Consider the following 144,179-nt stretch of genomic DNA (forward strand, 5'->3'; position numbering starts at 1 on the left):
TTCTTTTATTTAAACAGGTAGAGAAATTCCTGTATTTTTTTCCTTATTGTTACTGATGAATAAATTCACATGTTTTGTATGTGTTTGGAAATGTACACCCCTGTATGTCCTTTTACCAGTAACCAGCAGCATCAGTGAGATCAATAGGATCTGTTCTACTCTAAAAGAATAAATTGTTATCTTTTTTATGATTATAGAAAAAAAATTATATAATTTATATACAATGATATTACATCAGGTATAATAACATTTAGAATCAGATTACAGAATGGTTGCTGCACCTTGTTAGACAATAGCAAGAGATATTGCACATCCCAAAGATTAATAGTCATTAGGACTATGGCTGTGAATCACACTTATGTGGCACAGGAACAATGCACTGCTTTATGGTACTAGGCAGAGGAATCAGCTCCAATCTCACTCTACAGATAGAGTGTAAGGAAAATATAAAGGGAAAATACAATGTGTCACAGAGAAGAAAAGAAACATGAGAGAAAAGACAGAGAAAGAGACAGATAAAGGGAAACAGGAGGCTAGAGACAGTCAGACAGAGACAAAGAGAGGAGAGAAAAAGAGACAGAGGGAAGAGGGAGAGAAAAAGAGAGGGGAGAGAGGAAGGAGAAACAGAGAGAGGAGAGAAAAAGAGAGACAGAGGGAAGAGGGAGAGAAAACGAGAGAGAGGGGGGAGAAACAGAGAGAGGAGACAAAAAGAGAGACAGAGGGAAGAGGGAGAGAAAAAGAGAGAGAGGGGGGAGAAACAGAGAGAGGAGACAAAAAGAGAATAGAGACAGAGAGAGACAGGTAAAAGAAAACAGGAGACCAGAGACAGTCAGAGAGAAACAATGAGAGGAGAGAAAAAGAGACACAGAGAGGAGGGAGAGACAGAGAGGGGAGAGAAAATGAGAGAGAGAAATGAGAGACAGAGAGAAACAGGTAAAAAAAAAATAGGAGACCAGAGACAGACAGAAGAGAAAGAGAAAAGGGTGAGACAGAGAGAGGAGATGAGAAAAAAAGGAGAGAGAAAAGAGACAGAGAAAAGAGAGAATGGAGGGAGAAATAGAGCAGATAGGAGGGAGAGACAGAGAAAGAGAGGAGAGAGATGAGAGAGAGAAGAGAAAGGATGGAGAGAAAAAGAGACAGAGAGGAGAGAGAGACAGAGAGAGAGAGGAGAGACAGAGAGTAATAGAGAGGAGGGAGAGACACAGAGAGAGTAATAGAGAGGAGGGAGAGACAGAGAGAGGCCAGTAGGGAGAGACAGGGGAAGAGGAGGGAGAGACAGAGGAGGGCGAGAGAGGTGAAAAAAAGAGATGGAAGAGAGACGAGAGAAAGAAAGAGGAGAGAGAGAAAAGAGGGAGAAAAAAAAGAGAGAGTAGAGGAGAAGAGGAAAGAGAGATCAAGAAAAAAAAAAACAAAACTAGAGAGCAAAAGGGGAGAGAACAGAAGAAAGAAAGAGGGAAGAAACCAAAAACAAGAGAAAGAAGAGACAGAAAATACATACATTAACTAAATAATATAATGAGTGCCATGAGTATACTATGCGCAGCTTCCTCCCTCCGCACACAGCACAGTGTCTGTATATGAACTGGAGATATAACTACATTGCAGTTGCTCACGTTCTCGCTTTGAATACTCTTGACTCTCTTGAGCCGCCGTACTCAGTCTCGGGTTGTCTTGGTAACGCGTCGCTCTTCTCTCCTTTTTGCTGAATAACATTAGCACCTGCTGAGTGACCGGCACCCGACACTGCGGACTGTACGGGGCCGCCGGAATGACGTCGAACCGCGGCCGCTGCACCGGGTGCATCACTGACATGTGAGTACCATAGATGTGATTGTGATCATTGCCACAGGTGCCGGGATGTCACAGGTCCTGGTCTGCTCCTTCCCTGTGTGTGCGTGCGCAGTGGCTGTGTGTGTGCAGTGTGTGTGTGCAGTTTCTGTGTGTGCGCAGTGCTTGTGTGTGTGCAGTGTCTGTGTGTGTGCAGTGTCTGTGTGTGTGCAGTGTCTGTGTGTGTGCAGTGTCTGTGTGTGTGCAGTGTCTGTGTGTGTGCAGTGTCTGTGTGTGTGCAGTGTCTGTGTGTGTGCAGTGTCTGTGTGTGTGCAGTGTCTGTGTGTGTGCGGTGTCTGTGTGTGCGCGGTGCCTGTGTGTTCGCGGTGTCTGTGTGTGCGCGATGTCTGTGTGTGTGTGCGGTGTCTGTGTGTGTGCGGTGTCTGTGTGTGCGCGGTGTCTGTGTGTGCGCGGTGCCTGTGTGTGCGCGGTGCCTGTGTGTTCGCGGTGTCTGTGTGTTCGCGGTGTCTGTGTGTGCGCGATGTCTGTGTGTGTGTGCGGTGTCTGTGTGTGCGCGGTGTCTGTGTGTGCGCGGTGTCTGTGTGTGCGCGGTGCCTGTGTGTGCGCGGTGCCTGTGTGTGCGCGGTGCCTGTGTGTGCTCGGTGTCTGTGTGTGCTCGGTGCCTGTGTGTGCGCGGTGTCTGTGTGTGCTCGGTGCCTGTGTGTGCGCGGTGTCTGTGTGTGCGCTTTGTCTGTGTGTGTGCGGTGTCTGTCTGTGTGCTCACCAGAGGAGTGCTGTGTTACAGTGTGATTACAATTATACTGTTGTTGTTGTTGTTGTTGTTGTTGTTGTTGTTGTTGTTGTTGTTATTATTATTATATTTATGTATTTTATTACTATATTTTGCCATTATTATTTGTATTATTATTAGCTCTGGATTTCTTGGTAATATATATATTTATATTTTTACTGTAACTACATAAAAAAAATCATCAATCTTGCAAATTTGCAAACTGTCCACGAGACCCAATATTAGCCTCCTATTTCCTGTTCTTTTCCGTAGCCACATGGGTATTGACATCTGCACTATACAGACTCTTAACCCTTTGATTTTTATAGAAGCATTTTCCGCACAAGTATTTCATGGCTGTGCTGATAATGATACTGCTGAAAAGTCATCTGAACAGGACGGAAAGTACAAGTACAAGTCTATCTTTAGTGGCCAGTTTGAAAATTACAATATTTCAATTTATTTTTTAATATAGAAATGGAAAATGTAACAAAAAAAATCTAAATGTAACAAAAAACAAACATTTTTAAATGTTTTTTTTTCTTCCAGATTCATTAAACCCCTCTCCCTGTCTACAGTTTAATAAAGAAAATTAACTGTCCCTTACTCACCCTCCCCTGGGTCAACGCTGAAACTGCTGACACGGGAGAGGGATTTTCCTAAATTGGAAAACCCTTCAACGTAAATACCTGATTGAAACAGTAGATCATATTCTGATGTCACACTCCCTTGAAGGACTTGGGGTAGTTTAAAACAACCCACTGAACCAGCAAATTAAAGGCGTATTCTAGCCTTAAGCCTTTACAGTGGCTTGCAAAAGTATACACCCCCTTGGCTTTTTACCTATTTTGTTACATTACAACCTGTATTTAAATATTTTTGGAATCTGAAATCTCCAAGCAAGTCAGGGACAAAGTTGTTGAGAAGCACAAGTCAGCGTTGGGTTAAAAAAAATATCAAAATCTCTGATGATCCCACCGGAGCACCATCAAATCCATTATCATCAAATGGAAAGAACATGGTGCCACAACAAACCTGCCAAGAGAGGGCCGCCCACCAAAACTCTCAGCCCGGGCAAGGACGGCATCAGTCAGAGAGGCAGCACAGAGACCAAAAGTGACGCTGAAGGAGCTGCAGAGTTTCCAAGCAGAGACTGGAGTTTCTGTCCATACGACCACAATAAGCCGTACACTCCATAGAGGAGGCCTTTATGGAAGAGTGGCAGAAAAAAGCCTTTACTTACACACAAAAATTGGAAGGGCTGGTTTTGAGTTAGCCAAAAGACATGTGGAGACTCCCCAAATGTATGGAGGAAGGTGCTGTGGTCAGATGAGACCAAAATGTAACTTTTTGGCCACCAAGGTAAACGCTATGTCTGGCGCCAAACCAACACAGCTCATCACCCCAAGAACACCATCCCCACAGTGAAACATAGTGGTGGCAGCATCATGCTGTGGGGATGGTTTTTGGAAGCGGGAACAGGGATAATGGTCCAAGTCGAGGGAAAAATGGATGGTGTGAAATACAGGGATATTCTTGAGCAAAACCTGTTTCAGTCTGTCAGTGATTTGAGGCTGGAACGGAGGTTCACCTTCCAACAAGACAATGACCCAAAGCAAACTGCTAAAGCAACACTCGAGTGGTTTAAGGGGAAACATGTAAATGTTTTGGAGTGGCCTAGCCAAAGCCCAGACCTTAATCCAATTAAGAATCTGTGGTCAGACTTGAAGATTGCTGTTCACTAGAGGAAACCATCTAACTGGAAGGAGCTGGAGCAGTTTTGCCTTGAAGAATGGGCAAAAATCCCAGTGCCAAGATGTGGAAAGCTCATAGAGACTTATCCAAAGAGACTTGCAGCTGTAATTGCCGCAAGAGGAGGCTCTACAAAGTACTGACTTTAGGGGGGGGAATAGTTATGCACACTGAAGTTTTCAGTTATTTTGTCCTATTTGTTGTTTACTTCAGAAAAAAAAAGAAAACCAAACACAGTTGTAGGCATGTTCTTTACATGAACTGATGTAAACCCTCAAAAAAACAGTGAAGTTCCTGGTTGTGAGGTAGCAAAACACAAAAAATGCCAAGGTGAGGGGTGGGTGGGTGAATACTTTCGCAAGCCTCTGTATCATCTATCCATTGGATAGGGGATAAAAGCTAGATTGATAGTGATGAAACTGATGGGAGACTTTGTTTGTTCCCCCACCCACAAGATTGACCCCTGTGCACAGCACTCACCATCAGAGCCATAGACTGGGACTGGAATTGCAGGGAACGTGCTTAACCAGCATTAACGGGGAACAAAGGAGGAGAGGTTATTTTATTGTCTACATGTTTTCAGGTTCATTTTGGAGTCTAAGAGGTAACGTGTCTCCTTGTGGAGAGTGACATGTCAGAGTGAGGAGACTTATAGGCCATGCATGCTCCTCTGGGAAATTAAATATGCAAATTGCCTCTTCAGAGAGGAAGCGAACTTGAACTCTAGCGCCGCCTATTGGAAGCAGCAGTCCTAAAAGTCAATATTGACTCTTTAATGAGTTTTGTCACATGACTTAGGATAAAAGTCAAACCAAAATCTCAATTTGCAGACACAGTGTTTCGGGGTGATTGCCGCTCATCAGTGCAAAGTATGAGATCTGATTTGGCTAGGTGAGAGGCTCTGGACTGCGGTCTAACGGGTAACGTTTTGCCTTGTGAAAAATGACATATCAAGTCTGGCATGTCAGAGTGAGGAGACTTATAAGCCATGCATGCTCCCCTGGGAAATTAAACAGAGACAAGAGGACTAAAACTCTTGCGCCACCTATTGGAAGCAGCGATCCTAAAAGTGTTCAAGTCCTCTTCCTCTCTGAAGAGACAATTTGCATATTCAGGATTGTTTTAGAACGTCTCATTTAATTCTTTAGACCATGAATCTTTTCTACAGCTGCAAAATAACCTTCTATCTGAGGTTTGTACAGCTTTATTCGTGACTCTACGCCTGCTCTTTTCTCATGTTGGGCTGTAATGTGCATGTTATTGGTATTGAGAGTATTTGTCACATGATCATGTCGTATAATTCTGTATTTCCAGACATTGCTAGCCAACGGACTCACTATAAACTTAGCTGACAACATGAATTCCTCCACATTACAACGTCCCAGAACCTCCCACGATCAAGTCAATGGGAAAGATTCCTCTGCAAACCAAAAGCGTGAAACTTTAGACCTAAGTAAGAAAAATCTTCAGTGTCTTAGTGAAGATCTTTACAGAGATAGCCCCGGTATTAAGGTACGTTCATGTGGTTCTAGATGACATTTTAGTCTTTTCTGTGCAGAGGGTCATCACCAAGAGTTTCTCTTGCTGTGGATGACTCGGCTCCACCACGAGGAGCCCTATAAGGCTACGCGGGTTTTTCTTTTCAGGCAGATTCCACCCTGAATCCGCATGAAAAAGTGCCGCAAAGGCGACTCATAAACTGAACATAATGCACAGCAATGTAATAACGACATTACTGTGTACACGTTCCAACTTATGTCACTTCTTTTAACCATGTCAGGGTTCGGACATTTGAAGCGGTTAAAAGAAGTGACATGCCAGCAACGGAGCTACCGCAAGAATGATGGCAAAGCCACCGGTGACGCCACTTCAGGGAAGCAAGCGCCGCCGCTGGGAAAACATGGCTGCTGCCTAAGGCCTCTTACTCACGCCCGTGTTGCATGTATGTGTTCTTTCCATTTTTTTTCACAGATACAAAACATACCCATTATATTCTATGGTACTAGTCACTTGTCAGTGTTTTTTCGTGGACTTAATGTACGTGCAAAACCCACAGAGACATTTCTGTATTTTTCCGGCATCACAGATGAAAAGGGCCAATACAAGTCTAAGGGTTGATGATACACATGTACAGCACGTGGATGGCATGCTTGTGCTGCCCGGGTTTAACATTGCAAGGTATAGGAGGAGCTTTGTAATTTATTTCTTTATCCATCTGTGAAAAATACTGAGGACTGCAGAGATGGTAAAAATGGGCACACGGATGACACACTGATGGTAAAAACGGACACACGGATGACACACTGATGGTAAAAACGGACACACGGATGACACTGATGGTAAAAACGAACACACGGATGACACACTGATGGTAAAAACGGACACACGGATGACACACTGATGGTAAAAACGGACACACGGATGACAATGATGGTAAAAACGGACACACGGATGACACACTGATGGTAAAAACGGACACACGGATGACACACTGATGGTAAAAACGGACACACGGATGACACTGATGGTAAAAACGGACACACGGATGACACTGATGGTAAAAACGGACACACGGATGACACTGATGGTAAAAACGGACACACGGATGACACACTGATGGTAAAAACACACACACGGATGACACACTGATGGTAAAAACACACACACGGATGACACACTGATGGTAAAAACACACACACGGATGACACACTGATGGTAAAAACGGACACACGGATGACACTGATTGTAAAAACACACACACGGATGACACACTGATGGTAAAAACACACACACGGATGACACACTGATGGTAAAAACGAACACACGGATGACACACTGATGGTAAAAACGGACACACGGATGACACACTGATGGTAAAAACGAACACACGGATGACACTGATGGTAAAAACAAAGACACTGATGACACACTGACGGTAAAAACACACACACGGATGACACACTGATGGTAAAAACGGGCACACGGATGACACTGATTGTAAAAACTGACACAAGGATGACACACTGATGGTAAAAACTCACACACGGATGACACACTGATGGTAAAAACTAACACACGGATGACACACTGATGGTAAAAACTAACACACGGATGACACACTGATGGTAAAAATAAAGACACTGATGACACACTGACGGTAAAAACACACACATGGATGACACACTGACGGTAAAAACACACACACGGATGACACACTGATGGTAAAAACGAACACGCGAATGACACACTGATGGTAAAAACAAAGACACTGATGACACACTGACGGTAAAAACACACACACGGATGACACACTGATGGTAAAAATGGGCACACGGATGACACTGATTGTAAAAACTGACACAAGGATGACACACTGATGGTAAAAACGGACACACGGATGACACACTGATGGTAAAAACGGACACACGGATGACACACTGATGGTAAAAACTCACACACGGATGACACACTGATGGTAAAAACGAACACACGGATGACACACTGATGGTAAAAACAAAGACACTGATGACACACTGATGGTAAAAACGGACACACGGATGACACACTGATGGTAAAAACTCACACACGGATGACACACTGATGGTAAAAACGAACACGCGGATGACACACTGATGGTAAAAACACACACACGGATGACACACTGATGGTAAAAACGAACACGCGGATGACACACTGATGGTAAAAACACACACACGGATGACACACTGATGGTAAAAACGGACACATGGATGACACACTGATGGTAAAAACAAAGACACTGATGACACACTGACGGTAAAAACACACACACGGATGACACACTGATGGTAAAAACGAACACGCGGATGACACACTAATGGTAAAAACGGACACGGATGACACACTGATGGTAAAAACACACACGGATGACACACTGACGGTAAAAACAAAGACAGGGATGAAACACTGATGGTAAAAACGGACACTGATGGCAAAAATGGACACACAGATCACACACTGATGGTAAAAACGGACATACGGATCACACACTGATGGGAAACACTGACACCATTTTTCACGTGCATGTTTAAATACGGCCATGTGAATGAGGCCTGAGATAGTGTCTGCTTGCTAAGGATTCTGTTGAGATTTAAGTGCACATTTTAGTAACATAGTAACATAGTTTGTAAAGCCGAATAAAGACTTGCGTCCATCAAGTTCGACCTGTTAGTTCTGTAATTGCTAAAGTTGATCCAGAGGAGGGCAAAAACCCCAAATGATTTGGCCAATCTTCACCTGAGGAAAAATTCCCTCCCGACTCTGAAACCAGCAGTCAGAATAAATCCCTGTATCAACCTACTATTTTATTTTATTTTTAAGTATACGCTGAAATCTGCCTGGTATCTAGAAATGCATCCAGTCCCTGCTTGAACTGGTGTAGTGAATCCGACATTACCGTCTCCTCACTCAGTGAATTCCATATTCTCACTGCTCTTACAGTAAAGAACCCCTTCCTATGCTGGTGCTGAAACCTTTTCTCTTCCAGTCTTAGTGAGTGCCCTCTTGTTACCGTAATATCCCTCCTTTTGAACAAATCCCGGGCAAGATCTCTATACTGTCCCCTAACATATTTGTACACATTTATTATGTCCCCCCTCAACCTTCTCTTTTCCAGGCTGAATAGTCCTAGTTTTGCCAACCTCTCTGGGTATTGCAGTCCCTCCATTCCCTTTATTAATTTTGTTGCCCTCCTTTGTACCTTTTCAAGCTCGTTTATATCCTTTCTATATATTGGGGCCCATAACTGAGCACAGTATTCCAAGTGTGGTCTGACCAGTGCTTTGTACAGTGGAAGAACAATGTTCTCATCCTTTGCAGCTATACCTCTTCTGATACATCCCATTACCCTGTTTGCCCTTACAGCAGCGGCCTGACTTTGGGCACTCCAATTTAGTTTGCTATCAATCAAGATGCCCAAGTCCTTCTCCATCTCTGAATTCCCCAATGATTTCCCATTCAGTGAGTACTGGTGACTTCCATTTTTCCTTCCCATATGTATGACCTTACATTTCTCCTCATTAAACCTCATTTGCCATTTAATGCTCCACCTACCCAGCTTATCCAAATCCCTCTGTAGGTCTGCACTGTCCTCTTTTGTATTAATTGTTTTACATAACTTTGTGTCATCTGCAAATATTGATATTTTACTATTTATCCCGTTGACTATGTCGTTAATAAAGATATTAAATAACATTGGGCCTAGTACAGACCCCTGTGGTACCCCACTAGTGACGCTTACCCATTCTGAGTATATTCCATTTATAACCACCCTCTGCCTTCTATCCTTTAGCCAGTTATCTACCCACTTGCAGACATTTTCCCCCAGCCCCATCATTCTCATTTTGTATACCAACCTATTATGTGGCACGCTATCAAACGCTTTTGAGAAGTTGAGATACACGACATCCACTGGTTCCCCCTGATCTACTCGAGAGCTAACCTCCTCGTAGAAGTCAATCAGGTTTGTTTGGCAGGAGCGATTCCTCATGAATCCATGTTGGTTCGGGATTAAAGGATTATTAGGATCAAGATGCTCCGTAATTGCCTCTTTAATGAAGCTTTCAAAAATTTTGCCCACAACGGACGTCAGACTCACCGGCTGATAGTTTCCGGTGTCACTTTTCGCTCCCTTTTTGAATATTGGCACTACATTCGCCTGTCGCCAATCAAGTGGCACAGACCCAGTCTCAACAGAGTCCTTAAATATAAGATATAACGGTCTGTCTATCACATTACTTAGTGCCCTTAGTACCCGTGGGTGTATGCCATCAGGTCCTGGTGATTTGTTTATTTTAATGTTACTGAGGCGTTTCTGTACCCCAGCTTGGGTTAGATTAGTCATACTTAGAGGAGGATTAAGCTTGTCACTTCTCATTTCTCCTGTTAGTTCGATTTCCTTTGTGAAAGTTGTCGAAAAAAAATAATTTAATAGATTAGCTTTATCCTCATCTTTCTCTATGATTTTGCCTTCATCACTTTTTATCGGTCCAATATTATCCGATTTAATCCTTTTACTATTTATATACGTAAAGAACAGTTTGGGATTTGATCTACTTTCCCTAGCAATACGTCTCTCTGTTTCCTCCTTCGCTATTTTTATTTGTTTTTTACAGGTTCTCGTTTTTTCCTTGTAACACATTAGTGCCTCCTTACTGTTTTCCTGTTTTAATCTCTTGAATGCCTCTTTTTTGCTGTTTAACGCCCCTTTTACATTCTTGTTCAACCATATTGGTTTCCTCTTATTTCGGGCCCTTTTATTCCCATATGGTATATATCTCTCGCACTGAGTATTCAGAATTCTTTTGAAGGTTTCCCATTTACTATTCGTATTCCTTTGATTAAGAACTTTGTCCCAGTCAATAAGTTGAAGGTTTTCTTTCAGCTGATCAAACTTCGCCCTCCTAAAGTTTAATGTTTTTGTTGTTCCCTTATTGATAACCCTACTGAAGGGCATTTTGAAGTCGATAATATTATGGTCGCTATTACCTAGGTGCCCCCCTATCTGTACCTCAGTTATTCTATCAGGCCTATTAGTCAATATTAAGTCCAACACGGCCTTCCCTCTCGTTGGTTCCTGCACTAGTTGGGAGAGATAATTATCCTTAATATTTGTCAAGAACCTTTTTCCTTTCTGAGATCTACAGGTTTCTGTTTCCCAGTCAATATCCGGGTAGTTGAAATCCCCCATTACAATCACTTCATTATGTTTTGCTACTTTGTCTATTTGTCCTAATAGCAGATTCTCATTCTCCTCTGTTATATTGGGTGGCTTAGTTCCCTCTATCTCTACTCACATGGACTCGACCCCCTCTTCTCCCTCTCCTATATCTTCCCTTAGTCTGGGTTTTAGACATGACTTTACATATAAGCAGACTCCTCCGCCTTTCCCCTGTTTCCGGTCCCTTCTAAATAAACTATAATCTAATAAATTTACCGCCCAGTCGTAGCTATCGTCTAGCCAAGTCTCTGTTATACCTACGATGTCATACCTCTCCTCCGATATAAGCGCCTGCAGCTCATCCGCCTTATTGGTCAGGCTTCTTGCGTTGGTCAGCATGCAAGATAAAACTTTGGGGTTATTTAGCATCCTATTCTTCTCTAACGATCTAACTGTACTATCCCCACCCCCTCTCCACCCTCATTATATTCACTTCTCCCCTTCCCCCTTGCTTGCCTCACATCCCACCTATTTCCTTGGTCCCCCCCCCCCATCTCTAGTTTAAAAACTCCTCCAACCTATTAGCCATCTTCTTCCCCAGCACCGCTGCACCCTCCCCATTGAGGTGCAGCCCGTCCCTACGGTAGAGCCTGTAGCCGACCGCGAAGTCGGCCCAGTTCTCCATGAACCCAAACCCTTCTGCCTTGCACCAACTCTTTAGCCACTTATTCACCTCCCTAACTTCCCGTTGGCGCTCCTGTGTGGCTCGCGGGATTGGTAGTATTTCTGAGAAAACTACCTTGGAGGTCCTTGCCCTAAGCTTCCTACCTAGGTCCCTGAAATCATTTTTAAGGACCCTCCATCTACCACTCACTTTGTCATTGGTGCCGATGTGGACCATGACCGCTGGGTCTTCGCCAGCCCCACCCAGTAACCTGTGAACCCGATCCGCGATGTGCCGGACTCGAGCGCCAGGGAGGCAGCACACCGTTCGGCGATCCCGGTCTTTGTGACAGATTGCCCTGTCTGTCCCCCTAATAATAGAGTCACCCACTACCAGAACCTGTCTTGCCTGCCCTACACTTCCCCCCTCCCCCTCATTACTGGAGCATACACTCCCCCGGCGGTCAGAGGATCTGTCGTGCTCCAATAATGCCGGTTCTGAACCAGCCTTCCTATACTTCTTCCCTCTATCCCTCCTAACTGTTATCCAGCTCCCTGCCTGTTCAGCCTGCACTTCCCCTCTATGCTCCACCCCCAGTATTGACCCATTGAGTGTCTGCTCGGTGAGCAGCAAACTCCGTTCCATGTTGTCGATGCTCCTCAGTACCGCTATCTGAGCACTTAGATCCAGAATTTGGGCTTCCAAGTGCACGATATGCTCACATCTCTCGCAGCAGTATGGATCCTCGAGCGGTTGCTCACGGAATGCATACATTGCGCAAGATGTACACTGCACGGCTCCGGCCAAAATGGACGTCATTCTAAATATGGGGATACAGTCAGTATATATATACAAGTACAAAACACAATTATTTATATATAGGTGTATGGACGGGGATCAATTAGGGATGTGCAAGTGTATCAATTAGATATCGGCGGGGGATCAGTAAAGTATGGACGGGGGATCAATTAAGTATCAAGTATGGACGGGGGAATCAGATAAGTAGGTCAGGTGGATTAATTAAGTAAAAAGTAAAGTAAAGAAAGATGAAATACAGTCAGCAATTCAGTCCTAAGTCCTCCCTTCCAAACTCCCTGAATCCAAAGTCACTGAAAAACAAGTCACACACTTACTTTCGTTCGCACTTACGCTCCAGACACACGCAGCTCGTTCACACTCGCAAACTAAGAGATTTAAAGAGTTTTTTTTTTTTTTTTTTTCCTTTTCCAGCAATGTACCCTTCACCTCAATGCACTTCCCATTCCCTAAATCCTGACAGAATCCGCTAACATTGCAGTAGTGATACATATGAATGGGGTATTTTATGCCTCATCCACATGGGAAAATATCCCTATAGAAAACAATGAATGTGCTGTGGATCTTGAAATCCACACCAACCTGAACATATTCCTGTGGGTCCTATGAATCACACTGGGACTAATCCATGGCTTATCTGCTGGCTGAAGTGCAAATAAAATCCAAGTCTTAAATGGATATTCCCAGAGTTAAAAGTTATCTCCTATCCTGAGGATGATAAGGAATAATTTACTGATTGCTGGGGGTCCGACCTCTTGGACCGCCACCGATCCCAAAAATAGGGCTCTGGATCCAGAGAATCAGACTCTACAGCGCTACCTATTATATAGAGCAATGTGTACATGCTCGACCTCCGCTCCATTCATTGTCTGCTGAAAATAGCTGCTGCCTCCCGCAGTCCTAAAGACAATGAATGAAGTGGAAGTAAAGCATGCTCCGATCCATTTAAGAGGCAGCTTTGTACAATTCGGTTTTCAGGATCCAGATCCTTGTTCTCAGGATTGTTTGGGTTCCCAGCGGTTGGACCTCCAGCGATCAGTAATTTATTGTACTTATTTTTGATTCTGGAAATACCCTGAGGCCAAGGTCAGACGACTATATAAATCGGAAACGAGATCAAAACGCAGTGCACGGACTGGCCGGCGGCTCTCCCGACCTGAGCGTGACAGCTGCATAGAAATACATGAAGCTGTCCCTCTTGGGTCAGGAGAGCTGCCAGCCAGTCCGTGCACTGTGTTCCGATCTCTGTTTATCCGGTCGTTTGTCCTCTCCCTAAAACTCACAATTTTCTTGTCTCACTATCATGAGCTGCCAACAAGAAAAAAAAGATTGTTTTCCAATTTTAACAGCTAAAAGTTCTGATTTACTGTGTGCATCAGCCCAATGTTGCGCAAAACTCCATAGAATAACATTAGCGAGGTGTTTGAGACAGTTCCTGCATGGAAATACGTTTGCCGAAATCTTATTTTGCTGCTGAATATTCTTCATAGAGTTTGGCTGGTGTGTGAGTTTATTCTGCACTTTCTGTAGATGGAGTAAATATTGACTATCAACGACCAGAAGGGAACAATAGTGCGCTTAGTAAATAGTGCGCTTAGTAAATAGTGCGCTTAGTAAATAGTGCGCTTAGTAAAGTCCCAGCCACCTGGTCCTCACACCATTATTCGCTCCCGTCTGTACCGGTTCCTCTAGTTACCGTCCAGAGCAATGCTTTGCAAATCTTTCCCGTGAAAGTATCAAATACTCCTGACACAAGAACCTTGTTGTCTTGAGGCTTATTCTGCTTTAATAGGCTCGGTAATGAAGTAGCCGGGGCAGAAAACCCTCTGGTACTGAAATGGTTAATGAGGGTCTGTTTCAGCAAATACATCCAGTGTATAATAGAATATTCTTGTATTATAAAAAGTTATAGAATTTTCCGATATACTTTCAATATCAGCTTCTCTCACTCGCTAAGCACGGCATGACTAGGATGTACCATCACTTTTTGATCGCTATGATTTCTGGGACTTTTCCTGATGGTATGGCGGATCCAGTGCTGGTGTAGGGATGCTCTTTGTAAGTTTTTCCTTAGCAGTGGAGACCCAACAACTTGACTGTGCAGAGAAACGCATCTGCCGCATTCACTACACCAACACTTCATCCTCATCTTTTTCCTCAAAAATTTTTTTTGTGTATCCCAAAAGTTGGACCACCACTGATGATGGTCTGACTATCAAACACCACATCTGTATATGTTTAGAATTTTGTAGTGATTAGTATTTTCCTTTTCCTATTTTTTTTTATTTTAACATGTATGAACATTGGAGTTGACCTTCGAATTCACCAGTTTAGTTCAATTTTTCTCCAAAATTTGATCAATTCTCCATGAATCACAGGTACAGTAAAACCTCCCAATTGCCCTGAAAACACGTGTGTAACACCCTGAGGTCTCCCAGGACTGCATCAAACACTTTTCAAGCTCTTTAACTCAAACACTGCCACAGTAATGTCCATGTGACTTCCACATACAGTGTTGGCACCCTTAAAATTGTTCTAGAAAATAAAGTATTTCTCCTAGAAAATTCTTGCAATTACACATGTTTTGTTATACACGTTTATTTCCTATTATGTGTATTGGAACAACACAAAAAAAAACAGAGGAAAAAAAAGAGAAATTGGAAATAATTTCACACAAACCCATCCCTATCTTTATTGCTTTGCTGCAAGCTTTAACTATACAGATTCACTACAGAATGGCTGCTGCCTTCCCTGTCTCAGCTTTTATACAGGCTATAATAGTCGCCCCTTCTTGACTATGCTACACCATGTGATGTGATAATTGCAAGGCATGAGGTCATGTGTGCCTAGCTCTTGCAATCATCTGCTTTGTGTAATACGGTGGTGGGCTTTATTTACTTTATTTTTTTGGGGGGTGATTCATGCAAATCACAAATTGTTCAAATTTTGCCAGATCCGGTGAATTTCCTAAAATTCAGCACAAATTTGTTTAACACTGAGACGATTCGCTCATCTCTAATAAACATGTATTTTATTTTCAGAGCTTGCATCTGGAGGGAAATGCCCTGTGCTCGCTCCCTGACGATCTCTTCTTCAATCTGCCGCACCTCGTTTGGTTAGACCTCCGAAATAATGAGATCACAAGTTTGCCACGTACGATAGGAAGACACAGGTACATTTTATATTTAGGACATTTTTAGGGTATGTTCACATGTGGCGTTTTTACTGCCTTTGTTACGCAGCGTATTCGGTGCGTAGAATACATAGCGTTTTACAGTACCGGCATAATTAATGAGATTTCTGAAACCTAACACACACGCTGTACTTTTTTATTTTTCACGTGGATTTTTTAGCTGATGATACATGGCAATTCTTTCATATGAATGGTAAAAACACTGTTAAAACACTACTCTCATTTTTGATGCATTAAGAAAAAAAAAAAAACGCTGCAAAAATGCAATGTGTGAACATGACCTTATTATTACATTAGTCAGTGTTACAGTTTGAGATACAAGTAGACAAAGAGTTTATCTTGTTGAGACTTTAATTTTAGGCATTTCTGATCACAGATGTGTAATGTATACCCTAACAGGCAGAAAAAAGAGTGCCCTGGCCTGATTGGCGGCTTCCTGTGTACACTGTACATTGTCAGTGGTGGAGGTTACACAGATTAGCTGGACTGGCCTGTATGTGAGACCTAGTCCAGCAGTGATAATGTCCTGCTGATAAAATACTGATTGTATTTAAACTACAGCACACAGCCTAATAAGTGACACATCTTTGGAATCAGGCTCTTGAGGCCTATATTATGCTGCCCTCAGATTAAACAGCGAAAACCTCCTGACAGTTTTTCTTTTAAATGGCTTTTTAATTGTAATCTGAATACGAATGAGTTGGGCGGCTGCAGCACAAAATGTAAAGGTACGTCGACTGTGAATATTACACAGTACATTGCAAAATAAAGAGTGAAATCCGCATTTAAAATTGGCAATCAGTGGATGTCAAATCTGCCAATCCAGACATAAAACCTGCTGGGTATCTGACACATGTGCGTGCACCCTATCAAGGACACAATGATAATAGTCAGTGTACAATGGTCTATAGTATATAGGTGTATCTCTCAAGAATGAATGGCTGGAATATGGGAATGTTTTAAAAGCGTAAAACTTCTGTTGCATTATTTAACTCTTCCTGATGCATAATTTAGCTGAAGATAATTATCCACACTCCGTTCTCCACATAGACACCTGGCGCTTAATCCACATCTTGCAGTAAACGCTTCCACTGTCACGTAAAGGACGAGAAAGTCAGTGTGGAGGCCCTATATTACATGACTGCCATAGATCTGTTCACACTTCTACCCAGGAATAAAGGAGCAGCTCGGTGGCTCAGTGGTTAGCACTTTTGCCTTGCAGCATTGTGGCCTGGGGTTAATATCCAGCCAAAGGCAACATCTGCATGGAGTTTGTATTTTCTCCCTGTGTTTGCGTGGATTTTCTCATACACTCCAAAAACATACACTAATGCATAAAGTGGCTTCAGTGGCTAAGCGTAGGTTGCCAGTACCCGGGGGCCGGGGCAAGACAAGTATTTATACTCCCTAACCCTTGGACCATTACCACTCCCTTCCACCAGTCCAGTTATGAACTCCTTATCCCCCAAGCACATGACACTGATGTAATTACTGTTTGTCCTTTAACTTTCTAGCTTATTCTACTTTTTGTTGAAATCTGAAAAGTAACATTTTAAAAATAAAGTTGTAGATTGTAATATTGTTTCTTTTTATTACACTTCTGTGTTTTTTTATACAAAAATGTTATTGTCTTATCCCTAACCCTAGCTCTAATCATAGTCCTAGCCTTAACCCTAGCTCTAATCATAGTCCTAGCCTTAACCCTAGCTCTAATCATAGTCCTAGCCGTAACCCTAGCTCTAATCATAGTCCTAGCCTTAACCCTAATTCTAATCATAGTTCTAGCCTTAACCCTAGCTCTAATCATAGTCTTAACCCTAGCTCTAATCATAGTCCTAGCCTTAACCCTAGCTCTAATCATAATCCTAGCCGTAACCCTAGCTCTAATCATAGTCCTAGCCTTAACCCTAATTCTAATCATAGTTCTAGCCTTAACCCTAGCTCTAATCATAGTCTTAACCCTAGCTCTAATCATAGTCCTAGCCTTAACCCTAGCTCTAATCATAATCCTAGCCGTAACCCTAGCTCTAATCATAGACCTAGCCTTAACCCTAATTCTAATCATAGTTCTTGCCTTAACCCTAGCTCTAATCATAGTCTTAACCCTAGCTCTAATCATAGTCCTAGCCTTAACCCTAGCTCTAATCATAGTCCTAGCCTTAACCCTAGCTCTAATCATAGTCCTAGCCTTAACCCTAGCTCTAATCATAGTCCTAGCCTTAACGCTAATTCTAATCATATTCCTAGCCTTAATCCTAATTCCAATCATAGTCCTAGCCTTAACCCTAGCTCTAACCATAGTCCTAGCCTTAACGCTAATTCTAACCATATTCTTAGCCTTAACCCTAATTCTAATCATATTCCTAGCCTTAACCCTAATTCTAATCATAGTCCTAGCCTTAACCCTAATTCTAATCATAGTCCTAGCCTTAACCCTAGCTCTAATCATAGTCCTAGCCTTAACCCTAGCTCTAATCATAGTCCTAGCCTTAAACCTAGCTCTCATCATAGTCCTAGCCTTAACCCTAGTTCTAATTCTAATCTTAACCAGTCCTATTTCTAACCAAGAGCCCTAGCCCTAACCTTAGGGTTAGGAAAAGTATGTAATAAAAACTTATTTTTTTATTTTTTTTTACAAGAGACACTTTTTTAATATTTGGGACAGCTCCCTCAGTAGATCTCTGTCTCTCCTCTCCCAAACTATAAGTGTGAGACGGGGAGCTATGGGAGAGTACAGTGCAGCCTTTGCCATTTTAGTCACTGCTTATGCAAAGCGCAACAGTCGAGATAAGATTGACATTGGCTGCTGCGCTCTGCATAGATGATACTGAAAAGTAACATTTTAAAAATAAAGTTGTAGATTGTAATATTGTTTCTTTTTATTACACTTCTGTGTTTTTTTATACAAAAATGTTATTGTCTTATCCCTAACCCTAGCTGTAATCATAGTCCTAGCCTTAACCCTAGCTGTAATCATAGTCCTAGCCGTAACCCTAGCTCTAATCATAGTCCTAGCCTTAACCCTAATTCTAATCATAGTTCTAGCCTTAACCCTAGCTCTAATCATAGTCTTAACCCTAGCTCTAATCATAGTCCTAGCCTTAACCCTAGCTCTAATCATAATCCTAGCCGTAACCCTAGCTCTAATCATAGTCCTAGCCTTAACCCTAATTCTAATCATAGTTCTAGCCTTAACCCTAGCTCTAATCATAGTCTTAACCCTAGCTCTAATCATAGTCCTAGCCTTAACCCTAGCTCTAATCATAATCCTAGCCGTAACCCTAGCTCTAATCATAGACCTAGCCTTAACCCTAATTCTAATCATAGTTCTTGCCTTAACCCTAGCTCTAATCATAGTCTTAACCCTAGCTCTAATCATAGTCCTAGCCTTAACCCTAGCTCTAATCATAGTCCTAGCCTTAACCCTAGCTCTAATCATAGTCCTAGCCTTAACCCTAGCTCTAATCATAGTCCTAGCCTTAACCCTAGCTCTAATCATAGTCCTAGCCTTAACCCTAGCTCTAATCATAGTCCTAGCCTTAACCCTAGCTCTAATCATAGTCCTAGCCTTAACCCTAGCTCTAATCATAGTCCTAGCATTAACCCTAGCTCTAATCATAGTCCTAGCCTTAACGCTAATTCTAATCATATTCCTAGCCTTAACGCTAATTCTAATCATATTCCTAGCCTTAACCCTAATTCCAATCATAGTCCTAGCCTTAACCCTAGCTCTAACCATAGTCCTAGCCTTAACGCTAATTCTAATCATATTCCTAGCCTTAACCCTAATTCTAATCATAGTCCTAGCCTTAACCCTAATTCTAATCATAATCCTAGCCTTAACCCTAATTCTAATCATAGTCCTAGCCTTAACCCTAGCTCTAATCATAGTCCTAGCCTTAACCCTAGCTCTAATCATATTCCTAGCCTTAACCCTAATTCTAATCATATTCCTAGCCTTAACCCTAATTCTAATCATAGTCCTAGCCTTAACCCTAATTCTAATCATATTCCTAGCCTTAACGCTAATTCTAATCATATTCCTAGCCTTAACCCTAATTCTAATCATATTCCTAGCCTTAACCCTAATTCTAATCATAGTCCTAGCCTTAACCCTAATTCTAATCATAGTCCTAGCCTTAACCCTAGCTCTAATCATAGTCCTAGCCTTAACCCTAGCTCTAATCATAGTCCTAGCCTTAAACCTAGCTCTCATCATAGTCCTAGCCTTAACCCTAGCTCTAATTCTAATCTTAACCAGTCCTATTTCTAACCAAGAGCCCTAGCCCTAACCTTAGGGTTAGGAAAAGTATGTAATAAAAACTTATTTTTTTATTTTTTTTTACAAGAGACACTTTTTTAATATTTGGGACAGCTCCCTCAGTAGATCTCTGTCTCTCCTCTCCCAAACTATAAGTGTGAGACGGGGAGCTATGGGAGAGTACAGTGCAGCCTTTGCCATTTTAGTCACTGCTTATGCAAAGCGCAATAGTCGAGATAAGATTGACATTGGCTGCTGCGCTCTGCATAGATGATACAGCTCACATTGTTCTGAGAACTTTGTCATCAGGATTGCTGCCTATGCAGAGCACTGCAACGGATGACAGACACATCTTGATTGCTGCACTCTGCATAGAAAACTGAGGCCAACCAAGATGTCAAAGCAGCCCACTCCACTAAATCACTGCACCCACGAAGCAGCAGTTGTGGGAGAAGGGATGGAGTTTTGCGCCCCAGTAAACTTTTTGCTCCTATCTCCCTGCTCCCATGTTACGCCACTTACATTGTTATACTTTTCCCACAGGCACCTACAATATCTTCTCCTGGAAGGAAATCCAATCAGAGCGCTTCCTATAGAACTTGGTAAGTGAAGTATTCTGTGGATTATATACAGTACCGTATATTCCGGCGTATAAGACGACCTGGTGTATAAGACGACCCCCCTACTTTCCTGTTAAAATATAGAGTTTAGGATATATTCACCGTATAAGACTACCCCTTTTCCAACGCATACCAAACACCGGTAAAAATTAAAAAAAAACAGATTTGAATTTAACATGGTCCTTTTTTAATTTAAATTCTTATGACATGCAGGTATATAGCAGGAAAACTGTCACTCATAAACATATTAAAATAGGGGGGACCCCACGTCATTTTTTGGGGGGGTCCCCCATTCTAATAGCTAGTAAAGGCTATGTATTCAGCTGGGGGCTGATATTAGTAGCCTGGGAAGCTCCGTGGGTATTACCCCCTTCCCAGACTTCAAACATCTGCCCCAGCCGTCTGCTTAACCTCCGCTAGAGACTATAATGATGGTGGATCCCACGCCAATTTTCTTTTTAAAAAATCCTTTATTTTAACACTAAATGACAATTGAGGGGTTAATAAAGATGCAGTCCCTAAATTATTATTAATTTTGTAATTAATTTTTCCCAAAAATGTTGACGTGGGGCTTCGCCATATTTTTGTGTCCAGCCAGGTACAGCAGGCAGGAACGGGCTGCCCCCAACCACCAGCTGCCTATTTGTACCTGGCCGGACACAACAATATAGGGAAGCCCTTTTTTTTTTAATTATTTCATGAAATAATTAAAAAAAAAAAGACGTGGGGCTTCGCCCTATTTTTGTGTCCAGCCAGGTACAACTAGGCAGCTGGGGGCTGGAATCTGCAGCGCAGGGAGACCCAAGCTTTCTGGACCCCCCCCGCTGCAAATTGCAGTCCGCAGCCACCCCGGAAAATGGCGCGTTCATAGAAGCGCCATCTTCTGGCGCTGTACCCAACTCATCCAGGGCCCTGGTGCGGTGGCTCACTGGGTAATAAAGGGGTTAGGGCCAGCTTGGTATTATCAGCTGGCCCTAAGCCCGAAATTCATGGGGTCACGCCAATATTAGACATGACCGCCATGAATTTCTAGTAAAGTAATTAAAAAAAACACAAACACCCAGAATAAAGTCCTTTAATTGAAATAAAGACACAATTCTTTAATGTTCTAAATTAAACCATACTTACCATCACGCCCATTCCAGCTGAAGCCAACGATCTCCTGCAATAAAAGTAAAATAATAAAGCAACCTCATCCTTACCTTTCCATGGTTCCCACGATGGCTCCAGCTCTGCTACATCGAGATGACAGGCTGGACCGCAGCAGAACGCTGCCGTTCAGCTTGCCATGCGGCAGACACTGAGAAGCGCAGGCATGCTTGTGCTCCTCAGTGTCTGACTGTGATGGCATCCAGATGAGCCGAGATCATGTCCAATGAACTCGGCTCACCTCATGCACGTCACTGACAGCGTGGGAAAATTCTCCTGCTCCCCGCATGCGCAGTAGAAGTTTCCCACGCTGTCAGTGACGGACGTCCAGGAGGTGAGCTGAGTTCATTGTCGGCTCATCTGGATGCCGTCACAGCCAGACACTGCAGAGCGCAAGCATGCCTGCGCTTCTCAGTGTCTGCGGGATGACAGGCTGGATGGCAGCGTTCTGCTGCGGTCCAGCCTGTCATGTGAATGTAGCAGAGCTGGACCGGTCCTGGGAACCATGGAGAGGTAAGGATGAGGTTGCTTTATTATTTTACTTTTATTGCAGGAGATCGTTGGCTTCAGCTGGAATGGGCGTGATGGTAAGTATGGTTTAATTTAGAACAATAAAGAATTGTGTGTTTATTTCAATTAAAGGACTTTATTCTGGGTGTTTGTGTTTTTTTTAACTTTGACTATGGGGTTAGTAATGGGGGTGTCTTATAGACGCCTCTCCATTACTAACCTGGGCTTGATGTCAGCTGGCATTATAAGCTGACATCAACCCCAGCCCTATTACCCCCTGCCACCGCACCAGGGCAGCGTGGAAGAGCGAGGCTAAGTGCCAGAATTGGCGCATCCTATGGATGCGCCATTTCTGGGGCGGCTGACGGCTGGTGTTTCTAGCCTGGGAGGGGGCCAATATTCATGGCTCCCTTCCTGGGCTATTAATATCAGCCCCCAGCTGTCTGCCTAGCCTTTGCTAGCTATTAAATTAGGGGGGACCCCACGTCATTTTTTTTGGGGGGTCCCCCATTTTAATAGCTAGTAAAGGCTAAGTATTCAGCTGGGGGCTGATATTAGTAGCCTGGGAAGCTCCGTGGGTATTACCCCCTTCCCAGGCTTCAAACATCTGCCCCAGCTGTCTGCTTAACCTCCGCTAGAGACTAAAATTAAGGGGAACCCCACGCCAATTTTTTTTTAAATAAATCCGTTATTTTAACACTAGATGACAAGTACAGTAACCAGCACTGTCACTGTACTTCTTATATATGTGACTGACATGTTTCTATCTATCTAATCTATGTGTGATGCTCTATTCTTTCTATTCTAAATTGTCGGGTGCCGGCTTATGCCGCTGCTGAATTGCCGGCTTTTCATATATTGTCACAGAAGCGATGCGAACTTCCCTGCTCCGGACACAGCGCAGCGCTTCTGTGACAAGTGAAAGCTGTCGGCACAGAAGCCCTGCGCTGTGTCCGGAGCTGGGAATACGCAGCGATGTGTCAGTTTCAGCACAGAAGCGCTGACTGTCTGGACCTACCGCCGCCGTATTTTAACTCCCTCCACCTTATATTAACTCCGACATGGCAGGGATACGGCCACGGCAGCTTATTAACACCCCCAGAGTATCCCCGCATGTCAATTTCTGAAAGTTCAAAAGCATTACCGGCGTATAAGACGACCCCAGACTAGACAGAAGATTTTTCAGTCTTCAAAAGTCGTCTTATACGCCGGAATATACGGTATATACAGTAATATTCACACCCCTTCTTTAGTATTGATATTTTATTTTTTTAATCTTTTATGTGCGACAATGAAGTTTATTTATATATTTTTCTCGATTGTGTCTTTTTTTAGTGTATCGGTCTTTTTATACTTTGTACATAGGACGCTTGTACCACCTGCTTTTTCAGCTTGGGGTTAATAATACATAGGATTAATGAAATTAAATAGTAAAACATTTTTACAATATTATTATATTTTGTATACATTTGGTATATGACCTATTTTTATTTATGAGGTTAATTCATCAGGATTTGCGGTAATCACCGTCGCCGGATGTTTTGCCTGCCGTACACCCTTCATCAGGTATTATTGATTTTAACGCTGATTTGATTGCAGTAAAATAATGATTTAATCGCTGAGTTTCTGATTAATAATTTGCATATTTTAGCACCGGATAGACTAACGACTAAAATGGGTAGAAAAAAAATAAAGCAGAATTTTGTCATCAGCGTCATTGCACTAACTGGAGAAGTATTAACCCCATAATGCACATCGTTATGGGGGTCACTCAGGGAGAATGGTTGAAGGCGCATGCACTTTGCATATAACATTTACTCATGTCACATATACATATATAAAGTAGTACATTTTCACTCTTATGTAATTACGTAATAGTTATTTTAAGGTTCTATATTCATAGGATGAGCTTATGATATTGTCCCTGGTGTCCAGTGGGAGAGAAGGCTAATTTATATTTATTATTATTATATATTTCCTGGTGCCAACTAGGTTGGAGAGTAGGTGGTTACAGTGGATAAAATTAGGTTATATGCCGCAGTGTTCAGTTTTGATAAGACTAAGTTATATTCCCTGGTGTCTAGTGAAGATCAGGATAGGTTTCATTCTCTGGTGTCAGTGAGGATACAAATACATTAAGGGAAAGGCTTGACAATAGTCTTGTGTCCACTGAAGATGAGGATAGGCTTATGTTTGGTGGGGATATGGATAGGTTATAGTCCCTGGCATTCAGTGGGGATAAGGATAGGTTATATTCCCTGCTATTCAGTGGGGATAATGATAGGTTATATATTTCCTGGTATTCAGTGGAAATAAGGATAAGTTATATATTCCCTAGTATTCAGTGGATATAAGGATAGGTTATATATTCCCTGGTATTCAGTGGGGATATGGATAGGTTATAGTCCCTGGCATTCAGTGGGGATAAGGATAGGTTATATATTACCTGGTATTCAGTGGGGATAAGGATAGGTTATATATTTCCTGGTATTCAGTGGATATAAGGATAGGTTATATATTCCCTGGTATTCAGTGGGGATAAGGATAGGTTATATATTATCTGGTATTCAGTGGGGATAAGGATAGGTTATATATTCCCTGGTATTCAGTGGGGATAAGGATAGGTTATATATTTCCTGGTATTCAGTGGGGATAAGGATAGGTTATATATTATCTGGTATTCAGTGGGGATAAGGATAGGTTATATATTCCCTGCTATTCAGTGGGGATAAGGATAGGTTATATATTCCCTGGTATTCAGTGGGGATAAGGATAGGTTATATTCCCTGGCATTCAGTGGATATAAGGATAGGTTATATATTCCCTGCTATTCAGTGGGGATAAGGATAGGTTATATATTCCCTGGCATTCAGTGGGGATAAGGATAGGTTATATATTATCTGGTATTCAGTGGGGATAAGGATAGGTTATATAGTATCTGGTATTCAGTGGGGATAAGGATAGGTTATATATTCCCTGGTATTCAGTGGGGATAAGGATAGGTTATATATTCCCTGGTATTCAGTGGGGATATGGATAGGTTATATATTCCCTGGCATTCAGTGGGGATAAGGATAGGTTATATATTCCCTGGCATTCACTGGGGATAAGGATAGGTTATATTCCCTGGTATTCAGTGGGGATAAGGATAGGTTATATATTATCTGGTATTCAGTGGGGATAAGGATAGGTTATATATTATCTGGTATTCAGTGGGGATAAGGATAGGTTATATATTATCTGGTATTCAGTGGGGATAAGGATAGGTTATATATTCCCTGCTATTCAGTGGGGATAAGGATAGGTTATATATTATCTGGTATTCAGTGGGGATAAGGATAGGTTATATTCCCTGGTATTCAGTGGGGATAAGGATAGGTTATATATTACCTGGTATTCAGTGGGGATAAGGATAGGTTATATATTCCCTGGTATTCAGTGGGGATATGGATAGGTTATATATTCCCTGGCATTCAGTGGGGATAAGGATAGGTTATATATTATCTGGTATTCAGTGGGGATAAGGATAGGTTATATATTATCTGGTATTCAGTGGGGATAAGGATAGGTTATATTCCCTGGTATTCAGTGGGGATAAGGATAGGTTATATATTCCCTGGTATTCAGTGGGGATAAGGATAGGTTATATATTATCTGGTATTCAGTGGGGATAAGGATGTAAGATTATTATCTTCCCTCTGTATACTGTGGGTATATATCCTGAGATGGAGCATATTATATTCCCTGGTGTCCAGCGGGGATAAGGATGTAAGATTATTATCTTCCCTCTGTGTACTGTGGGTATATATCCTGGGATGGAGCATGATCACTATTTCCAAGGCACAAGTCATAGGTGTCAGTAATGTTTTCGGACCCCTTTAAAACGTTGTGCGTACGAATGTCTCCGCCGCCTTTTTAGTACATTTCCCTTCAAATACAAAACAAAGATTTACCATTCTGGTTTATAAAACTGATTATGCACATTGTGCTTCTTGTACTGTACACGGTGAAATGAGCCCCCGATATCCCGTACTGTACGTCGGCTGATGGGGGGCTGCAGCTTTGTTGTGTAGGTTGTAAATGAACCCCAGCGTTTTGATTTAATCCCGCTAAGTACTTTAAACCTCCATAAAACCATTAATAGATCTGTTCCAGTTCCATCTGCTGAGCCGCCACTCTGATGGGCTTTGGTTTCCCCGTTTCTTCTCTACGTCGTAACAGTTATGATTAATTGCAGCCATTTTCTGTGCTGCTGAGCATGAATGTTTGCTAATGCATTCTGGCAATTGTATTTCACCGCGCAAAACTTTTCTTATATAGACAGTCACCCAAATGTATTTCATACTGTGACAATGTAATATTGTGTTTCTTTCATTGGTGCATTATGAAAACCTGCAAAGATTTATGGTTTTCAGCGCCTTCATGGTGGAATTAGCAGGTTAGATTGGGAACGGATAGGAGGTTAGTAATAATAGGATTAAAGTGGTTTTCATTACTTGATCAGCTTCAGATGGGTGGGGATCTGACACCCTGGAATCCCACCAATCCGCTGTTTGCAGCACCACATGTACACAGTGTAGGGTGGAGGAACACCACAGCGCCATACACTGTGTAATAGCAATTCTTAGGTATTGCAGCTTGACTTCTATTGAAGTGAATGGAAGCTTAGTTGCAGTACCCAAGAACGGCCACTACACAGTGTATGGCGCTGTGACGTTTCAGCTTTGTACACTGTACATTCGACCGCTGATCGTTGAGTGATCCAGATCGGATCTCCACTGATCTAATACCAATGATCTATCCTTGGGTATTTCAACAATATCTTATTCATGGAAAACCCTTTTAATTGCGCACTTTTGTCATTGTTGCATTTTATATTATTATTTTTAGAATAGAGTAAGGAAAGATGTCACTTTGTGGCAATAACTCTAATGTGATTTTTGAGAATTTTTTTTGTTTTGTGACACATTATACTTTATATTAATGGTACATTTAGGTCGATATGTTTTGCGTTTTATTAATAAAAAATGTCATAAAAAATAAATATTCAAAAAATTAGCAATTTTCAAACTTTAAATGATTATCCCTTTAATCCAGATAGTCACTACATATAAAAGTTAATAAATAACATTTCCCTCGTGTCTGCTTTATAATCAGCACAGTGTGTAAAATGTTCTTTTATTTTGTTAAAATGTGGGAAAGTTTAAAAATGTAGCAGCAATTTTATTAGGAAATTTACAAAAGTTATTTTTTTAGGGACCTATTCAGTTTTGAAGTGATTTTGGGGCGTCCTATAGTTTGGAAACTCCCCAAAAGTGATACCATTTTAAAAAACAGCGCCCCTCAATATATCCAAAACTGATATAAGGTAGTTTATTAACCCTTCTGGTGCTTTTTAGGAATTAATGCAAAGTGGTATGTCAGAAATTAAACATTTTGTTTTTACCTTCTAAATGTTGGTAACTTCTGAACAGGTCACTATAGCCAGCAGACTCTAAGGCGACTACTTGGCTGCTAATTGCCATGGCAAACATCAGGACCACACATTCATGATCTCAGGGGGCCGATAGGGTTAAAGAGGAAGCCCCTAAGACACCAAAAAAGCATAAAAAGTGTGTTTAAAGGGAATCTGTCAACAAGTTTTTGCTATTTAATCTGAGAGTAGCATAATATAGGGCGAGAGAGCCTGATTCCAATGATGTCTCACTTACTAGGCTGTGTGCTGTAGCTTCAATACAATCAGTGATTTATCAGCAGGAGATTATCAATAGAGGACTATGTCTCACATGCAGGGCAGTCAGGCAAATTGGTGTAACCCCGCCCCCACCACTGATTGGCAGCTTGCTGACAGTGTACAGAGGAAGCAGCCAATCAGGGGTGTGGGCGGGGTTATACACAGCTCAGCATTCTGACCACTGCTACATCTACAGCAGATAAATCAGGGATTCTATCAAAACTGCACCAAGCAGCCCAGTAAGGGACACATTGCTGGACTAAGGTAATCTTGCGCTATATTATGCTGCTCTTATATTACATAGCAAAAACCTGCTGACAGATTCCCTATAAAATGGCTGATAGAAGAGCTGAAAGAGTGCACTGGACACATAGTTTTCCAGTCTGGTGTATCGATGAGAAGAGCGCTCCCCCTGCCTCCATGCGCCTCTCTTGATGGTGAATAACAGGCTGCTGTATATATTCTGATGGTCCATGGGAGATGGGGGACAGAAATTCTCATTAATATACTCGACTAGTGAATCTGCGGAACTATTTAAGTGCTCCTGGTAGCCACATGGCACAATTTGCCACAATTTTTGTGTGCCATTTTGGCTACTGGGTACCCGTCCCTGTATAGCTTTGTTGCCCCTAAATACAACATCGTACTAAGCCAACAGATCTGCAGTTATGTACACGGCTAAGGCTCTTTTCACATTAGTTAGTTTCCACGTTCATGATTTCCAGGACGGAGCCGTGAAGTGCAATGGGGCAAACGGTGTCCAAAGTCTGCAGCTTTGGACTCTGCTTGACCGTCTTTCCGGCGGCGTCCTTTTTTTCCATGCCGGACACAGTAGTGTAGTTTATTATCCTGCTGTGTCCAGCTAAAATGTAGGACACATTTAAGTACAAAAATATGACTTGGACCTAGTTAAATAGACCACTAGAGGTCCTAAAAGTGACTGGTACTGATCATTGCCCCCCGCGTGACTGTAGACATAACTTATCAGTAGATCCTGTTGTTCTTAGTTCTAGATACTTAACATGATGAGCGGAGGAATATGGCCACCACTTGTATGATATTTCCGTCTTTGATACTCTTTTATGGAGCTGGTTCCCAGAGGTGGACTCCTTATTCAGGATCCTCATCTTTAGGACACAGTATATTGCAGTTATAAAGAGCATTTCTCCCACCGGTCCTGTCCTTCATCACACAGGCAACAGACATGTGAATAGACACTTGTACAAGCCATATTTCACATATCATGGCACTCCAGGGAAATTGAAGACTTGTACTTTCAGATTCTGCTATTTTAATCCAGATTAATGCCACATTCATACACCACATGGTCCAAATACAGTGTGGTGCACTGACCGGCCACGAGTCTCCTGTCCTGATCTTTACAGCCTGATTTAAGCCTATGAGGCTCATGATTTTAGGTCAGGAGATCTACGGCCGGGTCCGGTAATCACAGATGGTGGCACATGGCTGTGTGAATGCAGCCTAAGTTACATATTTGCTTTTGTTTTTTTTGCAGGTAACTTGTCTACACTAAAAGCCTTAAATCTTAGGCACTGTCCTCTCGAGATTCCACCAGAAGATATTGTTCACAAAGGACTTGCATCCATATTATCTTTTCTACGTAACTTTAAGAAGGAAGCTCATGAATCTGGTGTATCAGGTAAGATGAGATTTCAGTTACTGAGCTTTATATACTTTACTTATACACCTACAAAACAGATGATCTACACAGTAGAAACTTTCATCTCTATGTTCCCTTTGCCTCTATAGTTTTCTGTTCTTCAAACTTGACTCAATTGATGCTTCCACTATATGATAATGTCAGTTGTATATACAGGAAAAATTCCTTTAGTTTATATTCACACCTGTCAGTTTTGGTGATGATTGGGTCAGATTTTTTGTAAATATGGCAGGAAAATATAGCACTTTAGAATATATCTTTGGGGTCCATGTGCATGACAGATCCACATATACCAACATTGTACTGCAGTATATGACGGAGGGGCATGCTGAATTCTGGTGCCTCCTAGAGATTAGTGAATAAATCCATAAGTCCTTGTTCCTGTAGCCAGGTCAGTATTTTTTATCTACTGAAGGGCTACCTGGTGGCATACGCAGCTCCTCTATTGATTAGCCGATCTGGAGCGCCGTTCTGTGTGCCTCACATCGCAAAGATGACTTCACCCCAGGTAGGCTCATTAAAGAAGGCGCCATAGATGCCGGCAGGTAGGAGGCGGTTCATAGAGCTCCCGACTAGTGGTCGTGGAGTACTGACCTGGCTGCTGGACCAGGGTCCTGCACATCGATTCTCTCATCTGTTATGCCTCCATATCACACAGTATTCTCTCTTAGAAGCAAAACATTTTTCTATCTCAAGGATTGATGCAACAACCATTGCTGCATGTTCCTGGGCTGTACAGCAGAAGTTGGTAAATGGCGCTCCCTTCTCTTACATCACTTCCTGCTCTGCAGTGATTGGCTGAAGCTGCACCTCACAGACTTCCTGCTCTGCCGTGATTGGCTGAAGCTGCACCTCACAGACTTCCTGCTCTGCAGTGATTGGCTGAAACTGCACCACACAGACTTCCTGCTTCTGCCTGCCCTATCATGCAGATGTAAAATGCTGCGAAATATGTTGGCACTTAAAATTATCATTATTAGTAATAATAATAATATTTCTATTGAACCTACACATTGCATAGCACTTTCCAATTCAAAAGGAACTTCTATAAAACAGATCGGACATTACAGAGTAACAGATAACTCAACAGTTAAAGGTGTTTTGCACTGCTAGGACAGCCCCTTCTCAATCTGAATGTTTGCCCCTGTTAAAATAAAAAACACCCATACTCGCCTCCCGTGTCGGCACTTGTTCTCCCGGGGTTCACGTGAGGTTGTTATGTCATGTGAGCCCTGCGCCCAGTCAGCGCTGGTGTCAATTGCCCCACATTCGGATGTATAGGTACTCTAGAGGAAGTCAGGGCTGCTGCTGGCTGCTCAAAAATCAGCGAGGACACCGTGTCCCTCACCACTCCAACACCACTCCTGTTGAGCAATTTATGTATACCCAACTATTTTATAATTTCTTTTTATCCTGTTAAGTGAAATAACTAATTTTAAGGCTATGTTCACACACATTGTGTTTAGCTGCATACAGTGGGTATGGAAAGTATTCAGAAATGCCACCCCATACCATTACTGACCCACTGCCAAACCGGTCATGCTGAAGGATGTTCCAGGCAGTAGATCGCTGTCCACGGCGTCTCCAGACTCTGTCACGTCTGTCACATGTGCTCAGTGTGAACCTGCTTTCATCTGTGAAGAGCACAGGGCGCCAGTGTTGACTTAGGGAATCCTGGTGTTCTGTGGCAAATGCCAAGCGTCCTGCACGGTGTTGGGCTGTTTCTAACCGTGTGTGCAGACACATGCACATTTATGGCCTGCTGGAGGTCATTTTGCAGGGCTCTGGCAGTGCTCCTCCTGTTCCTCCACCTGTCTTCTGGTAGCGCCTCCAGCCTCTGGACACTACGCTGACAGACCCAGCAAACCTTCTTGCCACAGCTCGCTCTCGAATTGATGTGCCATCCTGGATGAACTGAATTACCTGAGCAACTTCTGTGGGTTGTAGAGTTCGTCTCATGTTACCACGAGTGTGAAAGCACAACCAACATTCAAAAGTGACCAAAACATCAGCCAGAAAGCATTGGTACTGAGATGTGGTCTGTGGTCCCCACCTGCAGAACCACTCCTTCATTGAGGGTGTCTTGATAATTGCCAATAATTTCCATCTATTGTCTATTCCATTTGCACAACAGCATGTGAAATTGATTGTCAATCAGTGTTGCTTCTAAGTGGACAGTTTGATTTCACAGAAGTTTGATTTACTTGGAGTTATATTCTGTTGTTTAAGTGTTCCCTATATTTTTTTCTCATTAAAGTACATTCTGCACTCCATCTTGACTGAAAAAAAACAGAAATGTAAAAATTTGTGCAAATTTATTAAAAAAGAAAAACTGAAATATTCCATGGTCATAAGTATTCCGACCCTTTGCTCAGACACTCATATTTAAGTCACATGCTGTCCATTTCCTTGTGATCCTCCTTGAGATAGTTCAACTCCTTAATTGGAGTCCAGCTGTGTTTAATTAAACTGATATGACTTGATTTGGAAAGGCACACACCTGTGTATATAAGACCTCACAGCTCGCTGTGCATGTCAGACCAAATGAGAATCATGAGCTCAAAGGAACTGCCCAAGGAGCTCAGAGACAGAATTGTGGCAAGGCACAGATCTGGCCAAGGTTACAAAAGAATTTCTGCATTACTCAAGGTTCCTAAGAGCACAGTGGCCTCCATAATCCTTAAATGGAAGAAGTTTGGGACCACCAGAAGTCTTCCTAGCCAAACTGAGCAATCGTGGGAGAAGAGCCTTGGTGAGAGAGGTAAAGAAGAACCCCAAGATCATTATGGCTGAGCTCCAGAGATGCAGTAGGGAGATGGGAGAAAGTTCCACAAAGTCAACTATCACTGCATCCCTCCACCAGTCGGGCCTTTATGGCAGAGTGGCTTGACGGAAGCCTCTCCTCAGTGCAAGACATATGAAAGCCCGCATAGAGTTTGCTCAAAAACACATGAAGGACTCCCAGACTATGAGAAATAAGATTCTCTGGTCTGATAAGACGAAGATAGAACTTTTTGGTGATAATTCTAAGTGGTATGTGTGGAGAAAACCAGGCACTGCTCATTACCTGCCCAATACAATCCCAACAGTGAAACATGGTGGTGGCAGCATCATACTATGGGTTTCTTTTCAGCTGCAGGGACAGGACGACTGGTTGCAATTGAAGGAAACATGAATGTGGCCAAGTACAGAGATATCCTAGATGAAAACCTCTTCCAGAGTGCTTTGGACCTCAGACTTGGCTGAAGGTTCACCTTCCAACAAGACAATGACCCTAAGCACACAGCTAAAATAACAAAGGAGTGGTTTCAGAACAACTCTGTGACCATTCTTGACTGGCCCAGCCAGAGCCTTGACCTAAACCCAATTGAGCATCTCTGGAGAGATCTGAAAATGACTGTCCACCAACGTTCACCATCCAACCTGACGGAACTGGAGAGGATCTGCAAGGAAGAATGGCAGAGGATCCCCAAATCCAGGTGTGAAAAACTTGTTGCATCATTCCCAAGAAGACTCATGGCTGTACTAGCTCAAAAGGGGGCTTCTACTCAATACTGAGCAAAGGGTCTGAATACTTTTGACCATGTGATATTTCAGTTTTTCTTTTTTATTAATTTGCAAAAATTTCTACATTTCTGTTTTTTTCAGCCAAGATGGGGTGCAGAGTGGACTTTAATGAGAAAAAAATGAACTTTTTAGAATTTACCAAATGGCTACAATGAAACAGAGTGAAAAATTTAAAGGGGTCTGATTAGTGTTGAGCGAGTATGTTCTGTCCGAGTATGCTCGGGCCGAGCTCCGAGTATTTACAGCTGCTCGGTGATAAGGTTAAATGCTCCCGTGTGCATCATTTGCAACTATTTGACAGCTTTATTACATGTGAGGAATGTCTATTTCTTACACATTCCTCACATGTAATAAAGCTGTCAAACAGTTGCAAATCATGCACACGGGAGCGATTCAACCATATCACCGAGCCGCTGTAAATACTCGGAGCTCGGCCCGAGCATACTCGGACAGAACATACTCGCTCAACACTAGGTCTGAATACTTTCCGCACCCACTGTATTTTGCAGCAGATTTTTATGCAAATTTTCAGCTGCATCTAGCAGTACCAGCAAAGTCTATGAGAAACCAGAATTCTCTGTTCACACATGTTGCTTTTTGTTTGCTGCGTTATTTTCTGCCTTGCTTGCGTATTTGGAAAATAGAGCATGTCGCTTCTTTCAGCGTTTCTGCAGCAGAAAACACACCTGCATTTTTGCTGCGTTTTTTCACCCATAGGAAGTAATAGGTGGTCAAAAATACACAGCAAATACACAGTAAAAAACGCAACAAATACACAGCAAATACGTGCGTTTTTTACGCAGTTTTCCTGCCAGAGAAAAGTTAGGAGCAGATTTTCAGCAGAAAAAAACACAACGTGTGTGAACATAGCCTAAATGTTTAGAAATATATTACCTAGCACCACGTTTCCCCAACTCCAGTCCTCACAGCCCTCAACAGATCATGTTTTCAGGATTTCTTAGTATTGTAGGTTCTGATGTCTTGATGATAATTCCACCACTTGTGCAATAGGAAATCCTGAAAACGTGACCTGTTTGGGGCCGTGAGGACTGAAGTTTTGGAAACACTGATCTACCATGATAAGATCTTGGTATTGGTTTCGGTTTTGGAAATCTAGTGACAGGTTTCCTTTAATTTTGATAAGTACCTAATTGTGATTACCCCCCTTTTACACAATGTGTAGCCCCCTTCTACCTACCTCTCATCCAGATGCTTTTTTCTCCCCTAATCAAAGTTAAAAGAATCACGCTGCCATGATGATCAGTCAGAGGGCTTATGAGCGCTATACCCAATCATTGAAAATCAACCTTCATTTTAATTGTTTATTATTTTTTCTTAAATCAATAGTACTTGTGAAAATAAGAAACTTTGTAATATATCTTATCAGAGAAATCTTCTTCTATAACACAGCATTACTGCACTGTGTGCAGCCACACAGGGGCCCAAGAGTTAGGCTACGTTCACACTAGGCGTATTTTCAGCTTTTTTTTCTACAAATTTTCAGCTGCGTTTTACAGTACCAGCAAAGTCTATGAGATTTCAGAAATCTCACGCACACACATTGGTTTTTGTGTCATCAGTATTTTGTGCTTTGCATGTTTTTTTGCACAGTAGAGCATGTCACTTCTTTCAGCGTTTTTTCTGCGTTTTTCACCCATTGAAAGTATTGGGTGGTGAAAAAACGCAGAAAAAACGCCTAGTATGAACATAGCTATCAGGTTTTGCTGCGTTTTTAGTGTGAAAAAAAAGTACAGCTTTATGTGAAACTCATTTATTTTTGTGATTTTACCATCTTGTCTTGGTCACCTGAGATGGCAGCTTGAATTAGGACAGTTAAATTAAATTAGTGATGTGAAAAATGTAAACATTGGCTGAGCTAGGTGTGAGAGTGAGCAAAACCTGTGGCCCACGGAGGTGTGAAATTGAACAATCTCTGAGCAACTCAATGGCAGACCATAGTGTAAAAATAAATAGTGTCCTACAAGCTCAATGCACTGCCAGTGTCTTAGAAAAACTATTCCTGAACAATTCACCTCCCCCCACTGTTACATTTGTAATTCTGGTTAATATGGTTTCACATATGTCTTGCATTGGTGACCTGTGTTCATGCTTCTGTGGTGGAAACAAAGCTGAACTTTGGGATCCTGAAAAATGCAGCAAAAAAACACAACAAAACCTGCGTTTTTGACGCAGCTTCTTACCTGCCAAGAGATCAAGTTTTGCTGCAGAAAAAAAATGCTAAAAAAACGGCTAGTGTGAACATAGAGTTTGAGCTGCCCACTCCCATTTCCAAAACAGGTGGGATTGTGCATTATGATGAGTTATTAGACATCACAGGGGCCTCTTCTGTCCGTGTCCTCTTCTGCTGTGATTCTTCTACCATTATTATCACTGAACAAGTACAACTCTTCCACGTTTGCTTCCACCAGAATTCCCTTCTATGGAGAAACTGAATCTGAAAGACTTGAGGTCCAGCATGGATCTCTCCAGCGATTGGTCAAGCAATGAAGAAATGAAACGCTTTGAGATGCTGAAACATAAAATAGAAGAGATGGTCGAGAATGAGCCTCTTAACTGTTCTAGGAAACCGCAGAACGTGCGGGACCCAGGAAAGGGAACTGGGTGGAAATTTCTCACTGAATCAAGGTAAACTTCATGTACCATCGGGACTATAAAAGTGGAGCAATGGAGTCCTGCAAACAGTCACAGGTTACTTATACCATATGAAATTACCTACAGGGGCAAGACATGAGGCGTTGGTGAATTATTCCTGTTATTCTCAGTTGTAAGGCATAAGCCAAATTTACACTTCACGCATTTTTTAAATAAGCAATGGCTTGTCACTCTCCACAAGGAGAAACGTTACTCCTTAAAACCCAGTCCAGAAGCTCCCAACTACCCAAATCAGATCTCATACTTTGCACTGAGGAGGGGCAACACCCCAAAACACAAGCCTGCAAATTGAGATTCTAGTTTGGCTTTTATCCTAAGTCATGTGGCAAGGCTCGATATTGGCTTTTAGGATTGCTGCTTCCAATAGGTGTGAAAAACACAACAGCCCACATATTGAGATGCACGGAAAGGCGGTGTGGAGGAGACACGACTCACACCCCATATCCGTGTTGCCAACTCGAACAAAGCATATATAAACAGGAGAAGAAACGAGTATATTGGCATGAATAAACTTTATTAATAATTCTTATAAAATTTCATATAGAAATGACAAAATACCTAATGTAAAGTGCAGACATGCGGATCAAAAAAACCCCACTTTATCTTTAGCCCATAGAAAAAAGCAATATAAATGTATTTAAAAAATACAAAAATAACATGAAACCTCCTTAAATGGAAGGAATACAATAAATACTAAGTATGGATACAAAAAGCAATGAGGGCAAAAAGGAAAGACCAGGGCAGGAAAAGGTGGTATACATGGACATATCAGTATAACACAGAATATATTGGGATCACACCTATCACAGTCCTGTTGTATTAATCAACTGCCATAGTGCATCTCATTAACAGGACAGTGGTGACTCAGCCAAAGATAATATCACATGTAGAAAGAGTACCAGGAGGGCAGATGCCTGTCGTAGAGGACAGCCTCGACGCGCGTTTCGCGGGTGCTTTTTCAAGAGGCATAAATCAGGGAAGCACAAGGACCTTTTTATATATCCGCCCTCTCAGAAAAATCACATGTGCTATCATGTGATAGATCAAGATGGCCGCCAATGGGATGGTGTTTACGGCGCATGCGCTGGGGTAGTCACCGCCCAACACGGCCCCACACCACCCATCATGACACGGGCGCAACCCGGAAGCGTCGTGTGGACCACATCCGGGGGGCGCCGACGCCATAGAGACAGATGACGCGGGGATGCGGGCGCGAGCAGCCCAGCGCATGCGCACAGCAACATCCCATTAGCCCTTCCCAATGTCACAATGCAGCGGACCCCAACTTGCATAGATGAATAACAGAATAAATGGGAACATAGAATAAACGCTGTAATGGATAGGAGAAACAACCACTATAGTTAAGGAAAAATAATAAAGAATTTTTTTAGAAGAGTAAAGACAAGGGAAGGAGGGGAGGAAAAAAAAATATAAAGAAAAATAAATGAAAAAATCAATAAAACAATTATCGAATATGACAAAAAATCATGATGAACAGACAGATTTGTCATAATGAATCATTCATCTGAGGGATTTTGCTGAAAAGAAAGCTAAGATATCACGGATGTCTGGACATCAAGGCAAAGATTAGGTGAGGTCCTTGGAGAAAAATCACTAAACAGAAGAATAAACATAATTAAAAAATGAAAATCAAGATTAAAAATATTAAAAGACAGAAAACCAAAGTAACCCCCATACGTTGAAATATAGAGCAGGGATCGCAGGAGTCAACACATCAATCAATTCCATCAAATACATTAATATCCAATAATAGGACATCACATATACTCAAATGGTGAAATATTAAATAAAGTACAGAACAAGGTTGAGTCTAATCAAAGGAATGGCGCAAACCCCAGGCTTTCATTCAGACCCCGTGGCGCCAGGGTATCCAGAATAATAATCCACCTCGCCTCCTTTTGTGCCAGGAGACGTTTGGCATTCCCACCCCGAGAGCCCAGACAAACCACATCAATACCACGTATTTTCAGCGACCGCGGATCACAGTTGTGGACGGCACTGAAATGCCGAGGCAATGTCTTGAGCTCCCGGGGATCAGTGGCCGACCGGGCCGCACCAATGTCTCTAATGTGCTCGCGGACCCTGATTCGAAGCTCCCTAGATGTTAATCCAACATATATTAGCCCGCACCCACATGTGGCGTAATACACCACATGTGTAGTGCTGCAGGAAATATAGTGGCAAATATCAAAATGGCGGGAGCCATCAGAGCTCGCGAACGACGTACTATATAGGACATTGGTGCAGGCAGCACAGTGTCCATGTGGGAAAGTGCCCATCCTGGGGCCACGGGATCCGAAAGGATTAAGTATAGGAGGAATATAATGGCTGGTGACCAATAAATCCCTTAGACTGTTCGACCGTCGTGGTGTCATGCACGGAGATTCTCCATTGTATTCCCGAAGGGAAGGCTCCGCGCTCAAAATGTTCCAGTTCCGAGAGAGGATCCGCCGCATAGCCCCCCACTCATGGTTGAATGTGGAGATGTAGTGGATCCTCTCCGGTACCCCATGCGTGTGTCTGGGAGGGGGATAAATAAGATGGTCACGAGGAGTGTTACGAGCCCTCACATAGCCACGGCCGATACATCGATTGCTATAGCCGCTCTGTCTGAAACGTTCAGCCAGATCAGAGGCCCGTTTCTCAAAGTTAGAATTAGTGGAGCAGATCCGCCTCATCCTGAGGAACTGTCCAACTGGGATGGCCCTAATGGTTGACGAGTCATGTGCAGATGTAGCATGTATCAGGGAATTCACTGAGGTAGGCTTTCTGAACAAGTCAGTCTGGATATGATAATCTGAATCCACTTCAAGTGTGATATCCAGAAACTTGATCCGTTTAGGATGGCAAGTATACGTCAGCTTCACAGCACGACTATTAGAATTTAGGCGTGCCATGAAATCGTGGAGCTCCTCCCCCGTCCCCCGCCAAAGAAATAGAATATCATCAATATACCTCATCCATGACACGACATGGTCCGCGCCCCGTGTCCCCTCATCACCAAAAATCTCCCTCTCCGAAGCGCCCAGGAAGAGGTTGGCGTACGAGGGGGCACAGGCCGCCCCCATCGCCGTGCCACTGACTTGGAGGTATATTCTATTTTTAAATAAAAAGTAATTGTGGCAGAGGACGAATTGGAGGAGCTCAAAGATGAATTCTCTGGAAGGGCCGTCCAGGTCAGAGCCTCCCAGGAAGAGGCGGGCCGCAGACAGGCCAAGATCATGGCTGATACAGGTATAAAGGCTCTCGACGTCGGCCGTGACTAGGAGGGTGTCATCCGTAACCAGGGCGCCGTCAACCAGAGTAAGGACGTCCGTTGTGTCTTTGATATAAGATGGAAGGTTTCCAACTAGTGGACGGAGGTGGCTATCAATATACTGTGAAATCGGGCCACACAAACCGTCCAATCCAGACACAATCGGACGTCCCGGTGGGTTGAGGGCGTCCTTGTGAATTTTTGGGAGTAAGTAGGTGTCTCTAGTCCTCTTCCTCTATAAAGAGACCATTTGCATATTAAAATGGCATGTAATGATCCCAACTCAGTCAGGACCAGTCAGAACAAGTGGAAGGACGACCATTTGTATGTCAGAATTTGACAAAAGTTACACTACAATTGTGATTGACAAGCAATTAAAGGGGTTGTCCGCTACTTGGACAACCCCTTCTTGATCTAAATGTTTGGCCCCATTAAAATAAAGAAGCTTATACTCCCCTCCCGAGTCGGTGTCGTTCCCGCAGTGTTGGCACTCGCTCTCCCGGAGCTCTCATGCAGTTGTTTGGGCACCGGCGTCACGTGTCACATCAGCACTGGAGTCACTATCCCAATTTTCTGTTGAATTGAAGATGAGGAGGAAGTCCGGGCTGCAGCTGATCTCTGACTTCCTCTTCATATTCATTTCGACAGAAGGTGGAGACAGTGACGTCAGCGCTGATTGAGCGCCGGGGTCACAATAACAGCAGGGAGCACCGCGGAGAGCGAATGCCGACACTGCGGGGACGGCGCCGGCACGGGAGGGGAGTATAAGCTTTTTTTACATGGGGAGGTAATTCTTTCCCACCACAGATTTTTATTGCAAATCCCCAACCACAGGGTTCCCATCAGAAGATGCAATAAATGGAGGAGCACCCCTTTAATTTCTGACCTCCACGGACCATTACAGAGAATAGAAATACTGATCACGCTTTCCTCGGTTCATCATTAGGGTGTGAATAGTGACATTATTGGGATTATTATCAGACACTATGAGAAGACTGCATCAGATATTCAGCTCAGTTATGTTTTTTGGGGCTTTATCAGCTTTCTTTGTCCTATACAGTCAGTACATTTCAGTAGCTGTCTGCATTGCTGGGAATGTAGCAATTAATTCCTCAACCAGCGCATATTTAAGACAACGCCACCGCTGGGTTTCACTGTGTAAATCGCTGACTTTTTGGAAATTTGCTTTAGACATGCAACGCTTGTAGAAAGAAGAAAATCAGCATCTGACAGACAGGCTGAAGAGAAGGATAGGCTGGCCAACTTTATTCAGAAGCAAAGGTGAGTTATCACTCATGGATGTGTCTTTGTGATCGCAGGAGACTCGAATATTATCCTCAAGGACTATTATGTCAAAATGATTGTTGAATTTTTTAAGTATCCAGTTAGGGAATTCTGAGTCTCTCCAATTCACGGGCCTCCATCAATTGGCCAAAAAATCAGGCTCTTTTTGTTTAAAGGACCTGTATGACAGGGACAGTCCATAGATATAATTGAGGGACAGGTAATGACTTTTTTCTCCGCTGGTGTCATTGATGCAGAATTCAAAGAGTTATTCTCACCTTATAAAGTCATGGCTTTACAATAACATATGCCGTCCCTCTCCTGCCCACCCAGCTGTTCAGGGAAATGCAGCACAGCCCCCTTTAATTGTATGGGGTCAGCTGCGGTTCCCTGCACAGCTGGGTGGCCGAGGATCTCTGCACAGGAAAACTTATAGGGTGACCCAGTGCTTTGGGATCTTTAGGAGTGCCAGAGGTCAGCCCTTGACATATCCTAGCAATATGTGTACACATTATAAAATGGTAATCATTTTTTAAACACTTATTGTTATTATTACTTACTGCCAGGTTTGACCACAAACTACATCAGATTTCTGGGGTCGCAGCAGTGGGACAATCTGTGATCAGCTTATTTGAACTAACTTTTTAAGAACAAAGGGATTGGCCAATGTGTAAGAAACCATATATACTAATTAATATATAATCCAACTTGCTTTCAATGATTGCCTTGAATGATCCTGCCCCATCCTGACATTTGCCTATGGCTCCTCAAAGGAAAATCTAATGCCCTGTACAATGACTAGTGCAGAGCCTGAAGGGGTGGTGCAAAACACTAGGTTTTAAAGAGCACCAAATACATATACCGAGCATAACACGGCATACTGCTTTTGCCAGACATGTCACTTTAAAGGGCTATTCCCATCTCCAATGTCCTATCCCAGTATGTAGTAGGTGTAATAATATTAGCAAATACCTCCAATTAGAAATGTAGTATAGTTCTTCTGATTCGCTATGTCGCTTACCTCATGTGCAGGGCATTGCAGTAGCTTAGGTATCCATGGTTATGATCACTAACAACTAACTGTCACTATATGAGTGGTCGTAACCATGGATATCTAAGCTACTGCAATGCCCTGCACATGGGGTAAGCGACATAGCGAATCAGAAAAACTATACTACATTTCTAATTTGAGGTATCTACTAATATTATTATTATTACATCTACTACATATTGGGATAGGATCTTGGAGATGGAAATAGCCCTTTCAGTATATCAGAGATCTCCGTTATGAAGAGGCATGCAGCGTTGTCAATTAAACAATGAACTAAACTAAATTAGAATATCATAAAAAAGTAAATTTATTTCAGTTCTTCAATACAAAAAGTGAAACTCCTATATTATATAGAGTCATTACACACAGAGTGATCTATTTCACGTGTTTATTTCTGTTAATGTTGATGATTATGGCTTACAGCCAATGAAAACACAAAAGTCATTATCTCAGTAAATTAAAATAATTAACAAAAAACACCTGCAAAGGCTTCCTAGGCATTTAAAAAGGTCCCTTAGTCTTTTTCAGTAGGCTCCACTATCATGGGAAAGACTGCTGACTTGACAGATGTCCAGAAGGCAATCATTGACACTAAGTAAATGCAAAGTAAATTTTGCATTTCATTTGGAAATCAAGGTCCCAGAGTTTGGAGGAGAGTGGAGAGGCCACAATCCAAGCTGCTTGAGGTCTAGTGTGAAGTCTCCACAATCAGTGATGGTTTGGGGAGCCATGTCATCTGCTGGTGTAGGTCCACTGTGTTTTATCAAGACCAAAGTCAGCGCAGCCGTCTACCAGGACATTTTAGAGCACTTCATGCTTCCCTCTGCAGACAAGCTTTTTGGAGATGGAAATGTCATTCTCCAGCAGGACTTGGCTCCTGTCCACACTGCCAAAATTACCAATACCTGGTTTACATACAACAGTATCACTGTGCTTGATTGGCCAGCAAACTCGCCTGACCGTAACCCCATAGAGAATTTATTATAGAGAATCTATGGGGTATTGTCAAGAGGAAGATGAGAGACACCAGACCCAACAATGCAGACGAGCTGAAGGCTGCTATCAAAGCCACCTGGGCTTCCATAACACCTCAGCAGTGCCACAGGCTGATCGCCTCCATGCAACGCCGCATTGATGCAGTAATTGATGCAAAAGGAGCCCCGACCAAGTATTGAGGCATTTACTGAACATACATTTCAGTAGGCCAACAATTCAGATTTTAAAAACATTTTTCAAGCTGTTATAAAGTATTCTAATTTACTGAGATAATGACTTGTGTTTTCATTGGCTGTAAGCCATAATCATCAACAGTAACAGAAATAAACACTTGAAATAGATCACTCTGTGTGTAATGACTCTATATAATATAGGAGTTTCACTTTTTGAATTCAAGAATTGAAATAAATTAACTTTTTGATGATATTCTAATTTAGTGAGATGCACCTGTAGAAGAATATTTTTATTTACTGACAGAAAGCAGACATGTTGGAAAGAGTGCTGCATAGATTTTTTATTCTACACAAAACCTATGCAATCTATTAATATAATATGTTATTCCTTACTTATTAGCAGAATATATATCCCAAAATAAATTGCACAAGGTAACCAGGTTTTAAAATAAAAAAACACAATTTTTTGGGCGCATTATTGAAGGACACAGGTACCATGGGGTGAAGTCTGCTGCTACAGGAGGCTGACACGAATACTGCGCCTTAAAATAAAAAAAGTTGTCTCCTTCCCACAGGCTACATTTGGCCTGCCAGCATTTAGCTATTCAGTTTAGCTTAGTGTCACGTAGGAGGCAGACACAGGTCTGGGAAGGCCTTTTTTTGTTATTGTGAATCCAACGACTTTGCTCCTATGTTTTTATCCCTTCTTGTCTTTTTCTCCCGATCTGGAGTAGGGATTGGCTTTTAGTTCCCTCTAGGGCCAGGTTTCTATTTTGGCTATTATTTTTTCTGGCTGTCAAACCTCTGGCCAAGACTTTTCTTTAGGGTTTGGCGCTCTCGGTGCCGCCATGTTGATGTGGTCAGGGCTGTGAAGCGCTACTTGTTGGTCACAGCTCCATTCAGCTGTTCCGATGCCTTATTTGTCATCCCGTAAGGCCCTCGCTGAGGTCTGGTCAGCTCTAAGACGACCATTGCTCACTAGATTTGATCTGCCATTCTTGAAGCAAATTTGGCTACGCCTAGATTTCCCCATTTACGGTTACAGATCAATCTACTTGGGCAGTGGGAGCCTCCTGGCCCGTATGTCACCCGACATCTATACTACAACTCTGTAAGGCCACAACTTGGTCATTTGTCCGTACCTTTTCAAGGCTTTACAGAGCTTATACCTTTGAATTGGCCATTACTATTCTCCCTGTTGCAACATTATTATTTCCCACCCCAGCCTCTGCATTATGACGTCCCATACTTCTTGTTAGCCTTAATTGGGGGACACAGCACCTTCCCTTGGTTGCCTGTTAAGCGTTCTTTTACGTTTTTATTCTTCCCAGGTTGGTTGTCCTTTCCTTTTGTTCTTTTGCTTCTCTTACTGCCTTCGTACTAACCAAGTAGATTGGTTCTGGTAGGTCAGGTGCTGGAGAGGAGACATTTATTTTTTAAAGGTGTAGTATTAGTGTCAGCCCCCTGGTGGTAGCAGTCTTCACCCCGTGGTTCCTGTGTCTCCCAATGAAGGATACGAGTACTAGATTTTACGGTGAGTAGCAAAAATCTTCTTTTTGTGATACTCTGTCTGGAGATGTTTATGGTATATACGTTTGTATGTGACTACCCAGTGGTTGCAATGTTGTGATGTCTAGGGTTTTTCTATCAATTTACCATGGTACATTACATTTCTACATTGAAAACCAAGAAAGGTAAGGGTGGATAAATCTGTCTTAAGAAACTGGTCAGAATTATTTCAAATGACAGTGACCCTACAGAAAAAAGTTGAAAAATATTTTTTTTCCCTAATGAAGGCAACCAGCCCATTCCAAAATTTTACCTTATGTTAAGTTCTTTACTAATGTACAGTAGGGTCCCAAGCAGTTAGTGTCATGAACTGTCCAGGAGCATTGCATGTCGTATAAGTGCCTGGCTTGTCACTCTCCACAAGGAGAAACGTTACCCCTTAGATCCCAGTCTTAAGCCTCTCACCTATCCAAATCAGATCTCACAGTTTGCACTGATGAGGGGCAACACCCTGAAACACAGTGTCTGCAAATTGAGATTCTGGTTTGGCTTTTATAATAAGTCATATTGCAAGGCTCGTTAAAGGGTCGATATTGACTTTTAGGATCGCTGCTTCCAATAGGTGGCGCTAGAGTTTTAGTCGTCTTCCTACCTGAAGAGGCAATTTGCATATTTAATTTCCCAGAGCAGCCTGCATGGTGTATAAGTCTCCTCACTCTGACATGACAGGCCTGGCTTGTCACTCTCCACAAGGAGAAACTTTACCCCCTAGATCCAAAACTTAACAGGTTGCAGATAATCAGATGTCATAGAAAAGTATACAAAACAAGTATTTTATATCCATACAACCTACAGAGGCTCCATACAGCAGTAGAACTCTTTAATACATTATACAATACATCACACAGCACACATACAGTATATCACAAAACTGAGTACACCCCTTACATTTTTGTAAATATTTTATTATATCTTTTCATAGGACAACACTGAAGATATGACACTTTGATACAGTGTAAAGTAGTCAGTGTACAGCTTGTATGATAGTGTAAATTTGGGGTGCCCTCGAAATAACTCAACATACAGCCATTAATGTCTAAACCGATAGCAAGAAAAATGAGTACACCCCTAAGTGAAAATGGCTAAATTGTGCCCAAAGTGTCAATATTTTGTGTGGTCACCATTATTTTCAAGCACTGCCTTAACTCTCTTGGGCATGGAGTTCACTAGAGCTTCACTGGCCACTGGAATCCTCGTCCACTCCTCCATGACAACATCACGGAGCTGGTGGATGTTAGAGACCTTCTGTTTGAGGATGCCCCACAGATGTTCAATAGGGTTTAGGTCTGGAGACATGCTTGGCCAGTCCAGCACTTTTACCCTCAGTTTCTTTAGCAAGGCAGTGGTCGTCTTGGAGGTGTATTTTGGGGGTCATTATCAAGTTGGAATACTTCCCCGAAATGAAGGGATCGTGCCCTGCTTCAGTATGTCACAGTACATGTTGGCATTCATCATTCATGGTTCCCTCAATGACCTGTAGCTGCCAGCAGCACTCAAGCAGCCCCAAAACATGACATTCCCACCACCATGCTTGACTGTGGGCAGGACACACTTGTCTTTGTACTCCTCACCTGGTTGCCGCCATACACGCTTGACACCATCTAAACCAAATAAGTTTATCTTGGTCCTATCAGACCACAGGACATGGTTCCAGTAATCCATGTCCTTAGTCTGCTAGTGGGCTTTCTTGTGCTTCATCTTTAGAAGAGGCTTCCTTCTGGGACGACAGCTATGCAGACCAATTTGATGCGGTATATGGTCTGAGCACTAACAGGCGGACCCCCCCGCCCCTTTAACCTCTGCAGCAATGCTGGCAGCACTCATACGTCTATTTTGAAAAGACAACCTCTGGATATGACGCTGAGCACCTGCACTCAACTTCTTAAGTCGACCATGGTGAGGACAGTTCTGAGTGGAGCCTGTCTTGTTACACCGCTGGATGGTCGTGACCACCGTGTTGCAGTTCCGTGTCAGGGTCTTGGCAATCTTCTTCTTTCTTGGCCATCTTTATATAGAGCAACAATTCTTTTCATCAGATCCTCAGAGAGTTCTTTGCCATGGGGTGCCATGTTGAACTTCCAGTGACCAGTATGAGAGAGTGTGAGTGATAGTACCTTATATAACCCACCTGTTCAACATTCACACCTGAGATCTTCTAACACTAATGGTACAATTATATCATTCCAATGGTAACGGTACAGTTTGGCCATTTTCACTTAGGGGTGTACTCACTTTTGTGATATACTGTATAACAAGGAAGCATAAATGTGCTTGGACAAGGCACGTTAGTCCCACGAATGACTATTACTTTCCTTCTACACCTTTTTTTTTTTTTTCTAGTTTTCTGTTTTCTTTTTAAAACTTGAAATAAATAATATTTTTCTTGCAAGGAATCAAGAAGTTCTCAAAGATTGGCAAAAGCAGACCAAACTCATTCAAGATCAGAAGGCAAAAAGCAAAAGAACAGAAAATCACCATGAGGTAGGAATGCTCAGTGATTTGTGACCTGTGTATAACATACAGGAGACTTGTCCACCAGAGGGCAGTGTGGTATCATACACATGATTGCTGGGCTTTATAGTGGTCGCAGATCACTGACACTTCAAAGATCCTTATTTTCCTAAATGGATAAGATTTAAGGATATGATAGATTTGCTTTATAAAGGAGACATAACACAGCAGCAAACCATGTAATACAATGATTAGTCTTAGTATAATATTTGTAACAAAATGCTAAGCTTTATAGAGTGCGGCAGGTCCCCGGTTTCATACACTTTTACTTTCTAATACCCAGTAGACGCTCAGCATTCATTATCGGTTATGTGATTTAGATCTTTAATTATTTTGTTTGTATTATCTGACGTGCGGGGCATGTTTTGTGTTTGGATCAACTATCCATTCCATGCCAGACTTTCCACTTCATTAATACCGATACCATCTGTCTATGTATTCTTCTTGACATCTTTTTTTTTTTTCTACGTGTTTACTTTTATATACATATTTTACTTATGCTAGGCATACGATAGATCTTCCAGGTATGCCCAAATTACGCAGGGTATTCTCATATATTGTGTCCAGGTGTCCCCTCCAAGTCTTTCTACTAATTGTCACACTGGTGGGTGTGGACCCACTGCCCCATGGACCAGGCTTACTCTGGAGGGGCGTAACTAAGCGGCTACTGGGTTTTCACTGGAGCCTCTGATGGTGAGGTTAGGCTTGAGCTGCTGGTAGCCAACAGGTACCACTCCAGGGCAGTCCCCGGTACTGCAGAAGCTGACCCCAAGGGTCAGAAACGCAGGTATGGACTCAGAGAGTATAAATCTGGACAAGAGAAGGATAACTGGCGGAAAGGGTACTGGTGTTGGTTCAGACTGAACGGGTTCTGCGGGTTCAGGATCACAGGTACTGGTACAGACTGGACGGCTGGTTTAGACAGGATGGGTTCAGGAACACAGGTACTGGTACAGACAGGATGGCTGGTTTAGACAGGATGGGTTCAGGAACACAGGTACTGGTACAGACAGGATGGCTGGTTTAGACAGGATGGGTTCAGGAACACAGGTACTGGTACAGACAGGATGGCTGGTTTAGACTGGACGGGTTCAGGAACACAGGTACTGGTTCAGACAGGATGGCTGGTTTAGACAGGATGGGTTCAGGAACACAGGTACTGGTTCAGACAGGATGGCTGGTTTAGACAGGATGGGTTCAGGAACACAGGTACTGGTTCAGACAGGATGGCTGGTTTAGACAGGATGGGTTCAGGAACACAGGTACTGGTTCAGACAGGATGGCTGGTTTAGACAGGATGGGTTCAGGAACACAGGTACTGGTTCAGACAGGACGGCTGGTTTAGACAGGATGGGTTCAGGAACACAGGTACTGGTACAGACAGGACGGCTGGTTTAGACAGGATGGGTTCAGGAACACAGGTACTGGTACAGACAGGATGGCTGGTTTAGACAGGATGGGTTCAGGAACACAGGTACTGGTACAGACAGGATGGCTGGTTTAGACAGGATGGGTTCAGGAACACAGGTACTGGTACAGACAGGATGGCTGGTTTAGACAGGATGGGTTCAGGAACACAGGTACTGGTTCAGACAGGATGGCTGGTTTAGACAGGATGGGTTCAGGAACACAGGTACTGGTACAGACAGGATGGCTGGTTTAGACAGGATGGGTTCAGGAACACAGGTACTGGTACAGACAGGATGGCTGGTTTAGACTGGACGGGTTCAGGAACACAGGTACTGGTACAGACAGGATGCTGGTTTAGACTGGACGGGTTCAGGAACACAGGTACTGGTACAGACAGGATGGCTGGTTTAGACTGGACGGGTTCAGGAACACAGGTACTGGTACAGACAGGATGGCTGGTTTAGACAGGATGGGTTCAGGAACACAGGTACTGTTTCAGACAGGTTCAGGCAAGGACAAGGCGGTTCTAGGTTCAGATACAGCCAGGACGGATTCAGGAACAGGGACCTAACAACTAAGTAGCAAGCGCAAGACTAATTTTGACACTAAAGTTGCTCAGGTACATCCCTACAGGGGAGGGTGCCTTAAATACATTATGCCTCTCAGCTATAGCCTGGGGACACTTTACGGAGTGCGCTCGCTGCCCATTTAAGAAGCGGAGAGCGCACGCCCCCTAAGTGCGTTGCCCGTAGACCTGCACAGCATTCGATGACTCGGGGGCCTGGGAGTTGTGATGGGAGCCCGAGCAGGTGAAACAGCAGAGCGGCCGCGGCGGTGAGCATGTCTGCATCCCTGCTGGAGAGAGGTGGAACTATGCAGAGACGCCGGCGTTACACTAATCTGTTACTTTTTTATGATGATTTTATAACTTTTATCACCTAATAAAGTGATTGATTATTTGATTTTGACACACAGCATTCTCTTGGATTAAATGTGTTTACATAAATATTGCTTATGGGCCAGTACCATATGGATCATGGCTATAGGTGGTTTAAGCTTTATAGAAGCAAAATCCGCCATCTAACCTTTACAGCGGAGGCTGTGAACTCCTTCCCTTGCATTAGGCTATTCCCAGTGGCAGTACTATAGATGAAAAGGTCTCCACATTTGTCATCTTCAGTGCAGACAATAGTGTTACCTTTACACCTTCAGTTACTGTCATCTAACTGCTGATTCAGCTGACAACTATCCCTCCCGACACCTCCATAAACCTGTTTGGCTCAGCCACGCCTGTATGTTCTGGACAGAGATAGGGTAGTGACTTCTCATGGGTTGCCAAGTATTGCAGCCCCTAACCCAGTAATAATACCCCCTGAGTGTCCCCTTAAAACAGACATTGCCCCCTGAGTGTCACTGACATCTTGTAAGCCGTAGGCCTTCAAGTGTCAGCAGGATGGCTCACTGTTCTACTACAGGATCCAACTGTATCGAACACGTGGCCGACAGCTCCGATTGCCGGTGTTAGGCTTGTGACGCTCATATACGCCTGAAAGGATGTTAAATTTGGGTCTGGGATCCATGTTCAGTTCATAAATCACAGACTATGAGATACTTGTGTATGAACGCAGCTTTAGAGGCAGGTGCTGGCTGTATAACACAGCAAGCGTCTGCCCTGTATGCAGTGAGATCAACTCCTGAGCCCACTCGATACATCCACACCTTTAGGCTGATATACATGTAAGCCAAGGTGCAACAAGGGGTTAAATAGATCTATTAGACTTGTGTGGCAGGTGTACTCACTGTGAAAATCTATGTCTGTATAATGCTTTTTGAAATTGGAAACGTAATCTTGCGTCCCCATAGCTTCTCAATGTCCCTCCTTCCTGCTGAGATCTCACACTGCTCAGTAGAAGCTGCAGTTGTCAGTCAGGCTGGTGTGGCTGGAAATTAAATATTCTTCAACAGCCGAGCCCCATTATGGCAGAAGCATGATTATACAACCATTCTTACATGAATTTGAAGTAAGTTCATCAGCCTCATAAGGTTTAAGAGATCTATTTAATAATGTAGTTTGTGTTCTGAAATCTGGTGATGGATTAATAATGATAAATTACAAAAATGCCAGATGTAGCAATTGTTAACATTCGAAAGACCATTCTTATTCACTGACAACCCCTCTCAACAACAAGCTGAATAAGAGCCCTCAGTGTCAGGCAGCAGCTGCAACAGCACATATTTCAATGTAGTGCATTAAAATTATTGTACAATATCCTCTAACGCCAGCACACTTCACAATGTTATTAATAACGATGTCCTCTCAAGTGACAGTGGAGCCATTTTAGATACCAGTTCAATGGTGGTCTACAACGTCGGCCCTTCCTATAAAGGACTTGGTCCTGTTTTACATGTAATATCACTTACTAATTAGGCAAAAGATCATTTAGACAAGGAATAAACAGATAATTATCTGCTGCACTTTCCTATACTATTATTATTTATTATTATAGCGCCATTTATTCCATGGCTCTTCACATGTGATAGGGATATACTGTACATAGCAAAAACATTTACATAATCTTAAAATGAGTCAGCGACTGGTACAGGAGGAGAGAGGACCCTGCCCGCGAGGGCTCACAGTCTGCAAGGGATGGGTGAGGATTAGGGTTGAGCGAGTATGTTCTCTCCGAGTATGCTCGGGCCGAGCTCCGAGTATTTACAGCTGCTCGGTGATATGGTTGAATCGCTCCCGTGTGCATGATTTGCAACTGTTTGACAGCTTTATTACATGTGAGGAATGTGTAAGAAATAGACATTCCTCACATGTAATAAAACTGTCAAACAGTTGCAAATCATGCACACGGGAGCGATTCAAACACATCACCGAGCAGCTATAAATACTCGGAGCTCGGCCCGAGCATACTCGCCGAAAGGGTTAATAGAACATACTCGCTCAACACTAGTGAGGATACAGTAGGTGGGGGTAGAGGAGGTCATGCAGTAATGTGGTGGAGCGGTGGTTACTGCAGGTTGTAGGCTTGTCGGAAGAGGTAGGTCTTCAGGTCTCTTTTGAAGGCTTCTATGGTAGGCGAGAGTCTGATGTGTTGGGGTAGAGAGTTCCAGAGTAGGGGGGATGCGTGGGAGAAATTTTGTATGCGATTGTGGGAAGAGGAGATAAGAGGGGAGTAGAGAAGGAGATCTTGTGAGGATCGGAGGTTGCGTGCAGGTAAGTACCGGGAGACTAAATCACAGATGTATTGAGGAGACAGGTTGTGGATGGCTTTGTTTGCCATGGTTAGGGTTTTGAACTGGAGTCTCTGGGCAATGGGGAGCCAGTGAAGGGATTGACAGAGGGGAGAGGCCGGGGAATAGCGGGGAGAAAGGTGGATTAGTCGAGCCGCAGAGTTTAGGATAGATTGGAGGGGCGCAAGAGTGTTGGAAGGGAGGCCACAGAGCAGGAGGTTGCAGTAGTCAAGGCGGGAGATGATGAGGGCATGCACTAGTGTTTTTGCCGAGTCTTTGCTGAGGAATGCATGAATCCGGGAGATATTTTTGAGTTGGAGTTGGCAGCAACTGGAAAGGGCTTGGATATGTGGTTTGAAGGAGAGATCAGAGTCCAGGGTTACTCCAAGGCAGCGAGCTTGTGGGACTCCGGAGAGTGAACAGCCATTGACGTTGATGGATAGGTCAGATGGGGGACATGAATGAGAGGGTGGAAAGATTATGAACTCTGTTTTATCCATGTTGAGTTTTAGAAATCTGGCAGAGAAGAAGGATGAGATGGCGGACAGACATTGTGGGATTTTGTTTAGTAGGGAGGAGATATCGGGTCCAGAGAGGTAGATCTGTGTGTCATCAGCATAGAGGTGATACTGAAAGCCGTGAGACTCTGAGCTGTCCCAGGCCAAAGGTGTAGATGGAGAAGAGCCGAGGTCCTAGAACTGAACCTTGGGGGACACCGACAGATAGGGGGCGAGATGAGGAGGTGGTGCGTGAGTGGGAGACGCTGAATGCCTGTCTGTTAAGTATGAGGAGATCCAAGATAGGGCCAAGTCCTTGATGCCAAGAGATGAGAGAATCTGTAGTAAGAGGGAATGGTCTACTGTGTCGAAGGCAGATGACAGGTCCAGGAGGAGGAGGATGGAGTAGTGTCGCTTGGATTTGGCAGTTAGTAGGTCGTTGGTGACTTTGGTCAGGGCAGTTTCAGCCGAGTGATGCGGTCGGAAGCCAGATTGTAGGCGGTCGAAGAGGGAACAGGAGGAGAGGTGGGAGGACAGTTCAAGGTGGACATGTTGTTCTAGTAGTTTTGAGGCAAAGGGGAGAAGTGATATGGGGCGGTAGCTAGTCAGAGAGGATGGGTCAAGGGAGGGCTTTTTGAGGATGGGTGTGATTGCGGCATGTTTGAAACATGAGAGGAAGACACCGGTTGTTAGTGACAGGTTGAAGAGGTGGGTTAGGGTTGGAATGAAGACTGTGGTAAGGTTAGGGATGAGGTGGGATGGGATTTGGTCAAGTTCGCAGGTGGTGAGGTGTGATTTGGAGAGTAAAGAGGAGACTTTAAATGAGAGCATAAGTTACTCCTCCTTCCTGTGACCTGCCACCCAGTATAACTAACTATATCCGTATTGGTTCAACAATGTGGTGGTTTGATTTTATAATATGGTTTTATCATGCTTTTTCTTACCATCGCTATTTTTTCTGAAATTTTTTAGGAATCTCTTTTCTTGTTTTCCTTATCTTTGGTTTTGGATGTAGCCTGTCTGCTTTTCCTTGGGGGCCGCACTGTTGGTTTGGCTGGTGTTGGCGCTTGGTCTGCATCGGAGTTCACGGGGAGACCGTACAAGCTTGAAGAATCTGGAGGATAATAGGATATCTATAAGCACTGATCATGTATATACTGTGGATTTATGCATTCTGTGTAGTCTCTTATAATGTTAAATGGAGATATATAATAACAAATAAGTTCTGTCATGATGTAATTATAATAGAGATACATATTGAGTCCTTATTACGTATATGTACTGTCTCCATTGATAGTGGGCCTCTAAATATATTTATATATGAATTGTTTTATCTAAGCTATTGTATGTGGACAATACATGTGATTATACCTGGCTTTAACTATCTAGCCTGTGCTAATGATGTATTTGGTGCTGTGTGACCCAGAGTGAACTCTATGTACATTTAGCTTTTCCCCTCCTTGTATTGATAAATAGATGCTACTACCTAACTATTCTTGTATTGGTTCCACTATTATGTGGTTTTCTCTTCTGACTTTTTTTCTTCTGTTTGTTTAAATAGGAATATGGGGACCGAGCACGCATGCGTGCTATGTGGCTCTGGAGGCCCGCCCGCTCTCTGTGTCTTTAGTGATACCCGATGCAGACGTCTGTGTCTGGGTGTCATGTGATGCGGACGCTGGCTGGCGTCTTGGGCTCCATGACGACGCATGCGTCACTTCCGGTCTCCTGCCGGCATCCCCGCGTTCATTGAGACATTCGGGCTATTTCCGCCTTGCGGCTACTCGTCGTATATAAAGCATGGCAGTTCCCCCTCACCCATATACCCCCTGACGAAGGGTGACCGAAACACGCGTCGGGGTATCCGTCCCGCGTGTGCGCTCTCCTCACACAGTCCTCCACTACTGAATGCTTTCTTTATTTCCCTGTGACGTGGGCTCTAACTCCTTGGTACGTACTGGATATATTCTGGGCAATATACATACACATGGGAGTTATCTAATGTATTGGATCGTATTTTATCCCAATGTCATAGGGATCCTTTTATAAATATTATTATATATACATTTATTGTGGTAATATTATGCAGAGTTGATCTCCCCCTTTTTTTTTTTTTTTTTTCTCCTTCCTCCCCCACCTTCCCCCTCCTTTCCCTTCCCCTCCTTCCTTTTCTTTTTCCTCCCCCTTTCCTTTTCCTTTTTTCTTTTTTCTTCCCCCCCCTCCCCTCCCCTCTCCCTTCTCTCTCTCTCCCCCCTCTCTCTCTCCCCCCTCTCTCTCTTTTGTTTTTCTCTATGGTGATGTCTCCTCTGTTTGGATATGTTTGTAATCTCATGATGTACTTTTTGACTAGTGGGGCACTTTGTGCGGAGTTTGTCATGCGGGGCGGGATGTGGTTTTAACCCTCTTTGTTGTACTTTTTCCATTTCCCCCATTGTGCACATGATTACATTTAATAAACTTTGTTATTTTGCTTAATTTGTGGCCCCTCTATCGTTTTTTCTGTTTTTTGCTGCTTTCTGTAAAGGTGGAGAAGTGGGGTTTGGAGGAGGAAGGTTGAGTAGATATGAGGTGGGGTTGTGCGGACTTTAGGCAAAAGCTTTGTCTGATGGTGTCAATCTTCTGCTTGAAGAATGAGGCAAAGTCTTCGGGTGAGATGAGAGAAGAGGGAGGAGGTGCTGGGGGACGAAGGAGAGAATTGAAAGTGTTAAATAGCTGTTTAGGGTTGTGAGACAGGGAGGATATGAGAGATGAGAAGTAGGTTTGTTTTGCTGTAGTGAGTGTGGACTTGAAAATAGTGAGGGATTGTTTGAATGCAATGAAGTGCTTGATGGAGTGAGACCTTTTCCATCTCCGCTCCGCAACCCTGGAGGCCCATCGCAGTTCTTTAGTAAGTTTGGTGTGCCAGGGTTGCCCGTTGATGCGAGCTTTGGTATGTGTGAGAGGGGTGATAGAGTCGAGAGGTGCAGCTATTGTGGTGTTATATAAAGCGGCAGCAACATCTGCATTGTGTAAGGAATTTATGTCTGTAAGAGGGAGGAGAGATTCAGAGAGTGAGTGTAGGTCAAGGTGTTTGAGGTTTCTGCGAGCGTGTGTAAGTTTGTGGAGTGGGGATTGTGCACCTGGAGAGGAGAGGGTAGAGAAAGTGAGGAGGTTATGGTCAGAGAGAGGGAGAGGTGAGTTAGAGAGGATAGATAGGGAACAGAGGCGGGTGAAGATGAGGTCCAGTGTGTGGCCATCTTTATGAGTAGCTGCAGAAGACCATTGAGCAAGGCCGAAGGAGGAAGTGAGGGATAGGAACTTACAGACAGACGAGTGGGAAGTGTCAATGGAGATGCTGAAGTCACCCATTATGATAGTGGGGATGTCAGCGGAAAGGAAGTGAAGCAGCCAGGTGGTGAAGTGGTCTAAGAATGTGGTGGCTAGCCCTGAAGGTCGGTAAATGACCTCCAGTTGGAGGTCAGAGGGGGAATAGTTGCGCACACAGTGCACCTCAAAAGAGGGGAGTGAAACTGAGGGTGGCAGTGGGATTTGGGTGAAAGCGCAGGTATCTGACAGGAAAAAAACCTACGCCTCCGCCATGTTTGCCGTTGGGGCGGGGGGTGTGGGAAAGGTGGAATCCGCCATACGAAAGTGCAGCTGGGGAGGCTGTGTCAGAGGGGGTGAGCCAGGTTTCGGTGATAGCAAGGAAGGAAAGTTTGTTAGTAATGAAAAGGTCGTGGATGTAGGAAAGTTTGTTGCAGACGGAGCGAGCATTCCATAGAGCTCCTGCTAGTGCAACTAAGGAAGTGGGGATTAGTTGGATGGTTATGAGGTTAGAAGGGTTGCGAGAGTTTGTGGAAGGTTGTGGATAGGAGGTAGAAGTAACTGTGGGGATATGGCGAGGAGGACCAGGATTTGGAGAGATATCTCCAGCAGTGAGGAGGAGCATAGAAAGTGTTAGCAGGTGGGAGCAAGAGAGAGCATGAGGTGGCTGTCTGTGTTTGGAGATCCAGGATTGAATGTTGAGGAATAATTCTGAGGAGGAGGTGAGATGAATGGGGAGGATGGAGGGAGAGATGAAGATTTCCTTACTAGGTGTAGGGATTTGAGGGGTTACTAGAAAGTGGAGAACTATAGAGGAAAAAGTGAGAGCTAACAGAAACATAGTTAATAGAAAGTAAGTGGTCAAAGTGTTGGTTACCTGACTCCTGCCCAACTGCCTCTTAAATAACTGCCACTTATCTCCGAAGCCACTTTGCACAAGAAGACTTGTGCACAACCCAGCACGCGTGCACCCCTTAAGGAGCTTCTAAATATATAGGGCACACTAAACCATCAGGTGAGGGGCATTGTTGGAGCTGCTTGTGGCTAAATTAGCAGCTGCTCACCTCCGCAGGAGATGGCTGGGTGATCAAAGACAGAGCTAGGACTCTGTAGGCTCTGCAGTTTGGCACCTCTAAACAGCAGATAAAATCTACAATGGGGAAAGGACAGACATATGTGAGTATTGAATGGAATGGGACAGATAAGGCATACGGTTACATTAACGGTAATTAGGTAAATACTGGCCATATGGGGCCTATATGAACAAACTTTTTTGGCCTCTAGCTGGTGAATGGTGGTCTATGTGAACTTTAGGCTATGTTCACACATGTTGAGTTTTTCAGCGTCACAAATCTGCAGCAAAATCTAATCTCTGGCAGGAAATCAGCTGCGTCAAAAACGCAAGTTTTCATGTGTTTTTTTATGCTTTTTAGTGGATTTTTTGAGCTTTTTTTCTCTATCCTTCTGCCTCTATTTATGCATGTATATAAACTTCTGTGAAAAAAAAGAACCCCATTCTATTTTGACATCAAAAACGCTGATGCAAATTTTGGTGCGTTTTTTTCACCACCCATTAGTTCCTATGGGTGAAAAATAGGTGAAAGAAGTGACATCCTCTATTTTCCAAAAACCCAACCAAGGCACAAAATACGCAGAAAAAAAAAAAAAGATGTGTGAACAGAGAATTCTGGTTTCTCTTAGACTTTGCTGGTACTGCAAAACGCAGCTGAAAATTTGCATAAACATCTGCAGCAAAAAACGCTGAAAAACCCAACATGTGTGAACATAGCCTTAAAGTATACGAATGCAGTGTGCACTTAGCCTAAGATCGCTACAGCCCTAGGTCTTGTGTTCAGAATACGAAATGTAAAATTCGGCTTCCTGAATAAAGCCTTAGGCTATGTTCACACGATAAGTATCGGAGGTTTTGATGTTGCAGAATTTCTGCACCTATTAGGTTACTTATGTTTTTAATTACGTTTTTGACCCTGCGGTTTTTCTCTTTTTGATATGTCATGCTTTAAATAAAGCTGCTTTCTTTTTTGATACTTTTTGCTATTTTGCTTTTACAAAATTTCATTGATACAGGCATGTGTGGATTATATTACATGCATTTTTAGTGTGTTTATGCTGCAGAAACGCATTAAAAGCGCACGTGCCTTTATTTTACCTGCAGATTTTACTCATCTAATGCAAGTTTATGGGGAAAATCTGCACATGAATCTCAGCGGTTCCCGCAAGAGAAGTTGACATGTTGCGGATTTGAAACACGAACCGCAGGTCAGTTTACGCTGAGTAAAAAAAGCACAGTGGGCAGGAGATTTCTATAAATCCCATCCACTGTCAGACGCGGCTTTGTATGTGCACCAAAAATGCATAGTGAGCACACATCCTAAGTATTTCCCTGTAAGTTGTTAGGCTATGATTTTGGAGAAACTGTGGCAAGACCGACTTGTAGAAATGCACAATTTTTCTTTACACTTGTGTTTATTACACCTACCTTCCATCCCTGTTTATGATATTATGATCACAATAGGAGTTTTTTATAATATATATATATATATATATATATATATATATATATTTTTTTTAATTATTATTATTTATTTAATCCTTTTAAACAATTCTACAAAAATTACAGATTGTGCTTTTTTGACACATTTTACAGGTATTGTAATAGACAAAACCCAAGAAAAAAAAAATCAGCATATACAAGTAAATAGTAATAGTACATGTAGATAACATAAGGTACTTTTAGCTAAAGCTATTTTGATCAAAAAAAGCCTAAAAGCCATCCCACCGCGACAAGGTGTACCCAATCGGGGCGGACTTATCCTTCCCATGGGCAGGTGTCTGTACAGTCAGGGCTTGGTCCTGCTGTGCCCACATCTATATTGAGGTCAACTGACAAAAGGTGAGGTTTTAATACTAGAGATAGGACCATCCCAGTTGGGTCACCTTGTCGTGGTGGGATGGCTTTTACGCTTTTTTGATCAAAATTGCGTTAACTAAGAACCTTACAATATTTACATGTACTATTGCTATTTACTTACTACATGATATATGCTCATATTGTTTTTTTCTTGGGTTTTGTCTGGGAAATATCCACATGTGAACGCGCTCCTACACATGGCACGTATACCAACTTATAGTCCGGCTCATTTCTTTGGTTTTGATGCAGTACAACAGCAATAATTCAGCATTTATGCTGAAAATAAATATAAGATGGCGAGTGGTTTCACAAGGACTTGACGGGGGGTGTTAATGCTGTAAATCTACATTTATGATCATACTCAATGTCTGGGTACATTGCTGAAGGCCGTGACTCACAACTTGGTTTGTACAATTTATCATCTGGACATTTTGACAAGGACAAGACCTTATTTTAACAACGTGAAGTCTCATTATGTTGTTCTAACATGATAGAAAGTACTTGTGGTGGGATGGCGCGTATACCGTAACATATTGTAGACATGTTGCCTTGTTTTCTAAATTTTTAGTACTGTGGTTGTAGGAACTCAAAAAAACTTGATCAATGCAAAGCAATAGTAAAATACATAAGGCCTCATTCAGACATCGGTATTTTTCACGTACACAAAACAATGGCAAGTGTGTCATCAGTATTTAGTCCTTTTGTCATCAGTGTTTAGTCCATGTGTCATCAGTGTTTGGTCAGTGTTTGATCATTGTGTCATCAGTGTTTTGGATCAGTGTGTCATCAGTCAGTGTTTGGTCAGTGTGTCATCAGTGTTTGGTCCATGTGTCATCAGTGTTTGGTTGTGTGTCATCAGTGTTTTGGATCAGTGTGTCGTCAGTGTTTTGGATCAGTGTGTCATCAGTGTTTGGTCAGTGTGTCATCAGTGTTTGGTCCATGTGTCATCAGTGTTTGGTTGTGTGTCATCAGTATTTTGTATCCGTGTGTCATCAGTGTGTTTTAAATCTTGTGTGTCATCAGTGTTTGGTCAGTGTATCATCAGTATTTTGGATCCATTTCTCATCAGTGTTTGGTCATTGTGTCATCAGTCTTTGATCCGGGTATCATCAGTGTTTGGTTGTGTATGATCAGTGTTTTGGATCCGTGTGTCATCAGTGTTTAGTCCATGTGTCATCAGTGTTTCAGATCTGTGTGTCATCAGTGTTTAGTCCATGTGTCATCAGTGTTTTAGATCCGTGTGTCATCAGTGTTTGGTCAGTGTATCATCAGTATTTTGGATCCATTTCTCTTCAGTGTTTGGTTTGTGTGTCATCAGTGTTTTGGATCCGTGTATCATCAGTGTGTTTTAAATCTGTGTGTCATCAGTGTTTGGTCAGTGTATCATCAGTATTTTGGAACCATTTCTCATCAGTGTTTGGTCATTGTGTCATCAGTCTTTGATCCGGGTATCATCAGTGTTTGGTTGTGTATGATCAGTGTTTTGGATCCGTGTGTCATCAGTGTTTAGTCCATGTGTCATCAGTGTTTCAGATCCGTGTGTCATCAGTGTTTAGTCCATGTGTCATCAGTGTTTTAGATCCGTGTGTCATCAGTGTTTGGTCAGTGTATCATCAGTATTTTGGATCCATTTCTCTTCAGTGTTTGGTTTGTGTGTCATCAGTGTTTTGGATCCGTGTATCATCAGTGTGTTTTAAATCTGTGTGTCATCAGTGTTTGGTCAGTGTATCATCAGTATTTTGGAACCATTTCTCATCAGTGTTTGGTCAGTGTGTCATCAGTGTTTTGGATCCATGTGTCATCAGTGTTTTGGATCCGTGTGACATCAGTGTTTGGTCCATGTATCCATTTTTACCATCAGTGTGTCATCAGTGTTTTTCACGGATAGATACTGTAAATATATGTATTACAAAGCTTCTTCTACATTTTGCAATCTTAAACACGGTGTGCTGTACATGTTTTTCACGGACCCATAGACTTGTATTGTCCGTTTTTTTGGGTGTCACGGATAAAAAAAAAAAGTGCCACGTGAACAGCCCCGTAGACTATAATGGGTACGTATTGTATCTGTGAGAAACATGGATTGAACAGTTACGTACAACACGGACGTCTGACTGAGGCCTAAGAGGGTTTGGATGGAGGTTAAAAAAAAAAGTTTTATAAAATGCTCAAATAGGGTTAAAAAAATAAGTCACACTCAACTTGCCAATCTCTCCACCACTGCTCTTACTATACAATACCGAGTATTCGACCCTTTAACGAGCCTTGCCACATGACTTAGGATAAAAGCCAAATCAGATTCTCAATTTGAAGATACTGTGTTTCGGGATACTGCCCCTAGTCAGTGCAAAGTGTGAGATCTGGTTTGGCTGGGTGAGAGGCGTCTGACCAGAATCCAAGGGGTATCCTGAGTCATGTGACAAGGCTCGTTAAAGGGCCAATAATGACTTTTAGGATTGCTACTTCCAATAAGTGGCGCTAGATTTCTAGTCCTCTTCCTCTCTGAAGAGACAATTTGCATATTTCATTTCCCAGAGGAGCATTGCAAGGCTTAAAAAAAGTCTTCTTACCTTGACATGTCAGGCTTGACATGTCACTCACTGCAAGGAGAAAAGTTACCCCTTGGATCCCGGTCAGACGCCTCGTACCCAACCAAACCAGATCTCACACTTTGCACTGACGAGGGGTAGCACCCTGAAACATGTGTCTGCAAATTGAGTATCTGGTTTGGCTTTTATCCTAAATCATATTGCAAGGCTCGTATAAAGGGTCTATATTGACTTTTAGAATTGCTGCTTCCAATAGGTGGCACTAAAGTTCTAGTCCTCTTCCTTTCTGGAGAGGCAGTTTGCATATTTAATTTCCCAGAGGAGCATTGCAAGGCTTAAAAATCTCCTCACCTTGACATGTCAGGCTTAACATGTCACTCTCTGAAAGGAGAAAAGTTACCCCTTGGATCTCAGTCAGACACTTCTCACATTTTGCACTGACTAGGGGCACTACCCTGAAACACGTGTCTGCAAATTGAGTATCTGGTTTGGCTTTCATCATAAGTCATATTGCAAGACTCGTTAAAGGGTCGATATTGACTTTTAGGATCACAGCTTCCAATAGGTGGCGCTAGCATTCTAGCCCTCTTCCTCTCTGAAGAGGCAATTTGCATATTAAATTTGTACCAAATGTTTTAATAAAAGCAGACTGAAACTGGCTTCAATAGAATAATAGATCGATAACTTTATATCTACCATTTTTGGCTGTCTTATTTATTATCAATGCAAACCCGTTTATCCATTATGGAATGGAGACATCTAGGTAAAATCTGCTAAAGGGATTTTTTGTGAATTATTGTTTTTAGCCCATTGATTTCCAAAGGTTAAAAAGAACAAACATGGGATTACTCACAATCCCCTGCTCCACCGCTGGCTCTCTGCTACTGCTTCCGGTCTTTATTTACAGGCTGTAACAGTTAGTTCATGTCTGTGGCACATGTGACCGCTGCAGCCAATCTCTAGGATCAGGCCCTCTGCATGCACCTCCTTAGTCACAGGGTAGACTTGCAGCTATACCAGTTCTGGCCTTAATTGGGAACCTGTTTTTTATTAATGTGTATTGATTGTTTTGTGACCTCCTGCATGCAATATATAACTTTTGTAGACTCGGGTGTGAATTAATATTCCCATAGAAATAACTTCTTTTTTCTCCGATCCCCCTGTCATTACACATGCTTAGGTGCTCACGACTGCTCCTCCATTCGCCACAGATCTGGACACATCCCAACACAGGAGTAGCTGGGATAAGCAGAAGAGTCGTCCAGTGGAAAAACAGGAAATGATGCCAAGGGTCACGTCTGTGAAAGAAATGGAGAAAGCAAGGTTTGTTTCATCAACAGCGACCATATTCAGGGTGTTAAAATGTAAACCACATCGTTAGATGCCCTGTGGTACGGCCTGGCGCATGCCTCGTCTGGATCATTTTCAAAGTCCCAAACAGGGAAATGGAAAGTTTCTGGCTGCACGTCTGCTCTAAGTATTTGCTGTGTCTTAATTATCTTGCTGCAGATTTCATTGCTTAGTTCCGAGTTATTGAGAGTCCGTAAAAATAAATAGCAACATTATTTCTTCAGTGTATGTCATAGAGAAAAATTGTAAAATCCATAAAGACATCTCCGGAGAGGAGACATATTTCCCCCCATTGAACATATGAGAGTAATTATAATTAGGAAAGTGAGGAAGAGATGACACTTCAACCTCCATTGAAGTAGGACCTCTTGCCGTGAACAGGTAATTACAACAGGGGCTCATCTAAGAGCCAGTCACTAAGTTTAGGATTCCTATACTCAGAGGTGGAGAATTCCTCAGGTATACAATTCCTGAGGCAAGAGCTTCCTCTGTTCAAAGGAATTATCTCAGATACTCTGGAGCCAGTGGTCAGTGAGATTATTGGGGTTTGCTTCAATCCGATATTAATGGGAGATATATTTTTGGCGAAGTGACGGACATAACACATACACTCACATCGCTAAATGTACGGCCTAACACTCCCAATTTAATATCGGGACGATGGATGATGCTATCCATGCTATGTTTCAAGGTAAAATCGTGATAGGAAACATGACAACAGTATCTCCCGCATGGGACCTCCTGGGGGCGATGATATCCTGAAAGTTGGGGATCTCATAATCTTCTAAAGACCTAGTAAATCCCACATCCAGTCTCCCCCATTTGAGCTCATATATACCTTATTGTTTTGTTCCCATTTTGTAACATCTTTGTATATTTTTTTATAAGCGCTACCTACCTTTCCAGATTAAAAATATGAAATTTAATATCTCCATTCCTCTTGCTCTCTAAACCACACCTCTGAAGCCATACGCTACCCGTCGAATGTCCAATTGGCCTGTAAAAATGATTGGTGGTGGCAGCTAGTTTTTCATGGGTTATTGGGAAGCTTGGCGGTGACCACACCGAAGTACATACCGTATTTTGCGAACTATAAGACGCACCGGACCATAGGACGCACCCCAAATTTAGAGGAGGGAAACAGGAAAAAAAAATTTATGTAAAAATGGGGGTCCATCTTATAGTCCGAATTTAGCTTACCGGGGGAAAGAGGATGGGCGGCACCGCAGGGTTACAGAAAGTAGAGTCCCCACTGCAGGAAGCCGGCGGCAGCAGGAATAGGGCGATGCTGCAGGCCCTGGGCTGGAGGCAGGGTGTATCCCGGCGGTGCTTGGCAGGAGCCATTGATCTCCCGACAGTAGGCTTCAGCAAAATGTCGGCGATGCGAAGCAGGAGCTGTACACATTGATCTCCTGGCGGTGGGCTTCAGGTAAATGGCTGTGGAGGCGGCGCACACGCAGATTTAGATCTCAGCTCGTCACTAAGCCAAGATCTAAATCTGCGCATGTTCCCTCCTCCTGTGATCCCACTCCACCACCAAACAAATAAAGTTGCACTCTGCAGTGTTAAAGCATGTAAACTTGAAATATATGAAATTTGTATAGCATTGCTGCTCTGGATAACAAGAAAAAAGGGAGATGCTTAGCACATAATTTGGCCAATCATGCATGCCCAACAACAAGGCGATCTCAGGTTTGCTGGGAACCTATCAAGTGTGAACACTCTCCTAGGCTAAAGCCTGCATTTATGGGTAGGTAAGATCCAGCTGCAATTAAAACCACCACAAGCTGGAGGGTGGAGTGCTTCAATCATCAGCCAATTGCGTAATTGTCTTGATGATCGGAGGTGGCGGAGTGCTTGTTCGTGATCATCTGGCAATGTTGATGAGATATCTGTGGGATCTCCTGGCTGTTCCCTGACCGCGTAGATTAGACCTGGGAAGTCGGGAGAAGAAAAAAAGTTTGCAGGATTTTTTTTCAATGCGAAATCATGAATTCTAATACGGTTCCTATAAACTAAATCAAAGGCTTCCATGGAGTCTGGATGAACCAGATGGTTTATTGTAAACTAATCAAAGGTCCAGGCCAGAGGTCAGCACTGGAAGGACCACAGATAAGACGACTAATGCAATGGATAACATAAGAGGCAGAATCTGAGTTTGAGTAGACCAGACAGATGTAGAATACAAAAACTAGAAATAACCACAATGTGCCAGCTGGAGTGATTCCTGACCAGTAGCCATTACATATATGCAGCACGAAGAGCACTTTGGAACAATCACCAACTTTTTGTAGGCTGTAACCCACTTGTAAACATATTGGGGGCAGATATATAAATGCAGGTAGGTTGTCAGTATCAGATTGGTGAGGGTACGACACCCAGCACCTCACTGATCAGCTGTCTTCAGCCCCGGCGGCTGGATGGAAGCATTGAACAAATCCACACAGCTCATCTCTGCGCACCATGTAGTGGTCATTCCCAGGTCTGCCGCACAGCTCCTATTCACTTCAGTAGGAGCGGACCTACTCAGCATGAGAAGGACCATTTCATTGATGTTCGGCTCCATTCACTATATTTACATCCGAGCTTAAAACAGCTGATCCTTAGACTGGATATTATTACAGCCAACGGACGTGTAGCAATCAATCAGACTTTTTATGATGTGTCTAATTGGGATGTAACAAACCATTAACCAACTTATTTTGGGCATGTTTACAATAGTCTATCCATTCCGCTCCTCACAATACCTAAAAACCCCCTGATAAGATGACAACAGAGAGTAAGAGAATAAGACTCAAGTTTCTTGCTTTTCTTTTTTTTATTACAAACCAATCTCACGCCAGCAATCGAGGGTCTGTCAAATCCGTTCTTAGGTTTCTTCTGCTCTCCTGTAATATCAGTCAGGAAACAGGATTTAAAGGGGTTTAAAAAAGTGGTCCATGGGTAGGCAGCGACTGAAATGAGCACAATAAGTAGCACTTGCTAGAGTTGATCAAAAGCATATGGAGGGTACCGGTCCAGTGGCCTCGTAAGTAGTTTGTGGCCGCTGTACCACAGCCCCGCAAATCTACCTACCGGCTTCCCCAGCGACTCTTCTGGTTAGTATGCCTCTCTCAACGTCATGACGTGCATGTTGCAAACATGATGTTGCACTGGGCCTACAAATCAGAAGAAGCATGGGCAGCACAGTGGCTCAGTGGTTATCACTGTAGCTTTGCAGCGCTGAGGTCCTGGGTTCAAATCCCACCAAGGACAACATCTGCAAGGAGTTTGTATGTTCTCCCTGTGTTTTTGTGGGTTTCCTTCAGGTTCTCCAGTTTCCTCCCACACTCCAAAGACATACTGATAGGGAATGTAGATTGTGAGCCCCAATGGGGACAGCGATAATGTCTGTAAAGCGCTGCGGAATTAATAGCACTATATAAGGGAGTAAAATAAATAAATAAGCCCTGTGCATGTCGACAGATAGAAGGAGGAAGCAGGAAGACCAAAGGCCACAGAAAAGGCATCGGACCAAGGTTCTGCAAATCTTTTTGATCAACTGGTAAATTTTGGTAATTATTAGTGATGAGCGAGCACTAAAATGCTCGGGTGCTCGAAGCTCTGGTCTAGCACATCGGAATACTCGGGTGCTCGACCCGAGCAACGAGCCCAATGTAAGTCTATGGGAAACTCAAACATTTTTCTGGCTGTCCCCCCCCCGGTGGTCTGCAGAAGTTCAAAAATTGCCCAAATCGATGGGAACAGTGCTCAATTAAACGTCAGGCAGGCAGGCACAATATTTAGGCAGACAGGCAGGCAGGGTATATAGGAGGGTACATGAAAAACATAGCAGGGCACTTGGAACACACTAGTGCCCTCCGATTTTCCTGCAACCGTGTCTTTAAAAAAGCTGGCCGGCAATTCATCAGCGGCATACATCTGTACCCGACAATTTAGAACAGAAAGAATAGAGCATCACACATAGATTAGATAGATAGAAACATGTCAGTCACATATATAATAAGTACAGTGATAGTGTTGATTGCTGTACTTGTCATTTAGTGTTAAAATAAAGGATTTATTAAAAAAAAAATTGGCATGGGGTTCCCCGTAATTTTAGTCTCTAGCGGAGGTTAAGCAGACTGCTGAGGCAGATGTTTGAAGCCTGGGAAGGGGCTAATACCCACGGAGCTTCCCAGGCTACTAATATCATCCCCCAGCTGAATACCTAGCCTTTACTAGCTACTAAAATGGGGGACCCCCCTATTTTAATAGCTAGCAAAGGCTAGGCAGACAGCTGGGGGCAGATATTAATAGCCCAGGAAGGGTGCCATGAATATTGGCCCCTTCCCAGGCTAGAAACACCAGCCGTCAGCCGCCCCAGAAATGGCGCATCCATGCACGTCACTGACAGCGTGGGAGAATTCTCATGCGCATGCGGTGTCGGAAAATGACGTCACTGCTTGAGCAGGAGAATTCTCCCACGCTGGGATGGCATTGAGATGGCAGGCTGGATGGTAGCAGAACGCTGCCATCCAGCTTGTCATCCTTCAGAGACATTGCCTGCGCTCCGCAGTGTCTCTGAAGGATGGCATGCTGGATGGCAGCGTTCTGCTACCTTCCAGCCTGCCATCTCAATGCCGTCCCAGCATGGGAAAATTCTCCTGCTCAAGCGGTGATGTCATTTGCCGGCACCGCAAGCGCAGGAGAATTCTCCCACGCTGTCAGTGACGTGCATGAGGTGAGCTGAGTTCATTGGACATGAACTCGGCTCATCTGGATGCCGTCACAGCCAGACACTGAGGAGCTTCTCAGTGTCTGCGGCATGGCAAGCTGGATGGCAGCGTTCTGCTGCGATCCAGCCTGTCATGTCAATGTAGCAGAGCTGAAGCCGTCCTGGGAACCATGGAAAGGTAAGGATGATGTTGGTTTATTATTTTACTTTTATTGCAGGAGATCGTTGGCTTCAGCTGGAATGGGCGTGATGGTAAGTAGAGTTTAATTTAGAACAATAAAGAATTGTGTCTTTATTTCAATTAAAGGACTTTATTCTGGGTGTTTGTGTTTTTTTTTAACTTTCACTATGGGGTTAGTAATGGGGGCGTCTTATAGACGCCTCTCCATTACTAACCTGGGCTTGATGTCAGCTGGCATTATAAGCTGACATCAACCCCAGCTCTATTACCCCACTGCCACCGCTACAGGGCAGTGGGAAGAGCGAGGCTAAGTGCCAGAATTGGCGCATCCAATGGATGCGCCATTTCTGGGGCGGCTGACGGCTGGTGTTTCTAGCCTGGGAGGGGGCCAATATTCATGGCACCCTTCCTGGGCTATTAATATCAGCCCCCAGCTGTCTGCCTAGCCTTTGCTAGGGGGGACCCCACGTCATTCTTTGGGGAGGGTCCCCCATTTTAATAGCTAGTAAAGTCTAGGTATTCAGCTGGGGGCTGATATTAATAGCCCAGGAAGCTCGGTGGGTATTACCCCCTTCCCAGGCTTCAAACATCTGCCCCAGCCGTCTGCTTAACCTCCGCTAGAGACTAAAATTACGGGGAACCCCACGCCAATTTTTTTTTTAATAAATCCTTTATTTTAACACTAAATGACAAGTACAGTAACCAACACTGTCACTGTACTTATTATATATGTGACTGACATGTTTCTATCTATCTAATCTGTGTGTGATGCTCTATTCTTTCTGTTCTAAATTGTTGGGTACCGGTGTATGCCGCTGATGAATTGCCGGCTTTTCATGTTTCACTGTGAGCACTGTTCCCATCGATTTGGGCAATCGCTGTAATGCCACAACCACCATGGCTGTGACATTACAGTGAGTGGCAGACAATCCCTGCATGATTGGTGCTCTAAATAGCGCCAAACATGCAGGGCAGGGACCCGAGTTCCCGCCCGAGCATCGCGCAAGTACTTGGCGAGCTCCGAGCATCTTGAGTACTGAGATGCTCGGGCGAGTACCGAGCAGTGACGAGCATGCTCGCTCATCACTAGTAATTATCCATCGAAGCTCCTGCCCCTCCAGCGCCGCCTCTCTGCTGTTCTCTTTTTTTTCTTTACAGGGTTGCCACAGTTGCGTCCCATCTACAACGTGTCTGCTGCCGCCAATCACTGGACCCAGCAGTCATGCTAAGGTAGAGAGCAGTGATTGGCTACAGCAGTCTCGTGTTGTAGAATGGACATGACTTCTGCAGTCTTCTCAACAAATACCGGTGTGGACTAGAGGAAAGGCGTCACTTGGGTGCATTAGGGCTTAAGTGGGTAAGTACTGCTTTTATTTTTTTCAAGCCTCTCTCGCGTCCCTTTTTCATTTTATTTTTGGGGGGTAAAATGTCCTCTTTAATTACACTGATAACAAATTATGATTTTTTTTATATATGGCAGAATTAGTTTGCATAGCCTGAGTCAATGCTCCAAAGCGTACTTCGCTATTATACCAGCGTGCACGTTCATACACAGTGACATTCATGCCAGTCTGTAATAAGGGCTGTTTATTGATGGATTTTCTGACAGACCGTCCCTTTGGCATGTATCCCAAAAACAAAATAGGCCAATGTTGTCTGTTATAAGACAAGAAGACCATTGTGCCATAAATTAGTAATCTGTCTTTTTTATACGCGTAGAGCCTCTAGAGACCTCCGACTGGAACACCGCATCAAACAACATATCCAGACCATGCAGGAGAGGAAGAAAAACCCCAAGCGTTCAGCGCAGGAAGAAATGGAGGCAGCAAGGAAAGAATTAGAAGTGGTGAGTCACGCTCCAGTTCACTAAACTGGGGAATTGCCTTCACACATAATCGTCTATATAATCCTCACTGAGACAGTAAGACCACAATGACTTATGTGTATGTAAGCAGGTCAGAACTTGAGTGAGTAGCCCTTTGACCCTTAAAGGGAATCTGTCACCAGGCTTTTGCTACCTACTCTGAGAGCAGCATGATGTAGATGAAGAGACTCCGATTCCAGCAATGTGTCACTTACTGGTCTACTTGCTGTAGTTTTTATAAGATCACAGTTTTATCAGCAGGAGATTATCACTAGAGGACTAGTAAACCTGCTGCCATGTAGTCTAACCACGCCCCCACCACTGATTGGCAGCTTAGTGTGGGCAGGGTTATACAGAGCTCAGCATTCAGAGAACTGATAGATCTGCAGCAGAGAAAACAGGGATTTTATTAAAACTTCAGCAAAGAGCCAAGCAAGTGACACATAGCTGGAATTAGAGCCTCTGCCCCTACATCAGGCTGCTCTCAGATGGGGTAGATAAAACCTGGTGACTGATTGCTTTGAACTCTTCTCCAAGCTTTCGGATAGTGCATTGACTGACACACACTGCAGGGTTAATGGGGAGAAAAGTCAGTGTGGAACAGAGCGGCATCAGAGAAGCTGCTGCAGACAAGCACAGACTTTGTCGGTCCTGTGACATCTGGACAGCACAGACATCACTTCCGACGCCGGACACTGAGGCCGCCTGCGCTGGATCCGACAGATTGTAACAATCCATGACAAAGGAAAAAAAATGACAACCCCTGTAATGGTTATGCAGCAATATGCAGGCACAGATCTTGTTGGTAACACGTCACCATGGAGGCACTGATCTTGGCGGTTATCCTTCTCTCCATCTATCTTATCTATGGTTTCAAGTATAGAGAGTGGGGCAGCTTCCACTACTGAATGAGCATGTTGCTTCTTTTAACCCCTTCATGGTTTCCGAAATTTGAAGTGGTTAAAAGACGTCACGCAAGATGGAACATCTGCACAGCAATGTTGTTTTGACATTGGTGTGCATTCTGTTCATTTTATAGGGCGCTTTTGCGGCCCTTGGTCTGCCTAAAAAAAAAATTCTGTGTTATCATACCCTCATATAGCAATCCCACACAGCTTCCTAGGCCTGTTTATCGCAAGTATATTTAAGAATTTGGCCATATACCTATTCATAATATCTATAGTTTCTTTTTTTGTCTAAACAGGAGTAGATTTGATATCATTTATTGACCATATGTTGGATAGAGGGACGAACTCAGCTGTATGCATATTACTACCTGTTTTCTTAATTATTTGTATTCCCTAACTAGTTTCAGAAAATTTGCCACAACTTTGCCATAAACTGGGAGCCGTCTTTATTAACCGCTTCTGACTTTATGGGTGGGAGCTTCTTTGGGTGGAATCTCCTTGCTGTGTTCTCTTCATGGGTGCACCCTCCCATCCCTCTTCTCTTCTTTGGTGTAGTCTCTTTGCTCAGTTCTCCTCATGGATGCAGCCTCCCATCCCTCTTCTCTTCTTTGGTGTAGTCTCTTTGCTCAGTTCTCTTCATGGATGCAGCCTCCCATCCCTCTTCTCTGGTAGGTTGGAGTCTACTAGCTCTGTTCTCTACATGGGTGTAGCCTCCCATCTCTCTTTTCTTCTTGGGTAGAGTCTCCTAGCTCTGTTCTCTTCATGGGTGCAGCCTCCCATCCTTCTTTTCTTCTTGGGTGGAGTCTATTTTCTCTGTTCTCTTCATGGGGGCATCCTCCCATCCCTCTTCTCTTCTTTGGTGAAGTCTCTTTGCTCTGTTCTCTTCATGGGTGCAGCCTCTCATTCCTCTTTTCTTCTTGGGTAGAGTCTCTTTGCTCTGTTCCCTTTATGGATGGAGTCTCCCATGCCTCTTCTCATCTAGAGTGGAGTCTCCTTGTTCTGTTCTCTTCATGGGTGCATCCTTCCATCCCTCTTCTCTTGTAGGGTGGCATCTCTTTGCTCTGTTCTCTTCAAGGGTGGAGCCTCCCATTCCTCTTCTCTTCTAGAGTGGAGTCTCCTTGCTCTATTCTCTTCATGCGTGCAGCTTCCCATCCATCTTCTCTGCCAGGGTGGAGGCTCCTTGCTCTGTTCTCTTCATGCGTGGAGCCACTTATCCTCTTCTCTTCTTGGGTGGAATCTCCTTGCTGTGTTCTCTTCATGGGTGCATCTTCCCATCCCTCTTCTCTTCTTTGGTGTAGTCTCCTTGCTTTGTTCTCTTCATGGATGCAGCCTCCCATCCCTCTTCTCTTCTTGTGTGGAGTCTCCTTGCTCTGTTCTCTTCATGGGTGCATCTTCCCATCCCTCTTCTCTTCTTTGGTGTAGTCTCCTTGCTTTGTTCTCTTCATGGATGCAGCCTCCCATCCCTCTTCTCTTCTTGTGTGGAGTCTCCTTGCTCTGTTCTCTTCATGGGTGCACCCTCCCATCCCTCTTCTCTTCTTGTGTGGAGTCTCCTTGCTCTGTTCTCTTCATGTGTTCAGCCTCCCATCCCTCTTCTCTTCTTGTGTGGAGTCTCCTTGCTCTGTTCTCTTCATGTGTTCAGCCTCCCATCCCTCTTCTCTTGTAGGGTGGAGTCTCCTAGCTCTTTTCTCTACATGGGTGTAGCCTCCAATCCCTATTTTCTTATAGGGTGGAGTCTCCTAGCTCTGTTCTCTTCATGGGTGCAGCCTCTCATCTCTCTTCTCTTCTATGGTGGAGTCTCTTTGTTCTGTTCTCTTCATGGGTGGAACCTCCCATCCCTCTTCTCTTGTAGGGTGGAGTCCCCTTGCTCTGTTCTCTCCATGGATGGAGCCTCACTGCCCTGTTCTCAGCCTCTATTCATACTAAAGTATTTGACTTCAAAAGTAAACTGTCAAGACAAGATTCAGTAGTCAGTGAGACAGGGAGTGATGACATCTGAGTGACAGATGCCGAGGGGAAAATATTGTAAGCAGAAGAGGGAAAATGGCTACAATAATGCTCCCGGACGTGTCCTGTCTGTTACAGTGGTCATTTTTGTTGTATTCCTTAACTATTTTTCATGTCTATATTTCAAGGCTTCGTTGCTTCAAGCAGAAATATTACAGAGAAAACGAGAACAAGATGCAGAATTGGAATATCGATTTACTGCTTTCATGGGTGATGTTTCCCCGAATGATATACCAGGAAGAGGACCACAAAACATATTTGCAATGACATTGTGATATATATTATATATTGTTTTTAAAACAAAATTTTGATTGTAATTTTCTTCTCACATTCAAACTACAAAACGTGGAACACAGACTATTCTGTACTGACCAGATTGTGAAATTATAACAGTCTACTTTTTCCATCTTCAATTTATCCTTACATGCCTGTTAAAAAAACAATTTTGGTGCATCTTTTGTGAGTTTCTGTTGTGCTGTTCCTCTGTGATTTCTCCTGTAAATGTATGAAAACATATTGGATATTATCATCCCACTTGTCAATAGAATGTGTCCAGTGGAGTAACTAGTGCCCGATGAGCCTCCCCATCCTGGTTTATATACATGTTCTTCATCCTGGCCCCATATATACACACTGCTCATAAAAATAAAGGGAACACTTAAAAAACAGAATATAACTCCAAGGAAATCAAACTTCTGTGAAATCAAACTGTCCACTTAGGAAGCAACACTGATTGACAATCAATTTCACATGCTGTTGTGCAAATGGAATAGACAATAGATGGAAATTATTGGCAATTATCAAGACACACTCAATAAAGGAGGTGTTCTGCAGGTGGGGACCACAGACCACATCTCAGTACCAATGCTTTCTTGGTCACTTTTGAATATTGGTTGTGTTTTCACACTCTTGGTAGCACAAGACGAACTCTACAACCCACAGAAGTTTCTCAGGTAGTGCAGCTCATCCAGGATGGCACATCAATTCGAGCTGTGGCAAGAAGGTTTGCTGTGTCTGTCACCGTAGTGTCCAGAGGCTGGAGGCGCTACCAGGAGACAGGCCAGTACACCAGGAGACGTGGAGGGGGCCGTAGGAGGGCAACAACCCAGCAGGAGGACCGCTATCTCCGCCTTTGTGCAAGGAGGAACAGGAGGAGCACTGCCAGAGCCCTGCAAAATGACCTCCAGCACGTCACAAATGTGCATGTGTCTGCTCAAACGGTTAGAAACCGACTCGATGAGGGTGGTATGAGGGCCCGACGTCCACAGATGGGGGTTGTGCTCACAGCCCAACACCGTGCAGGACGCTTGGCATTTGCCACAGAACACCAGGATTGGCAAATTCGCCACTGGCGCCCTGTGCTCTTCACAGATGAAAGCAGGTTCACACTGAGCACATGTGACAGACGTGACAGAGTCTGGAGACGCCGTGGAGAGCGATCTGCTGCCTGCAACATCCTTCAGCATGACCATTTTGGCAGTGGGTCAGTAATGGTGTGGGGTGGCATTTCTTTGGAGGGCCGCACAGCCCTCCATGTGCTCGCCAGAGGTAGCCTGACTGCCGTTAGGTACCGAGATGAGATCCTCAGACCCCTTGTGAGACCATATTCTGGTGCGGTTGGCCCTGGGTTCCTCCTAATGCAGGACAATGCCAGACCTCATGTGGCTGGAGTGTGTCAGCAGTTCCTGCAAGATGAAGGCATTGAAGCTATGGACTGGCCCGCCTGTTCCCCAGACCTGAATCCGATTGAGCACATCTGGGACATCATGTTTCGCTCCATCCACCAACGTCACGTTGCACCACAGACTGGTTGGTGGATGCTTTAGTCCAGGTCTGGGAGGAGATCCCACAGGAGACCATCCGCAACCTCATCAGGAGCATGCCCAGGCGTTGTAGGGAGGTCATACAGGCACGTGGAGGCCACACACAATACTGAGCCTCATTTTGACTTGTTTTAAAGACATTACATCAAAGTTGGATCAGCCTGTAGTGTGTTTTTCCATTTTAATTTTGGGGGTGACTCCAAATCCAGGCCTCCATTGGTTAATAAATTTGATTTCCATTGATGATTTTTGTGTGATTTTGTTGTCAGCACGTTCAACTTTGTACAGAACAAAGTATTCAATGAGAATATTTCATTCATTCAGATCTAGGATGTGTTATTTGAGTGTTCCCTTTATTTTTTTGAGCAGTATATAAATATTGTAGGGTTCGGTACTCACTTAGCCGCATTAGAGGTAGGCACGGGACACTGTCTCTTTAATATGTCCAAGGCAAGTTTATTATGCTGCATAAACCGCACTTCCAGAAGTAAACAAAAGAAAACCTTGTCAGGCACAGTGTAACAAAAACAGAAAGTAAACAGCCCATCCAGTATGGCGGGTTCACCCGCTCACGGTCACGGTCAGAGTCTTTTTGCCACAAACACTCTGGAGGTCTCCAAGTCTCCAGTCACAGACACTGAATGAGATACTTGGTCTCCATTTTATACACACGCCCTGGGGTGGGGATATGTGAGCAGCCAATCCCCCCCATCTCTTATGGTTGCTCGAAAAAAAACGGCCCTGATACGCCCTATTAACCCTCTCAGCACTATGTGTGCTGGAGCATGCTTTCCCGGTTTCACATCACTGAAGCTACCAACCTCAGCGACACATATCTCCCCTCAAGGACATGTCCAGCGGCCCTCTTACAATATATATATATATGCCCCCCATCCTGGTATATGTCCCCCTTATCCTGAGCCCCATCCTGGTATAGATGTCCCCCTTATCTTGGGCCCCACCCTGGTATAGATGTCCCCATCTTGGTATATACATCTCCCATCCTAGTATATATGTCCCCCATCCTAGTATATATATCCCCATCCTGGTAATATGTCCCTTATGCTGGGCCCTATGCTGGTATATGTCTCCCGCTATGCCGCTGTTCTTTAATGCATAAAAAAATAAACCATTCTACTCACCTTCCCTCCGCTCCTCCGCCGCTCGGCGTCCTCTTCTGAAGCCGGCAGCTGAATTCAGCGTGCAAGCGGCGGGAGTGCATGATGTCACTGCCATGCACCCCAGTCACGTGGACACCGACATCAGCTGCTGGCCTCTGATTGGCCAGCAGCACGTATTGCCGTGCACGGACTCAACGGGTCTCTGCGCCGCAATACACTTCAGCTGAATGTGCGTCTGAGGACGCACATCCAGTTGAAGTTTGTGCTGGCGTTGGTGGGCCCCTAAACCTCACTGGCCGAGTTGCTACCTCTGCGATCGCGGTCGTTACGCCCCTGGATGTGTCCCTACACTATGTGACACTGCCGGCATTGAGTGGACAGTAGGAAAACGCCCATTTAACATTTTTAAAGAAATATTTATAAACAAAATAAAATATATACAAACCATTTCGAAACAACATTCTAAAGAAATATTTCCAGGAGGAATACCAGAGGAACAATAGTTTGTTATTTTTAGGAACTTTATAGATAATGAAATTGTTTAATAACACAGGCATGTCAGAAGAGCTGACAGGTCCTCTTTACAGGTGTTGTCCAAAATTAGAAAAATATGGCTGCTCTCTTTCAGAAACTGAGTCATCCCTGACCATGGGCTGCGTATATTATTGCAATTGAGATGTATTCATTTTAATAGGGCTGAGTTGCAATACCTGACTCAACGCATGGTAAGGGGTGGCGCTGTTACTGAAAAAAAAAAAAGCAGCCATGTTTTTCTAATCTTGGACAACCTCTTTAATCTGTACCTGAGCCACCATATTAACGAAGGAATCCATCCTTTTTATGCTCTCTATTTTAGAACATCAGGACAGTTGTATAATATTGGATATAATGGAGGAATTGTAAGTAAGAGGTTTGATAGATAAGGACAATAAAACTGCAAGAAAATTAGAAGGATTATGTATACGGAGAAAATGCTGATATGCCCTGCATGGTAGCTGGCCCGAGGGCAGGATTATGGAGGTAATCTGCTATTACAGGGAATGGTTGACATCTCAGTGCTGGGCTTACTGCACAGTGTACAAGCGAAGCTTTCACGTCTGCCACAAGCAAGCACAAATCATTGATCAATTATTACACCAGGGTCAAGCCTTTGAAGCAGATTTGGACAAACCTGGGGACTGTTTCCATGTGCAAGAAATACATTTTTACAATAAAAGTAAGTATGTTTTCATTTTTAGCTTTTCTTCTTTACTCAGTGTATTCGCCGCTACCAATTTGAATGTCTTCTCATGTCTCAAAGGTGGATCAAGCCAGGTTCTCACCCAAAGGAGCTGTCCCACAAAAGATAATTCTTAGTATCTATCCACATGATGGATGAAATATGTCTAATCACTGGGACCCCACCACTACAACTGGAGTCCTGAGACCCTCAGTCCTGTCAACTCCATAGTTATAGGAGTCTGTATGGAGCCGCGGTCAAGCAAATGCCCAGCTTCTCCATTCCAGATCTATGGAGCTGATGGAAACACAAGAGTTCTTAATTGGCTGTCTCCATCCTATTGACTTTGAATGACCTGTGCTGTGGATCGGTGATAAATGTCAATTTTGAACCCCTTCAGGGTAATTCTAAACATTAAGGTCTCGATTTATCAAGACCGGTGTGGGGGCAATGGGCAGGGTGGAGTGCAAAGTTCCTGATTCATTAAGAGGTGTACCACTCTGACTGGAGCAGGATTTGTGGTGTGAGGTACACCACCACTCATCACGAGTTTGACGCCTGGAGGTCGCCATGTCCTGTCCCACCCCAGCTCCGACCACTTTGTGGGAGCTGGGCGAAACTGGCGTAAAAATACCAAAAGTCACAAACATTTTTTGCAACTTTTCAAAGCTTTTTACAACGGTTTTCTGGCTTTGATGAATTGGAGCTTTTGCTTCTGATAGTTCAATACAGATTTTATACAACTTTTAAAAATGAAGGCTATGGGAGCTAATTGTACATAGATATATACAGCTTTCCTTTCAATGCAATAATTAGTCCATATGCATTAAAGGTCATAGACACCTATGACATGGAAAAAGTGAAATTTTACTAAGTTTCATTCTTCAGTCATCTGACCCTGTGAAATGCAATTTGCAGCCTAATCTATGTTGAGATATACATGTGTGTGTGTGTGTGTGTATATATATATATATATGTATGTATATATTTACACATACAGTTAGGACCAGAAATATTTTACCAGTGACAAGTTTTGGCATTTTAGTTGTTTACCAAAACATATTCCAGATGCAGTTACTGTATTTAATCAATGTGGACTTAAAGTGCAGACTCTCAGCACTTTAATTTCCGGCAGGGTATTCACATCTTAATTGGACTAAGGGTTCAGGAATTACAGCGCTAATAAAAATAATTGGACACTTATCTCAAAAGCTCTTTAATTTGCTGCATGTGCTATTTCCTTATAAATCAATCATTAATTAAGCAGATAAAAGGTCTGGAGCTGATTCCAGGTGTAGCATTTGCATTTGGAAGCTATTGCTGTGAACCCACAACATGCGGTCACAGGAGCTCTCAATGGACGAGAAACAGACCACCAGTAGGCTGAAGAAAAGAAAAAATCCATCAGAGAGATATCATAAATGTTAGGAGTGGCCAAATCAACAGTTTAGTACATTCTGCAAAAATAAAATGGTGAGCTTGGGAACTCAAAAAAGCCTTGACGTTCACAGAAGACAGCAGTGGTGGATGATCGCAGAATCCTTTCTATGGTGAAGAAAAAACCCTTCACAACATCCACCCAACTAAAGAACATTCTCCAGATAGTAGGTACTTCTATATCTAAATCTACCAGAAAGAGAAGACCTCATGAGAGCAAATACAGAGGGTTCACCACAAGGTGCAAACCATTAATCAGCCTTAAAAATAGAAAGCCCAGATTAGACTTTGCCAAAAAAAAATATCTAAAGAAGCCAGCCCAGTTCTGGAAAAGCATTCTTTAGAGAGATGAAATGAAGTTCAACCTGTACCAGAATGATGGGAAAAAGAAAGTACGGAGAAGGCTTGGATCGGTTCATGATCCAAAGCACATCACATCCTCTGTAAAACATGGTGGAGGCGGTGTGATGGCTCGGCATGCATGGCTTCCAGTGGGGTCACTAGTGTTTATTGATGATGTGACTGAAGACAGAAGCAGCCGGATGAATTCTGAAGTGTACAGGTTGATACTTCTGCTCAGATTCAACTAAATGCAGCAAAGTTGATTGTACTGTGCGTCACAGTACAGATGGACAATGACACAAAAAATCCATTGCAAAAGCAACACATGAGTTTTTTTTAAGGCAAAGAAGTGGAATTTGATCTCGGCCCCAGCATTTCACATGCTTACAACAAAACTTAAGGCAGAAAGACCCACAAACAAGCAACAATTTAAGTCAGCCGCAGTAATGACCTGACAAAGCATCACAAAGGAGGAAACCAAGTGTTTGGTGATGTCTTTTTGCACCTCTCTTTCTTCATACGCTCAATACTTTTTCCCTGTGTCATTTCTCATTATTACACATAACTTTATTTATGGACATCTATTATTTCAGTTCTTTGCCTGTGTGGATTGGATGTGTTGTTACCAACATCTGTAAGAGTTTCATGTGAATAGCATCTTTAGAAATATATTTACTTAGAAAAATGGTGCCGTGTTCAATACTTATTTCACCCGCTGTATATTCCCCACACCCGGGTTCACAGACTGCACTTTGGCTGAAAATGGATCGATCATGTGAACGTGCTCTAATGTAAATCACTCTTCTGGATAAAAACTTCCAGACCTTGCTGCAGCAAAAGGTAGAAAACTTTTAATGAAGACTATTCAGAAAGTTTCCTAACTTTGCATATAGGAAGCAAATGAAAAATAAAGAAAAATTGTGTGCAAAAGTGTAAGTAGCCTTCAAGTCTCTAAGCTCCTCCATGTGCTAACATGGATTTTAATTATTAAACATATTATTTAATTACCACAGAATTCTAAATATAAAAATTAACTGATAATAAAAATATTCTTTAAGGAAAGCAGTTTATGGGAATAGATTCTACAACCACATACAATTGCACACAACAAGAGTTGGTGTGAATCCATTCGCAGGTCTTGATCAAGCAGCCACACCAGCAATTTTTGTTAATTGCAATGGAAAATGCACTTTGCTTTATATGGCCAGTTTTTTGTCAAACATCGTCACGGAGAAAAAGAAGGGAAATATCACTGTTTTGGCGACAGACTCATAGAATCTGCTCCAAACTTGCAATATTAATTCCAATGCCTGCAAAACACTTGTGTTGCAATAAAATGTGTGAAAAATCAATACAAAATTGCTTCAAGACCACTTTGAAAAACGCCTAGGGAAAAAAGCCAGGGAAAAAAAAAGTTTACTGAAGTGTCTTCCTATTGAAAAATTCATTAAAAAAACTAAGAACTCATTCAGACGTCAGTTTTTTCACGTACGAGAAATTATTAGTTTTTATTTTAATCTTTATTTGAAAGAAAGAAAAAAGTTTTTCAACTTTCTCTTATTTAAAAGCCCATAAAAAACTGACAGCATTCAAATAGCATCCGAGTGCAGTTCCGATTTTTCACGGACCCATAGACTTGTATTGACAAGTTTGAGCCGACACTCAGATCAATATCCGACATGCCTCTGAAATTTAGCCCTGTCCGTTCAGTACACAAAATAGCACAAAGCCGTAAATAAAGAAGACCTAAGACCTAGGTTCACATAGAGTTTTTTAGAGGCAGAAAAATACAAATAGTTTTTCAAGAGTAATCCTCTTCAGGAAATGCTCCTTTTTGTTTTTTACTTTGGAGGCATATTTTTTGTTTTCCTAAAGCGTTGTCACAGAGCTTTTTTTTATTTCCATAGTGTTTTTCAATATTTTCACTTGACAATGTCAAGTTTGGAGCGTATTCGAGAAGAAATTAAAGAAGTAACATGCCGCTTCTTTTTTACCTTGTTGGAAAAAATAGCTCTTATATACAGATTTAGACCTCATGCACAATGTATACAAGTTCAGATTTAGGTCTCATTCAGATATCAGTGATTTTTCTTGTACGCAGATTTTAATCAGTGTTCGGTCATTATTATTTTACCATGAGGCTGCGTTCCCACGATGAGCTTTTGGGTTAGTTTCTGATGTTGCAGAGTTTCTACACCATTTCCGAACCTATTATTTGAATTGGGTTACTTGCAGTTTTTCATTGCGTTTTTGTGTGCATTTTTTTAATGTGTTTTTATCACATTTTTGTCACTGCATTTTTTGTCTCTGGTGTGTTATTCTTTTGCCTTTGCTTTTATTCTTGTCTTGTTTTGGAAACTTTCAGGTATTTTAATTTCACTGTACTCTACTGACATACGTAGGTGTGGATTACAGGCATTTTTGATGCATTTCCGCCGCGGAAGCTCAATAAAAATGCTAGTGAATTTTTTTCCTGTGGATTTTCTGCATCTAATGCAAGTTTCTGGGGAAACTCTACACAGAAATCTCAGTGTACCCGCAAGAAAAATTGACATGTTGTGGATTTGAAACTCGCACCGCAGGTCAGTTTACGCTGCGTAAATAAGAAGCTCAGTGATCAGGAGATTTCTATAAATCCCATCCACTTTGCTGGAACTGTAATGATATGTTCACACATGGCGTTTTTGTTTTCTGCAGCAAAACCTGCTCTCTTGGCAGTAAAGAAGCTGCAGAAAAAAAAGCAGGTTTTGCTTTGTTTTCTTGCGTTTTTTTGCTGCGTTTTTGTCATGCTACATTTGTCTCTTGTGCATGTTGATCAAGTTTAGCGCAAAAAAAAAATATGATTCTATTTCATTAGGTTTTGGCACAAAAGACGCTACAAAACCTGATACCTGCGTTTTTTGCAGCGTTTTTTTCATCACCCATTACTTACAATGGGTGAAAAACCCTGAAAAAACGCTGAAAGAAGCACAAAATACTAAGGACAAAAAAACCAAGCTGTGTGCATGAGATCTCTGGAATCTCATAGAGTTAGCTTTTACTGTGAAACACAGCTGAAAAGTTGCATAAAAAAAGCATAACCTAAGACACTGCGATTTTCACGCAGGGAAAAAAACACGTGATAAAAGCTCATCGTGGGAGTTTCATCAGTTTTTCTCGTATGCAAAAAAATGTAAAAAAAAAAAAACTGTCCATGCAGAAGATGGCACCCGAATGCTGATTTTTTTTTTTTCACTGACCCATAGACTCGTATTGGCGAGTTTGATCCATGATTCGGATCGAAATCGGACATGTCTCCGTGTTTTGCTGCGAACCACAAAAATACACGTAAATGTGAATAGCCACATAGACTATAATAGGTACGAGTCCTATCTCTGAAAAACTGACGTCTGAAATGAGCACTTACACAGAGCCATAATAGGACCGGACTGTCCCCCATATGGACTCCAGCTGAAAACAATGGTGCTGTTTATCATCAGTAGCCGAATTCTAGTGAATATCTCCTTGTAGTACGGAAGTGTTGTATTCGGGCACATGGCGTTCCCGTGGTGTATCCATGAGCTTCAATATGGAGTTTTGTCTTTTTATAGTATGCAAGTGTTTTTTAATCTATATGGGTATGTGCCCACGATGCAGAAATGAAGCAGAAAATTTGTGCAAAAACGCTTTCGAATTTTACATGCTTTTTTGACGCGTTTTTTACATGCAGATTTGACTTGTGTTTTTCAAATGCATTGAGACCTCAAATCCGCATGCAGAAACGCACAAATAATTTTTCTGCAAGGAAAATCCGCTGCGGAAAATTCCACAGCATGCGTACAGAACATGTGCATTCTCATTGGGGATCATGGGGCACGGATTACTAAGCGTTTTGCAAGCATTCACGCTGTGGAAATTCTGCATCAAAAACGCTTGAAAAACACATAGTGGGCACGCAGCCTATGTTTAGTTGAAGCTTTCGGACATCCCGTCTATACCTGGCGGCATATCAGGAGGTAATGGTGAACAGAATCTTTGCAGGGTTAGCTGATCAGTCACCCATTAAACCAGCCACATAGCTGCTGTGTGGACAAAACCTCGGAGTAATGTTCTGTGCACCAGGGTGTGGCAGACGTGCAGCAACAACAACACATTTGTCATTGCTAAGTTTCTCTGAAATGCCTTTCTTCAAGAATAACATCAAGATGAAATGAAAGACTGGTAATAAGTGGGGTTTGTACAAATAAACAAGAAAAAGGACCTATAACTAGTGGTTCGATATATAAATTCAATTTTACAAAATTGCCAATGGCAAAAATACTCATGCGTTTTTAGTACGTTTCCATGGTGAAAAGTTATCAAAAACGCATGTATTCTGCACAGAGGTATTTGTCAAAGCGAAATACCAAGAAGTATCAAAAGCAAAGCTTGACACACCAAAAATACACAAAAAACCGCAGCGTCAAAAACGCAATGATAAACCACAAGTAACCTAATATAAATAATAGTTTCACAAATGTTGCAGATATTCTGCAACATCAAAAACGCACCAAAAATTCATTGTGGGAACGTAGCCTCATTGGCGGCAGATCATATATAAGGGTATCTATTAATACTATTGGAAGGAGTATATTTGTTACTATCTTGTAATAGGTTCGTGAACACGGAGGAGGGACTTTGTAGTTCATAAAAGACTCTGCGTGAGTTTCCATGATACAACCCCTTATTCCCTGAAGAAGCAGCATTGTGCAGGGAAACCCGTAGTGGGACTATGTGTTGGTTTATTTTCATTTTGGCAGCAATTTACATTGTACTTCAGTAAGACCGGCGTGCACTTCAGGCGGTGTCAGTTAAACATTCTCCATAGCTAAGTTTAAAGGTGTTGTTCAGGCTTGGGGTCCAAGTCTGCAGTCACTCTTTGTGAATCGTCACAGTGTAAGCTGTCAGGATTCTCCGGCGACTGGAGCAGATGGTCATGTGATCGCAAGTATGCGATTTGCATACTTCCCACCACATTCGGACTAGACGTCTTTGGCCTCGAGTGTATTGAGTGAGGCCGTTCACATCTAGTCGGCACATGATCACATGTATGAAAATCGCATACTTGCACTGGAGAATCCTGACAGTACGCACTGTGCCCGCTGTGAGGATTCCCAAGTCTGTAGCCTGCACAATCCCTTTAATGTGAATCACTCTAAACATATTAATTGGAAGCATTGAGTGCTCGTTCTTGGGGTGAGACAACCACTTTTTAAATGAAGTACTCCCCCTTGTAAAATAAGAAAAATACATGAACTCACCTTCCGGACCATTATTCTCAATTTTTCACAATAAGGTAGGGTTCATACGTCTGACATTTACAATCTGAGTACAGACCACGATGTCTGGACCAGCTGTGGATCTCCAGACCTGAACTCAGCCACTTTCATGCCTATGAGGGTGCTGAGTTTGGGTCAGGAAATCTGCAGCCAGTCCGGACCTCGCGTTCACTCCAGTCTTGATAAGGGGGCATATTGGAGTCAGATGCTCCTGATTCATTAAGAGGCATAAGCCCCTTAATGAATCATGCACGTCTTAAAAGTGGCGTGAGCCTCCGTGATCCTCGCCACAAATCTTACTCCAATCAGAGACTGCAGTAAGATTTGTGGTTTAAGGCAGGCCACAGCGCATCATAAATTTTACGAGCGGGCGTCGGCATGCCCCTAACTGCCCCTGTCCCGAACAAGCATGGACGATTTTAGAGGAGCTGGCCGAAATTGATGTGAAAACGAGAAAAGTTGCAAAATTTTGTGACTTTTCAAAGTGTTGTACGCCAGATTTTTGTTGTAATCACTTTGATGAATCTGGATCATTATGTTTTACATACATTTTAAAATATAGAAATAAAGTGCGCTCATCTGTGCAAAAAATGGCACCAGGCTGCAGTGTGGGAAGAAAACGGTGAAGACAGTAAGATCTCTGGACAATGTTCTCCTGGGAAACCTTGTGTGGAGCCCCTAAGGGTTCGACCGCCACAGGGATGCTGTACTTCTCTAATGGAGTAACCAAAGACAAGAAAAATACCCAAATGATTAAAAACAAATGGTAAGGTTTTTAATATTAGAGTTAGGACTGTCCCACAAGGGATGCCGTGAAGTGGCGGGACAGCTTTTACATTATTTTGATCAAAATTATGTTAACTAAATACCCTTTATTATTTATTATTATTTTTGCACTGTGCGATTTATATATTTACTTTTAATCATTTGGGTATTTTTCTTGTCTTTGGTTTCTCTTTGTTTAATGGCCTTGTGTGAACATGCATTTACATTTTGCATGCACATCAATTTATGTTTCAGTTCACACCTTCAGGTTTTTTCTCTAATGGAGTGTAGTGTTCCTCCTCTGAGATAAGAACAGTGTGATAGTCGTGACCCAACCTTTGCATCCAGCACCACATTTCTCCACCAGAGGGGGCTAGTATGCACTAGGTGCTGCTCCCCTGGTTACAGGGAGACTGGGGAACCAAGAGTTAGGGGAACCACTTAGTGGGTGAGGGTGGAGGACTTACAAGTTAGTTACACTTTAAATTTCATATTTAATAAAAAGCCATTTTGGCTCTTTGTTCTTTGACTGTCTTCAATCGCTCTTTGACTGTCTTTATGCTGTCAATTGCTGAGTGTACTGTGATCTCGCACCCTAATGCGGATCCTGTGTGGGCCCGCATCGGATGGAGACACAGCCCTCGTACCCTGGCCTTGGGTTGAGGGGCAGGTTGTAGACTAGGAATGTCTCAACCCGGTCAAGGACCAGGACCAAGAAGGCCCGGAGCTTAAGAGTGTGGCTCCATAGCAAATGGATCCCGGGGAGGATGCAGACGGAGCGGTGTACGCCACCTGTCCTCACCAGCTGATATATTCAGAGGGAGTCTGGCTGCAAGAGGGGTACCGGCCCCCGACACCCGACCTTGCTACTCCATGTCCTGGTCGGGAAAGCCCGGTAGGCCCGGAGGATGCCACCGGGTATCGGACGGAGCGGAGTTGCCACCCGTACCCTTGTTCTGAGAGGAGCTCAGAGGGAGACCCGGCCTATTCACACACACGGTCAGGAAAGGATTCGGTCTGTAGTTCAGGAACACTCTGGTGTAGGGTCCCGATTGAACGCTGGACTTACTCGGAGGTTGTCGGACCCCCGTCCCTGGTGACCGCAGGACTCCGCGGGGAGCAGGGAGTCGCCTTCCTTCTGCCATCTCTAATGTGAGTAAAGCCTTGGAACTTCACCCCTATGGCCTCCGGACTGTTCATTCTGCGCCACACCGCGCAACGCGGCATCCGTTCTCCTCACTACTACCCCCTCCATCCTGTCTCTCTGCCCTGAGGCCTTGCTCCGCCTGTGGGGAGTAGTAAGAACTATGGCTGCCATACCACCATGCCTCAGCGGACTGCAGCGGCGCTGGTGGCCTTCACCAGGTGCCACAGGTGGCGTAGTTGTAAATCAGCCACTCAACCCGGATAAGCCCACACCATCCTTTTTTTTATTGTGACGGCCCTGAGCACGGGTCGGGTCCGGGCCACGGCTGCACCCCATCTCTCCATCATAGGACCCGACTCCTAGTCCTCCATCTCCCAGGGTAAAATAAAGGGCTTTTCGAGTAGAGGCGTCACACTTGTGTCCCCGATATTCATGTGGATGTTACTTTGTCACGTTCGACCTCACTATTTATTCCTGGTCTTTTTCACCAGAATAATGCATCTGCCATATTGTGAAAAAAATTTAGGAGCAAATTGAGGAATGTGATGAAAAGTTCAAAGTGATGACTTGGTCTCCAGATCATAATTTGATTGAACATCTGTGGGATGTAATGGAAAAACAAGTCTGATCCATGGAGGCCGCACCGAGCTACTTACAATAGTAAAGTTAAGCCACAGAGATTTGCAGAACCCTGGTCCAGTGGCCATGTCAGTAGTCTAATGGCTGCCGTACCAGTGCCCTGCGAACCTTCTCTTATCTGCCATCATCCCCTGGACCTCTTCTAATAAGTAGTCCTGGTGTGATGTCATGTGTATGTTGTGATGCAACAATGATGTCATGCCAGGCCAACTAATTGAAAAAGGCATTTGGGATGCCGGCAAGGCTCTGGTGCGATCACAGTCTACTGACATGGCTGCTGGACCAGGATCCTGCACAGGTTTTTGCTCATCTCATGTCTTTGTGCCAGATACCACAAGATGCCCCAGAGATTTTATCATGTAAGAGCTATATTGGCAATAGAATAGGAACCTAAACAGCCGCTCTTAGTTTTATGACCAATCTGTGTGTACACTACATTGTTTTGCTCAAGCACGGTGAAAGCACGAACCCTTTGACCACCAGAGGACAGTGTGTCGAATATGATCTTATCACTGGAGCTTCTGCTGAACATCTCATCTCACACTGAAACATGAAATCACAAAAGTTGTAGAGCTCCCTGTAATTTTATTAAATCATGCTAAATAATAAAAATAAGATATTTAAATGCAAATTCAATAAAGTGGAAACAATTAAATAAGTCAGTAAAGAATCGTATCATGTTTAATACTCCTGACAATATAGTGCAAAAACAATGTACTATAATGAAAAGTGGAACAGCTAAAGTGCAAACCCTTAAGTTTTGCAATTATATTTCATGATACATGGCGGTCCATTGTGGAGTTTACATCATCCAAATTTTCCCAGAATCTTGCAGAACAGAAAACATTTTTGTTTCCATACAGGCAATGAAAACCAGAATAGCTCTCAGCAATGAGTAAGGACCAGTTTCTAAAAGGGAACCTGGCGCTTGATTCATGGTGTCCAAACCATAGGCAGGATAAATCCGAGCTGGTCCGCACTATTGTAACCAGATATGTAACATAGTTTGAAAAGCTGGAGACTATAGGGAAAGATGAGAGTAGTCCTGCGCCACATGAAACATCTTCTCCCTGCACGGATCCAGTGGATTGACTGTTTCCTCCGGATGTACACAAATAAGAGACACCTATCAATCCACTTAAGCAGTGCAAGGAGAAGCCGGTCAGGGGCAGCGCCGGACTAGTCTCATATCTTCCTTTGGTTCCCAGCTTGCTCTTTAGACCATGTTTTCTCTGAAACGTGTTTCAGGGAAAAAAAAAGCTGGCTCTGGTTCATGCTGCTTGTCAGGGACGACACCAGCATGATCATACAATATCCCACCACTGCCATCAATTTGTCAGGGATTTATGCACAGGCATGATCCTGATTACTCACTATGTAGTTATCAGCAAGCGAGCAGTGAGCGTATGGTGTACACACCTCCAAATTCCAACACATGGAATATGTGTATATGCCCCTGTATGATCACTGCCAGCTTCACGATAACCCAATTAAGATTATTCGCTGCCACCACCAATCAGATTTAAATATTCAAATACAAGACAGGCCTGATTGGACCCCTGCTTTCTGGTAACGTATATGGCTTCGGGGGAGGAACGATTACAAAACAGAAGAAACAACTATTAAATTTTATATTTAATCCAAAAGGGAGGCAGTGTTTATGAAAAATATACAAAAGATTTTACAAAGGGGGACAATACAATACAGAATTTACAGTTACACAAAATAAAAAGGGATTAACGGAAGAAACTTACTAGACAGATCACAGAGACGATTCAGATTAGCTGGAGGGGAGGCACTTCAATGGACCGTTATCGAACGGGACCCATGCTTACAAAATATGTATCTCCTCCCAGCATGAGTATAGATCCAGGCTCAGCTGGATATTTTATGCCGAAGGGGGGCCCTGCTCACACACTCCCCTGTAATGACCTCAGGTGGGTTGGTCTCCACCCTTCATGGTTTTATTAAAATCTCTAATTTCTGCGATAACTTCTTGCTGGTTGATCACAGAAGTTCACAAGTGACACCATATTTTTTATTGCGAATTTGACTGACTGCTGTCCGTTATTTTGGTACTTTTGCATTAAATCTCATCAGCAGGGCTCTCAGATACGGAAAAATATGCATATTGTTCCTTAGCCAAACCTGCCACTAAAAATATGTGTCCCATCGCGATCGGAATTATAGAACTTCCGATATTCCATATTTCATGTCGGTGCCTGCGAGACTGCAGATCGCATGCATGTGCAAATGGGGGTGTCCTGGCTATTGTGGAGAGTGAGATGGATTTCTTTTGAGGCTTAACGAGCGGTTTCCTCTTTTTTTCAATCTCTGGCCCATATGCTGAGGTGTCTATTTATCACAGGTCTCTGCTACATTCATATGGTAATTAGCCAGGACAATTGAGTTTGCCACCTCTCGTGTGTACTTCGATTTGCAAAGAGACAGCTCCATAGATTGCAAGCTCTTCTCCTTGAGAGTAAGATAGGGGAGGGGGGATGAGTGGTTTGGAGGAAGAGAGAGATCTTCAGCATTTTCTATGACACTGGCTATGATTTGAATCAAGCATTAATCAGACAGGTTCACTTCTTTAATCAACACCACCATCAAGGTTGCAGGATGGCTGGACCATAGCCACTCAAGCTGCTGATATACAGGTGCTTCTCACAAAATTAGAATATCATCAAAAAGTTAATTTATTTCAGTTCTTCAATTCAAAAAGTGAAACTCCTATATTTTATAGAGTCATTACAAATAGAGTGATCTATTTCAAGTGTTTATTTCTGTTAATGTTGATGATTTTGGCTTACAGCCAATGAAAACACAAAAGTCATTATTTCAGTAAATTAGAATAATTAACAAAAAACACTTGCAAAAGCTTCCTACACGTTTAAAAAGGTCCCTTAGTCTGTTTCAGTAGGCTCCATAATCATGGGGAAGACTGCTGACAGATGTCCAGAAGGCGGTCATTGACACACTCCACAAGGAGGGTAAGCCACAAAAGGTCATTGCTAAAGAAGCTGGCTGTTCACAGAGTGCTGTATCCAAGCATATTAATGGAAAATTGAGTGGAAGGTAAAAGTGTGGTAGAAAAAGGTGCACAAGCAACCGGGATAACTGCAGCCTTGAAAGGATTGTTAAGAAAAGGCCATTCAAAAATTTGGGGGAGATTCACATGGAGTGGACTGCTGCTGGAGTCATTGCTTCAAGAGCCCCCACACACAGACGTATCCAGGACATGGGCTACAAGTGTCGCATTCCTTGTCTAAAGCCACTCATGACCGATAGACAACGCCAGAAGAGCCTTACCTGGGCCAAGGAGAAAAAGACCTGGACTGTTGCCCAGTGGTCCAAGGTGTTGTTTTCAGATGAAAGTAAATTTTGCATTTCATTTGAAATCAAGGTCCCAGAGTCTGGAGGAAGAGTGGAGAGGCCACAATCCAAGCTGCTGGAGGTCTAGTGTGAAGTTTCCACAATCAGTGATGGTTTGGGGAGCCATGTCATCTGCTGGTGTAGGTCCACTGTGTTTTATCAAGACCAAAGTCAGCGCAGCCGTCTACCAGGACATTGTAGAGCACTTCATGCTTCCCTCTGCCGACAAGCTTTTTGGAGATGGAAATGTCATTCTCCAGCAGGACTTGGCACCTGTCCACACTGCCAAAAGTACCAATACCTGGTTTACATACAACAGTATCACTGTGCTTGATTGGCAGCAAACTCTCCTGACCTTAACCCCATAGAGAATCTATTAATAGAGAATCTATGGGGTATTGTCAAGAGGAAGATGAGAGACACCAGACCCAACAATGCAGACGAGCTGAAGGCTGCTATCAAAGCCACCTGGGCTTCCATAACTCCTCAGCAGGTCCACAGGCTGATCTCCTCCATGCCACATTGCCACATTAATGCAGTATTTGATGCAAAAGGAGCCCCGACCAAGTATTGAGGGCATTTACTGAACATACATTTCAGTCGGCCAACATTTCGGATTTTAAAAACATTTTTCAAGCTGCTGTTATAAAGTATTCTAATTTACTGAGATAATGACTTGTGTGTTTTCATTGGCTGTAAGCCATAATCATCAACATTAACAGAAATAAAACACTTGAAATAGATCACTCTGTGTGTAATGATTCTATATAATATATGAGTTTCACTTTTTGTATTGGAGAACTGAAATGAATTAACTTTTTGATGATATTCTAATTTTGTGAGAAGCACCTGTATACCCTGTCCATAGATTACAATGAAAGTTGCCATTGACACTTTCAGTAATCTATACCACAAGGACTGTTGGCATTCATCCTTTAGATACCCTACTAGATCATCAAGAATTCTAGTACCAACATAGTTGGTACAAAAGCCTATCAGGTAAGTGGCTTTTAACTCATTCACAGCCTGACATCCTGTGCACATGTTGCAGATTTGTCTCATTTTCGTTGCAGAATTTTCTGTGCAGATTTTTCACAAAATCTGAAGGGTTTTCCAGCAATGTGAATGAGAATCATGAAGTCTCATGCACACGTTACCTTTTTGTGATTTGCAGATTTAAATCTGCAGCATGTCTATTCTTTCAGGGTTTTTACTGCAGATTTCACTCATACTAATGAGTGGGGAAAAATCTGCACCAAAAAGGCATGTAAAAAATGCGGGGAAAAAAGCTCCTATTTTGCACAGCGTTTTCCTGTAGAAATTTCGGCTCCAAATACTTAACTTGTGCACATACCCTTAGACTGATTGGGATGTTCATTGACCGCACAACGTTTTAACTTAGAACACCAGCAATATGATTATAATCCCTCCAACTTCATGATCCACCATGCAAGGAGAAGGCAAGCTGGATTTTTGCACCAGGACCACTTTTGTACATGTAGGAAAAACATTTTTTACCTAAAGCAAACAGAGTTCTTTAAAAAGTTTATTTTTTTCTTGATTTTTTCAAAGCCCCTCTAGAAGATGGGGGTAAATCATAAAGAAAAAACCCCACTATATTCAGAGTTGCTATATCTTTTTTTTTTTCTTTTTTAAAATCCATAAACCCAAAAATGCACCAAACTCCAGAAATCAAAATATATGTAATGCGATTATATTTCCCTATTGACTTTATTGTGACATCTAACTGCAGCATTTTTTTTACAAATAAATAAATAATGCAAACAAAAACGTCATGGAAAATGCCACAATAAAGTTGGTGACTTTTACAAAAAAAATCTGTGTGAGACAAGTTGTAAAAGAAGAACTTGGATAAATGAAACTGAGTAAACTACGAACTTTCCGTTCTGCTTGTACCATCACAGTCAGAATTTTTTCATTTGAGCAAAAAGCAGCAATCTGAAAAGATGACAGAAATAGCTTTACACTGACAGTATGTAAGTCAGATCTAAGATGTTATCTCTTCTTCATGGAAAGTAGCTATATTTTCCTCCAAAATCACTTTGTCGTGTTCTATTATTAGAATATCTACTTTGCTTAATGTAACAGAGAAAATGAATATAATGGCTGCATCATGAGAGATTGCTGCAGATAGGAAGGCACATCCATTATGGTGCAATTACGCTACATGCTGCACCCAGCTAGAATCTACTTATAGGTCTGTATAAGACATCTTGCTCTGGAGACAATACTTCCGCATACAAAGATTAATGGAGCCAATCAACTTTCTCTACAGCAGCGCATTCACATAATACAAGCATAGCAGGGGCATACATAAAAAACATGAGGCCCCATAGCAGAAGTTCTAATTGCCCCCCCGCCAAAGATAAAAATATTCAGTGGGGTGACAGAAGAGCAGATCTCACAACTTTGCAGCCTTTACAACATAATTATCCTCCTACTGGAACCATAGATTCCCCTTTCATTGCACCCATAAAGTATAATGTGAACAAAAGTTCCCCACAAACACTGTATGATACCCCCACAGTACCCTCCACATGCACAGTAAGATGAGCCTACTGTACCCCACCCCACAACTCCCCCGGAAAAGTATGGTGACCCCAACACAGTATGATCCCCCAACTGTGACCCTCACACAGCCCTCCATACAGTATAATGTTCCCACACCTATCCACACTGTATAATAGCCCCCAAATAGTATGATGGACCCTATACAAACCTTCACACTGTATAATTGCTTGCATACAGTATAAAGGCTCCCACATACCCCTCCAAATATTATACTAGCCCCCACATAGCCTTCCATATAGTATAATGCACCCCATAGTCCTTCATATAGTATAATGCACTCCCCATAGTCCTCCATACAGTACACTGCATTCCCCATAGTCCTACATATAGTATACTGCAATCCTTATAGTCCTCCATATAGTATACTACACTCCCCATAACCCTCCATATAGTATACTGCACTCTCACAGTCCTCCATATAGGCTAATGCACTCCCCATAGTCCATATAGGATAATGCACCCCATAGTCCTCCATACAGTATAATGCACTCCCCATAGTCCTCCATACAGTATAGTGCACTCCCCACAGTCCTCCATACAGCATACCGCACTCCCCATTGTCCTCCATACAGTATACCGCACTCCCCAATGTCCTCCATACAGTATAACGCACTCCCCATAAAAAAATACAATACTCATCTCTCCTCCTCATTCCTCCACTGCTCTGGTCTCTTCAGCGAGCGATCTGAAACGCTGCACAACGGGTGCTATATAGTGACGTCATCCCGCCCGCTGCACTGAGACGTTAGGCGCCGAGGAAGAATGATGGACAAGGGAGCTTCAGCTGATGCTCCCTCATGCATCCTTGCTTTCTACTGTATCGACATCCAAGATGCCGATACAGTTGAACATGCGATGACGGGCGGGGGGGCCTCGGGCCTGTCGCCATTGACAGTACTCCGCTGGCACATAGTGTGCTATTTGTTTAAAGCGTACCTGTCCTTTGACCCCAAACCAGTAAAAGCATGTTGCTGCTGCCTTCATTCCTCACAACAAGTTAAAGTGGTTATGGTGCACATACCAGTCTATGTCCAGGAACTGTCCCGCTTCTCATGTTCTGTAACTTGCCATCCATTTTTTTGAATGGGCGGTTCTTCTTCATTAGCATTCAGCCAGCACTATAGGTGATGTAGCTTACTTTCCACTAGCTGCCAATCAAACCATTGCCAATTACTTGCCTGCCATGAAAATACCTCTCTGTTCTGCCTGTGTGCGGATTGACAGACAGGAGAGCAGGAGCGGAGAGACCAAGACCTGCTTCCCTTCCTGTAATCCATCTTGACATCTTTGCTCCATATAGATGATACCCAACAACAGGCAGTAGGCTGCAAATTAGATATAAGGAAGACACTTAATGGCTTGCACTTTGGATGGATTTTTTTGGATGAAAATGTAATTTTAGGTCAATAATCAGCAGTGATTAAAGTACAAAAGAGAAGGAGGCGCTCGTAGAATTAATACATCAAAGTAAAGGCAGTAAAACTGAGTGCAGCTTGTGAAGCATACGGAGAGTGTTGTGCTAAAGTAGGCACCGTACTATTCTAGGTGTATGATTGTATTTCCTCCGCGGTGTGTAGACATTAGAGCTGGGACATAGTTCTAAGAAGATACCAATGATTCAGCAAGTGTTAAAGAAAATGGTCCTTTGAGATTTAGTCTCAAGTCACAGCGCGTTTCTAGGCACTAGGACCACTTTTTCAAGAGTATAGAGACATATAAATTGCCTTAAAAAAATATTCAAACCCTGGGAAGATTTCCACATTTTTTCATGTTGCCTCCTCAAACTGAAATGTTTTTTATTTGGATTTTTTGTGATACCAACACAAAGTAGCGCTGGGGATGGTGTTTTCATGGTGATCTACAGTGTTTTGCATTTCATCTGACCACAGCACCTTCTTCCACATTCTAACTGTGTCCCCTACATGACTTTATGCAAACTGCATCTGGAACTTCTTATGGCTTTCAAAAAATGGTTTTCTTCTTGCTACTCTTCCATGAAGGACAGATTTGCAGAATATATGACTAATAGTGTCCTGTGGACAGATTGTCCCACCTGAGCTGTGGATCTCTGCAACTCCTCCAAAGTAACCAAGAAGCTGCCTCTCTAATTAGTGCTCTCCTTGCTTGGGATGTTAGTTTATGTGGATGGCTGTGTCTTGGTAGTTTGCAGTGGTCCCATACTTCTTCCATTTTTAGATTATGTATTAAACAGTACTTCATGAGATGTTCAGAGCCTGGGTTACTTTTTATAACCTAACACTGCTTTACTCTTCTCTACTACATTATCCCTGACCTGTCCGTTGTGTTCCTTGGTTTTCATGATGCTATTTTGATCCCTAATGTTCTCAAACAAACCTCTGAGGCCTTCACAGAATGGCTATAGTTATACTGACAATAAATTACACACAGGTGGACTCAGTTTACTAATTATGTGACTTCTGGAGGCAATTGGTCACTCAGGATTTTATTTAGAGGTATCAAACTACAGGGGGCTGAATACAAACATACAGTACAGACCAAAAGTTTGGACACACCTTCTCATTTAAAGATTTTTCTGTATTTTCATGACTATGAAAATTGTACATTCACACTGAAGGCATCAAAACTATGAATTAACACAAGTGGAATTATATACTTAACAAAAAAGTGTGAAACAACTGAAAATATGTCTTATATTCTAGGTTCTTCAAAGTAGCCACCTTTTGCTTTGATGACTGCTTTGCACACTCTTGGCATTCTCTTGATGAGCTTCAAGAGGTAGTCACCGGAAGTGGTTTTCACTTCACAGGTGTGCCCTGTCAGGTTTAATAAGTGGGATTTCTTGCCTTATAAATGGGGTTGGGACCATCAGTTATGTTGTGCAGAAGTCAGGTGGATACACAGCTGATAGTCCTACTGAATAGACTGTTAGCTGCTTTTTCTTGCCATAATACAAATTCTAAGTAAAGAAAAACGAGCGGCCATCATTACTTTAAGAAATGAAGGTCAATCAGTGTGAAAAATTGAGAAAACTTTGAAAGTGTCCCCAAGTGCAGTTGAAAAAACCATCAAGCGCTACAAAGAAACTGGCTCACATGAGGACCGCCCCAGGAAAGGAAGACCAAGAGTCATCTCTGCTTCTGAGGATAAGTTTATCCGAGTCACCAGCCTCAGAAATCGCAGGTTAACAGCAGCTCAGATTAGAGACCAGGTCAATGCCACACAGAGTTCTAGCAGCAGACACATCTCTTCAACAACTGTTAAGAGGAGTCTTTGTGCAGCAGACCTTCATGGTAAAATAGCTGCTAGGAAACCACTGCTAAGGACAGGCAACAAGCAGAAGAGACTTGTTTGGGCTAAAGAACACAAGGAGTGGACATTAGACCAGTGGAAATCTGTGCTTTGGTCTGATGAGTCCAAATTTGAGATCTTTGGTTCCAACCACCGTGTCTTTGTGCGACGCAGAAAAGGTGAACGGATGGACTCTACATGCCTGGTTCTCACCGTGAAGCATGGAGGAGGAGGTGTGATGGTGTGGGGGTGCTTTGCTGGTGACACTGTTGGAAATGTATTCAAAATTGAAGGCATACTGAACCAGCATGGCTACCACAGCATCTTTCAGCGGCATGCTATTCCATCCGGTTTGCGTTTAGTTGGACCATCATTTATTTTTCAACAGGACAATTACCCAAACACACCTCCAGGCTGTGTAAGGGTTTTTTGACCAAGGAGGAGAGTGATGGGGTGCTACGCCAGATGACCTGGCCTCCACAGTCACCAGACCTGAACCCAATCGAGATGGTTTGGGGTGAACTGGACCGCAGAGTGAAGGCAAAAGGGCCAACAAGTGCTAAGCATCTCTGGGAACTCCTTCAAGATTGTTGGAAGACCATTTCCGGTGACTACCTCTTGAAGCTCATCAAGAGAATGCCAAGAGTGTGCAAAGCAGTCATCAAAGCAAAAGGTGGCTACTTTGAAGTACCTAGAATATAAGACATATTTTCAGCTGTTTCACACTTTTTTGTTAAGTATATAATTCCACATGTGTTAATTCATAGTTTTGATGCCTTCAGTGTGAATGTACAATTTTCATAGTCATGAAAATACAGAAAAATCTTTAAATGAGAAGGTGTGTCCAAACTTTTGGTCTGTACTGTACCTCAGAATTTTCAGATTTATATTTTTAAAATAATTAGAAAGCCATGTATCATTTCCTTTTAACTTCACAAACACTTGCTACTTGGTATTAGTATATCACACAAATTCCCAATAAAATACATTTAAGACACATGAAGAAAGAGACCTTATTTGACTATGGTAGATCGGCTTAACTGCATGTCAGATGACACACACACACCTGAGGGGACCGTGCAGCAAGGACAGAAAAATTACTATTTCCATTACTTACTGTAACATTCCTGGCGGCGTGCTTGCATGGTGCACCATCCCCCAACCATGCAAGACCGCAATCTTACCTGTCAGTCCAGGCTGCACATTTTGTTTCAGTATCTGCTGTGTCCATGTCTCTTGTTTGACTGCTTAGGACGTCGGCGCGGCTTCTGCCTGTTTCTTATAGTTACTGTATGCACAGTCCTAATGCGTCCCCAGCTTATTGCTGTGAGTCATTGGATACTTAAACCCCCTCCACCCAGTAGGAGGTGCCTGAGCAACACTTTCACTCAGTTTGTCTTTTGCAACTGAGTTGCCAGGTCCTGTCCTGTATCTAGTCTGTTCTGCCACCCTGGGGGCTGAGTACCCAGGCGTGTTACCTGTATTTTTGACTTCTAGTCTGTTTCCGCCACCCTGGGGGCTGAGTTCCCAGGCTCGTTCCTGTATCTTGTTCCTGGTTCAGATCCTGTCTGAACAGTGTCCTAGTGCGTTACCTGTTTGTCTCTATGTCTGCACCTTCCCCTTTTTCTGCAGTATCTTAACCTGCACCTAACTCCTACTCGTCTCTTTACTTCTGTTTGTGAGTTTTGTGTCCACTTGCTACTTCATTGCAAGTACCTTGTGTGTATCTGGTTCTGCTCGTTCTGTTTCCCTGCCTCGGTATCTAACTCTTGTGTTCCAGCTATCTTCTTGTGTTTCCAGTCTGTTCCATGTGAACAGAGCCCTGTCCTGTCTACCGCATCTGTGGGTTTTGCTTTGCTCTGCTTGCTCACCGCACCTGCGGTTTTGCTCTGCCTTGCTTGTTCACCTCATCTGCGGGTTTGGCTCTGCTTTGCTAGTTCACCGCATCTGCGGTTTTGCTCTGCTTTGCTTGTTCACTGCATCTGCGGTTTTGCTCTGCTTTGCTTGTTCACCGCATCTGCGGTTTTGCTTTGGTTGTTCACCGCATCTGCGGGTTTTGCTCTGCTTTGCTTGTTCACCGCATCTACGGGTTTTGCTCTGCTTTGCTTGTTCACCGCATCTGCGGTTTTGCTCTGCTTTGCTTGTTCACCGCATCTGCGGTTTTGCTCTGCTTTGCTTGTTCACTGCATCTGCGGGTTTTGCTCTGCTTTGCTGGTTCACCGCATCTGCGGTTTTGCTCTGCTTTGCTTGTTCACCGCATCTGCGGTTTTGCTCTGCTTTGCTTGTTCACTGCATCTGCGGGTTTTGCTCTGCTTTGCTGGTTCACCGCATCTGCGGGTTTTGCTCTGCTTTGCTTGTTCAGCGCATCTGCGGGTTTTGCTCCGCTCTGCTTGTTTACCACACCTGCGGCTCTGTTCCTGTATCCCAGTCTGTACTGGTCCCTATCCTACCTACGTTCCTACTTGCCAGTACCCGCCTGTCTGCATGTCAGCCGTGCCGGCCTGTGCCCACCTGTCTGCATGCCAGCCATGCCTGCCAGTGCCCACCTGTCTGCATACCAGCCGTGCCTGTCAATATCCACCTGTCTGCATACCAGCCATGCCTGCCAGTACCCACCAGTCAATATGCCAGTTTAACCTGCCTGTTCCTGCATTCCCCGGTGTGGGTCAACAGCTGTGACCGGGGTCTGACCTGGAGTAGCACCGGGTCCCTCTGCTCGGTTCCTCCCTGGTTCATGAAGTCGACTGAGCCGCCGTGCGACCTTGGTCGGATCGGGCTGATAATTAGTTACGCCCCTCCAGGCACTCCTCGGTTCATGGTACAGTGGGATCACTAATCATGCTCACGCCAGTCAGTCTGGGCACGAGCGCAACACTTACTATTGGGTCCTTTACACTGTTTTATGTGCAATGGGGTTGGGTCATTTATAGGGACTGCCTTGGGAGGGGTTTGGTCGCTTTCCCGCTACCAGGGCACAGAGCAAGTCCTGCCCGTCCTCCCTATATATGGATTTGTTTATATTTGGGTCATAGTGGATTGTGGCGTGTATCAGGGTCCTTGAAGTTGGTTCTAAATTGATACGGGGGAGTCATCAGGACATGGATCCCTCGGTGATTAGTTGGTTTTGGCTCTGGTGATTGGTGGGGCTTATGGCAAAGGAATGTCGAGTCCCAGTATCCATTTATGAACCCTTTGGGGTTTTGGTGCTTCTGAGCCTGAGGGTCGCAGCTGGGAGTAAGTGTAGTTGGTTATTTTTGGGTCACTAGAATCTTTGTAGCTTCAAGGACCTTAGCACGCTTTAAAAAGTATTGTTAAATGTTGTAATGTTTATAATGAAGGCCACTGTGGCCAATATTATCCAACCTTCTGAGTCTGTCGTTTTTATAGGAATAATAAGTTTATGATTGGGTAGGTAGTTATTTTAATAAGGGGGTTCAGGGTTATGACAACCACCTGGGAATTGGCAATACCAACGTCATGCTGGTTTCTCTTTAAGAGATGATTCACAAATAGATCCTACTTTAGTTTTCCATGTTTGGAATATAATTAACCACAAAATTAAAAGTGAACTTTTTGATTAGGTGGAACCCGTAGGAACCAGGAAAACACTGGAGAGTTGCTCGAGGTCCTCTTTCTCTACAGCAGTGTTCCCCAGCTCCAGTCCTCAAGGCCCACCAACAGGTCATGTTTTCAGGATTTCCTTAGTATTGCTCAGGTGTTAACTACATCACCTGGATGGACTATAATTCCATCACCTGGGCAATACTAAGGAAATCCTGAAAACATGATCTGTTGGTGGCTCTTGAGGACTGGAGTTGGGGAACACGGCTCTACAGGAATCAGTAGTACATAGTCTCTCATTCATTGTGGCTGCCCACAACTTCATCTGTGCACATCAGTGGATCATTGGGATTTCTGCAGCGGGTCTGAAGGAGATCAGCTGATCATCTGACAACAGTTTACTTTGACGATACTGTTTCCTGGTGGAAAAACTAATGTAAAGGGTTTTTACTACCTCCAGATACAGGTTTCAACAGCCCCTATAGGGTAAACAGCACATTCTGATAAACTTACTCTGAAATTCAGCCCTATTCCTGCATTGTACCTTCTTACCTTCTTCAGGTGCCACATACCCTCAGGGGCCAATGGTCATAGACAACACATCAACATAGTAAGCAGCAACTGCCTGAGGTACTATCACGTCATCACAAAAAAGGTGCAGAATTTTTTAACATAAGTTCACTAAAATATTTTTTAAAGGGATTTTTCAAAAATTATCTAAGGTTTGGAAACAAGTTACATGTTCAACCAGCTGCAGTGTTGTTGGTCCCTGTCAGTCCTGCAGTGAAGATATCCCATCCATAATTCATGTGAGTGCTGCAGTCAATCACTGGAACCAATGATTGGCTGCAGCAGTCACATAGATGATAGGCAAGCATTCACGTAGATAATGCACAGGATGTCCGAGGAACACAGGAGCAGAGGGATTAAATAAAAAGCTAAAGGGTATTTTATTATTTTAACACATTTTTTCTTATTAGTTTTTTTAATGCCATTCTTTCAGCTGTAGTAAATACTGTGTACTGTATCATGGGTGCTACACTACGCTCTTATTTCTATTTAGCGGATTTTACTATCTTATGTGGCAACCATAGAAGTCTTAAGAAAATGATTGCCATCTTGAAAAGTATAGCGCACGAATGACAGTAATGTGTTTTCTGTGTGTCTGGATAAAAGCCCAACGTATATACGACTGTCTTTGTTTAGTATTTTTCTTATTGATCCATTACTGGTAGCCATGAGTTGCCTCCTATCGGGCGCTGTTCTTCCATGGCATTGAAGGAAGCTATTTGTGACCTCAATCAGCGCTTTTGTGAATGTAGATCATCAATACACCAGGGACTGGAGGTGACATCCCCGAAGCAGCTGTTATGTTCCCTGTGGATGTTATTGAGGAGTCATGAACGTGGCATAAAAGCAGCACATCAACGTTTCTAGGAGCAGTGAGGATTCATTTTCAGAGACTTATCCATTTTTTTTGTACAATTTATCATTTACTGGCCAATGGTTGACAAAAGTGCTAAGAAACCCTAGCTGGTTCTTCCTGACATTTTATTCTCCTTTTCCCACTCCTTTTTTTTCTACAATCTGCACCTTTCCCATTCTACTATTACTTTTATTTCATTTTTTTCTTTGACTATACTAATAGGAGAAACCCTCCCCTTGAGAAAGCGAAGTGTACAGCATGCGGGACCCTTCCCCAGACGGTTTTCTTCACCCATCCCTGCACATATCGGGGTAAGAGTTCTTAAGTTACGACTACTATTTCTTGGCCATAGTATTATGTAGACATTCCTACTAGTAGTCTGAGCCTCTCTGACCTGGTGATTTTTGCAACAGCAACCCTCCATAGTGCTGCTCTGCCTCATACCCCATTATTCCCCAATAGAAATATTTGCTGCTGTGTAGCACTTTCTGCTTGTAAAATGTGCAGGGTATTTATTCCCTCTAATATGTTCTGAATTTAAAGAAAACTTTTTCTATATATGTACACTTTTGTCAGTGGATTTAATAAAAATATTCATGCTTTTCCTACATCGCATACTCCGTGTTCTCCTGTTTTCATATATATTGGAGTGATTTTCTAAATGGGCTTCAGAGTCTCACTTTGGCGCTGAGGACCCATTATAATGATATGGGTTTCATGTATCTAATAATATACTGGGGAACAGCCCCTTCTGTCTCCCCGTAGATTTCCCACTTGGATTTCTTTTTTCGCCCACTATTATAAGAAGGTTTAATCTACAGATACACTGTAGGTAATAACTACTTTTATTTTGCATCCATTTATGTCTCGAACATCCAGATAAAATTCAAGCAACAGCTCTACTCTTTATTATAAGATAGAGCCTCAGTGGTTAGCACTGCAGCCTTGCAGCTCTGGGGGGTCCTGGATTCAAATCCCACCAAGGACAACATCTGCAAGGAGTTTGTATGTTCTCCTCGTGTTTGCGTGGGTTTCCTCCGGGTTCTCTGGTTTCCTCCCACACTCCAAAGACATAGTGATAGGGAATGTAGATTGTGAGCCCCAATGGGGACAGTGACGATAAAGGGCTGTGGAATTAATGGTGCTATATCAGTGAGTAAAATAAATAAATAATAATAAATTGTCTCCACTATGGTATATTTACTCTAGCTTTGTCCTGCATGACAATTTCATTTTTTGTTATTTTAATTTGCTTGAAAATCAACAATACCTGATTTAACATATTTATTATACAAGTAATTTAATTTAAGGGTGACTGATCTGTTTTAAGTCTAAATGGCTCCCTTGGATTTTGGGACCAATAAGATCAGGTGGGAAAGTGTGACGTCCGAATCGGTGCCTGTCCCTTCTACTCCTGCTTCGCTCGTCGGCCGACGCAGAGTGACTGTTCAGTAGCCCTGTTCTATTCCTGGGAGTTGTGCCTCGGGCCAGTCCAGAAGCTATGGGGTGAATCCCGCTAGTTTGGGTTTCTTCCTGCTGTCAGCACTAGGTGGGGCTACTCACTATTTAACCCCCTGAGAATCAGTTCCCAGTCAATTGTTGCGCTACCTGGCTTCCATTTGTACTGTGCTTCTATTGTTTCATCCTGATTTATCCCGTTCTTTGTCCTTGGCTAGCTAATTGATGTTTCTCCTGCCTGATGGTTTTGTACCTCCCGTACCTGACCCAGCTACCTGACTATGCCTCTTGCCAGCCTGCTCCACCGAAAAGCAGCTGACTCTGTGGCCCAGTATAGGGGTCTCTGTGTACATCCAGGGATTAAAGGGTGAAGACCTGGGCAACCACTGGGATCTGGAAAAGAGAGTAGCTAGCGCCAAGCCTATTCGTGGAAGCCATTTTGGAGCTGCCAAATGACCACAAACAGTTCCCTCATGACAGATATGCTGACTGATCAGAGGCTGGACAGACATCTGTCTGAGATGGTTTAGTGACTCCTGCATTGAGTAGGGGGCTGGACACGAAGACTCCGGAGATCCCTTCCAACTCTAACATTCTACGGTTCTATATTGGCACAGTGCCTGGTATCACAGTATATGCTACTAAATCTGGAAAAATTTGGGTGTGTGTTAGGTTTTGTACTTCTTTAAACCCCTTCATGACCTTGCGATTTTCCATTTTTGAGCTTTTGTTTTTTCCTCCCTTTATTCCAAGAGTTATAACTTTTTATATTTTCTCCCCCTACAGCCGTTAGAGAGCTTATTTTTTTGCGAGACGAGTTGTACTTTTGAAGGACGTCATCCATTTTATCATGTGATGCACTGGAAAGCAGGAAAAAAATTCCAAGTGTAATGAAATTGCAAAAAAAGTGCAATTCCATAATAGTTTTTTTGCTTTTTTTATTTGCCATGTTCACTATATGATAAAACTGACCTGGCAACAGGATTCTCCAGGTCAGTACGAGTACGTAGATACTAAATATGTATAGTTTTTTTTTTTATTTAAGTAGTGAAAACAAATTCGGAAATTTTGTAATAAAAATAAACTTTATTTGTGTCGCCATTTTCCGAGACCCGTAATGTTTTCATTTTTCTGGATATGGGGCTGTGTAATGGCTTGGTTTTTTTGCGCCCTGAGCTGAAGTTTCTATTGATACCATTTTGGGGTAGATGAAATGTTTTGGTTGAATCTTATGGCACTGTTGTGGCAGCCAAACAAATTAATTCTAGCGTTTTGATTTTGTTCTCGTTACACTGTTTACCGATTAATTTATTTTATATTTTGATAGATCGGACTTTTATGAATGCAGCGATACCAAATATGTGTATTTTTTATTGTTTTATTTTATCGGGGCAAAAGGGGGTGTTTTGAACTTGTGTTCTTTTAACCTTTTTACCCCCCAAGGTGGTTTGCACGTTAATGACCAGGCCTATTTTTACATTTCTGACCACTGTCACTTTATGAGGTAATACCTCTGGAACGCTTTAACAGATCCCCCTGATTCTGAGATTGTTTTTTCGTGACATATTGTACTTCATGATAGTGGTAAAATTTCTTCAATATCACTTGCGTTTATTTGTGGAAAAAAAATGGAAATTTGGTGAAAATGTTGCAATTTTCAAAATTTTTATTTTTATGCCCTTAAATCAGAAAGATATGTCACACAAAATAGTTAACAAATAACATTTCCCACATGTCTACTTTACATCAGCACAATTTTGGAACCAACATTTATTTTTATTAAGGAGCTATAAGGGTTAAAAATTGACCAGCGATTTCTCATTTTTCCAACAAAATTTACAAAACCATTTTTTTAGGGACCACATCACATTTGAAGTCACTTTGAGGGGTCTTTATGACAGAAAATACCCAAAAGTGACACCATTCTAAAAACTGCACCCCTCAAGGTGGTCAAAACCACATTCAAAAAATGTATTAACCCTTCAGGAGCTTCACAGGAATTTTTGGAATGTGGAAGAAAAAATTTAACATTTAACTTTTTTCACAAAAATGTTACTTTAGACTCAATTTTTTTTATTTTCGCAGGGGTAACAGGAAAAAATGGACCCGAAATTTGTTGTGCAATTTCCCCTAAGTAAGCAGATACCCCATATGTGGGGGAAAACCATTGTTTGGGCACACGGCAGGGTTCGGAAGGGAAGGAGCGCCATTTGACTTTTTGAATGTAAAATTTGCTTGAATAATTAGCGGATGTACCCCTGATGTACCTAAACAGTGGAAACCCCCCACAAGTGACACCATTTTGGGAACTAGACGCCTCAGGGTACTTATCTAGATGTGTGGTGAGCACCCTGAACCCCCAAGTGCTTTACAGAAGTTTATAGCATGGAGCCGTGAAAATAAAAAAAAACGAACTTTTTCTACAAAAATGATGTTTTAGCCCCAATTTTTTTATTTTCACAAGGGTAAGAGGAGAAAATGGACCCCAAAAACTTTTGTGCAATTTCTCCTGAGTACGCCAATACCCCATATGTGGGGAAAATACAGTGTTTGGGCGCACGACAGAGTTCAGAAGGGAAGGAGCACTGTGTGACTTTTTGAACGCAAAATTGGCTGGAATCGAGAGCGGGCGCCATGTCACATTTGGGGAGCCCCTGATGTGCCCAAATGGTGGAAACCCCCCACAAGTGACCCCATTTTGGAAACTACATCCCTCAAGGATTTTATCAAGGGGTATAGTGAACATTTTAAACCCAGAGGTACGAAACAGAATTTGATAACATTAGGTCATCATATTCAATAAGTTGTCATTAGTCTTGAGCGCAAGTGCTCGCTACTTGAGTTTGCATCAGGTACTCAGGTATGCACCATGTATCACGCATGCTCGAGTGGCATGCTCAAGTCCCCGCCCGCATGTTTTACAGTTATTAGACACCCAAAAAAAACATGCGGGGAACGCTCGTGCATGGCAGGCAATCCCTGCGAGGTCTTTTTGGCCGCAATTCATATGGGCGGAGACTCGAGCATGTCACTTGAGCACCCGCAATACTCAGTGCATACCCGAGCACCTGACACAAACTCAAGTAGCGAGCACTTGCGCTCAGCACTAGTCGCCATATCTTCATCTTTTTTTTTTTTTACTTTTGAAAAAAATCCCAACTCTAACCCCAACCCTATGGATTATTTTGGATGGATTATTTTTTTTATTATTTTTTTTCATTTTTTAATACTTTTTTTACTTTTATTCTTTGTCCCACTATAGGACTTTCACTTTTTTATTCTGATCACCTGTATAGCATAGGGATGGAGCACCATCCCTGTGCTGCACAGGCTGTCAGCGCTGCAGCTGCAGAAGATACTTTGGTCATGCACTGCGCATGACCAAAGTATCTTCCTGCTGTCTGGTGACTCGGATGTCGTCATGACGACATCGGGTCGTCATGGCAACATCTGGGAAGCCACGGCAGACAGCGTTGGACGCCGGCAGGAGAGGTGAGTATCACGATCACTTCCCCTTGCCACCGCAATGTTGCGATCGACTTCCTGCACACAGCACTGTGACAATCATCTGACACCCGGCGGCGATTGCGCCCACACAGCCTGTGTGCGGGCGCGATTGCCATGAAGTACTATTCTGTACCTGGCTCTTAAGTCCCAGGGCGCAGGTATGTATTAGTACGTCTTAGGCTTTTGAGGGGTTAAAAGAAAAATCCATATTTTTATTTTTTTACTTTTCTTAAAGGGAACCTGTCAGCAGGATTTTCATAAGTAAACTACAGGCATTATCATGTTAAGGCTGTTGCACTGATTAAAATGATACCTGGGGTGAAGAAATCCGTCTTGTCGTTCTTGTGTAATCAGTGTTTGCAGTTTTTGAGTTGATGATATGCCCGTGTTCTGGGGCGGGACTGTAGGCAAGGTCTTTCCTTTGTGCTCTAGGCCAAATCAGCAAGATAAGACCTGCCCAAAGGCCCACCCAAACTGTCTCTCTGTCTGGCTGTCTCTATAATGAGGAACATAATTGTGCTTAGGGGTGGCCTGTGGGCAGGTATTTTCTTGCTGATCTGGTCTAGAGCACCAAGAAAGGACCCTGCCTACAGTCTGGCCCTGGAGTACAGGCATATCATTAACTCAAAACTGCAAACACTGATTACACAAGAACCACAAGACTGATTTCTTCACCTCAGGTATCATTTTAATCAGTGCAGCAACCCCAACTGCCTGTAGTTTACTTAGCAAAATCCTGGCGACAGGTTCCCTTTAAAGGTCTACTTAGGAGACTTGAAGCTGTGATCGTACGATTGTCTTTGTTATACATAGCAGGGCTTCAGCCCTGTTTTTTAATGTTTAAATGTCCGACTACGCCACCCATGGATTGCGGTCACTGAGAACCGCCGCTGTGGGGCAGGCCGCTGAGGCTGATGTTGGGTGCGCATCAGAGGGTAGTATAACTCCCCACGGGAGGAGTATAGCCTCAGGGCAGCATGTGTTATGGTGAGGGTTGTGGTGCATGGGCGCAGCAGAAATAACTCAGAGTCCGTGCTCGCTCTCAGACATGGTATTTCTACCACTGTGGCAACCAGACCCCCTGGGGTGCCACATTCCCCCCCTGGTAAATTTTAGTACTCCGGGACTAAACACATTTTATGAAAACATACATAACAGGGTATAAGCAATAACACATCAACATATGTACAAGGAGTTGAGTCTTTATAGGTCACGGCGCTTCCGTAACCAGGTGTCCATGTCACCCAAGATGTATTTTGAGGGACCCGTCCCAAACCCTCCACGTAGGCCCTGGGGTGGCTACAGGGCATTGATGATCCGGCGTTGGACCACGTCTTCAACCACCTCCACGGGTTTTTGTTCTGTGGTCTGGACAAAAGGGGCACTTTACAGGTGCAACTATTTACAAGGTACAGTTCCGGTTATTCATTGTCCATAACCTGTCAGTCCATAAACCCTGTTGGGTAACTGGAGAAACATAATTATTATTCATTCAACAAACATAAAATATTCCAACATTTGCAATATACAGGTATATATAATTTTATTTTCTAGATTCTCCAGCGAGCAGGCTTCTGACCTCTAGTGCTCCTGGTGGACCTACGTAATACACTATCTGGTGGTGTTCTTTCTGGGTCCCCTGTTTCCACCCATTGTGTAGTGGGCTCGCTAGTGTCTGCACTACAGGTGTTTGGAGATGTTACGGGTAGGTTGGGCAGCTTTCTGCGTACTCTTTGGCTTACCACAGGCACGGCAGGCTCACTACTAACAGAGGGTTGATTCTCCTGGGCTGCTGGTATGGAATCTTCTGCCTCCGGGGCCGGTTGCTCTCCCAACACTACTTGCTCTTCTGTAGGCCCTTGAGGGGCTGGCTGGAGAAAGGTAAGGACGGGTACCACAATAGCGTTGTTAATTTGTGTCCAGGACCGGGGAAATTCTCCGAGTACTGTACTGACCATTTCTTCCCATTCCTCTGCGGGTTGAGGGCTATTTTGGTCTTCATCAGTGCTTTGCATCTGCTCGGGACACTTCTTCAGGTGGTCTCTGGAGACAGTGGCTGTAGTCTCTCCTCCATCTTTACTGATAATGCATACTTTCGGATTTTCATGACTTGAGGGCAGTACTGTGTACGGTTCTTTCTCCCACTGGTCATCCAACTTATGGAGCCGCCTCTTCCTCTTCAAGACCTGCTCTCCAGGTGCCAGGGGAACAGCGGGAGCATGCTGGTTGTAAGTCCTCTGTTGCCTTTCTCTTGCTTGAGACAGACTTCTCTCAACACTCTCCTGCACTTTCCGGTACTGCTGCTGCCGTTCTGTATCCCAGTCTGCCTCTGGCGAGGTGTCCTCGGGTGTCAGGACTCCCATATCGAGGTCAATAGGCAGCTTACCAGGTCTTGCTCTCATTAGGTAAGCCGGGGTGCAGTTGGTGGAATTTACTGGGATGTGGTTATACAAGTCCACCAGATCAGGTAGTTTTTCAGGCCACAGACTGCGTTCTTCCAGGGGCAAAGTTTTCAGCAAGTCTATCACCACCTGGTTCATCTTCTCACACAATCCGTTGGTTTGGGGGTGATAGGGCGTTGTCCTTATCTTCTTGCAGCCATACAGGTTGCAGAACTCCTGGAAGACCTCCGCTTCGAAGGCTGGACCTTGGTCAGTCAACACTTGCTCCGGATACCCGTGTGGATGGTAGAAGTGCTGCTGGAAGGCTCTAGCTGCTGTCTGAGCCATTAAGTCCTTGACAGGGACCACCACCAGGAACCAGGAGTAGTGGTCTACGATGGTGAGGTCGTAGACGTACCCGGACCTACTTGGAAGCCAGCTTCACATGGTCCAGGGCTACCAGTTCTAGTGGCTGCTGGGTGATGATGGGCTGCAGGGGAGTCTTCTGGCTGGCACGGTCCTTTCTTCTTAGTTGGCACGGGCCACAGTCTCTGCATCATCTCTCAATGGCCCCTCTCATGCCTACCCAGAAGAACCGTTCACGCAACAGGAACTCCAACTTCTTCCATCCAAAATGCCCTGCTCCATCGTGGTATGCCTCCAGGACCATAGCCGCGTCTCGTCTCAGGACCACTACCTGCCAGGTCAGCTCATGTGTCCGGGAGTTGACAATTCTCCGGCACAGCTTCCCCTTGTAGAGAAACAGCTTACTCTTCTCCTTCCACAGCTGTTTGGTCTCTTCCAGAGCGTCCGGGTCAAGGCGGGCATCAGCCTGTGTCAGCATCTCTTTTACCAGGTGAACGGCTGGGTCACTGTCTTGCGTCTCCGCCCAGCTGTAGTGGGGTAAGGGATTGAACGTGGCAGAGTGCTTGTCCCTTACACAGTGGGAATACTGGGTAATCCCATGACGGTGGAACGCAGGGAGTGCAATCTCTTCCAGTTCTTCTGGATCTTCCCCTCCGTCCGGCAAGTTTGGCATCCTGGACAGGGCGTCTGCGTTGGCATTTGTGCGTCCCGCCCGGTATTTGATGGTAAACTCATAGTTGGACAGCCGGGCCATCCATCTTTGCTCCAGGGCACCAAGTCTTGCAGTGTCCAGGTGTGTCAACGGGTTGTTGTCCGTGTACACAGTGAACTTGGCAGAGGCAAGGTAATGTTTGAAACGTCACTGCCCACACCACTGCCAGGAACTCTAGCTTGAAGGAGCTATAATTCTCAGGGTTTCTCTCTGTGGGCCGTAGTTTTCGGCTGGCATAAGCGATTACCCGTTCTCTGCCCTGTTGGATCTGGGACAGCACCGCCCCTAGCCCGATGTTGCTTGCGTCCGTGTGGAGAATAAAAGGCTGGCCATAATCAGGGTAAGCCAGGATCTCATCCCCCGTGAGGGCCATCTTCAGCTGGCGGAAAGACTCCTCTTCCAGCTTGTCCCACCTGAAGGGCGGCTTCTGATTCTTGGTCTTTGACTGACCTAACAGGAGGTCTTGCATAGGGGCTGCCATTTTGGTGAACCCAGAAATGAATCTTCGGTAGTAGCCTACCAACCCGAGGAACTGCCGCACTTCCTTTATGCTGGAGGGTCTCGGCCAGTCCTTAATCACTGTGATCTTATCAGGGTCTGGAGCTACTCGTCAGCACTCACCACGTGTCCCAGGTACTGTACCTTTGGTTTCAGTAGATGACACTTGGAGGGTTTCACCTTTAGGCCATAGCTTGCCAGGGCGTCAAACACCTCTGCCAGGTGTTTCAGATGGTCCTCATATGTTTTGGAATACACAATGACATCGTCCAGGTATAGCAGGACCGTCTCGAAATTCCTGTGCCCCAGGCAGCACTCCATCAACCGCTGGAAGGTTCCTGGTGCGTTGCAGAGCCCGAACGGCATACAGTTGAATTCGCTGAGACCCATCGGGGTGGTGAACGCGGTCTTCTCCTTGTCTGCCTCTGCTACAGGAACCTGCCAGTACCCGCTAGTAAGATCCAAAGTGGAGAAGAAGTTAGCAGACTTTAATGCAGCTAAACATTCCTCTATCCTAGGTAACGGGCACGCATCTTTGTGTGTGATACGGTTGATCTTTCTGTAGTCTACACACATTCTCATGGTGCCATCTTTCTTTTTCACAAGAACTAGTGGAGCTGCCCAGGGGCTACAGCTGTCCCTGATTACCCCAGCCTCCTTCATTTCTCGCAACATTCCCTTGGCATTCTGATAGTGTGCAGGGGGTACAGGTCGGTATCTTTCCTTTATAGGTGGATGGTCTCCCGTGGGGATGTGTTGTTCTACCCCCTTTACTTGCCCAAAGTCTAGCGGGTGTTTGCTCAGAATCTTTCGTACTCCTGCACCACCCGGTAGACTCTCTGTTTTTGGTGTGGGGAAGTGGAGTCGGTGCCCACATGCAGCTTCTGACACCAGTCGTCCATTTGTTTTTTGGAGCCGTTACCCTCCTCTGGTTGAGATGGAGGCAAGGGTTCCACGGCCTTTACAGAGTTTTGGTTAAAGGTGAACAACTTGGCTAGAGTGGCATACCGGGGCAAGTATACTTCTCTTTCCCCAATGTTTAGGATGTGGACGGGTACCCTCCCATGGCGTACATCGACCACCCCCCGTGTTGTCAAAATGGTGGGCCTACTATCTGAGTAGACGGGTTCTACCATGGCTTGGTAGTCCCTTCCTCTTAACCCGATTGCAGTCCGGCACCAGATCATCATCTCACTTTTTGGGGGCATGGTGATAGGGAACGGGTCACTCATCCTAACACTACCAATCTCACCACCAGACAGTTCTACCTGTTGCCTTTTCATCAGGGCTCTGATCTCTTTTTGTAGGACACGCTGCTGGCTGGAGCTGGCGTTCACCGCAACCTGCTGTAATATGACAATTATCTCTGCAAGACAATTTTCAATAACATTAGTACCCAAGGTTATCTTAGGGTGGCTTTCACGACGGTCAATGTCCACAATAATCAGTCCTTGCGCTGGCAGTTCAACTTTACCAATTTTTATGGTCACCTCCTTGAATCCCACCTGTGGTACGGGCTGACCATTGCTGGCGATGATGCTCAAATCGTTATCTGGGTAGCGGGTAATATCTGAGTCATTCCAGTACCGCTTAAAAAGCACATAGGGGATGGTGGTTACCTGTGACCCGGTATCCAGTAGTGCACTCATAGGAATGCCATCCAGCACCACAAGCAGGACCGGTCGTCCCCCTACGTTCTTATCACGCCAGCTCGATGGGCCTGATGGTCTTATGCCTGGGGGTCGGCCCTCTGCCCCAGGTTGGGCCCGTTTAAATGACAGTACCTTGCCATATGTCCTGGTTGGTTGCAGTGGCGGCAGATGGGTTGTCCGTCCTGGTCGTAGCGGTCGCTGGGCCTTCCTCTGGACGATGGAACCCTCCTCTGTCGGCGTCAAGGGACGTCCTCCGGACTTGAAGCCAGCTGGATCTTTCCTGGAGGGGACACCTGTAAAGACTGCACAGTTCTTGTTAGCGCGGCAACGCTTTTGGTCAGCTCTTGGACCTGATGGTGCAGGTCTGCAGCCGGGGCTTTGTCCAAAGCCTGTGCATCAGCTCCCACAGGCTCTGCAGACAAGGGCGCCGCCTCCTGGTGATAGGTGATAGCAGGGCGCCTGTGGGTTACAGCGCCACCTGGTGCCAGTTCTCGAAGCACCCGGATGGCCCTGTCTTTAAACTGCGCAAAGTCCAAATCAGGGTTCTGCAAGGCCATTACACGCAACTGGGTTCGGTGGGCGCTGGACTGTAGACCCTCAATGAACTGTTCAGTCAACTGCTTATCCTCATTCCGCACGCTGTCAGGATCTGCCTGCTTAATGGCTCTCAGGGCCTCCTGCAAATTCAAAGCATAGTCCCGTATACTGTCTTGTGCCCGCTGTTTGCATCCATAAAATTTTAGCTTGATCTCTGCTGAGGTGCGGGTATCAAAAGTGTCCTTTAGACGGGCCAGTATTTCCTTTACAGTCCCCTTTTCCCTGGCTGACCAGAACTTCACTTCTCTTTGGGCTGCTCCGATTAACTGGCCTATCAGGATGCTCACTTTTTGTTCCTCGGACAGGAGGTATACTTTGAATAGGCTATTCAGTCTTTCTTTAAAGTCTCTCAGGGTATGCGACTCCCCTGAGTACTTGGGTAACTGACGCGCCCCCTGGGCCAGTGTTGTTTGGGGGATACCCGGAGCCGGATCAGATGGGGGTTGTAGTCTCCGAGTGGCGGTGACCCGGTCCGTGCCCAGGGTGTCAAGCTCAGTGTGTGGCAGTCCTACAGATGTTACTGGATGTTCTTTAGTGTCGACTACGCCACCCGTTGATTTGCGGTCACTACGGCCGCCGCTGCAGCAGGGTCCGCTGAGGCTGGTGGTGTGTATGCAGCTTCGGGTAGTATAACCCCCAACGGGAGGGGTATAGCCTCAGGGGGTCAGTTGTAGAGGGTGGTGGTTGTGGTGGTGCAGTGAGAGTGGTAATAAGACTCCGAGTCGGGCTGTGCAGTTCAGGGTTTTACTTACTGCTTTTGTGTTGGTCACTCCGGCCTCGAGTGACCGCCCGAGCCGTGCTGCGTCCACCAGGTCCTGGACTCGGCCAACCCCCAGGTGATTCTGGAGCGTGGTCCTGAGCTCCCTTTCTGACTTGTCCTTCTCTCTGGCCTTCCCCACCAGGGATCCACCTAAGTCCGGCTCCCTCGGGCCTCTTGTTGGTAAAACCCTTGTCTCTGGGTTCCCTGACCCTATTCACGGTTTGCCTTTCGGGTGGATTTAGTGGGTGGTCGTGGCAGATCCTGCCCACGACCTCCGGTCTCTGGCTAAGGATTAGGGCCCTCCACCAGCTTGGGATCCGGTACCCTTGTGCCAACCCTTCACCCTGTTGCTTGTATTCTGGGGTCTTGGGGTTCCTTCTCCTTCTCTGGGTCTCTCTCTCTTCTCCTCTGCTCTGCTTCTCAGGTTACACTCTGACAGACTGACTGACGTCTCACAGACTGACAACTGACTGACTGACCGACGTCTCACAGACTGACCCTGATCTAAGATGGTGCCCACCTTATATACTCCCTCTATGTGTGAGCTCAGGTGACCAGCACCCAATGAGCTCCTAGCTTTACCCAGGCTGCTCCCCCTATCTGCCCCTACACTACTGGGATGTTCCACCCCCCTCCCACTCCAGCCAGGAACAGACACTGTCGTACCTGCACATTTCTCTAGTGGGAGTACCATCGGTCTGTTCCCCGGAAATGGGATGTGTGTAGTGCATGCAGCCTACTAGCTCAGTTCCACACTCCATCCTTACCCGGGAGTGGAATATCACACCTCTGGGTTGAGGTGCAATACCCCTGTAGCAGCCGAATCCTCAGGGTGCTACATTACCCCCTGGTAAATCACAGCACGTCCTCGGGCTGTAAAATATAAACATCCAAAACATACAATTTTTTCATAAACATAAACATAGAAAACATCATATATATATATCAGCAATAAACTTTTCATATAAATAACATTCTTGTTTCTGGTTCCTCCGGTCACGGTGCAACTTGTGACCGGGTAAAGTGCTACAGTCTCTCTTGGAATAAAACAGTTCCCTATAAAACCAGTAGGGGGCGCTTTAGGAAGCGCAACTATATACAAGGGGATATGGCCGCTCTCAGTCCTCGGCCAGGTATTAGGAAAGGAATGACCGCTCTCAGTCCTCGGTCAGTGGGAATAGGGACACACGGGATTCAGTTCAATTGGCTGGTCCCACCGGGGACTATATTTTAACTAGAACAGTTCTTATACCCTGACGGGTAACTATGTACAGTCTCTCTCTACCGTACTTCAACGACGGCGTCCTCCTGCTCTTTCTTGTTGGTTGGTTTCAGTTTCAGACCCGTCCGGGTCCTCTTGCTCCTCCTCACACCGCAGCTCCTCCTCCGTCAGGCGATGCACATGGAGGGCGTAGGGTCCTTTGGCACACTTGTGCCGGGTGAACGTGACCTCGTCCCCTACGTACAGGTCACGACCTCTGTGTCCCTCCGGCAGATGGCTTTCTACGTCTCTGCGGGTTACAAAGACGTCGCCGGGGGTCTGATGGTCTCTGATAAAGCCCCATCCGTGCTGCATATTGAATTTTATCACAGTCCCGGTGGCACGGGGACCATGAGCTGCACGGGGTTTCCTCCTGGTCCGGCTCTTCTGCTCCGCGCTCCTTATCTGCGCTTGCTGTTCCCGGACCCGCCTCTCTCTCCGCTCCCTCTCGAAGACCTCGAGCTGCTGCCGGCAGCACTCTGCACGCTCCGCTGTGGCCGCCCGAGTCTCCTGGGTGAACCCCATGAGGTCTTCTCCAGTGGGGTCCCACTCGAACTGTGCCTCCTCCAGCGGGGGCGAGGTCCTCCTTGCGGGCTTCGGAACCGGAATCAGGGGTTCGTCTAGGGGTCTCTCTTTCCGGAGTCGGGGATGGTGAAACTCCGGTGGCCATATGAAGGGCTGCCCATCCGGGCACGTATGCTGGGCGAACAGGTCCTCACCCAGGTGCGGTACTTTAGGTGCTATGGGCGCTGTGGTGGTAGCGGCGCCCGGGTTGACCAGGCCTTGCGACCAGGCTTGGGGCACCCTAAAGGAAAAGGGCACCGTAAGAACGGCGGCGCCCGTGGTTACTCGGCCCTGCGACCAGGCTGGTGGCTCCGCGGAGGTAGGGGGCGCTGTTGGAATGGCGGCGCCCGGGTGTACTAGGCCTTGCGACCAGGCCGATGGTATTTCCTGTTTCGTCGCGCTCAGGGTCGAGGCGTGTGACGTCACAGGGGTCGCGGCCGCGGTTTCCGGTTGAGGCCTAGTCTGCGGCGGTGACGATGCAGCGACGGGCACGGCAGGGGGAATTTCGGGCTCTGCGACGGGGAGCTGGGGCAGGCACGCGGTTTCCCGGCTCGGGGTAGAGACGTCCCCTTTACCTGCCTCCATTCGTTCAGCTCCCTTCTCGGCGCCGTCTCCGGCCTTGAGTCCTCCTGCACCATCCTCAGAGGCGGTCTGTCTCCTCGTCTCGGGTGGCGTGCTCCGCTGACGGGTTTCGGTCCGCTGGGCCATCTCTCGGCTCCACTCCGCCAACGTCTCTCGCTGCACCCGGGCCATCCTCCGTGCGAGGACCTCCAGCGCAGTCTGTGCACACTCCCGGTCTCGGGGGAGCTGTGCCAGGACTTCCACTAGGCCTAGTGGGGTTGTGGCTTGTAGCAGGCTCCTGACCACTGGGTCGATGCTGCCTGACTCTCCCTCCATCTCCGGGTAGGCTTTCTCTGGACTCCTCTCCAGACTTCTTGTCTCCGGGTGCGCTCTCTCCAGACTGCTCCAGGCGACACCCATCTTCGTTCTTCTGTTCCGTCTCCGCCCACATTGAGGGTGGTCCCGGGGCAACTTTGTGATTGTCAGTTCCAGGGGCAGTTCTCTTACGCTGATGGACACTTCCAGCATCACAGTCTCTGTTGGTGGGCGCGGTTTCCGCTTTTGGCGCCATTCTTCGACCTGGCCCACGATGGGAGGTGGCCTCTTGCCACCCTCTGGCACGCCCATAATGGCGTCCGCTCTTCCAAGGCGGGAAATCTTTGGAAATGACGGGAATCATCTCCCAGTGGGGGGAAACTCCATGGATGGCGGGAAAAAGCTGTAAATGGCGGACAACCGGCGGGAAACGACCTGTGATGGGGTCCGTTGGCGGGGCCCCTCCAGAACCGGCGGGAGACTTCTTTTTAAGGTAACGGTGAACTTTTCTTCAGGCACGCAGTACCCGGTTGTTGCGGGCACGTTATCCTGCCGACTACGCCAAAGTTGACGCGCCCCCTGGGCCAGTGTTGTTTGGGGGATACCCGGAGCCGGATCAGATGGGGGTTGTAGTCTCCGAGTGGCGGTGACCCGGTCCGTGCCCAGGGTGTCAAGCTCAGTGTGTGGCAGTCCTACAGATGTTACTGGATGTTCTTTAGTGTCGACTACGCCACCCGTTGATTTGCGGTCACTACGGCCGCCGCTGCAGCAGGGTCCGCTGAGGTTGGTGGTGTGTGTGCAGCTTCGGGTAGTATAACCCCCAACGGGAGGGGTATAGCCTCAGGGGGTCAGTTGTAGAGGGTGGTGGTTGTGGTGGTGCAGTGAGAGTGGTAATAAGACTCCGAGTCGGGCTGTGCAGTTCAGGGTTTTACTTACTGCTTTTGTGTTGGTCACTCCGGCCTCGAGTGACCGCCCGAGCCGTGCTGCGTCCACCAGGTCCTGGACTGACGTCTCACAGACTGACAACTGACTGACTGACCGACGTCTCACAGACTGACCCTGATCTAAGATGGTGCCCACCTTATATACTCCCTCTATGTGTGAGCTCAGGTGACCAGCACCCAATGAGCTCCTAGCTTTACCCAGGATGCTCCCCCTATCTGCCCCTACACTACTGGGATGTTCCACCCCCCTCCCACTCCAGCCAGGAACAGACACTATCGTACCTGCACATTTCTCTAGTGGGAGTACCATCGGTCTGTTCCCCGGAAATGGGATGTGTGTAGTGCATGCAGCCTACTAGCTCAGTTCCACACTCCATCCTTACCCGGGAGTGGAATATCACACCTCTGGGTTGAGGTGCAATACCCCTGTAGCAGCCGAATCCTCAGGGTGCTACATAACCATGCCCCTCCGGGGGTATACGGCATCGTGAACGGCATCACTGCGGCAGCAGCCGCGCTGGCGGTGGGAGCTCCCTCCATTCCTGGTGTCTTCCTCCCCCCTAGTTAACCGTGGCCTACCTTCCGTTGCTTCCTCTCCGTAGGCCGTGGCTCCGCAGGCGATGGTCGGGGTCGAGGACCTTGCGTCGCGCGTTGGTGACGTCGGCGTCCGCTGGGCTCCTTCCAGGACCTTGCGCAGCGTCAGTACGTAAGGCGGGGCTTCAGCTCTCGCGCGCTTTTGGCGTCCACGCCCCTCTTCTTCCCGCGCAACATCCCAGAAATGGCGGGAAAACGGCTGCGGATGGCGGGAAACTTCACCACGGTAAGTATCACAGTCTTTCTTCAGGCACGCAGTACCCGGTGGTTGCGGGCATGAAATCCTGCCGACTACGCCAAAGTTGATGCGCCCCCTGGGCCGTGTGTGGGGGAATACCGGAGCCGGGTCTCTGTGTAATGCTGGGGGTTTGTAGTCTCCGTGGCGGCGACCCGGTCTCGTGGCTCAGGGTGGTCAAACCAGTGGCGGATCTGTTTATTTGGTTTTTAATGTTTAAATGTCCGACTACGCCACCTGTGGATTGCGGTCACTGAGAACCGCCGCTGGGGGGCAGGCCGCTGAGGCTGATGTTGGGTGCGCATCAGAGGGTAGTATAACTCCCCACGGGAGGAGTATAGCCTCAGGGCAGCGTGTGTAGATGGTGAGGGTTGTGGTGCATGGTCGCAGCAGAAATGACTCAGAGTCCGTGCAGTGCAGTTCAGGGTCTGCCGGGAGTACTGGCTAGCATTAGGGGCCTGGTCAGTCTGTGAGCGAACAGGAGTCCCCCTGGCCAGGTGGAGGTGTAGGCCTTCCCGTCTGACTGCACTCTTCCTGGCTACCTTGCTGTAGTCGTGTAATAGCCCACGTCCCTGAGTGTACCGTGTGGTGCTCACCCGTATGGCTGGTGACTTGGGGCCCTTGGTACCTTCCACTCCTCGATGGCGGTGCCGGTCCCTTGCGTGTGACTGAGCCTCCGGGCTTTCTATGGCCAGAGGACCTGAAATCCCCTGCCAGGTGGTTTCTGCTGCTGGATGTGGATATCCTCACAGCTTCGGACTCCGGCGTCCGGTTCTCTGCGTCTTCTGCCAGGATGAGCTCTATCAGCCGGTCACATCACTAAATGACGTCATGGCAGGTCCTTTTAGACTATCACCAGGACGCATCACTAAGGACACCAGGGGCCATCAGAAGGTAAGTATAATATTTATTTTTTATTTTGTACCATTCTTTTCCGGTCACACTATATAAATCCATGCCGGTAGCATGGATTTATATAGTGTGACCAAGTTGTCAAGCACTTTCCAAGTGATGCTAAAATCGCTTAGAAAGCGCTTGACAACCCGCATGCGGAAATGCATGTGAAGAACGCTTCACATGCGCATGTCCCTGGCAGGAAAACGCATGTACAATCCGCATGTACAATCCGCATGTGTTTTTTCTGCCAGGGAGATGCAGAAACGCTCAGGAAAAAATCCGGAGCATTTCTGCATCGTGGGCACATAGCCTAAATGTTTCAGATCACAAAACAAATGTAAATATTAGACAAAGATAACACAAGTAAATACAAAATGCAGTTTTTAAATGAAGGTCTTTATTATTAAGGGAAAAAGAAATCCAAAACTACAGGTCCCTGTGTGAAAAAGTGATTGCCCCCTAAACCGAATAACTGGTTGGGTCACCCTTAGCAGCAACAACTGCAATCAAGTGTTTGCGATAACTGGCAATGAGTCTATTACAACGCTCTGGAGGAATTTTGGCGACTCATCTTTCCAAAACTGTTGTAATTCAGTCACATTGGAGGGTTTCCGAGCATGAACCACCTTTTTAAGGTCATGCCACAGCATCTCAATTGGATTAAGGTCAGGACTCTGACTAGGCCACTCCAAAGTCTTAATTTTGTTTTTCTTAAGCCATTCAAAGGTGGCCTTGCTGGTGTGTTTTGGATCATTGTCCTGCTGCATAGCCAAAGTGCGCTTCAGCTTGAGGTCACGAACGGATGGCCAGACATTGTCCTTCAGGATTTATTGGTAGACAGCAGAATTCATGGTTCCATTTACCACAACAAGTCTTCCAGGTCCTGAAGCAGCAAAACAGCCCCAGACCATCACACTATCACCACCATATTTTACTGTTGGTATGATGTTTCTTTTATGAAATGCTGTGTTACTTCTATGCCAGATATAATGGGACATACACCTTCCAAAAAATTCAGCTTTTGTCTCGTCAGTCCACAGTTTTCTCCCCAAAGTCTTGGCATACATCAAGATGTTTTCTGGCAAAACTTAGATGAGCCTTTATGGTTTTTTTGCTCAGCAGTGGTTTTAGTCTTGGAACTCTGCCATGCAGACTATTTTTGCCCAGTCTCATTCTTATGGTGGAGTCATGAACACTGACCTTAACTGAGGCAAGTGAGGTCTGCAGTTCTCTGGATGTTGTTGTGGGTAGTGTTGAGCCACCCCCGTAGTGTTCGAGTTCGGTTCGGTTCGTCGAACACCCGTGTGTTCGCCGAACTGTTCGTCGAACTGTTCGTCGAACACCTTCGAACACCGTTAAAACCAATGGCAGGCAAACAAAAACACATAGAAACACATAGAAAACACCTTCAAAGGTGTCCAAAAGCTGACAAACTGCTCAGAAGACACAACTAACACATGGAAAAGTGACAAGTACATATAGTCATGCGAAAATAAAAGAGGTGGAGGAGTAAAAGGAGGGGGAGACACAGATATAGGCATGTCATGCCCTTCTAAAATCCAAAAAGTGAGAAGCCGACACGGCCAGTCCGCTCCTGCCCGTGCCACCTCCGTGTCGCCGGGTTTGTGCCAGAGCCGCGGTGAACCCTGATGGCCAGCCCCCCTCTCCCAATACTGGTGCCTGTCCGCTGGTGGGTCGAGCGAGCCCCCCTGTGGTGGAGGCAGCTCTAAGCTTTTTAATTTAAATTGTCTCTCTAATTTGAATGAATACACTTTAAATCCATTTACAAGGATCTATTGGAGGGCAAGTCTCATGCCAGCAGCCGCGTAATTCCAGCTCCAGTAGCGTCCACTAAAGCTGCTGCAGTTAAAAAGCTTTTATAAGGATCGAGCTCGGCTGTCCACCGCAAGGCATCCTACTGCCAGTCCCAGCCCCTATGCCTTGGGGTGCCTCCTGATGCTCTTCACTGAGTATCCCATGGTCCCGAAGCATTTCCTTTGAAAAAATTAAGTGTCTAAACTACAGGTGGTGTAGCTTGCTTAACAGCCGGGATAATCCGCTGACTAGCAGACACTGCTACTAGGCACAAAGTATTTCCTGGGCTAGATGCAGTTAAAAATTTGTAATTAGATACTCTCGTTGGATGCTGAGAAAGCATTCCATAGAGTCTCCTGGCACGCCATATATGATTCTCTTAAAAAGCTTGGGGTAGGGGTCTAGGGGACCCTTTTATAGCCAAAATCACGGCCCTGTATCGCAATACGTCACCTAGGCTGAAGATAAATGGAACTGTAGCACCCTGAGGGCTCGGTTGCTACAGACGTATTGCACCTCACCCAGAGGTGTGATATCTCACTCTCAGGTAAGGATGGAGTGTGGATCAGGACCCGACACCTGCATGCATTACACCACATTGCCGTGGGGCAGGGCGACCAATATGCCCCTGAGATGGGCACGACAGTCCCTGTCCCTGGCTGGAGTGGGGGGAGGGAACACTGAGGAAGGGGAACCCTGTAGTGCAGGAGCAGGGAGGAAGCAGTTCCTGGGTGCATTGAGAAGGGAGTATAAAAGGTGGGCACCATCTTAGTTCAGTGCAGAGAAGCCTGAGCAGAAGTGGCAGGGAGCAGGGGCTCTGCATGAGCTCTGCTCCGGAGGCGGGCCTAGTAACAGAGGCCCAGGCCTGGAAGAGGGAGAAGGAAGGAAGAGGAGCGGAGAAGGCTCCAGGAACGAGGAATGAAGGGATCCCAGGGGTGTGGACGGGCGAGTCGCCACCGCACGCCCGAATCCACCTGCGTGGAGGGGTCAGGCCAAAGGGGGAGACCGGTCCCCGAACTAGTGGAGGCAGGAAACGACCCTCAGCTAGAAACCGGAGGCTCTGACATTTTATGTGGCGCAGCCCCTCGCTACACCCGCTAGGAAGGCACCACATAGGGTCAGGGAAACTGGCGCCAAGTTTACCAAGAGAAGGCCCGAGGCAGCCGGACAGAAGTGTTGGTAAGAAAGGCCAGACAAAGGACACACAAAGGGGGTCCTGTGAAGTGCTCCAAAGTTATCTGGGAGTTGTCTGAGCCCCTCACCTGGTGAGCACAGTACGACGTGGGCAGCCGTTACTTGCAGATGTGGTCTGGATAATAAGAACTGTGAGTAAAGGCCCTGGACTGCATCACTGACTCCGTGTCGTTACTGCTGCTGCCCTGCACCATCACCCCCATCCTCCGCATACACTGCCCTGAGGCTATACTCCTCCCGTGGGGAGTTATGCTACGCTCTGCTGCACCCACAACACCAGCCTCAGCGGTCTGCCCTGTAGCGGCGGTTCACTCTGACCGCAATCCACGGGTGGCGTAGTCGGACATTTAAACATCAAAACCACATAAATAGTTCCGCCACTGGTTTGACCGCCCTGAGCCACGGAACCGGGTCGCCGCCACGAAGACTACAACCACCAGCATCCACCAAAAAGGGTCCGGCTCCGGGTGTCCCAAGGCCCAGGGGGTGCGTCAGAACATTTTCATCACCTTTCACAATCACCAATGGGACAAGGCAGGGATGTCCTCTGTCCCCTCTCTTATACATCCTAGTGACGGAGCACCTGCTCTCATCAATTCGCCATAACCCCAATATTAGGTGGATTGAGGTGGGAGGCACCGAGTACAAGTGCTCTCTATTTGCTGATGATGTCCTAGTATATATCACTCAATCACATATATCCATCCATGCTGTTATGGCTGAAATAGATCACTTTGTTACATGGTAAAATTTTAAAATCAATGCAGCGAAGTCTGAGGCCCTCGATGTCTCCCTCCCCAAATCCATATAGGATTCCATCCAGTCCAACTTTCCCTTTGCCTGGCCCTCACAGGGTATCAAATACTTAGGAATTCCTATTCATAGAGACCTCTCCCATCTATGTTATCTTAATTTTGGGCCCTTTATTGAACAATTCCATACAGACCACGGTTGGCAAGTTAGAACTGTAAGATTCACTACGTGAACCACTGGTGTTTTGTGGAAAAGCACATGTACACCGCGTTCCAAATTATTATGCAAAAAGTGTTTAGGAGTGATAAGGGAAGAATTTGTTTGTTTGTCAGTTAAACTCATTGATGGTGATGTGTGTCAGGGCTCTTTATATCACTGTAAGCAATTGCAGACACCTGTGCTAATTAGTTTGGCAGGTGTGTCCAATGAAAGGCAAGACTACTTAAGAAGGCTCTCTCACATTATTAAGCAGCCTACATTTTCTGCCAAAATGGGAAAGAAAAAGGATGTGTCGGCTGCTGAGAAGCAACAAATTGTGGAGTGTTTAGGTCAAGGCATGACTACAATCAACATTGTGCGATGATCAGGATGAAGTGTCTTGGCAATCAAGAAGTATGTAGCTGATTCACAGTACACACGTGTGCGTGCTGATAAGGGCAAATTGAGGACTCTTTCCTACAGGCAATTACGTCAGGTTGAAAGAGCAGCGGCAAAAAAGCCTTGTCATAGCAGCAGACAAGTTTTTGAAGCTGCTTGTGCCTCCAACGTCCCCCGAACAACAAGATGCAGGGTCCTTCAGAGGTTTGCAGCTGTGCATACGCCATCCTGTCGACCTCCTCTATCCACTTCACACAAGCAGAAACGGCTCCAGTGGGCCAAACATTACATGAAGACTGATTTCAAAACTGTTTTGTTCACGGATGAGTGCTGTGCAGCGCTCGATGGTCCAGATGAATGGAGTGGAGGATGGCTGGTTGATGGACACCCCACGCAAACACGGCTACAGCGCCAACAAGGAGGAGGTGGAGTAATGTTTTGGGCTGGAATCATGGGGAGAGAGATTGTCGGCCCCTTTAGGATCCCTGAAGGCGCTAAAGATGAACTCCATAATGTATGTGGATTTTCTCAAACAGCACTTCCTGCCATGGTTCAAGAAGAAGAACCGTGTATTTCACAGCAAGATCATTTTTCTGCATGATAATGCACCATCTCATGCTGCACATAAAACATCTGCATCTCTGGCTGATATGGGCATAAAAGGGGACAAACTTATGGTGTGACCCCCATGCTCCCCTGACCTCTACCCCATTCAGAACCTTTGGAGCATCATTGAAAGGAGTGTCTATGATGGCGGGAGGCAGTTCACATCTAAGCAACAGCTCTGGGAGGGTATTCTGTCCTCATGCAAAACAATTGAAGCAGAAACCATCCAAAACCTGACAAATTCAATGGACGAGAGAGTTCAGAAGCTCCTTTCGAACAAGGGGTCCTATATGAAAATGTAACATCACCTAGAATAAAGTTTTGAGTTGAAAACTGTTTGATTTCAGTTTCTAACAACCTGCTAATGCTTATAATTTCAAAAATGACCATTTTTTTGGTCTTTATTAAAATGAAAAGGTTGATCGAAAAGTTTGGGGGATCTAAGAGTGTGGCAACCCAGTAGTCATGATTACTTCGAATTCTGACAATATGAGGGTCATGCTGCAGGTAGTGCAGCAAGAAGGCACTTATGTGTCTTGCGCATCTCGGAGCCCCAAAATTATTTTCCGGGCTAGATGCAGCTAAAAATTATTTTTAATTTTAAATCTGGTGGAGCTTATTATAGATGACCTAATAGGATCAGTGCTGCACACTGCTACAAAGCCCAAATTATTTTCCAGTCAAGATACAGATAAACATGATTAGTAATTTGAAAGCTTAAAACGTTTGGTAGGGTGATTTTAACCAATCATCAAGCTTTTACTCTCCCCAGGATGACACAGGGGTAGAAAAGTCGTTTCGGATCCATGATTTGTTCATCTTTATGAACGTGAGTCTGTCTACATTATCAGTGGAGAGCCGCGTGCGCTTATCTGTCAGCACACCACCAGCAGCGCTGAACACACGTTCAGACAGAACGCTGGCTGCGGGGCATGACAAGATGTCCAAGGCGTAAGTGGCTAGCTCCGGCCATTTATCCAGATTGGAAGCCCAAAATGAGCAAGGGTCCAGTGACACAGTCGTGGCTTCAATGTTTACTTGGAGATACTCCTGTACCATCGTCTCTAGGCGTTGACTATGTGTCAGACTTGTTGTCTCCTGTGGCCTTGCAAAGGATGGGCTAAAAAAGTGGTGAAATGATTCCGCAAAATTGATGTTACCAGCAGATACTGTGGTTCTGTTACGGTTTGAGTGCTGAACACTTGACGGTCCCACGGTTGGCAAGTTGGAACTGTGAGATTCACTACGTGCACCACTGGTATTTTGTGGAAAAGCACATGTAAGATTCTGCAACAGTCTCTGCTGATACTCCTGCATGCGTGCATCCCTTTCTATGGCAGGAATAATTTCTGCAAATTTACTTTTGTACCGGGGATCTAACAGTGTGGCAACCCAGTAGTCAGGATTATTTCTAATTCTCACAATTCGAGGGTCATGTTGCAGGTAGTGCAGCAAGAAGGCACTCATGTGTGTTGCGCATCCAGGAGCACCAAGTCCCTGTTGTGTTGGTGGCGAGGTAACAATCATGCTTCCTTCCTCTGTCCTCTCCCCCCAACCTCGCACAACAGAAATGTGATCAAGGTCTCCCTCATCTGATGAGTCTTCCATCAGTTCGTCCTCCACTTCTTCCTGGGCTCCTGCACCTTCCTCACTAGTTTGGCTGCTACCATGCGCCCTGGTAAAACCATCTCCCCCACCCTCACATGCCTGCCGCCTTGGTGCTGCCGACCTTCTGGACCTTGCAGATGTTAGCCCTTCCGCATACAACTCCTCCTCCTCTACTTCCTCCACCTCCTCTTGTGCCACCACCTGACTCCGAATTCTGTTTAACATGTGCTCCAGCATGTAAATCACCGGAATAGTCATGCTGATAATGGCATCGTCAGCACTAAACATCTTCGTCGCCATTTCAAAACTGTGCAGAAGGGTGCATAGGTCCCTGATCTGAGACCACTCCTCCAGCGTGATTTGCCCCACCTCTGAATCTCGTTGGCCCAGGCTATACGTCAGAACGTATTGCACCAGGGCTTGTCGGTGCTGCCACAGTCGCTGCAACATGTGCAGAGTTGAATTCCACCGGGTAGGCACATCGCATTTTAGCCGGTGAAGTGGCAGGCCCAACGACTTCTGTAGAGATGTAAGTCGCTGAGCTGCGGGATGCGAACGGCGGAAGTGAGCACACAGCGACCGTGCCCTCTGCAGAAGGCCATCTAGTCTGGGATAGTGGGCTAAAAATTGCTGGACAACCAGGTTCAACACGTGAGCCATACAAGGCACGTGTGTGACATTGCCCCGGCGAAGGGCCGCACCCAGGTTTGCAGCATTGTCGCACACGGCCTTCCCTGGTTTCAGGTCCAGTGGAGACAACCATTCATGAAATTGGTTCTCCAGAGCTGACCACAACTCCTCAGCTGTGTGACTCACATTTCCCAGACATTTCAATGTAAAAACCGCCTGATGACGTTGAGCCCTACTGCCAGCATAGTAAGGAGGTGTGCAGGATCCCTTCTGCGCAGTTAGAAAGCTTGTGGCATGACCAGACAGGCTTTGGGTGCAGGTGGAAGACCGAGAGGAGGTTGAGGAGGCAGAAGCAGTGGAGGAACTTTGACATAAAGAGGATTGACGCACAACTCGTGGGGACGGCAAGACTTGGACAGCAGCCCCTTGTCCTGCTGTCACCATAGTTACCCAGTGCCCAGTCAGCGACATGTAACGCCCCTGTCCATGCCTACTCGTCCAAGTGTCTGTGGTGAAATGCACCCTGTCACACACAGAGTTTCTCAAAGAAGCGGTGATGTTGTGTGCGACATGCTGGTGGAGCGCAGGCACACCTTTCTTTGAGAAGTAGTGCCGACTGGGCATCTGGTACTGGGGCACTGCGACGGACATAAGGTCTCGAAAATCCTCTGTGTCCACCAGGCGGAAAGGCAGCATTTCTGTAGCCAAGAGCTTGCAGATGGTGAAATTCAACCTCTTAGCTTTCTCATGGCTAGGAGGAAATGGTCTTTTACTTGTCCACATCTGAGGGACCGAGGGCTGGCTATTGTGCTTAGACGGGGTTGATAAGGGTGTCCCCGGCAAACTGCCGGTCTGTGAGGAAGATGCAGGCGGACATGTTAGGTTGCCTTGATCCAAAGGTGGTGCTATCGATGTCGGACAGCGCTCAACACCAGCTGGTGTTACCACCTCCAAAGAAAATGATGACCTGCCAATCACGCTGGCTGTTGCGGGTAAAGAGGTGGCAGGTCTGCGCCCCAAAACAGGTGTGACTGCTGTCCCCCCAGTCACAGAGGATGAAGAGGCCGCGGATGCACAAGATATGGCAGACGGTGGTTGGCGCGGCCGGCTAGGCCGCATTGTAGCACACTGAGCTTCCCACTGCAACTTATGCTTCATGTCCATGTGCCGGTTCATGCATGAAGTACTCAAACTATGTATTTTTTGGCCTCTACTTAGCTTTTGCTGACAAATGTTACAGATAACACGAGTTGGGTCATCTTTATCGATCTGAAAAAATGCCCAGGCTATGCAAGGCTTAGCACCCATGCGACCTGAAGAGCCACCACGACTTGTGGTGAGAGGCAGAGTTGTGTTTGAGGATGCAGTTGTTGACGTGCTTCCAGTACTACGTCTCTGTCCAGGAAGGCGCAACCTGACCTCGTCGTCACTAGCATCTTCCTCCACCTCCTCTGCTGACCTCATCTCTTGGCTGACTGTGGGTTGACAGTAAGTGGGATCTCCAACCTCATCATCATCACCCTGTGTGTTATCACACCCGTCGTCCTCAGAGCCAACCTGTTCCTGCCCTGACAAAAAACTAAAGTTGTCGCTCCAATCAGGTATTTGAGTCTTATCATCGTCTTCCTCATTGTCTCCACCAACAGGAGTTACAGTTTGGGAATGAGGGTCTACATTATGGTCAGAACCTTCTGCGTCTGGTCCTGGATCCGACTCATAAAGATTCTGGGCATCAGTGCAGATCATTTCCTCGTCTGGATTCACAGAAGCGCTGGAGTCGACCTCTGATTCCCAGGCTATAGTATGAGTAAACAGCTCTGCAGACTCAACCATCTGTTCTACCTCATACTCAGACGGGCAGCTGGAGATTTGGGAGCTGTGAGGAAGCAAGTGCGATTTGGGTGACACCTTTGAGGACTGGAGTATTTGTGATGTTGAAGTTGATGTGGAGGAGAGCCCACTTAAAGGAGCACTTGATATCCGTTGAAGCACCTGCTGTTTTTGTGCCTCATCTGGAATTTGTAGCGATTGGCGTGGCCGTAAGAAAGGGATCTTATCACATTGTCCGCTAAAAGAAGTAGACATTTTAGTTTGGCTGGAAGATGGTCTTTCTTCTGCAGATGTTACTGTTGCTTTAACACCTACCCCACGGACACAACCTTTTTTCCCCTTCCCAACACGCCTATTCCCCTTTCCACCAGCAGCAGGCCTTTTTCCACTCATTTTGGTGGTTAACTAATTCACAACTCTGGAGTTGTTTGCACAAAAAAACAATGGATGGTAACCGAGCAGAGCTGAGTGGCCAAACTGTGGTATTAGGCCAAAACTATTGGCTGGGTTAGATGCAGAAAAAAATTATTTTGAATTTGCAACCTGATGGAGGTCAGTATAGATGGACTAATAGAGAAAGTCCGACACACTACTAGAAGGCCAAATATTTTTTCAGAGGTACTGTAGATGCAGATAAAAATTAGTTTTAATTTGCAACCTGATGGAGGTCAGTATAGATGGACTAATAGAGAAAGTCCGACACACTACTAGAAGGCCAAATATTTTTTCAGAGGTAGATGCAGAAAAAAATATATTCAGTTTGCAACCTGATGGAGGTCAGTATAGATGGACTAATAGAACAAGTCCCACACACTGCTAGAAGCCCAAATATTTTTTCAGAGGTACTGTAGATGCAGATAAAAATTAGTTTTAATTTGCAACCTGATGGAGGTCAGTATAGATGGACTAATAGAGAAAGTCCGACACACTACTAGAAGGCCAAATATTTTTTCAGAGGTAGATGCAGAAAAAAATATATTCAGTTTGCAACCTGATGGAGGTCAGTATAGATGGATTAATAGAACAAGACCCACACACAGCTAGAAGCCCAATATTTTTTCAGAGGTAGATGCAGAAAAAAATATATTCAGTTTGCAACCTGATGGAGGTCAGTATAGATGGACTAATAGAACAAGTCCCACACACTGCTAGAAGCCCAAATATTTTTTCAGAGGTACTGTAGATGCAGATAAAAATTAGTTTTAATTTGCAACCTGATGGAGGTCAGTATAGATGGACTAATAGAGAAAGTCCGACACACTACTAGAAGGCCAAATATTTTTTCAGAGGTAGATGCAGAAAAAAATATATTCAGTTTGCAACCTGATGGAGGTCAGTATAGATGGATTAATAGAACAAGACCCACACACAGCTAGAAGCCCAATATTTTTTCAGAGGTAGATGCAGAAAAAAATATATTCAGTTTGCAACCTGATGGAGGTCAGTATAGATGGACTAATAGAACAAGTCCCACACACTGCTAGAAGCCCAAATATTTTTTCAGAGGTACTGTAGATGCAGATAAAAATTAGTTTTAATTTGCAACCTGATGGAGGTCAGTATAGATGGACTAATAGAGAAAGTCCGACACACTACTAGAAGGCCAAATATTTTTTCAGAGGTAGATGCAGAAAAAAATATATTCAGTTTGCAACCTGATGGAGGTCAGTATAGATGGATTAATAGAACAAGATCCACACACAGCTAGAAGCCCAATATTTTTTCAGAGGTAGATGCAGAAAAAAATATATTCAGTTTGCAACCTGATGGAGGTCAGTATAGATGGACTAATAGAACAAGTCCCACACACTGCTAGAAGCCCAAATATTTTTTCAGAGGTACTGTAGATGCAGATAAAAATTTGTTTTAATTTGCAACCTGATGGAGGTCAGTATAGATGGACTAATAGAATGATGCTATGCCCAAAAGATTTTACTTCACTAGGTGCAGTAAAAAAATTGGTATTCTATACACAGGTGGTATATCTTGCAACACAGATAGGCTACTCCACTGACTAACACACTCTGCAATAGGCCAAAAAGGATTAGCTTTGCTAGATTCAGCCAAATGCTGTGAAAAAAACTTGCACAGCACTGGCACAGACCTGCCTGGCAAAAACTGATAGGAACTCATGTAACCTAGTCCTGAAAAGGACTCCAATTACAATTAGTCTTTACTCCCACAACCGATCTATTTAAGAGCACAGACCTCCCTGATAAAAGTCGTAGGAAATGCTGTAACCTAGTCCTTAAAAGGACTGCAATCACAACTATTCCCTACTCCCAAGCTATCTGTATATTTGTGCGAAAATTGGCTTGAAATTAACAAGGTATAGCGCACACAGCAACAGCGGTGCCGTCTAACACGCAGCTGCAGCAGTGAGAAAATGGTGGCGACGGGGAAAATGGCTTGGTCTTATAGGGCAAGGACATGTGACATACACTGCCAATGACACATGCCCTTGCTTGTGTGAAAAAAAGCACTTCGCTCCGTGTGTGCGCTGCTGATAGGCTGACAGATTGCACCTCCCCACTGTAAATGCGGGAAAGAGAAAAAAAAATGGAGATCTTCATTGTTCCTGCAGAGATCCATCCCCTGCCCCTCCCCCCACCCCGCTGTACACTCAAACTGCGTATTAACATTAATTTTCATCATTACTGAGAAAAAATCCAGTTATGATTTTGGTGCACGAACAGTTATCGAACATAACCTCGAACAGCCGAATTTTTCTCAAATTGTTCGTGTTCGCCGAACGGCTCGAACACCGCCCAAAACAGCTCGAATTTGAGATTGGCGAACAGTTCGAGTAGAACAACGCTCATCTCTAGTTGTGGGGTCTTTTGTGACCTCTTAGATGAGTCGTTGCTGCGCTCTTGGGGTAATTTTGGTCGGTCAGCCACTCCTGGGAAGGTTCACCACTGTTCCATGTTTTCGCCATTTGTGTATAATGGCTCTCACTGTGGTTCGCTGGAGTCAGAAAGCTTTAGAAAGGGCTTTAGAACCCTTTCCAGACCAATTACTTTGTTTCTCATTTGCTCCTGAATTTCTTTGGATCGCAGCATGATGTCTAGCTTTTGAGGATTGTTTGGTCTATTTCACTTTGTCAGGCAGGTCCTATTTAAGTGATTTCTTGTTTGAGCACAGGTGTGGCAGTAATCAGGCCTGTTTGTGGCTAGGGAAATTGAACGCCGCTTCCCAAAGATGTGATAAACCACAGTTAATTTATGTTTTAAGGGGAACGGGGCAATCACTTTTCACACAGGGCCCTGTAGGTTTGGATTTCTTTTTCCCTTAATAATAAAGACCATTATTTAAAAACTGCATTTTGTGTTTACTTTTGTGTTATATTTGTCTAATATTTAAATTTGCTTTGTGATTGGAAACATTTTAGTGTGACAAACATGCAAAAGAATAAGAAATCAGGAAGGGGGCAAACACTTTTTCCCACCACTGTATATAGGTTTGCATTTCCATTACTTACTGGCAGCATTTAAAATAATATAAAGGATTCATCGCTATAGGTTCGCTGTTTAAGAATTATTAGACAAACTACAAAATATTTTTTATCAGCTGGGCTAATACTAGAGCGGACCATGCATGAACAGGACAACATAGTATCCTGCCAGATCCTCTTTAATGCAAAGGACAGAATAACATTTGCTAGTCTTTAACAGAGTTGGATTAAACCCAGGAATGTAGTTAGTTATGTAAAAGTTGCATGCAAGCTAAATCACTACGACATTCTTCATTGTATTGTACTTTATGAGCTAAGACGTCGCTTGTGTTAGAGTAGTGCTATTCTCAGTTTGCCGAAAATAGAATTATTAAACGGGAAGTGTCCACTTTAGAGAATCCATATCCATATACACTCTTAATGGATTCTGAGTAAATCGAAAGGGTCCTCGGTAAACGATCCTCATCTCTTGGCACAGTGGAGAGCGTCTCTCACTCCAGAGGACCTGTCTTCTTCTGCTGCACTATACAGATACAGTAGACTATTAATGTAAATGGACACCATATAATACTTTATTTACACTGTGGTCAGAGACAAATTTAGCCAAAGTGAGACCCTGGGCAAATTTAAAAGGGAAGCCCCCCAATGCTAAGATATTGCACCTTCACACAGAAACATTTAGGGTGCATTTACACTACTGATATCAGGACTTTAAAAAAGCGCTGACCAACTATATACAATGGATAGTCGCTCATTTACTGGACTGCTTACACTGGCCAACGATCAATGATTGGATAGAATGATCTCACATACAATACAATATCATGTTATCAGCAGTACATCCTCTTTTTACCCCTTAAAAGCTTATGTAAATCTCTGACTTCGGTATTTAAAGAGGTTGTCCACTACTTTTACATTGATGGTGCATCCTTAGGATAGGTCATCAATGTCTGATTGGCCAGGATCCGACACCCGGCACCCCACCGATCAGTTGTTATTGGTGGCGGCCGCCGGCAGGAAGTACTCACTTGCCGAGCATCTCCATCTTCTGATAGTGAAATCAATAGGAGGCGGATGTGCAGTACCCTGCGGCGGCCACTACAAGTAGACGGCCATGCTCCGCAAGTGAGTACTTCTGGCTAGTGGCTGCCGACACCAATAACAACTGATCAGCGATGGTACCAGGTGTTGGACCCCGACCAATCCGACATTGATCACCTATCCTAAGGATGGACCATCAATGTAAAAGTAATGGACTACCTCTTTAAGGTCCACAATTTGTGGAGTGTGCTGTTTTGTAAGGTGATCTGCCACTAATGTAGTCCTGAAAAGCCCAGCCAGAGACTGGGCTTTAAAAGAGACCAAGATTTTGGCTATATAACTCAACAAGATGACATTACAATATACAGGACAAGTAATCAGACGATTGTAGGTTCATGTCCCCTACTAAAAAAGAAAAAAAAAGTACACATTAAAAAATAAATAAAAAAAAAACATAAAAACATAAAAATTTGACTCCCCTCTTTTTTCCATTTTAAAAATAAAGACAATAAAAAACATATTTGGCATTGTCTGTAAAAGTCCAAGCAAGCAAACTATAAAATTATTTAACCCGTACAGTAGATGCCATAAGGCAAAAAGGAGACTCAAAATGCCAGAATTGATCATTTTTTGGTCAACACCCCCAAAGATTAAAAAAAAAGTGATCAAAACATCATGTGAACCCCAAAATGGTATTAATAAAAATGTCAGCTCGCCACACAAAAAAAATAAGCTCTCATACAGCTCCGTCAAGAGAAAAATGAAAATGTTTCAAATAACGACACAAACCAAATTTTTTTTACACATTTTTATTCATCAGTAAAATAAAAACTATTCAATTATGGTATTGGCGTAAATGTACTGACCTGATGAATCATGATTTCAGGTAATTATTACTGCACAACGAACACTGTAAAAACAAAAAATAAAACTCAATGTGGAATTGTGGGTCATTTCATGCCATTTGGATTTTTTTTCTCATTTTCCAGAACATAATATGGCAACATGAATGCTGTCATTCAAAACTATAACTCATTCTGCAAAAACAAACAAACAAAAAAAAAACAATAAACCCTCATGCGGCTAACTAGACTTAAAAATAAAATAAGTTATGACTCTTGTAAAAAGTGGAGGAAAAAATTAAAGAGCAAATACAAAAATTGGCTGTGGCGGGAATGACCTTGTAGTGACCTTGTAGAAGACATATAGAGTAGAATTTCAATATTTTCAGATAAGCTCTTTACCATAATAAACACAAAGAAGGGTAATTTCATACTACAGAATCATCAAAGAAAGCTGGCGGCTCGAGTGGATAAATCGAAAATGTACAAATTGCTAAATTTACAATTATGTACCATATAGTAAAAAACAGAGTAGAAGCGTCACTGAAAAAAAGACTTTGGTGTCTAGGTGGACAGCAAAGTTAAGTTTAGTGACCAGTGCCAGGAAGCTGCTGGCAAAGGAAATAAAATTCTGTCTAATTAATTTCTTATGCCTAGGCCTGCAACATAGGGAAGCATCCTCCACACCTAGAGGAAAAAAAATATTTAATCATGATCATCTTCATAAATAGTGATTCTTTACTGTGAGTCTTTGAAGATCTGTGCCCCAACATGTTGGAGTCAGATACTCCTGATTCATTAATAATGCCCACAAATGTGCCTCTTACAAGGTAAAATGCCTTTAGATGGTAAAATTGCCCCCTAGAAAAAATGCATGCCCTATGCAAGTGCACTAGAAAACAGTTTCCATATTTTGCCTTCTATAGAGTAATAATGCCCTGTGTGTGGACCTTTGACAGTCACAATATCCTGAGTGTCCCTATAGCAATAAGAGCTAATTTAACATTTAACAATGTCTTGAGTCCCCCCATGTACAATTATAACGTCCCCTGAGTCCCACTATGTAGAACTCCCTTGTACACAGTATAATTTCCTCACAGCCCCCTATACACAGTATGATGGGCTCATAGTTCCCCTATACATAGGGCTGCCACCAGGAATTTCAGGGCCCCATACCGGAAACATTTTTGGCCCCCCTTGAGACTTCGCTCAGGCTCCACCCCAACTCCGCCTCCACCCAGCTCCGCCTCCACACCTCAAAACTTCCACAGTTCCACTCCTCACTTTTGGAAAAACTCCACTTCTGCACCACGTCCTCGCCAATCACAAATTAACAGTTCCCATTGAACACCATATCTATCAGCTTTTGTTTTAGCCAAAAGATTTTTTAAGCTGCCACCATTACAAGGAGACTCTTCTGGCCAGGCCCTACTCTACTCTAACCTATTAAACATTTGTTAAAATATCCAATACTATTTTTAGGTATATTTTTCTTTATTTTTCTTTAAGGGAATGTGTCACGTACATTTTTTAAAATGACCAACAATATCACATACAAGAGAGAAATACCGTCACACTATGGTTGGACCATATATTACCACCACACAGTGACCCAATAATACTACATACAAGGAACAAATACCGCCACACCATGACTAGACCACATATTACCACCACATAGTAACCAAATAATACCACATACAGGGACAAATACCATCACACCATGACCAGACCACATATTACCACCACATAGAACCAAATAATACCACTTACAAGGAACAAATACCACCACACCATGACCAAACCACATATTACCACCCCTTTAACCAAATAATAGTGCATACAAGGGACAAATACTGCCAGACCATGACCAATTCACATATTACCACAACATAGTGACTGAATAATACCACATACAAGGGACAAATACTGTCACACCATGACCAGATCACATATTACCACCACATAGTAACCGAATAATACCATATACAAGGGAGAAATACTGCCACACCATGACAAGATCACATATTATCACCACATAGTAACCAAATAATACCACATATTACCACCACATACTGACTGAATATTACAATACTGATAATTAATAAAAAAACACAATACTAATACAGTTATATGAAAAAGTTTGGGCACCCCTATTAATCTTAAGCTTAATGTTTTATAAAAATTGGTGTTTTTTCAACAGCTATTTCAGTTTGATATATGTAATAACTGTTGGACACAGTAATGTTTCTGCCTTGAAATGAGGTTTATTGTACTAACAGAAAATGTGCAATCTGCATTCAAACAAAATTTCACAGGTGCATAAGTATGGGCACCTCACCAGAAAAGTGACATTAATATTTAGTAGATCCTCCTTTTGCAAAAATAACAGCCTCTAGTCGTTTCCTGTAGCTTTTAATGAGTTCCTGGATCCTGGATGAAGGTATTTTTGACCATTCCTCCTTACAAAACAATTCCAGTTCAGTTAAGTTTGATGGTCGCTGAGCATGGACAGCCCTCTTCAAATGATCCCACAGATGTTCAATGATATTCAGGTCTGGGGACTGGGATGGCCATTCCAGAACATTGTAATTGTTCCTCTGCATGAATGCCTGAGTAGATTTGGAGCGGTGTTTTGGATCATTGTCTTGCTGAAAGATCCATCCCCTGCGTAACTTCAACTTTATCACTGATTCTTGAACATTATTGTCAAGAATCTGCTGAAACTGAGTGGAATCCATGCGTCCCTCAACTTTAACAAGATTCCCAGTGCCGGCATTGGCCACACAGCCCCAAAGCATGATGGAACCTCCACCAAATTTTACTGTGGGTAGCAAGTGTTTTTCTTGGAATGCTGTGTTTTTTTGCCGCCATGCATAACGCCTTTTTGTATGACCAAACAACTCAATTTTCGTTTCATCAGTCCACAGGACCTTCTTCCAAAAAGAAATTGGCTTCTCCAAATGTGCTTTTGCATACCTCAGCCGACTCTGTTTGTGGCGTGCTTGCAGAAACGGCTTCTTTCGCATCACTCTCCCATACAGCTTCTCCTTGTGCAAAGTGCGTTGTATAGTTGACCGATGCACAGTGACACCATCTGCAGCAAGTTGATGCTGCAGCTCTCTGGAGGTGGTCTGAGGATTGTCCTTGACTGATCTCACCATTCTTCTTCTCTGCCTTTCTGATGTTTTTCTTGGCCTGCCACTTCTGGCCTTAACAAGAACTGTCCCTGTGTTCTTCCATTTCCTTACTATGTTCCTCACAGTGGAAACTGACAGGTTAAATCTCTGAGACAGCTTTTTGTATCCTTCACCTGAACAACTATGTTGAATAATCTTTGTTTTCAGATCATTTGGCAGTTGTTTTTAGGAGCCCATGATGCCACTCTTCAGAGGAGATTCAAACAGGAGAACAACTTGCAAGTGGCCACTTTAAGTAGCTTTTCTCATGATTGCATACACCTGACTATGAAGTTCAAAGCTCAATGAGGTTACAAAACCAAAAAAAGTGCTTTAGTAAGTCAGTAAAAAGTAGGTAGGAGTATTTAAAACAAGAAAATGATAAGGGTGCCCATACTTATGCACCTGTCAAATTTTGTTTGAATGCCGATTGCACATTTTCTGTTAGTACAATAAACCTCATTTCAAGGCAGAAACATTACTGTGTCCAACAGTTATTACATATATGAAACTGAAATAGCTGTTGCAAAAACACCAATTTTTATAAAACATTAAGCTTAAGATTAATAGGGGTGCCCAAACTTTTTCATATGACTGTATTACCATAAGTGCCATTATACATGGGAGCTCTGTATACAGTGTCAGTGTACAGGTAATACAGGGATCACCAGTGACATTATACACAGGAGCTCTGTATATAGTGTATACTGTACAGGTAATACAGTGAACACCAATGATGTTATACACAGGAGCTCTGTATATAGTGTACAGGTAAAACAGTGATCACCAGTGACATACACAGTAGCTCTGAATATAGTGTATAGTGTACAGGTAATACAGTGAACACCAGTGATATTATACACAGGAGCTCTGTACATAGTATATAATGTATAGTGTCAGTGGACAGGTAATACAGGGATCACCAGTGACCTTATACATGGGACCTTTATATATAGTGTACAGTGTATAGTATAAGTGTACAGGTAACACACTGACTCACCAATAATGTCTTTAGAAGAAATCCATTTACTTAGCTTTTCTTTTTCATCCAGTGCAGGCTGCCATCATTTCTTCCAACCAGGACTTGTCTCTGCATAAAATAACACAGTTATCTAGAGCACCGCTTCCAGAACATATTCCCCACTTTTTCTCCTTCTTCTACTCAGCAGAATATAGACGTGCACCCACCATTAATATATCATTAGTTATTATGCAACCCACCATTCCAAATATAAATTGTAATCCACCACTGTGCCCCACTAACTATATATAGCCACCTTCTCCACCTAATATATAAATTAGTTAGCACCCATACTCTTTCCACCAAGTCAATCAGTCACACTCCTGCAATCTCAATGCCCCCACTCAGCACATCATCATTTGCAGTCCCCCCTCACATCATTTGCAGTCCTCCTCCCCCCTCACTTTATCATTAGCTGTCCCCCCTCATTCCATCATTTGCAGTCACTCTCACTCCATCATTTGCAGCCTCCTCCCTCACTCCATCATTTGCAGCCTCCCCCCCTCACTCCATCATTTGCAGCCTCCCCCCTCTATCCATCATTTTCAGTCTCTCTCACCTTCATAATTTTCAGTCCCCCTTGCTCCATCATTTGCAGACCCCCCTCACTCCATCATTTGCAGCCCCCCCTCACTCCATCATTTGCAGTTCCCCTCTCCCTTCATCATTTGCAGCCCCCCTCACTCCATCATTTGCAGCCACCCCCTCACTACATCATTTGCAGTCCTGGTCACTCCATCATTTGCAGTCCCCCTCCCCTTCATCATTTGCAACCCCCTTCCCTCACTCCATCACTTGCAGTCCCCCTCTCTCACCCATTTAATACATTTTATGAAGAAAAAGGAAAAAAAAAAAAGTTGTTCATACTTACCTCACTTACGATCACCTGCAGGCGCAGCTCGGCTTCTGGTGTCCTGGCAATGGCCAGTGGTACGTGTATGTGATGACGTCATCGCGTACACGCCGTCACCTGACCAGAAGTCCAGAGAAGTATGAGGGAGCTGGAGCTGCATGGCTGCGAAGCTCCGGAAAAGTACCCAGCGCCGAGGTGTGCGCCGCCGAAGGCGGTGCCCCAGCGCTTGGCACTTTGTTACACCATGGGGCCCGGTGAGCAGAAGCACAAGAGGAAGGGCCCTGACTCGGCCCGGGGCCCCCCTCTGTACTGCTGCTCGCCAGGCCCTATACAGCAGTAAGGGCAGTAAAGCCCTGATTGCGGCCTGCCTGTACACAGTATGATGAGCCCACAGATCCCCTATACACAGTATGATGGGCCGACAGCTCTCCTTTATACAGGATGATACCCCCCACAGCTTCCCCATACAAAGTGTGATGCACCCACTGCTCCCCTATGCAAAGTATGATGGGCCCACAGCTCCCATACATACAGTATTAAGGGATAACAGCTCCACTATACACAGTGTGATGGGCCCACAGCTCCCCTATGCCCAGTGTGATGGGCCCACAGCTCCCCTATACACAGTGTGATGGGCCCACAGCTCCAGAAGGCGGGACGAACAGGCTAGGTGCGTGTTCAGCTTGGCCTGGAAATACAGCCTCCAGGAAGGCGGACAGACAACAGGCTAGGAGATAGTTCAGACAGGCCTGGGAATACAGCCCCCAGGTTGGCGGACAGGCAAGAACAGAACAGGACCTGGTACATTCAGAGTCAAGGAGCACACTGAATGATAGAGTTGCTCAGGCACCAGCTTCCAGGTGGAGCTGGTTTAAATATCCAGTGACAGACAGCAATAGGCTGAGGACGCATTAGGGGTGTGCCCACAGCAGCTACAAGAAACAGGAAGTAACCGGGCCGCCGCCCTAAGCAGTCAGAACAGAGACAAACAGACAGCATGAATAGAAGCCAGGCTAGCAGACTGGACTGAAGATCAAGTTGGCGATCTTGCATAGTGAGAGATGGTGCACCATGCAAGCCCGTCACCAGGTATGTTACAATAAATATACTTGGAAATGTATATATGATGCTCACAGCCCTACTCTGGGAAGATGGGGGGTTACTCGGAGCCGGGTCAGATGTTTGGTGGGGTTGTAGCCGTGGCCTGGACCCGTTCCGTGCCCAGGGCCGTCACATTAAAAAAAAAGGTGTACGGGCTATCAAGGTTGAGTGGTTGCTATCGACCACGCTGTGACGCCTCTCAAGCCCTGCCCTGGGAAGATGGGGTACTCGGAGCCGGGTCAGATGTTTAAGAAGGGGGATGCAGTCGTGGCCTTGACCCGTCCCGTGCCCAGGGCCGTCACATTAAAAATGATGTTAGGGCTATCCGGGTTGAGTGGTAATTGTCGACTACGCCACCCGTGGTGTCTGGTGATGAGCCACCAGCGCCGCTACAGTCCACTGAGGCCCGATGTCATGGCGGCTAAAGTTCTCGCTGCTCCCCACAGGCGGAGCGCGGCCTCAGGGCAGGCAAGGCAGGATGAAGGGGGGTATTAGAGCGGGAGAGGGGACCCGTCGTCGCTAGGCATGGCGCGTAATGAACAGTCCGGAGGCCATAGTGATGAATTTCCAAGGCTTTACTCACAGTCCTCATAAGCAGCGCAAGGCTTCTCCCTGCTCCTCGCAGAGTCCTGCGGCCACCAGGGACGGGGGTCCGACTACCTCCGAGGAAGTCCAGTGTTTGGTATCGTCCCTACACCAGAGTGTTCCTGCACTACAGACTTTACCCTTTCCCGTCTGTGCGTGTGTAGATAGGCCGGGTCTCCCTCTGAGCTCCTCTCAGTTGTGGGGCTCGGGTGGCAATTCCTCTATAGCCGAGGCCCGCCGGGATCCTCAGGGCCTAACCGGGCTTTCCCGTCCTGGACATAGAGTACGAGGTCGGGTGTCGGGGGCTGGTACCCCTCTTGCAGCCGGAATCCCTCTGAATAGATCAGGTAGGAGATGACAGGTGGCGCGCTCCGCTCCGTCTGCATCCTCCCCGGGACCCATTTGCTAGGGAGCCACACTCTAAAGCTCCCGGGCCTTCTTGATCCTGGTCCTTGGCCGGGTTGAGACATTCCTTGTCTGCAACCTACCTCTCGTCCATAGCTCGGGGTACGAGGGCTGTGTCCCTTCACGGTGCAGGCCCACACAGGATCTGCACTCCCGGAGGGAAGTCACAATACACACAGTATTTTGACAGCACAGTACGACCACTTGACAGAAAGACTGTCCGAGGATCAGAGCAGAACCAAGATTAAAGGACAAAGGACAAAGGACCAAGATTCAAGATGGCATTCTATTAAATATGAAATTAGAAGTGTAACTAACTAACTGTTCCTCCACCCACACCCACTAACTGGTTCCTACCACTTTGTGTTCCTCAGTCTCCCTGTAACCAGGGGAGCAGCACTAATGCATACTAGCTCCCTCTGGTGGAAATGTGGTGTTGGATGCAAAAGCAGGTAGCTACCATAGCACCGGACTTACCTCAGAGGAGGAACACTACACTCCATTAAAGAAGTGCAACATTCCTGTGGCGGCCAAACCCTCAGGGGCGCCACAACGCCACCTGTGGTGCCTGGTGAAGGCCACCAGTGCTGCTGCAGTCCTCTGAGGCGGGATGTTGTGGCAGCCGAGGTTGATACTACTCCCCACAGGCGGAACAGGGCCTCAGGGCAGAGACGAGGATGGAGGGAGTCGTAGTGAAGGAGGTCTGGCGCGATGCGGTGCGGTGCAGAAATAAAGAGTCCAGAAGCCATAGGGGTCGACTTCCAGAGTTTTTACTCAGAGTAGAGTGAGCAGCTGCAAGGCTTCTCCCTGCTCCTCACGGAGTTCTGCTGTCACCAGGAACAGGATTCCGACAACCTCCGAGTAATTCAAGTGCTTAATCAGGACCCCGCACCAGAGTGTTCCTAGACTTCACACTGAGCCCTCTCCTGTCTGTGTGTGTAGAAAAGCCGGGTCTCCCTCTGGACTACACTCAGAACAAGGGTACGGGTGGTGACTCCGCTCCTTCCGTTACCCGGTGGGATCTTCTGTGCCTGCCGGGCTTCCCTGACTAGGACGTAGAGTAGCAAAGTCAGGTGTCGGGGGCCGGTACCCCTCTTGCAGCCGGAATCCCTCTGACTAGGCCAGAATAGCGAGGACAGGTGGCGTACACTGCTCCATCTGTATCCCCCTGGGATCCTTTTGCGATGGAGCTACACTCCTAAGCTCCAGGCCTTCTTGGGCAGGGACCTTGACCGGGTTGAGACAGCGGTTAACTCAAACCTGCTCCTCGACTCAAGGCCAGAGTACGAGGACCGTGTCTCCATCAACAGCAGGTTCACACAGAAAGTCACATTCAATGATGAAGATCACAATCAAAGGACCTTAAGCACAAGATGGCTGTTTATTAAATATGAATTATTAAGTGTAACCTAAATGTGTGTCCTCCACCCTCACCCTCTACATGGTTCCCCCTATCTTTTGGTTCCCCAGTCTCCCATTATCCCGGCAGGGTCAGCACACTGGTGCCTATTAGCCCCCCCAGTGGGAGAAGTGTGATGTTGGATGTAGAGGTGGGGTCCTGACAATTGCACCATTCTTACCTCGAAGCAGAGATACCACACCCCATTAGAGAGGTGCAGCATCCCTGTGGCGGTCGAACCCCGTGGGGCGCCACATATATGTAGGAGGTGCCTGATGGAGGGTGGGGGGCCCAGATCAGAAATCCTGATTAAGGGCCCTTCACTGTCATTGTCTGCCCCTTATATAAACAGTAAAATCCTCTTTAATAACTGGACTTCCATTGGGGTGGACTTCTCATAGATGGCCAGTATGCATACTATATTGTGAATCTGGGCATCTCTCACAGAAAATCTGATCTGGATATGAGGGTGGTCTTCTATAAGAGGTGATGTTTTGGAGAGATTTAGGGAAAAGTCCCAATGCTTATCCATCGATCTGGTAATTTGAGTAAAATATTTGTGTTGATAACTGATCACAAAGTCACAAAATATGTAAGATTTGGCATAACCTGGCTCATTTTTCAAAAAGTTATGGCATAAAGCTCTTGAAAAGTTGCAAAGTTTTGTGACTTTTCTCATTTTCACATAAGTTTAACCCCTTTAAAGCCCAAGACGTACTAATACTAGAGATGAGCGAGCATGCTCGCAACTGCTCGGTGCTCGCCCGAGCATCTCACTGCTCGAAATGCTCTGTGCTGGCTGAGTATTTCCAGGTTGCTCGGGCGGGAACTCGGGTCCCCTCCCTGCATGTTTGGCGCTCTTTAGAGAGCCAATGAACATGCAGGGATTTCCTGCCATGCACTGTAATGCCGTAGCCATGTTGGTTGTGGGCATTACAGTGATTGGCTGGCCGCACAGCGTCATTGTGGGGCCCTCCCTGAGAAATGGGGTTACTCGGAGCCGGGTCGGTGTAAGGGGTAGCGGGGGAGGCAGTCAGGCCTGGACCCGGTCCGTGCCCAGGGCAGTCACATAAAAGATTTTTAATGGGCTTTCAAGTAAGAGTGGTATTTTCCGACTACGCCACCTACGGTTTCCGGTGATGAGCACCAGCGCTGCTTCAGTCCACTGAGGCCGGTGTTACAGGCAGCTAAGATGGGACGGCTCCCCGCAGGCGGAGCAGGCCTCAGGGCAGTGTGAGGAGGAATGGTGGGTGCAGTGCCGCGCCGGAAATAACAGGCTGAAGCGGGGTGTGAAGTCATCCAGGGTATTTACTCACATTCAGATAAATTTTAGCCGCAAAGCTTCCCTCTACTCCTTGCGGCGTACTGCGGCCGCGGGAAGGAGGTTCAGCACTTTCCAGGTAGATCAGGAGCACCTGTCGAGACCCCTCTGGCGTGTGTTCCTCTCCTTGGTGAGTTCTCCCCACTAAGTCTTCTCCTGACTGTATGTGTGGTTAGAACAAGGTGTAAGGTCAGGTCCCACTGGATAAATGCAGGTAGAGAGATACAGGTGGCGTAAGCCACTCCGTCCGTATCCCTCCTGGGATCCACTAAGCCTCCGGGCTTTTCTGACTGAGACGTGAAGTAACAAAGTCAGATATCGGGGGCCGGTCACCCCTCTTGCAGCAGGAATCCCTCTGACTAGGCCAGAGTAAGAAATACAGGTGGCATATGCCACTCCGTCCGTATCCCCCTGGGATCATTTTGCCTGTGGAGTCTTTCTCCTCTGCTCCCCTCCTGGCCTTCTTAGGTAGGGACCTTGACCGGGTAGAGACAGTGGTTAACTCTGACCCGCTCCTCGTCTCAAGGCCAGAGAATGAGGACCGTGTATCATCAGTCAGCTGCAGACTCTAGCAGAGGACCACAATCAGAGATGAAGATCACAATCAAAGACCATGAACCTAAGATGGCCGTAGATTAAATATGAATTAGTAAGTGTACCCTAAAAGTGTGTCCTCCACCCTCACCCACTACATGGTTCCCCCTATCTTTGGTTCCCCCCGAACTCTTCTTTCCCGGACCGGGGCAACACCCTGGCGCATATAAGCCCCATGCAGGACAGGAGTGGTGTAGTGTTGAGTGGTGAAGTGGGGTCCTGAGAAATGCTCCATCCTTACCTGGAAGAGGAGATACCACACCTCAAACTGAGGTGCAGTACCCCTGTGGCGACTGAACCCTCAGGGGCGCCACATCATCAGGTCTATATCAGACCTGGCGCCGCCATGCTCGTCACAGTCACTCCGTATCAGACAGTGTAGGGAGAGCTGCTGCGTCAGGGAGAGATTTGCTTGTGTATTAGGTAGTGTAGGGAGAAAAAACGTACATTAAACATATCCATCTTAACAAACAGTCCTTCTGAGGACTAATCCATCTGCAGAGATATCAGGCAGGAAGGGTGTATAGGCAGGCAGTGTATATAGCTGACTGCAGTGCATATAGCACAAGAGACTCCATTCCAATTCTGCCTTCTGCTGCTGTTAGATATTTCTATACAAAGGCCCAAGTCTCAGGGGCCAGGAATACTTTTCTTTGGATCTTAATCCTCATTATTTTTTCTGCGCCATTTGCTTGTTGGCACTGCAGAATACAGCTAGGTCCTTTCCATATTAGAGCGCTAGAAATCCAGCTATTTAAAACTGTGTTTTCTTCGTCAAACGGATCACATATACAGTATGTTCGTGAAAAAATACACATTACAAATGTAACAGCGGGGGGAGGTGAATTGGTCTGGAATGGTTTATCTAAGACCCTGGCAGTGCATTGAATTTGTAGGACACTATTTACTTTCACATTATGGTTTGCCATTGAGTTGCTCAGGCATTATTCATTTTCACACCTCCCTGGGCCACAGGTGTTCAATCTCACACCTAGCTCAACCAATGTTTACTTTGTAGGCATCACTAATTTAATTAAACTGCAATAATCCAAGCTGCTATCTCAGGTGACCAAGACAAGATGGTTTAAACTTGGGAAAATCACAGGAATAAATGTGTGTCACATACTTGCTTTTTTCACTAAAAACACAGCAAAATGTTCACACTAGGCTTTTTTTCAGCATTTTTTTCCACCACCCTTTTTTTTAATGGGTGAAAAACGCTGAAACAAGTGATATACTCTATTGCAAAAAGCCATGGAAAGCACAAAATACTGAGGACAAATAAGCAAGCTGTGTGCATGAGATTTCGGAAATCTCATAGACTTTGTTGGTACTGTAAAACGCAGCTGAAAATTTGCACAAAAAAAACCCGCTAAAAGAAACATCTAGTGTGAATATGGCCTTATATAACGATTGGCCAATGAGTTAGGCTATGTGCCCACGATGCAGAAATGCTGCGGATTTTTCCTGAGCGTTTCTGCATCTCCCTGGCAGAAAAAACGCATGCGGATTTTACATGCGGATTTTACATGCATTTTTTCTACCAGGTAGAAACGTTTGTGAAGTGTTTTGAACATGCAATTCCGCATGCGGGTTGTCAAGCGCTTTGCCAAGTGATTTTAGCATCACTTGGAAAAGTGCTTGACAACTTGGTCACACTATATAAATCCATGCAACCGGCATGGATTTACATAGTGTGACCAAGTTACGATGCTGCAAATGCAGCATCAATAGTAAAAAACAGAATAATAATGGTGAAAAATAAAAAAAAAAACATTATACTCATCTTCCGATGGTCCTCGGTCTCCTTCTCCGGTGCGTCCGGTGTCTTCGGCGGATCACGGTGCTGTAAAAGGACCTTCCATGCCGTCATTTAGTCATGAAACAAGTCACGCGACTGCCGATGTCAGCGGTCGCTTGACCTGTCACATGACTTAATTGCGTCATGGAAGGTGCTTTTACCACCGCGAGCAGCCGAAGAGCCAGCAGCACCGCCGGGAGCATACAGGGGCCATCAGAAGGTAAGTATATATTTATTTTTTATTTTAATTCTATTTTAACTACAGGTACTATGGTACCCGTGTCTGGAGGAGAGTCTCTTCTTCTCCAGACCCGGGTACCATCCACGCATTGAGTCGCATAATATCCACATGTGTATGTGTAGTCATGCGGATGTTATGCGTTCCAATGCTAGTCAATGGCGGCTAAAACGCAGCGACTCCGCAAAATTAATTTTTCCGCAATGATAATCCGCAGCGGAAATCTCTGCCGCATGTGCACAGCACATGCGGATTATCATTGGGGACCATTGCAGACCTATCACCAAGCGTTTTTTAAGTGTTTCC

At 44.6% G+C, this 144,179-nt stretch overlaps 1 protein-coding gene across 1 annotated transcript; it reads left to right on the plus strand.

Annotated features, from left to right (window-relative positions):
• The first annotated feature begins 1,643 nt into the window (after window positions 1–1,643).
• On the plus strand, window positions 1,644–74,265 carry LRRC27 (leucine rich repeat containing 27). Its single transcript, XM_073685117.1, has 11 exons — window positions 1,644–1,812; window positions 5,624–5,821; window positions 15,528–15,658; window positions 20,484–20,542; window positions 29,470–29,613; window positions 35,631–35,847; window positions 40,343–40,432; window positions 46,615–46,705; window positions 61,847–61,989; window positions 68,634–68,760; window positions 71,819–74,265. The coding sequence occupies exons 2-11, from the start codon at window positions 5,666–5,668 to the stop codon at window positions 71,963–71,965; spliced, it is 1,305 nt and encodes a 434-aa protein (XP_073541218.1). The 5' UTR covers window positions 1,644–1,812; window positions 5,624–5,665; the 3' UTR covers window positions 71,966–74,265.
• Window positions 74,266–144,179: the final 69,914 nt, after the last annotated feature.

The sequence above is a fragment of the Phyllobates terribilis genome, unplaced genomic scaffold (genome assembly GCF_046119375.1).
Source record: "Phyllobates terribilis strain yellow unplaced genomic scaffold, ASM4611937v1 Scaffold_5__5_contigs__length_657084704, whole genome shotgun sequence".
Classification (NCBI taxonomy): domain Eukaryota; kingdom Metazoa; phylum Chordata; class Amphibia; order Anura; family Dendrobatidae; genus Phyllobates; species Phyllobates terribilis.

Bases quoted from the DNA above. Each gene is read 5' to 3' on its own strand.
- LRRC27 (XM_073685117.1), top strand. From the start codon at position 5,666: ATGAATTCCTCCACATTACAACGTCCCAGAACCTCCCACGATCAAGTC. The intron at 40,433-46,614 runs GTGAGTTATCAC...TTTTCTTGCAAG, and splicing joins AACTTTATTCAGAAGCAAAG to GAATCAAGAAGTTCTCAAAG. The intron at 46,706-61,846 runs GTAGGAATGCTC...ACACATGCTTAG, and splicing joins GAACAGAAAATCACCATGAG to GTGCTCACGACTGCTCCTCC.